At 54.5% G+C, this 140,403-nt stretch overlaps 6 protein-coding genes across 7 annotated transcripts; 2 read left to right on the top strand and 4 right to left on the bottom strand.

Annotated features, from left to right (window-relative positions):
* The first annotated feature begins 13,693 nt into the window (after positions 1-13,693).
* NR1D1 (nuclear receptor subfamily 1 group D member 1) lies at positions 13,694-29,261 on the top strand. The gene is made up of 8 exons (XM_038753601.1): positions 13,694-14,019; positions 23,980-24,309; positions 25,363-25,451; positions 25,548-25,692; positions 27,245-27,891; positions 27,987-28,172; positions 28,281-28,491; positions 28,612-29,261. The coding sequence occupies exons 1-8, from the start codon at positions 13,989-13,991 to the stop codon at positions 28,809-28,811; spliced, it is 1,839 nt and encodes a 612-aa protein (XP_038609529.1). The 5' UTR covers positions 13,694-13,988; the 3' UTR covers positions 28,812-29,261.
* Positions 29,262-31,574: 2,313 nt separating this feature from the next.
* On the bottom strand, positions 31,575-38,802 carry THRA (thyroid hormone receptor alpha). The gene is made up of 8 exons (XM_038753602.1): positions 38,691-38,802; positions 36,431-36,492; positions 34,864-34,964; positions 34,352-34,499; positions 33,773-33,978; positions 32,894-33,040; positions 32,474-32,732; positions 31,575-31,849 (listed from the first exon to the last, which is right to left on the bottom strand). The coding sequence occupies exons 1-8, from the start codon at positions 38,741-38,743 to the stop codon at positions 31,599-31,601; spliced, it is 1,227 nt and encodes a 408-aa protein (XP_038609530.1). The 5' UTR covers positions 38,744-38,802; the 3' UTR covers positions 31,575-31,598.
* A 27,994-nt stretch (positions 38,803-66,796) lies between these two features.
* Positions 66,797-89,412, top strand: MED24 (mediator complex subunit 24). 2 transcript variants are annotated; one of them, XM_038753931.1, is made up of 26 exons: positions 66,797-66,848; positions 69,656-69,800; positions 69,991-70,073; positions 70,264-70,302; positions 70,677-70,750; positions 71,011-71,249; positions 73,008-73,119; positions 74,084-74,234; positions 74,463-74,576; positions 74,767-74,814; positions 75,873-75,955; positions 77,602-77,688; positions 77,849-77,960; positions 78,147-78,289; positions 78,424-78,461; positions 78,760-78,842; positions 79,104-79,282; positions 80,140-80,239; positions 80,458-80,633; positions 85,352-85,616; positions 85,696-85,877; positions 86,543-86,633; positions 86,952-87,051; positions 88,439-88,516; positions 88,610-88,758; positions 89,064-89,412. In XM_038753931.1, the coding sequence occupies exons 2-26, from the start codon at positions 69,671-69,673 to the stop codon at positions 89,178-89,180; spliced, it is 2,973 nt and encodes a 990-aa protein (XP_038609859.1). In that variant the 5' UTR covers positions 66,797-66,848; positions 69,656-69,670; the 3' UTR covers positions 89,181-89,412. The 2 variants fall into 2 exon arrangements, with proteins under 2 accessions (XP_038609859.1, XP_038609858.1); XM_038753930.1 differs by having other exon boundaries at positions 88,436-88,516.
* A 5,392-nt stretch (positions 89,413-94,804) lies between these two features.
* Positions 94,805-100,452, bottom strand: LOC119934671 (granulocyte colony-stimulating factor-like). Its single transcript, XM_038754236.1, has 6 exons — positions 100,438-100,452; positions 97,643-97,767; positions 97,296-97,396; positions 96,053-96,201; positions 95,278-95,328; positions 94,805-94,858 (listed from the first exon to the last, which is right to left on the bottom strand). Exons 1-6 carry the CDS (start codon positions 100,450-100,452, stop codon positions 94,805-94,807), a joined length of 495 nt encoding a protein of 164 aa, XP_038610164.1.
* Positions 100,453-100,965: 513 nt separating this feature from the next.
* On the bottom strand, positions 100,966-108,461 carry CSF3 (colony stimulating factor 3). The gene is made up of 7 exons (XM_038754235.1): positions 108,416-108,461; positions 104,511-104,592; positions 104,213-104,241; positions 103,865-104,034; positions 102,685-102,792; positions 101,343-101,489; positions 100,966-101,133 (listed from the first exon to the last, which is right to left on the bottom strand). Exons 1-7 carry the CDS (start codon positions 108,459-108,461, stop codon positions 100,966-100,968), a joined length of 750 nt encoding a protein of 249 aa, XP_038610163.1.
* Positions 108,462-116,111: 7,650 nt separating this feature from the next.
* On the bottom strand, positions 116,112-127,926 carry PSMD3 (proteasome 26S subunit, non-ATPase 3). The gene is made up of 12 exons (XM_038754434.1): positions 126,935-127,926; positions 121,162-121,352; positions 120,929-121,066; positions 119,508-119,644; positions 119,237-119,427; positions 119,054-119,157; positions 118,827-118,941; positions 118,600-118,719; positions 118,422-118,525; positions 118,078-118,233; positions 116,898-116,948; positions 116,112-116,495 (listed from the first exon to the last, which is right to left on the bottom strand). The coding sequence occupies exons 1-12, from the start codon at positions 127,137-127,139 to the stop codon at positions 116,418-116,420; spliced, it is 1,590 nt and encodes a 529-aa protein (XP_038610362.1). The 5' UTR covers positions 127,140-127,926; the 3' UTR covers positions 116,112-116,417.
* Between the last annotated feature and the right edge of the window lie 12,477 nt (positions 127,927-140,403).

Here is a 140,403-nt window from a genome sequence, read left to right as displayed (position 1 = left end):
CCCCGGCATACCGCATTGAATATTTCATTTACAAATCGCTGATTTATCCCCCACCTCCAGGGAAACGGAGGGGAGGGGGAGGAGAGGCCCGATGTTCGCAAAGTCGCAGCCCACTCCCCTCCCCCGCAGCCTGCATCTGTCCTGCCAAGCTGGCAAACGCCTGCAGACCGGGGTGGGGGGCAGTGGGGATTGGGGGCTCCTCCTTTTTTGGGGTGCAAGTTAAAGGGCTGGGCCGAGGTGAGCCCACCAAGACCCCCAAACACGGAGGTGACATTCAATTTTATAATAATAATAATAATAATGGCATTTATTAAGCGCTTACTATGTGCAAAGCACTGTTCTAAGTGCTGGTGGCGGGGGTTACAAGGTGATCAAGTTGTCCCACGGGGGGCTCACAGTCTTAACCCCCATTTTCCAGATGAGGTAACTGAGGCGCAGAGAAGTTAAGTGACTTGCCCAAAGTCACCCAGCTGACAATTGGTGGGGCCAGGATTTGAACCCATGACCTCTGACTCCAAAGCCCGGGCTCTTTTCCACTGAGCCATGCTGCTTCCAAATTTTGATCCCCTCCCAGCTTCTTCTCCTGTTCCAGTTGCATGTTCATTTAAGCGCAGGGGAAAAGGCGCTTGCCATGTGAACCGAGTGCCATCCAGCGCTTAGAACAGTGCCCCAGAGCTTAGAACAGTGCTTTGCACATAGTAAGCGCTTAACAAATGCCATCATTATTATTATTATTTAGACTGTGAGCCCACTGTTGGGTAGGGACTGTCTCTAGATTTTGCCAACTTGTACTTCCCAAGCGCTTAGTACAGTGCCCTGCACACAGTAAGCGCTCAATAAATACGATTGAATGAATGAATGAATGACGGTAGACTGTAAACCCACTGTTGGGTAGGGACTGTCTCTATATGTTGCCAACTTGTACTTCCCAAGCGCTTAGAACAGTGCTTTGCACATAGTAAGCGCTTAACAAATGCCATCATTATTATTATTATTTAGACTGTGAGCCCACTGTTGGGTAGGGACTGTTTCTAGATGTTGCCAAGTTGTACTTCCCAAGCACTTAGTCCAGTGCTCTGCACACAGTAAGCGCCCAATAAATACGACTGAATGAATGAATGAATGGCGGTAGACTGTAAGCCCACTGTTGGATAGGGACTGTTTCTAGATGTTGCCAACTTGTACTTCCCAAGCGCTTAGTCCAGTGCTCTGCACACAGTAAGCGCTCAATAAATGCGATTGAATGAATGAATGAATGGCGGTAGACCGTGAGCCCACTGTTGGGTAGGGACTGTCTCTAGATGTGGCCAACTTGTACTTCCCAAGCGCTTAGTACAGTCCTCTGCACACAGTAAGCGCTCAATAAATATGATTGATTGATTGATTGATTATTATTATCATCCTCCCTCCCGGGTGGCCCACAAGGACAACCACTAGCCCTGACCTCCCCCATTTAACCGTGGGGGATGGGGAGGGTCAATCAATCAATCAGTCGTATTTATTGAGCGCTTACTGTGTGCAGAGCACTGTACTAAGCGCTTGGGAAGTCCAAGTCGGCAACATATAGAGACAGTCCCTACCCAACAGTGGGCTCACAGTCTAGTAGGGGGAGACAAAGAACAAAACCAAACATACTAACAAAATAAAATAAATAGAATAGATATGTACAAGTAAAATAAATAGAGTAATAAATATGTACAAACATAGATACATATATACAGGTGCTGTGGGGAAGGGAAGGAGGTAAGATGGGGGGATGGAGAGGGGGAGAGGAAGGGAGAGGAAGAGGAAGGGAGAGGGAGGGTCCTGGTCACCTCAAATCAATCAATCAATCAATTGTATTTATTGAGCGCTTACTGTGTGCAGAGCACTGTACTAAGCGCTTGGGAAGTACAAGTTGGCAACATATAGAGACAGTCCCTACCCAACAGTGGGCTTACAGTCTAGAAGAGTAGCAAAGCAGCAGAGTAGGGGGGCAGTGGTGGTAATTGGGGTCTAGAGGAGTTGGCAGAGGGGCTGGGCTAAGTGGCAGGGCAGTAAGGCCGGGCTATCCTGTTTTACTCCCCCAAATGCAAAACCATTCTGGCTTAATAATAATAATAATAATAATAATAATAATAATAATAATAGCATTTATTAGGCGCTTACTATGTGCAAAGCATACTATGTGCAAAGCACCGTTCTAAGCGCTGGGGAGGTTACAAGGTGATCAGGTTGCCCCAAGGGGGGCTCACAGTCTTAATCCCCATTTTACAGATGAGGTAACTGAGGCCCAGAGAAGTGAAGTGACTTGCCCAAAGTCACTCAGCTGGCTATTGGCGGAGCTGGGATTTGAACCCACGACCTCTGACTCCCAAGCCCGGGCTCTTTCCACTGAGCCACGCTGCTTCTCTGTTGGATAGAAACCGGGCCTCGGAGTCAGAGGGACTTGGGTTCTAATCCCCCGCTCCTCCACATGACTGCTGTGTGACCGTGGGCAAGTCACGTCACTTCTCTGGGCCTCTGTTACCTCATCTGTAAAACGGGGATGAGGGTGAACCCCATGTGGGACAGGGACTGTTTCCAACCCGGTTAACTTGAATCTACCCCGGCGCTTAGAACAGAGCTTGGCACATAGTAAGTGTTTAACAAGGTGCATAATTATTGTAATTATTTACAGTGCTCTGCACGCAGTAAGCGCTCAATAAACACCATCTAGACTGTGAGCCCGCTGTTGGGCAGTGCTTTGCACACAGTAAGCACTTAACAAATGCCAACATTATTATTATTTATTTTAGTTTGTTAAATTCTATTTATTTTATTTTGTTAATATGTTTGGTTTTGTTCTCTGTCTCCCGCTTCTAGATTGTGAGCCCACTATTGGGTAGGGACCGTCTCTATATGTTGCCGACTTGGACTTCCCAAGCGCTTAGTACAGTGCTCTGCACACAGTAAGCGCTCAATAAATACGATTGATTGATAGGGACCATCTCTATATGTTGCCAACTTGTACTTCCCAAGCGCTTAGTACAGTGCTCTGCACATAGTAAGTGCTCAATAAATACGATTGAATGAATCCCTTCTCCCCCTCTCCTGTTCTCCTGGATTCTCCCAGCTCTGCAGAAGGCTTCTTTGTTTAATAGCATTTATTAAGCGCTTACTATGTGCAAAACACTGTTCTAAGCGCTGGGGAGGTTACAAGGTGAACAGGTTGTCCCGCGGGGGGGCTCACAGTCTTAATCCCCATTTTCCAGATGAGGCCCAGAGAAGTGAAGTGACTTGCCCAAAGTCACGCAGCTGACAAGTGGCGGAGCTGGGATTCGAACCCATGACCTCTGACTCCAAAGCCCGGGCTCTTTCTACTGAGCCACGCTGTGTGACGTTGGATAAGTCACTTCTCTGTGCCTCAGTTACCTCATCTGTAAAATGGGGATTAAGACTGTGGGCTCCACGTGAGACAACCTGATCACCATGTAACCTCCTCAGTGCTTAGCACAGTGCTTGGCACACAGTAAGCGCTTAATAAATGCCATCATCATTATTATTATTATTATTATTGAAGGATGGTACACGGAGACGAGGCCCCGGGTTGCATCTCGTGGCTTCGTGGAAAGAGCCCTTCTTGGGAGTCAGAGGTCATGGGTTCTAATCCCCGTTCTGCCACTTGTCTGCTGGGTGACCTTGGGCAGGTCACTTCCCTTCTCTGTGCCTCAGTTACCTCATCTGTAAAATGGGGATCGAGACTGTGAGCCCCACGTGGGGACAACCTGATTACTGTGTATTTACCCCAGCGCTTAGAACAGTGTTTGGCACATAGTGAAGCAGCGGGGCTCAGTGGAAAGAGCCCGGGCTTTGGAGTCAGAGGTCATGGGTTCGAATCCCGGCTCCGCCACATGTCTGCTGTGTGACCTTGGGCAAGTCACTTTACCTCTCTGAGCCTCCTTCACCTCATCTGTAAAATGGGGATTAAGACTGTGATCCCCATGTGGGACAACCTGATTACTTTGTATTTACCCCAGCGCTTAGAACAGTGTTTGGCACATAGTGAAGCAGCAGTGCTCAGTGGAAAGAGCCCGGGCTATGGAGTCAGAGGTCATGGGTTCGATTCCCGGCTCCGCCACATGTCTGCTGTGTGACCTTGGGCAAGTCACTTAACCCCTCTGAGCCTCCGCCCCCGCATCTGTAAAATGGGGATGAAGACCGTGATCCCCACGTGGGACAACTTGACCATCATCATCAATCGTATTTATTGAGCGCTTACTATGTGCAGAGCACTGTACTAAGCGCTTGGGAAGTACAAATTGGCAGCATATAGAGACAGTCCCTACCCAACAGTGGGCTCACTGTCGAAAAGGAAGCTTGATCACCTTGTATCCCCCCCAGCGCTTAGAACAGTGCTCTGCACACAGTAAGCGCTTAACAAATGCCATCGTTATTATTATTAGTAGTAGTAAGCGCTTAACAAATACTATAATGATTAAAACCCAGGTCCTTAGGATTTCCAGGCCTGGGACCACTCTGCTTCCCAAAACATGCCAGGCAATATTCCCAGTGGGGCCAACTCCCCAAGTCCCCAGGGCTGGGCATTCCCTGCCAGATGGAAGATAGACAGGGCAGCTGACACCTCTTTAACCCCCTCCCCACCACCTCTGGGAGCTGTAAACACCCTTTGGGCTGGGCTCACCGGGACTGAGGACATCTTAAAGCAAAACTACCCCTGGGGCGTATTTATTGAGCGCTCACTGGGCGCAAAGCACTGTACTAAGCGCTTGGGAGGGCACAGGGTAACAGCCACCAGACGCATTCCCTGCTCACAGTCTAGAGGGCTGCCCGAGGTGGAGTGATGAAAAGGCACCCCCGCCCCCAGTTCCCTGCCTTTCTTTCTAGCTCTGCAGGCCTTCCCCAGCTCTTCACTGTACTAAGCGCTTGGGAGGGCACAAGGTAGAGCCCACTGTTGGGTAGGGACCGTCTCTATATGTTGCCAACTTGGACTTCCCAAGCGCTTAGTACAGTGCTCGGCACACAGTAAGCGCTTAATAAATACGATTGATGGTGATATTTATTACTCTATTTATTTTACTTGTACATATCTATTCTATTCTATTTTATTTTGTTAGTATGTTTGGTTTTGTTCTCCATCTCCCCCTTTTAGACTGTGAGCCCACTGTTGGGTAGGGACTGTCTCTATATGTTGCCAACTTGGACTTCCCAACCGCTTAGTACAGTGCTCGGCACACAGTAAGCGCTCAATAAATACGATTGATGGTGATACTTATTACTCTATTTATTTATTTTACTTGTACATATTTATTCTATTTATTTTATTTTGTTAGTATGTTTGGTTTTGTTCTCCATCTCCCCCTTTTAGACTGTGAGCCCACTGTTGGGTAGGGACTGTCTCTATATATTGCCAACTTGGACTTCCCAAGCGCTTAGTACAGTGCTCGGCACACAGTAAGCGCTCAATAAATACGATTGATGGTGATATTACTCTATTTTACTTGTACATATCTATTCTATTTTATTTTGTTAGTATGTTTGGTTTTGTTCTCCGTCTCCCCCTTTTAGACTGTGAGTCCACTGTTTGGTAGGGACTGTCTCTATATGTTGCCAACTTGGACTTCCCAAGCGCTTAGTCCAGTGCTCGGCACACAGTAAGCGCTCAATAAATACAATTGATGATGATGGTGATGGGGGAGAGGAGGGGGCACTTTGCACACAGTAAGCACTCAATAAAAGCCATCAAGGATGATCATCCCCTTCTCCCCCTCCCCACCCCATCCTCCCCGCATCCTCCAGCTCTGCAGAGGAGGTGGTAGGTTTATTGGTGGCTGATGCCCCCCACACCTCCAAAGAGGGTCAGTCTTTGCAGCCCCCAATGGCAACCCCCCTAACTTGGTTTGGGGAAGAATTAAGGGGGGGTTGGAGGGAGAGGCTACAGTCCTGCCTCCCGGAAGAGCTGGGGAAGGCCTGCAGAGCTAAAAAGAGCAGGGAACTGGGGGCGGGGGTGCCTTTTCATCACTCCACCTCGGGCAGCCCTCTAGACTGTGAGCAGGGAATGCGGCTGGTGGCTGTTCATTCCTTCATTCAATCATATTTACTGAGCGCTTACTGTATGCAGAGCACTGGGCTAAGCGCTTGGGAAGTCCAAGTTGGCCACATAGAGAGCCGGTCCCTACCCAGCAGCGGGCTCACAGTCTAAAAGGGGGAGACGGAGAACAAAGCCAAACATACTAACAAAATGAAATAAATAGAATAGATGGGTACAAGTAAAATAAAGAAATGAAAAGAGTAATAAATATGTACAAACATATATACAGGTGCTGCGGGGAAGGGAAGGAGGTAAGACGGGGGGATGGAGAGAGGGGGCGAGGGGGAGAGGAAGGAGGAATGCTCAATCAATCAATCGTATTTATTGAGCGCTTACTGTATGCAGAGCAGTGTACTAAGCACTTGGGAAGTACATGTTGGCAACATATAGAAACAATCAATCAATTGTATTTATTGAGCGCTTACTGTGTGCAGAGCACTGGGCTAAGCACTTGGGAAGTCCAAGTTGGCCACATAGAGAGCCAGTCCCTACCCAGCAGCGGGCTCACAGTCTAAAAGGGGGAGACGGAGAACAAAGCCAAACATACTAACAAAATGAAATAAATAGAATAGATAGGTACAAGTACAATAAAGAAACGAAAAGAGTAATAAATATGTACAAACATATATACAGGTGCTGCGGGGAAGGGAAGGAGGTAAGACGGGGGATGGAGAGAGGGGGCGAGGGGGAGAGGAAGGAGGAATGCTCAATCAATCAATCAATCGGATTTATTGAGCGCTTACTGTGTGCAGAGCAGTGTACTAAGCACTTGGGAAGTACATGTTGTCAACATATAGAAACAGTCAATCAATCAATCAATTGTATTTATTGAGCGCTTACTGTGTGCAGAGCACTGTACTAAGCGCTTGGGAAGTACAAGTTGGCAACATATAGAGACAGTCCCTACCCAGCAGCGGGCTCACAGTCTTAAAGGGGGAGACGGAGAACAAAGCCAAACATACTAACAAAATGAAATAAATAGAATAGATAGGTACAAGTAAAATAAAGAAATGAAAAGAGTAATAAATATGTACAAACATATATACAGGTGCTGCGGGGAAGGGAAGGAGGTAAGACGGGGGGATGGAGAGAGGGGGCGAGGGGGAGAGGAAGGAGGAATGCTCAATCAATCAATCGGATTTATTGAGCGCTTACTGTGTGCAGAGCAGTGTACTAAGCACTTGGGAAGTACATGTTGGCAACATATAGAAACAGTCAATCAATCAATCAATTGTATTTATTGAGCGCTTACTGTGTGCAGAGCACTGTACTAAGCGCTTGGGAAGTACAAGTTGGCAACATATAGAGACAGTCCCTACCCAGCAGCGGGCTCACAGTCTTAAAGGGGGAGACGGAGAACAAAGCCAAACATACTAACAAAATGAAATAAATAGAATAGATAGGTACAAGTAAAATAAAGAAATGAAAAGAGTAATAAATATGTACAAACATATATACAGGTGCTGCGGGGAAGGGAAGGAGGTAAGACGGGGGATGGAGAGAGGGGGCGAGGGGGAGAGGAAGGAGGAATGCTCAATCAATCAATCAATCGGATTTATTGAGCGCTTACTGTGTGCAGAGCAGTGTACTAAGCACTTGGGAAGTACATGTTGTCAACATATAGAAACAGTCAATCAATCAATCAATTGTATTTATTGAGCGCTTACTGTGTGCAGAGCACTGTACTAAGCGCTTGGGAAGTACAAGTTGGCAACATATAGAGACAGTCCCTACCCAGCAGCGGGCTCACAGTCTTAAAGGGGGAGACGGAGAACAAAGCCAAACATACTAACAAAATGAAATAAATAGAATAGATAGGTACAAGTAAAATAAAGAAATGAAAAGAGTAATAAATATGTACAAACATATATACAGGTGCTGCGGGGAAGGGAAGGAGGTAAGACGGGGGATGGAGAGAGGGGGCGAGGGGGAGAGGAAGGAGGAATGCTCAGTCAATCAATCAATCAATCGTATTTATTGAGCGCTTACTGTGTGCAGAGCACTGGACTAAGCGCTTGGGAAGTACAAGTTGGCAACATATAGAGACAGTCCCTACCCAACAGTGGGCTCACAGAGACAGTCCCTACCCAACAGTGGGCTCACAGTCTAAAAGGGGGAGACGGAGAACAAAGCCAAACATACTAACAAAATAAAATAAATAGAATAGATATGTACAAGTAAAATAAATAGAGTAATAAATATCACCATCAATCGTATTTATTGAGCGCTTACTGTGTGCAGAGCACTGTACTAAGCGCTTGGGAAGTCCAAGTTGGCCACATATAGAGACAGTCCCTACCAAACAGTGGGCTCACAGTCTAAAAGGGGGAGACGGAGAACAAAACCAAACATACTAACAAAATAAAATAAATAGAATAGATATGTACAAGTAAAATAAATAGAGTAATAAATATCACCATCAATTGTATTTATTGAGCGCTTACTGTGTGCCGAGCACTGTACTAAGCGCTTGGGAAGTCCAAGTTGGCAACATATAGAGACAGTCCCTACCCAACAGTGGGCTCACAGTCTAAAAGGGGGAGACGGAGAACAAAACTAAACATACTAACAAAATAAAATAAATAGAATAGATATGTACAAGTGAAATAAATAGAGTAGTAAATATCACCATCAATTGTATTTATTGAGCACTTACTGTGTGCCGAGCACTGTACTAAGCGCTTGGGAAGTCCAAGTTGGCAACATATAGAGACAGTCCCTACCAAACAGTGGGCTCACAGTCTAAAAGGGGGAGACAGAGAACAAAACCAAACATACTAACAAAGTAAAATTAATAGAATAGATATGTACAAGTAAAACAGAGTAATAAATATCACCATCAATCATATTTATTGAGCGCTTACTGTGTGCCGAGCACTGTACTAAGCGCTTGGGAAGTCCAAGTTGGCAACATATAGAGACAGTCCCTACCCAACAGTGGGCTCTACCTTGTGCCCTCCCAAGCGCTTAGTACAGTGAAGAGCTGGGGAAGGCCTGCAGAGCTAGAAAGAAAGGCAGGGAACTGGGGGCGGGGGTGCCTTTTCATCACTCCACCTCGGGCAGCCCTCTAGACTGTGAGCAGGGAATGCGTCTGTTGGCTGTTACCCTGTGCCCTCCCAAGCGCTTAGTACAGTGCTTTGCGCCCAGTAAGCGCTCAATAAATACGATCGAGTGAAAGAATGAACCCCTGGCCTCCCCTAGGGGAACGGGAAACGGGAGGGGTGGCGGTAACCAGACTGGGTGAGCGGCGAGGATGCACTCCAGCTAGATGTAGGTCACGGGTTTGACAGGCCGTCGCCGCACTGGCAGAGCTGGAAAATCCCGCGGCGGAAAGAGCGGGATCCGGCGGCGGCAGGTCCCGGGGGGTCCCACGTCGCCGCCCCCCCACCTCCAGCGGATGGGGGTCCAAGGACCACCTCCTAGACAGGCCCGTCTTCTCTCCGGGCCTACACCCGGCCTACGTTCAGACACCTGCAGTCGCTCAAGGTCACGCCTCGGTCTCAAGGTCTTGCTGGCGGAGAGGGGCGGCCTGCTGGCGGATTCGGCTCCTCCTGGGATTCGGGACCCTGGGAAGGTCTTTCTAATCCCCTGAACTGTCCCGTCCTTCCTTCCCCCACCCCTCCAGCTTCAAACAGCTGCCCATGCGGTCTGCAACCCGACCTGGCCGGGGTCTGGGTAGAAGGGGGCGAGGGTCCTCCCTGGGCCTCCTCGCCACCCCCCCGCAACCTTGCTCCCAACCTGCCCGGCTCTGGAGGGAGGGAAGGACCTCCGGAAATCCCAGATCCGGAGAGGGAGCGGGAGGGAAGCCGGGTTTCCCCACCCCCACTTCCCACGGCCTAACCCGACCCAGGCTGCGCACAAACAACGCCAAGCCTTGCCAAGTCGGTAGGGAAAGGGCGCGTTTCCCTGGTTGGGAGAGCAGGCTTTCGGCCTCCCTGCCATCCCTTCCCCCACATTTGGAGAGAGTAAACAACGGTTCGGAGTGGGAGGGGGAGGGAAGTGGCCAAGGGGATAGATAATAATAATAAAAATGGAATTTGTTAAGCGCTTACTATGTGCCAAGCACTGTTCTAAGCCCTGGAGTAGACACAAGATAATCAGGCTGTCCCACATGGGGCTCAGAAGGCCCAGCCACAACCCTCCTCCCCGGGGAGGGGTCATTCATTCATTCATTCAATCGTATTTATCGAGCACTTACTGTGTGCAGAGCACTGGACTAATAATAGTAATAATTTTGGTATTTGTTAAGCGCTTACTATGTGCAAAGCACTGTTCTAAGCGCTGGGGAGGATACAAGGTGATCAGGTTGTCCCACGTGGGGCTCACAGTCTTAATCCCCATTTTACAGATGAGGTAACTGAGGCACAGAGAAGTGAAGTGACTTGCCCGAAGTCACCCAGCTGACAATTGGTGGGACCGGGATTTGAACCCGTGACCACTGACTCCAAAGCCCGGGCTCTTTCCACTGAGCCACGCTGCTTCTCTGAGCCATGCTGCTTCTCATATCATATATAATATCATATAAGGAAGCAGCGTGGCTCAGTGGAAAGAGCCCGGGCTTTGGAGTCAGAGGTCATGGGTCCGAATGCCGACTCCGCCACATGTCTGCTGTGTGATCTTGGGCAAGTCACTTAACTTCTCTGGGCCTCAGTTACCTCATCGGTAAAATGGGGATTAAGACCGTCAGCCCCACGTGGGACAACCTGATCACCCTGGATCCTCCCCAGCGCTTAGAACAGTGCTTTGCACATAGTAAGCGCTTAATAAATGCCAATTATTATTATTATTATTATTATAATTAGTATTAGACTTGTAAACTCGTTGTGGGCAGAGAACTCTGTTAGAGTGTACCTTCCCGGGCGCTTAGCTCAGTGCTCTGCACACAGTAGGCGCTCAATAAATACGACTGATTGAAAAACAGAGCCCCAGAACCATCAGCCTCCCAGCGGATCTCCCCCAACTCCCAACCGGGATTTTCCTGAAAAGTTTCTCCTTCAAGTCGGTCAGGCTGGGATGTGCCCGGCCCGGCCCCTCCCATCCTCTGAGCTCTTCGGGAACAGGGGAATTACTATCGAGGGCAAGGCGCCCTTTGCTTGGTATGGGCATGGACCGGCGCCAGGAACATCTAATAATAATCATGATGGCATTTGTTAAGCGCTTACTATGTGCCAAGCACTGTTCTAAGCCCTGGAGTAGACCCAAGGTAATCAGGTTGTCCCACGTGGGGCTCACGGTCTTAATCCCCATTTTACAGATGAGGTAACTGAGGCACAGAGAGTAATAATAATTCTCGCATTTAATAATAATCATGGTGGTCTTTGTTAAGCGCTTACTATGTGCCAAGCACCATTCTAAGCACTGGGGTAGATACAAGGGAATCAGGTTGTCCCGCGTGGGGCTCCCAGTCTTAGTCCCCATTTTACAGGTGAGGTCACTGAGGCACCGAGAAGTTAAGTGACTTGGCCAAAGTCACACAGCTGACAAGCGGCAGAGCCGGGATTAGAACCCACGACCTCTGACTCCCAAGCCCGGGCTTTTCCCGGGCACATAGTAAGAGCTAAACAAATGTCATTACTATTACCATAGTAATGGGGGAAGCAGCGTGGCTCAGCGGAAAGAGCCCGCGCTTTGGAGTCAGAGGTCGTGGGTTCAAATCCCAGCTCCGCCAATTGTCAGCTGTGTGCCTTTGGGCAAGTCACTTAACTTCTCTGGGCCTCAGTTCCCTCATCTGTAAAATGGGGATGAAGACTGTGAGCCCCCCGTGGGACAACCTGATCACCTTGGAACCTCCCCAGCGCTTAGAACAGTGCTTTGCACATAGTAAGCGCTTAATAAATGTCATTATTATTATTATTATTATACTATTATTATTATTTTCACTAAACCACATTGCTTCTACCTAAACCACACTGTCCAGCGGCCTCCCTCCCATCCTTCTTCCTGGGAGGTCCCGGCCTGCTTCCATCCAGAAGAGGACTTTCCTGGGATTTCACCCTTCTGCCCCCAGGATCTATGCACATTTTCCCCAGGTGACGCAATTAATAATAATAATAATAATAATAATAATAATAATAATAGTGGTATTTGTTAAGCACTTACTATGTGCCGAGCACTGTTCTAAGCCCTGGAGTGGATACAAAAGTGATCAGGTTGTCCCACATGGGGCTCGCAGTCTTCATCCCCATTTTCCAGATGAGGGAACTGAGGCCCAGAGAAGTGACGTGACTTGCCCAAAGTCACCCAGCTGACTATTGGCGGAGCCGGGATTTGAACCCTAGCCAGCATTATTAATGATAATAATAAATACGATCGAATGAATGAATACGATCGAATGAATGAATGAAAAGGAAGACATACAAGGCCAGTATTATTACAGATAATAAATACGATCGAATGAATGAATGAATAAATACGATCGAATGAATGAATGAAAAGGAAGACATACAAGGCCAGTATTATTAATGATGATAAGTACGATCGAATGAATGAATGAAAAGGAAGGCATACAAGGCCAGTACTATTAATGATAATAATAAATACGATCGAATGAATGAATGAAAAGGAAGGCATTCAAGGCCAGTATCATTACTACTAATAATAAATACGATCGAATGAATGAATGAATAAATAAATACGATCGAATGAGTGAATGAAAAGGAAGACATACAAGGCCAGTATTATTAATGATAATAATAAGTACGATTGAATGAATGAAACGGAAGACATACAAGGCCAGTATTATTAATGATAATAATAAGTACGATCGAATGAATGAATGAAAAGGAAGACATACAAGGCCAATATTATTAATGATAATAATAAGTACGATCGAATGAATGAATGAAAAGGAAGACATACAAGGCCAGTATTATTACTACTAATAATAAATACGATTGAATGAATGAATGAAAAGGAAGACATACAAGGCCAGTACTATTAATGATGATAATAAATACGATCGAATGAATGAATGAAAAGGAAGACATACAAGGCCAGTATTATTACTACTACTAATAAATACGATCGAATGAATGAATGAAAAGGAAGACATACAAGGCCAGTATTATTAATGATAATAATAAGCACGATCGAATGAATGAAAAGGAAGACATATAAGGCCAGTACTATTAATGATAATAATAAGTACGATCGAATGAATGAATGAAAAGGAAGACATACAAGGCCAGTATTATTACTACTACTAATAAATACGATTGAATGAATGAAAAGGAAGACATACAAGGCCAGTATTATTACTACTACTAATAAATACGATCGAATAAATGACAAGGAAGACATACAAGGCCAGTATTATTAATGATAATAATAAGTACGATCGAATGAATGAATGAAAAGGAAGACATACAAGGCCAGGACGGTTTGGTTTCCTCCCCCTTCCCCCGCGCGCGCAGGCGCGCCCGCCAGTGACCTCCGGGGACTACAAGTCCCGGCAGCCCCTGCGCCGCGCAGGCGCAGTGCCCCCCCTCCCCGGACCCCGGGGCTGGAAAAGTGTGTCACTGGGGCACGAGGCGCTCCCCGGGGTCACGTGGTCCCCGCTCCAGTGCCGCGTGCCGGCCCGGGAGCCCGGGGCTGCCCGCGCCTGCGCAGAGCCGCCCGTCCCAAGGCTAGAGGCTGGGGCCAAAGGCGGCGCAGTGGACTGGTGCAGCTGTGCCAGGGCAGCCGGGCACCGGGCTCCTCTTTGCAACCTCCTCCCGCCCGGGATTGCGTTGCCCGGGACGTGGGGGGCCCAAGCCGGGGCTGCTGCACCGCTGCCCGCCCGTGGGGGGGTCCCCTGCCCCCAGTGCACTGCGGAGCCCCCCGGCTCTCCAGCTGTGCCCTCCTCTGCCCATGCCCAGCGGACCTCCGCCGGCCCGGCCCCGCTGCCCGGGGTGAGTGACAGCTGTCACGGGCCGAAGCCATGACGACCCTCGACTCGAACAACAACACAGGTACAGCACGGGGGCTGCAGGCCGGGACGAGGCGACCAGGGGGATGCCCCAACCTGGATGCACCCCCTTTTTTTGGGGGGGGGGGGTCCCGGGTAACCCCCGGGCAACCTCCCGGGAAGCCGCTTTTGGGGTGGCGATGGGTCCTCTCGGGGGTCTTAAACCCTCGGACGCAGGGACCCCCTCCGGAGGGGCTTCCCCGGTTGTGGGGGTGAGCCTGGTGCCGTGACCCCGTTTTGGGGCAGGGACCGCCTCTAGCTGCTGCCCATTTGGGCTTCCCAAGCGCTTAGCGCAGTGCTCAGCACCCTGTAAGCTCTCAGTCAATACGATTGACTGACGGAGGGTCTCTATCTGCTGCCCATTTGGACTTTCCAAGCGTTTACCGCAGTGTTCTGCACCCAGTAAGCGCTCAATCAATACGATTGACTGACTGAGGGTCTCTATCTGCTGCCCATTTGGACTTTCCTAAGCGCTTAGCGCAGTGCTCAGCACCCAGTAAGCACTCGATCAATACGATTGACTGACTGAGGGTCTCTATCTGCTGCCCATTTGGACTTCCCAAGCGCTTAGCGCAGTGCTCAGCACTCAGTAAGCTCTCAGTCAATACGATTGACTGACTGAAGGTCTCTATCTGCTGCCCATTTGGACTTTCCTAAGCGCTTAGCGCAGTGCTCAGCACCCAGTAAGCACTCGATCAATACGATTGACTGACTGAGGGTCTCTATCTGCTGCCCATTTGGACTTCCCAAGCGCTAAGCGCAGTGTTCTGCACCCAGTAAGCGCTCAATCAATACGATTGACTGACTGAGGGTCTCTATCTGCTGCCCATTTGGACTTTCCTAAGCGCTTAGCGCAGTGCTCAGCACCCAGTAAGCACTCAATCAATACGATTGACTGACTGAGGGTCTCTATCTGCTGCCCATTTGGACTTCCCAAGCGCTTAGCGCAGTGCTCAGCACCCAGTAAGCTCTCAGTCAATACGATTGACTGACTGAGGGTCTCTATCTGCTGCCCATTTGGACTTTCCAAGCGCTTAGCGCAGTGCCCAGCACCCAGTAGGCGCTCAATCAGTACGATTGACTGGCTGAGGGTCTCTATCTGCTGCCCGTTTGGACTTCCCAAGCGCTAAGCGCAGTGTTCTGCACCCAGTAAGCGCTCAATCAATACGATTGACTGACCGAGGGTCTCTATCTGTTGCCCATTTGGACTTCCCTAAGCGCTTAGCGCAGTGCTCAGCACCCAGTAAGCGCTCAATCAATACGATTGACTGAATGAGGGTCTCTATCTGCTGCCCACTTGGACTTTCTAAGCGCTTAGCGCAGTGCTCAGCACCCAGTAAACACTCAATCAGTCCGATTGACGACTGAATGAGGGTCTCTATCTGTTGCCAGTTTGTTTTTCCCAAGCGTTTAGCGCAGTGCTTAGCGCCCAGTAAGCGCTCAATCAATCCGATTGACGACTGAATGAGGATCTCTATCTGCTGCCAGTTTGTTCTCCCCAAGCGCTTAGCGCAGTGCTTAGCACCCAGTAAGCGCTCAATCAATCCGATTGACCGAATGAGGGTCTCATCTGTTGCCAGTTTGTTCCTCGCAAGCGCTTAGCGCAGTGCTCAGCACCCAGTAAGCGCTCAATCAATCCGATTGACCGAATGAGGGTCTCTATCTGTTGCCAGTTTGTTCTTCCCAAGCGCTTAGCGCAGTGCTCAGCACCCAGTAAGCGCGCAATCAATCCGATTGACCGAATGAGGGTCTCTATCTGTTGCCAGTTTGTTCTTCCCAAGCGCTTAGCGCAGTGCTCAGCACCCAATAAGCGCTCAATCAATCCGATTGACCGAATGAGGGTCTCTATCTGTTGCCAGTTTGTTCTTCCCAAGCGCTTAGCGCAGTGCTCAGCACCCAATAAGCGCTCAATCAATCCGATTGACCGAATGAGGGTCTCTATCTGTTGCCAGTTTGTTCTTCCCAAGCGCTTAGCACAGTGCTCAGCACCTAGTAAGCGCTCAATCAGTGCGATTGACTGAATGAGGGTCTCCATCCGTTGCCGAACTGTACTTTCCAGGCGCTGAGCGCAGCGCTGTGCACACAGTGAGCGCTCAGCGTGAGCCTGCAGTTGGGTAGGGACCGCCTCGATCCGTTGCCGATTTGTCCCTTCCCAAGCGCTCAGCACACAGTAAGCGCTCAGTCGATACGATTGACTGAATTCATTCATTCATTCATTCGTTGCCTGTACTTTCCAGGCCCTTAGCGCAGCGCTCAGCACACAGTAAGCGCCCAGTCGATACGATTGAATGAATGCGGGGCTCTATCCGTTGCCGAGCTGTGCTTTCCAGGCGCTCAGCGCACTGTAAGCGCGTGAATCAATCAATCAATCGTATTTATTGAGCGCTTACTATGTGCAGAGCACTGTACTAAGCGCTTGGGAAGTACAAATTGGCAACATATAGAGACAGTCCCTACCCAACAGTGGGCTCACAGTCTAAAAGGGGGAGACAGAATGCCTTCATTCAGTTGGGTAGGGACCGTCTCTCTATGTTGCCAACTTGTCCTTCCCAAGCGCTTAGTACAGTGCTCAGCCCACAGTAAGCGCTCAATAAATACGACTGAATGAATGAGGGGCTCTATCCGTTGCCTAACGGTACTTTCCAGGCGCTCAGCACATCGCTGTGCACACAGTAAGCGCCCAATAAATACGATTGACTGAATGATTGAGGGTCTTTATCCGTTGCCGTGCTGTTGTTTCCAGACGCGCAGCGCTGTGCACACAGTAAGCGCTCAGTAAATACTTCCCAAGCGCTTAGTACAGTGCTCTGCACACGGTAAGCGCTCAATAAATACGATTGAATGAATGAAAGACGATTGAGGGTCTCTATCCGTTGCCGTGCTGTCCTTTCCAGCTTGGCGTTGTGCGCACAGTAAGCGCTCAATAAACACTTCCCAAGCGCTTAGTACAGTGCTCCGCACATAGTAAGCGCCCAATAAATACGATTGACCGAATGATTGAGGGTCCCTACCCGTTGCCGTGCTGTAGTCTTTCCAGACGCGCAGCGCTGTGCTCACAGTAAGCGCTCGATAAACAATTCCCAAGCGCTTAGTACAGTGATCCGCACACAGTAAGCGCTCAATAAGTACGATTGCCAGCGCTTAGAACAGTGCTATGCACATAGTAAGTGCTTAATAAATGCCATTATTATTATTAATGAAATACGATTGAAGGATTGAGGGTCTCTATCCGTTGCCGTGCTTTTTCAGACGCGCAGCGCTGTGCACACAATAAGGGCTCAGTAAATACTTCCCAAGCGCTTAGTACAGTGCTCTGCACACACTAAGCGCTCAATAAATGCGATTGAATGAATGAAATACGATTGACTGAATGATTGAGGGTCCCTATCCGTGGCCGTGCTGTGCTTTCCAGGCGCTCAGCGCAGCACTGTGCACACAGTAAGCGCGCAATAAACGCTTCCCAAGCGCTTAGTACAGTGCTCCGCACACAGTAAGCGCCCAATAAATAGGACCGACTGAATGATGGAGGGTCCCTATCCGTGGCCGTGCTGGGCGCTCAGCGCAGCGCTGTGCACACAGTAAGCGCGCAAGAAACACTTCCCAAGCGCTTAGTACAGTGCTCCGCACTTAGTAAGCGCCCAATAAATACGATCGACTGAATGATGGAGGGTCCCTATCCGTGGCCGTGCTGTGCTCACTAACGGCGCAATAAATGCTTCCCAAGCGCTTAGTACAGTGGCCCGCACACAGTAAGCGCCCAATAAATAGGACCGACTGAATGATGGAGGGTCTGTATCCGTGGCCGTGCTGGGCGCTCAGCGCAGCGCTATGCACATAGTAAGCGCGCAATAAATGCTTCCCAAGCGCTTAGTACAGTGCCCCGCACACAGTAAGCGCCCAATAAATAGGACCGACTGAATGATGGAGGGTCTCTATCCGTGGCCGTGCTGGGCTCACTAACGGCGCAATAAATGCTTCCCAAGCGCTTAGTACAGTGCCGGGCACGCAGTAAGCGCTCAATAAGTACCATCGACTGAATGATGGAGGGTCCCTATCCGTGGCCGTGCTGGGCGCTCGGCGCACTGCTGTGCACATAGTAAGCGCCCAATAAACACTTCCCAAGCACTTAGTACAGTGCCCCGCACCCAGTAAGCGCCCAATAAATAGGACCGACTGAATGATGGAGGGTCTGTGGCCGTGCTGTGCTTTCCAGGCGCTCAGCGCAGCGCTGTGCACACAGTAAGTGCGCAATAAACACTTCCAAAGCGCTTAGTACAGTGCCCCGCACACAGTAAGCGCTCAGTAAATACGACCGACTGAATGATGGAGGGTCCCTATCCGTGGCCGTGCTGTGCTCACTAACGGCGCAATAAATGCTTCCCAAGCGCTTAGTACAGTGCCGGGCACGCAGTAAGCGCTCAATAAGTACCATCGACTGAATGATGGAGGGTCCCTATCCGTGGCCGTGCTGGGCGCTCGGCGCACTGCTGTGCACATAGTAAGCGCCCAATAAACACTTCCCAAGCGCTTAGTACAGTGCCCCGCACACAGTAAGCGCCCAATAAATAGGACCGACTGAATGATGGAGGGTCTGTGGCCGTGCTGTGCTTTCCAGGCGCTCAGCGCAGCGCTGTGCACACAGTAAGTGCGCAATAAACACTTCCAAAGCGCTTAGTACAGTGCCCCGCACACAGTAAGCGCTCAGTAAATACGACCGACTGAATGATGGAGGGTCCCTATCCGTGGCCGTGCTGTGCTCACTAACGGCGCAATAAATGCTTCCCAAGCGCTTAGTACAGTGCCGGGCACGCAGTAAGCGCTCAATAAGTACCATCGACTGAATGATGGAGGGTCCCTATCCGTGGCCGTGCTGGGCGCTCGGCGCACTGCTGTGCACATAGTAAGCGCCCAATAAACACTTCCCAAGCGCTTAATACAGTGCCCCGCACACAGTAAGCGCCCAATAAATAGGACCGACTGAATGATGGAGGGTCTGTGGCCGTGCCGTGCTTTCCAGGCGCTCAGCGCAGCGCTGTGCACACAGTAAGCGCGCAATAAACGCTTCCCAAGCGCTTAGTACAGTGCCCCGCACACAGTAAGCGCCCAATAAATACGACCGACTGAATGATGGAGGGTCCCTATCCGTGGCCGTGCTGGGCTCACTAACGGCGCAATAAATGCTTCCCAAGCGCTTAGTACAGTGCCGGGCACGCAGTAAGCGCTCAATAAGTACCATCGACTGAATGATGGGGGGTCCCTATCCGTGGCCGTGCTGGGCGCTCGGCGCACTGCTGTGCACATAGTAAGCGCCCAATAAACACTTCCCAAGCACTTAGTACAGTGCCCCGCACACAGTAAGCGCCCAATAAATAGGACCGACTGAATGATGGAGGGTCTGTGGCCGTGCTGTGCTTTCCAGGCGCTCAGCGCAGCGCTGTGCACACAGTAAGTGCGCAATAAACACTTCCAAAGCGCTTAGTACAGTGCCCCGCACACAGTAAGCGCTCAGTAAATACGACCGACTGAATGATGGAGGGTCCCTATCCGTGGCCGTGCTGTGCTCACTAACGGCGCAATAAATGCTTCCCAAGCGCTTAGTACAGTGCCGGGCACGCAGTAAGCGCTCAATAAGTACCATCGACTGAATGATGGAGGGTCCCTATCCGTGGCCGTGCTGGGCGCTCGGCGCACTGCTGTGCACATAGTAAGCGCCCAATAAACACTTCCCAAGCGCTTAATACAGTGCCCCGCACACAGTAAGCGCCCAATAAATAGGACCGACTGAATGATGGAGGGTCTGTGGCCGTGCTGTGCTTTCCAGGCGCTCAGCGCAGCGCTGTGCACACAGTAAGTGCGCAATAAACACTTCCAAAGCGCTTAGTACAGTGCCCCGCACACAGTAAGCGCTCAGTAAATACGACCGACTGAATGATGGAGGGTCCCTATCCGTGGCCGTGCTGTGCTCACTAACGGCGCAATAAATGCTTCCCAAGCGCTTAGTACAGTGCCGGGCACGCAGTAAGCGCTCAATAAGTACCATCGACTGAATGATGGAGGGTCCCTATCCGTGGCCGTGCTGGGCGCTCGGCGCAGCGCTGTGCACACAGTAAGTGCGCAATAAACGCTTCCCAAGCGCTTAGTACAGTGCCCCGCACACAGTAAGCGCCCAATAAATACGATGGACTGAAAGATGGAGGGCCCCTATCCGTGGCCATGCTGTGCTTTCCAGGCGCTCAGCGAAGCGCGCAATAAATGCTTCCCAAGCGCTTAGTACAGTGCCGGGCACGCAGTAAGCGCTCAATAAGTACCATCGACTGAATGATGGAGGGTCCCTATCCGTGCACATAGTAAGCGCGCAATAAACGCTTCCCAAGCGCTCAGTACAGTGCCCCGCACGCAGTAAGCGCCCAATAAATAGGATCTGCTGAATGATGCAGGGTCCCTATCCGTGGCCGTGTGCTGTGCATTCCAGGCGCTCAGCACAGCGCCGCGCACATAGTAAGCGCTCCATGGGGGCCGATTGAGTGAGCGAGCGCTGCCGGGCCCCTCCCCCTCCCCCGGGCGCGCGCGCGCTCACGTGGCGGCCGCCTCGTGCCCACGTGCTGCGTTTGTTTTCATTCCGCCCCGGCCGCCGCGCTCCCATTGGCCGCCGCCTCCCGGCCCCGTTACATAATGAGGCCCCGCCCCCCCGTTGCCCCGGCGACGCGCGCGCGCGCGGGGGGCCGACGGGAAGGGGCGGGGCCGGGGGGGGCGCCGCTCGTTGGGGCGCCACGTGCGGGCGGCGCACGTGCAGGGGGGACGTGAGCGCCCCCGCCCTTCCAGCCCCCCCTAGTGGAGAGGGAGGGAGGGACGGGCCGGGGGCCAACGCTTGTTTTCCACCAAAACCCGCCCCCCCCCACCCCCCCACCCAAACTCCCTGCTTGGGGGGAGGTTGTGTTGTGTTGTGTTGTGTTGTTGTGCTCTCTTCAAGGCCCTACTGCGACCCCCTGCCCACGTCATCCCCCGGGCCTGGAATGCCCCCAATCCCTCTGCCCACCCGCCAAGCTACCTCTCTTCCTCCCTTCAAGGCCCTGCTGAGAGCTCACCTCCTCCAGGAGGCCTTCCCACACTCAGCCCCTTCCTTCCTCTCCCCCTCGTCCCCCTCTCCATCCCCTCCATCTTACCTCCTTCCCTTCCCCACAGCACCTGTATATATGTCTGTACATATTTATTACTCTATTTATTTTACTTGTACATATCTATTCATTTTATTTTGTTAGTATGTTTGGTTTTGTCCTCCGTCTCCCCCTTTTAGACTGTGAGCCCACTGTTGGGTAGGGACTGTCTCCATATGTTGCCAATTTGTACTTCCCAAGCGCTTAGTACAGTGCTCTGCACATAGTAAGCGCTCAATAAATACGATTGATGATGATGATGATGATACTGAGAGCTCACCTCCTCCAGGAGGCCTTCCCACAATGAGCCCCCTCCTTCCTCTCCCCCTCATCAATCAATCAATCGTATTTATTGAGCGCTTAGTGTGTGCAGAGCACTGTACTAAGTGCTTGGGAAGTCCAAGTTGGCAACGTATGGAGACAGTCCCTACCCACTGGTGGGGGCTGGCGAGAGACTGTGAGCCCACTGTTGGGTAGGGACCGTCTCCATATGTTGCCAACTTGGACTTCCCAAGCGCTTAGTACAGTGCTCTGCACACAGTAAGCGCTCAATAAATATGACTGATTGATTCCCCTCCCCACAGCACCTGTGTATATGTTTGTACGGATTTATTACTCCGTTTTATTTGTACATATTTATTCTATTGATTTTATTTGGTTTATATGTTTTGTTTTGTGGTCTGTCTCCCCCTTCTAGACTGGGAGCCCACTGTTGGGTAGGGACCGTCTCTCTCTGTTGCCAACCTGGACTTCCCAAGCGCTTAGTACAGTGCTCTGCACACAGTAAGCGCTCAATAAATACGATTGAATGAATGAAAAAAGGACAGGTTCACCCAGAGACACCCCCCGGGGCCAGCCCCTTTTTTGGGGGGGCAGAGCAGGGCCCTTCACCCTCTGCAGAGCGCCCTTCCTCCTGCTGGGTAGTCATAATCACTCGTTCAGTCCAGCGCTTAGAACAGTGCTTTGCACATAGTAAGCGCTTAATAAATGCCATCATCATCATTTATTGAGCACCAACTGTGTGCAGAGCACTGGACTAAGCGCTTGGGAAGGACAAATCGGCATCTTTCATTCAATCGTATTTATTGAGCGCTTACAGTGTGCAGAGCACTGTACTAAGCACTTGGGAAGTACAAGTTGGGACCATATAGAGACGGTCCCTACCCAACAGCGGGCTCACAGTCTAGAAGGGGGGAGACAGACAACAAGACATGTAGATGGGTAGTAATAATAACGGTATTAAGTGTTTACTAGGAGCTCAGCACCGTCCTAAACGCTGGGGTAATTAATTCATTTATTCAATCATATTTATTGAGTGCTTACTGTGTGCAGAGCACTGTACTAAGCACTTGGGAAGTACAGGTTGGCAACATATAGAGATAGTCCCTACCCACCAGTGGGCTCACAGTCTAGAAGGTAATAATAATGGTGTTTGTTAAGCGCTTACTAGGTGCGAAGCGTTGGGGGGGATACAAGGCCATCAGGTTGTCCCACGTGGGGCTCACAGTCTTCATCCCTATTTTCCAGATGAGGGAACTGAGGCCCAGAGAAGTGAAGTGACTGGCCCAAAGTCACCCAGCTGACAAGTGGAGGAGCCGGGATTAGAACCCATGACCTTTAGCTCCCAAGCCCAGGCTCTTTCCGCTGAGCCACGCTGCTTCTCAACGGGCTCCGGTGCCCACCCTGTAGATACGAGGTCATCAGGTTGTCCCACGTGGGGCTCACCGTCTTCGTCCCCATTTTCCAGATGAGGGGGCTGAGGCCCAGAGAAGCGGCGTGCCCAAGGTCACACAGCAGACAGGAGGCGGAGGCGGGATTAGAACCCACGCCCTCTGACTCCCAAGCCCCGGCTCTTGGCACTAAGCCATGCTGCTTCTCAGCATAGCCGGAGGGGTGGGCACCGGGGGGCTCCCCCCGGGGCATCATCATCATCATCATCATCAATCGTATTTATTGAGCGCTTACTGTGTGCAGAGCACTGGACTAAGCGCTTGGGAAGTCCAAGTTGGCAACATCTAGAGACGGTCCCTACCCACCAGTGGGCTCACAGTCGAAAAGGGGGAGACGGAGAACAAAACCAAACATACTAACAAAATAAAATAAATAGAATAGATAGGTACAAGTAAAATAAATAGAGTAATATGTACAAACATATATACAGGGGCAGGGCCGAGTCGGTGCCGATGCCCATCGAGACCCGAGGGATAGAGTCGGCCCGGTGCCCCGTGCCACCGCGCCGGGGGTCCGAGAGGGTCCCCGAGCGGCCCCCCGCCCCATGCACCCTCCGTGAGTGCCTGGGAGGAAGCTGAGTCTCTAGTGGCATGAAGGTTTGCCCCTGAAAAGGGCATTCCCACCCGCCTTGGGAAAGCCCCCAGTCTGCCCCCCGGGAGGCCAGGTGACAGCCCCCCCGGGGAGGGAAGAAAATGCAGGGGCTATTCCTGGTTCCTCCTCGTCCCTCCCCTCCTCCCGACCCCACCGAACTAGGTCACCGCTGCCAGCCTCAGCCGCCCGTGTGCCCCACAGAGGGCACCTCAGGGCAAGGCGGGAGCCAGGGCTCTAGCACGTGTGTGCCCGGCTGGCACACGTGTGCCTGCGTATGTGGGGTCCTGACCTTCCCCGCCGGGGCAGGGCCCGGAGCTCAGCGGGGCGGAGGGCGCGGGCAGTGCCAGGCCTGCCCTCTTCCGACCCCCAGTCGGAGGGGACGGGGCGGGGAAGACTGCTATGAAGGATCCAGGGCAGCAGGCGATACCCTCCTTGGGTGTCCCCCCCATTCTCTCTCTCTCTCTCTCTGTCTCCCCCCGCCCTCGCAGGTGGCGTCATCTCTTACATCGGCTCCAGCGGCTCGTCCCCGAGCTGTACCAGCCCCGTGTCCCTGTGCAGCGACAGCTCCAACGGCGGCTTCCAGGCCCTGGCCCACGTCTTCCCCACCTACTTCCCGCCCTCGCCCACCGGCTCCCTCACCCAGGATGGGCGACCCTGCGGCGGAGGCCCCGCCGCCGGGCTCAGCGAGGACACCTCGCCCCCGCCCTCCTCGTCCTCCTCCTCCTGCTTCTACGCCGGGGGGTCCCCCGGGGGTCTGCAGGTGGCCCTGGATGACCGGAGCCGAGTCTCTCCCAGCAAAAACGGCGGCGGCGGCACCAGTGAGTCGTCCCGAGGTTGTCCGGGGGTGCGGTCAACCGGGGGTTGGTTCCTCCGAGGGTTCAGGCTGCCAGGGATGCTTTTCCAGCCGGAGCGCCGTTCCTGTGAATCCACCCGGTCCCACCTCCCCACCCTGTAGGTTCACCTGTGCAGACCCCCCACCCCCTTCTGAATGTTGGGGTTCCACCGCGGGCTCACAGTCTAGAAGGGGGAGACGGACAACAAAACATATAAACCAAATAAAATAAATAGAATATGTACAAGTAAAATAAATTGAGTAATAAATACACACACACATAGATACATACATACAGGTGCTGTGGGGAGGGGAAGGGGATAAGGCCGGGGGTGGGCCGGGGGAGTCATTGAGGAGAGAGGCTGTGAGCCCACTGTTGGGTAGGGACCGTCTCCTCCTCCAGGAGGCCTTCCCAGACTGAGCCCCTTCCTTCCTCTCCCCCCTCCATCCCCCCCATCTTACCTCCTTCCCTTCCCCACAGCACCTGTATATATGTTTGTACATATTTATTACTCTATTTATTTTACTTGTACATATCTATTCTATTTATTTTATTTTGTTAGTATGTTTGGTTTCGTTCTCCGTCTCCCCCTTTTAGACCGTGAGCCCACTGTTGGGTAGGGACTGTCTCTGTATGTTGCCAGTTTGTACTTCCCAAGCGCTTAGTACAGTGCTCTGCACATAGTAAGCGCTCAATAAATACGATTGATGATGATGATGATAGATGTTGCCAACTTGTAGTTCCCAAGCGCGTGGTACAGTGCTCTGCACACAGTAAGCGCTCAGTAAATACGATTGAGTGAATGAGAGGAGCCCCCCAGGGTGGGATCATCTAGGGCCCTTGCTGCCTCAGGAAGCCTCTCTGGCCTTGGCCCTCCTTGCCTCCTGCCCCCCTAATTGGCCCGTTCTTGGGTAGGGACCATCTCTATATGTTGTCAACATGTCCTTCCCAAGCGCTTAGTCCAGTGCTCTGCACACAGTAAGCGCTCAGTAAATACGATTGAATGAATGAATGACGTTGTTCCTCCTCCGCCCGCAGAGCTGAACGGCATGGTGCTACTCTGCAGAGTCTGCGGAGACGTGGCCTCCGGCTTCCACTACGGGGTCCACGCCTGCGAAGGCTGTAAGGTGAGCGGGGTGAGGGCTGGTTTCGGGGGGCCGCCGGGCAGAGCCCCCCTCCGCACCCCCTCGGGCCGACACCCCCGTCCCCTCCCCTCCCGCCAGGGCTTCTTCCGCCGCAGCATCCAGCAGAACATCCAGTACAAGAAGTGTCTGAAGAACGACGCCTGCTCCATCGTCCGCATCAACCGCAACCGTTGCCAGCAGTGTCGCTTCAAGAAGTGCCTGGCCGTGGGCATGTCCCGAGATGGTGAGCCCGTCCTCCCGGAAAGCGCGGGATGCCAACGTCTGGGGCTGCTCTCCGACCGAGCCGGGGCCCGGCTCCTCCCTGAGCCGCCCCCTCCCTTTTTTAAAGGACATTTGGCCAGCGTCTACTATATTTCAAGCACCGTACTAAGCCGCTTTTTAAAAACGGCATCAACCGCTTACTACGTGCCAGGCACCGTTACTGAGCGCTGGAGTAGATACAAGACGATCCGGTCGGACCCGGTCCCGGTCCCGTTTGGGGCTCATAAGTCTTAATCCCCACGTTACAGCAACACAGAGAATTTAAGTGACTTGCCCAAGGTCACACAGCACACAAAAGCAATGTGGTTTAGTGGCGAGAGCACGGGCCTCGGAGTCAGAAGGACTTGGGTTGTACTTCCAGCCCCGCCACTTGTCTGCTGTGTGATCTTGGGCAAGTCACGCTTCACTTCTCCGGGCCTCAGTTACCTCATCTATAATTAATAATAATAATAACGGTGGCATTTGTTAAGCGCTTAGTATGTGCCAAGCGCTGTTCTAAGCGCTGGGGGGATACAAGGTGATCAGGTTGTCCCGCGTGGGGCTCACAGTCATCATCCCCCTTTTTACAGATGAGGGAACTGAGATTCCGAGAAGTTAAGACGGTCACGCAGCAGACATGTGGCGGAGCCGGGATTCGAACCCACGACCTCTGACTCCAAAGCCCATGCTCTGTCCACTGAGCCACGCTGCTTCTCTAACAGGGATTAAGACTGTGAGCCCCACTTGGGACTGTGTCCAGCCTGATCGTCTTGTATCTACCCCTAAGTATAGTGCCTGGTACAGAGTGAGCGCTTAACAAAAACCAGAAGAAGGAAAGGGGCAGGGCCGCCACTTGACTCTGCCCCTCTAAACCGTGAGCTTGTTGTGGGCAGGAATATGGTAATAATAATAATAATAATGACAGCATTTGTTAAGTGCCTACTATGTGCAAAGCACTGTTAGAATATGGTAATAATAATGATGGTATTTGTTAAGCGCTTAAAAGCACTGTTCTAAGCGCTGGGGAGGTTACAAGGTGATCAGGTTGTCCCACGGGGGGCTCACGGTTTTAATCCCCGTTTTACAAATGAGGTCACTGAGGCACGGAGATGTTTTCCAGACTGTGAGCCCACTGTTGGGTAGGGACCGCCTCTGTATGTTGCCAACTTGGACTTCCCAAGCGCTTAGTACAGTGCTGTGCACACAGTAAGCACTCAGTAAATACGATTGAGTGAATGTTAAGTGACTTGCCCAAAGTCACACAGCTGACGGCAGAGCCGGGATTTGAACCCCTGACCTCTGACCCCAGAGCCCGGGCTCTTTCCGCTGAGCCACGCTACCTTCTCCTCGGTACTTCCCCAAGCCCTTAGCACGCAGCCAGCGCTCAATAAATGCGATTGAGCGAATGAATGACAGGATTAGAACCCAGGCCCTGCGCCCCCCAGGGCCGTGCTCTATCCGCCAGGAGCCACCCTGCCCCTGGCGCTGCCCCGTGGCTGGCCCCCGGGCCCCTGACCCCCCTCCCTTCCCCGCAGCTGTGCGTTTCGGCCGGATCCCCAAGCGGGAGAAGCAGCGGATGTTGGCGGAGATGCAGAGCGCCATGAACCTGGCCAACAACCAGCTCAACAACCCGGGCTCGGGCCCGCCGGAGGCCTCGCCCGGGGGCCGCCAGTCGGCTGGCAGCTCCCCCGCGCCGGCCCTGCCGGCTGCCCCCTTCTCCCCGTTCCCCCCGCAGCTGACCCCGCCGCGCTCGCCCAGCCCCGAGGGCACGGTGGAGGACGTGATCCTGCAGGTGGCCCGGGCCCACAAGGAGATCTTCACCTATGCCCACGACAAACTGGGCCCCGCCTCGGCCCCGCCCCGCAGCCCCAACGCCAACCGGCCCCCGCCTCCCGCCCGCCCACCCTGCTGGGACCCCCGCCGCTACCCGCCGGACGACAACGACGCCGCCGCCGCCCAGCGCCACAACGAGGCGCGCAACGGGCAGCGCCCGCCGCCGGGCCCGCTCTATCCGGGCCCGCCGCCCGCCTGGCCGGCCGGCTCCGCCCACCACCCCTGCCACCAGGGCAACGGCAACGGGCACCGGCTCTGCCCGGCTCACCAGGTCTACGCGGGCCCGGAGGGCGAGGCCCCCGGCGGGCAGGGCCGCCCCTGGCCCGGCGGCGCCAAGGACGTCCTGCTGGTGAGGGGGCCGGGGCCGGGCGTCGGGGCGGGGGGCCCGGGGCCACGGGGGCGCTCCCGGCGTCCGCGTGACGCCCCCGGCCCGTCTCCCGCCAGGCGTGCCCCATGAACACCAATCCGCACGGCCGCAGCGGGCGCACGGTCCAGGAGATCTGGGAGGACTTCTCGCTCAGCTTCACGCCCGCCGTCCGCGAGGTGGTGGAGTTCGCCAAGCACATCCCCGGCTTCCGCGACCTGTCCCAGCACGACCAGGTCACCCTTCTCAAGGCCGGCACCTTCGAGGTGGGTCCCCCTCCGGGCCTGGCCCGACCCCCGGGCCCCCGGGCCCCGCCCGCTCTGGCTCACGCCCGTCTCCCGCCGGGCCTGACCCCCCGCCCTCCCGGAAAGCAGGTGCTGATGGTCCGCTTCGCGTCGCTGTTCAACGTGAAGGAGCAGACGGTGATGTTCATGAGCCGCACGACGTACAGCCTGCAGGAGCTGGGGGCCATGGGCATGGGCGACCTGCTGGCGGCCATGTTCGACTTCAGCGAGAAGCTCAGCTCCCTGGCCCTCACCGAGGAGGAGCTGGGCCTCTTCACCGCCGTCGTCCTCGTCTCCGCCGGTGCGTGCGGACCGCCGGCCTGGCGGGTGGGCCCGGCGGGCCCCCAGTCCCCCTCTGGGGCGCCCGCGCCGCTTCTTCCCGGAGCCTGACTCTTCCTCCTCCTCCTCCTCCTCCTTCCAGACCGCTCGGGCATGGAGAACATGGCCTCGGTGGAGCAGCTGCAGGAGACGCTGATCCGGGCGCTGCGGGCCCTGGTGCTGAAGAACCGCCCGGCCGAGACGTCCCGTTTCACCAAGCTGCTGCTCAAGCTGCCCGATCTGCGCACGCTCAACAACATGCATTCCGAGAAGCTCCTGTCCTTCCGCGTGGACGCCCAGTGAGCCCACCCCTTCCCCCTCCTCCCCCGGCCCGCCCCCTGCTCTCCCCGCCGGATCTTATTTATATTGTTATAAAATATTCCACGGAAGGGACGAGCCACGGGACGTCGGAGCCTTCTTGTAAATACGCCCCCCCTCCCCCGTCCCGCCCAGGAATCCGGGCCCGGGTCGGCGGTGCCGTCCCTCCTCCGGTCCGACGCCCCCACCCCGCCCCGAAATCATCTCCTTCCCAAGCCCGTGTGCTCTGTGCCCATCTCAAATCCACCCGTTCACGTCTGCTCTGCCTTCTGTGGTGTGTGCCCGGGTCGGCCGGGGGCAGCGGGGGCCCGAGGGGAGACGTCAGTGAGCACCGCCCGGCCCACCTGGAGAGAGGGGACCCCCCCCCCCAGCTCCCCAATTCTCCCCCATCCAACGCACCGCAGCTCCTCGCCGGGAGTGGTGGCACGCGGAAGATACGGGGGGGGGGGGGGGGGGGGGCAGGAGACACGTAGAGGGTGGCAGCGCGCCTCGGTATTTTCATCATATATTTATTACATAAATATATAGTAAAATAGACAAGCAACAATTACCATAAAAATATCTTTCTTTAAAATCCTGACCCAAAACACAAAGGGTGAAAAATCGCACATTACAGACATACTGATTGTCAACGTGGGCGGGGGGCTAGGGGCACCCCCCTCCCCCCCCCAGCGCCACACCCCACCCTGCCGGCTGCGCCTCCCTCTCTTTGCCCTTCCTCACCCCCCCGCCACCCCCGCAACAGGGCTGAAGGGAGATGCCCACCCACCTGCCCCTCCTGGGCCCCCACAGCATCAGCTTGTCATACATTCAATCGCCCCCACCCCACCCCACCCCTCACAGGCTGTGCCATCCTTGCCCCGTCGGCACCCCCTCCCCGGCCTCCTGTTTAGAAGGGGCCCAGGCCCCACGCCCGCATCCTGCTACCCCGGGCCCCCTGTGCCCACCTTGCAGACCTGCCACCGGGGGAAGGGAAGGGAGGGGAGCGGGCAGAGAAGCGATGAGGTATGTGTTAGTGATGAGGGAATACTGAGGAGCCGGAGGAGGGGGTAGTGGTCATGGCTCAAAGGGTGTGGGGGGGGTGGCTGGATCGCCTTGATCTGGGGGGGGCGGGGGGATGGTAGCTCCTCACCCCCCAATACTGCAGGATGCCCCCCCCCGTCCCAATACTGGGGCTAGGCCCCCCTTCCCCAAGCCCCATCATTAGCACCAATGCCCTCCACACCTAGGAGCCAGGTCTGCCCCAAGTTGCCTCACGCCCTGGGGCTCGCCCCTTCCCAGGAGGTGGTGGGAGTGACTGTCCTAAACCTTCCCGGGGAGGATGGGGGGGCTCCCGTCCCATCCCCACCACATACACCCCCCCGGGGCAGGGGCGAGCACGGGGGCGGCTGCCCGCGTTGGGACACGGAGAGACGGCAGAGACAAGGAGCCGGACGGAGATGGACCTCGCCTGGCCGGACCCCCGCTGGGCCCCGGTCAGGGTGGGGGGGAGGCTGCCGGTTGGGGCGGGAAGCCGACCGCTTAAGACATTTTTACCCAAATAGTGCAAAGGGGTGGGGGAGGGCCACGGGGTTGTCCCTCCCTCCCCCAGCCGCTCTGTGCGGGCCGGCGGGCGGCCCCCTGCCCCAGTTTGGGGGGGTGGGACGGTCACACACGGGCACCTCAAAAACATCAGCAGTGGAGGAACCTCTCCTGGCACCCGCCAGCTTCCCCACTGAGAAGCGCCCCTTCCCCCTGTTCCCTTCCCCCCCGGTGCCGGCCAGCGAGGGGCTGGGGGGCTTGGACTGGGTTAGTTAAGTGCCCTGGGGGTGGGGGAGCCGGAGCCCACCCCTCAACGCACCCAGCAGTGATGTGTTTCATACTAATACTGTGGGGAACGGGGCGCGACACCAGGGATTGGCAGAAGGCAGGCATGGATGGAGAAGGGGTGGGGCACGGGGGTACCAGCCCCCCCCCCCAAACACATACTCCAGGAAAGCCCAGAAAGTCCGGGCATCAGCTCGTCGGGGAGGGGGCCTGGCTAACGTCCAGTGTGAGAGGTAGATGGGACGAGGACAGCGGCCACGCGGCGCGGGGACGGGGGAGGAGAGGGCTGGCCTGGGCTGCGTCCCCCCACACTTCAACTCATGACTCTGCTCACCAACCCTGACCAAAGGGGGGGGGGTGGGGGGGGGTCTCTCTGTCGGGGGGGAGGGAGGGAGGGGAGGGGCAGCGCTCAAAGTGCTCGAAAAGGGGGGGGGTCCCTAGGCCTCCCCGCCGGCCATTCTCAATAAGTTAATAGCCTCTCTCCTCTTTTTCTCGTTTTCTCTTTTTTTGTGTGAGTTTTTTTTGTGTGTTTTTTCATCTTTTCTCAGCGGTTTCCCCTCCGCTCACTTCCCATTTCCAAAGTGCAGTAAAAGTCAAGCTTTAGCCTCCCGGGGAGGGGTCCCACGCTGCCTGGGCCGGGCCCCCCGCCCCCGCTCCCCCCAAACTCTGTGCCGACTCTCCGGGTCGGCCAGAGCCCCCCGCCCACCCGTCCGCCCGGACCCCCCGCACCTCGAGCCCGTCCCGGGCTGGTGTCGGAGTCCGTGTGGCTTTCCGGGCCGGGCCGGCGGGCAGGGGGAGGGCGGGCGGGCGGGCAGAGTCCCGGTGCGGGGAGGGGGACGCGGGGGGACGGATGGAAGAGGCGGAACGGAGGAGGCGGCGGCGGCGGCCGCGGTGGAGCCCCCGGGCCCCAGCTTCTCGGGGGCCCCTCCTGGCTCGCCCCCCTCCTCCGCCCACCCCCACCCGGCCTTAGACTTCCTGGTCCTCGAAAACCTCGAGGAAAAGCGGGGGGAAGAGTTCGGTGGGGCACTCCACCTTCATGTGCAGGAAGCGGCTGGCGTGGCAGGCCCCGATCATGCGCAGATCCGTCACCTTCATGAGCAGCTTGGGCCAGAAGTGGGGAATGTTGTGTTTGCGGTAGTTGATGTAGTGTTCGAAGGCCAGCAGGTAGGCCTCCTGGCACTTCTCGATCTTGTCCACACACAGGAGGCCCGAGCGATCTGGGGGCGAGGGGGGGATGGAGGCGAGCGGAGGGTACGGTCAGGTGGGTTAAGGCCCAGGGAAAGAGGACATTGGGGCTAGCTCCTCTGTCCCGCCCCTCCCCAGTCGCCTTGCCCACTGGTTCCCCCCGCCCCCGGGCCGTGCCCACCTGCTAGTCGCTCCCTCCTGGTCTGCCCTTCCATCATTCATTCATTCAATTGCATTTACCGAGCGCTAACTGTGTGCAGAGCACTGTACTAAGCGCTTGGGAAGTCCAAGTCGGCAACATATAGAGACGGCCCCTACCCAACAGCGGGCTCACAGTCTCCCCTCAGTTCCAAGTCGTGCCCACCTGCTAGTTGCTCCCTCCTGGTCTGCCCTTCCATCATTCATTCATTCAATTGCATTTACCGAGCGCTAACTGTGTGCAGAGCACTGTACTAAGCGCTTGGGAAGTCCAAGTTGGCAACATATAGAGACGGCCCCTACCCAACAGCGGGCTCACAGTCTCCCCTCAGTTCCAAGTCGTGCCCACCCAGTGGTCCGACCACCCACCGGCTTCCCCAATCCGGGGCCGTGCCCGCCCGCCGACTTCCCCCCGTCCCGGGCCGTGCCCACTCACCGCCCCCCGGCCCCCCTGGCACCTGAAGACATGAGCAGCACGGCCTGCAGCAGAGCCACCTCGGTGTCATCCAGATTGAAGGCAGATAGCGACTTGCCCAGGTCAAAGATGGCATCGGACACCACGCCCAGACCCCCGTTCTTCAGCTGCTCCCGCTTGACGGCCATCTCCCCGCTCAGCGTGAGCGTCTCGCTGTCCGGGTCGTAGCGCACGGCCGCCCGCAGGGACATGATCTCCATGCAGCAACCCTTCAGCAGGATGATCTGGTCCTCGCAGGGCAGCTGAAGAGGGGCGGGGGGGGACGGGGGGGCAACAGTCACCCTCCGCTCCGGGTGCCCGCTCCGGCCCAGCTGGCGAATTTTGGGCCGGGGGGCCCCGGGGTCGGTAGGGGTGGAGGAGACCGGCACGGAGGCAGAGGGGAATCAGCGGGCCCCCTCCTCACCTCAGAGAACATGGGGAGTTTTTTGGCAAAATCCACCACCCGGGTGATGGCGGGCGTGATGATCTTGGTGAACTCGCTGAAGGCTTCGAGGTCCACCTTGTCCCCATCTGGCATCGACGCTATGGGCGACTGTCCGATGTCCTCAGGCTGGTGGGGGCGAGAGAAGGCGGAGGTTTGGGGAGGGGGGCAGGGGGGCAGACCCCTCTGCTCCGGGCCATTCCCCGCACGGGGAATGCCCTCCCCCTACCCCTAGGCCTGCCATCCTCCTCCGCTCATCCACATCTCCTGCCTCCCACAATAATAATAATGGCATTTAGTAAGCGCTTACTATGTGCAAAGCACTGTGCTAAGCGCTGGGGAGGTTACAAGGTGATCAGGTTGTCCCACTGGGGGCTCACAGTCTTCATCCCCATTTTCCAGATGAGGGAACTGAGGCCCAGAGAAGTGAAGTGACTTGCCCGAAGTCACACAGCTTACAGCTGGCGGAGCCGGGGTTCGAACCCATGACCTCCAAAGCCCGTGCTCTTTCCCCTGAGCCACGCAAGTCTGCCCAGATGCCCCAGCGCGCACATGCCAGCACACACAAACACACACACGTGTGCCTTCCCAGGCACTTGTGTCTGTCCGTAGGTGGAGAGTGTTTCCGTGCCTGCGTGGATCTGGGGTTTTCCCCTTGTCCCTCTCCCAGGAAAGATACACAGACAGTATGCGAGAGAGAGAGAGTCCTGTCTCCTCCAACAGACTGGCAGCCCCTTGAGGGCAGGTGACATATCTCCCTTTCTGGGGGTTCCCAAGTAAACTGCCACCGGTTGCCGGCTCTTTCTCTCCTCCCAGGGGCCCAGACGAGCCCCCCGGCCCCCCACGCCCCACTCCCCTCACCAGGAACTTCCGCTTCTGTTTCCAGTGGCTGCCCTGGGCGTTGGTGCTGCGATGCGCCTCGGTCACCAGCTGGATCAGCTCCCACTCGCCGTCCGTGGGCTCCGGCCGCTGCTGCAGGGACTTGATCATCTCCTCCTTGCGGCGTCGCTCCCTGTTCTCCTCGATCAGCTTGCGCTTGGCCACCCTCTTCGAGTCGTCCAGGACCACTACGGGGAGCCGGGAGGGAGGGGGATGAAGGAGTTGGGACCCGGCCCGCCAATGAAAGGCGAGTTCCCTCCCCCTCTCCCGGTCAATGAGGAGCCACGGAAGTTGGTGGTTGGTCCCCCCCCGCTTGGGGGGACGGGGGCATCTCCCCAGCTGGGCACCCTGGCATGCCTGGGGGGCACAGATTCAATTTATCTCGCCCTCCCCGAGGCCCAACGTCCCCGGTGGTTCCCCGACGGTCGGTCCCATCCGCTCTGTCCCGGTGAGGTCAAGGGGCGGCGGAGGCCCGGGGAACGACGAGACGAGGGTGCGGGGGTTGAGGGCCGGGGATCGCCGACCCCCGCGGCGGGACGGGCTCCCGCCCGGTGCCCTTACGGTCCATGGCCATGCCCACGGCGATGCATTTCTTGAAGCGGCACAGCTGACACTGGTTGCGGGTGATCTTGTCGATGACGCAGCAGGTGTCGTACTTGCAGGAGTAGGTGGGGTGCAAGTTTTTCTGGATTGTGCGGCGGAAAAAGCCCTGGGGTCGGGGGGGAGGGCGAGATGGAGGGGGGGGCGGAGAATGAGACGGGTTTGGAGGGGAAAGTCGGGATGGGGTCCAGGCCCTACACCCCAGCCCCGGCGGAGAGAGGACGACGGCGGGGAGGGTGGGGGCGGACAAGGCGCCGAGGGTCAGGGCGGACCCCCGGCTGGCTGGGAATCGGGGGATTTCGAGGCTGTCTGTGTCCCTGGCCGTGCAGATGGGGAGAGGGCGGGAGAGGCGTGTGAGGGGGCTGGGGGGCGGGAGGCGGGAGGAGATAGCCAGAGAAGGGAAAGTGGAAGAGGAAGCTTGGGGAGGGGACCCTGGGGGAGAAGGGGAGCAGGGGCGGGAGGGAATCCTGTACCTTGCAGCCCTCGCAGGTGATGCAGCGGTAATGATAACCGGTGGCTTTGTCCCCGCACACAACACACTGTTCATCTTTGTCCAGGTAACTAGGGATGTACCCTGGGGGGGGCGGGGCAGGGAATCCGCCTCGTCAGCAGCGGCAGGCTCGACCCTCCCCCTGCCTCCGTCCCGGGCAAGCCTTCCCGCAGGCCCCCCGCCGCCCCCATACTGGGGTGCCTCAGTGCCCAAGGCCTCTGGATTCTGGGAGTCCCAGCTCCAAACGGTGAAGCGGCCCTCCCTGCTGGGTTGTATCCTTCCTGCCGCCAAAGCGGTTCTCCTGTCGGCCCCCACCCCCCTCCCCGACTTCCGCCCTGCCCCCCTGGGGCTCTCCGGCTCCCGGGCCTGTGCTCTGACTACCGGCCCCTTCTCCCTCTGATTTATAATTTACTTTACGCCCGTATCCTCCATTAGATCGCAGGCTCTCGTGGGCGGGGATGGTGTCTCCCGCCTCTTTCGGCCTCTCCCCGGCGCTCTGCTCGCACCCAGAAGGGGCCCAACGAACAGAATGGACCGACTGAGGCCCGAGGGGTGTTTCCTTGAGCTGCCGCCGCCGCCCCACCCCGCCTCTGACCCTAACCACGGGGTCCTAAGCTGGGGGCCCCTCTCCCCAGCTCCACCTGGGTCCCACTGAGAGCAAGAAAGGCAGGGGTAGGAATCGGGGGTGGGGTGGGGAGGTTGTGAGGGACCCAGAAAGTCCCTGTCTCCCCAGATCCTTCTTAGCCCGGGGTGGGATGGAGGGAGAATAATAATAATGATAATTGTAGCATTTGTTAAACACGTACTATGTACCAGGCACTCTACCGAGCCCTGGGGAGAAGCACAGACATGATCACTGGCAACTTCTCAGGACCTGGCAGGGAACTGAACCCCCTTTTCCCAGACAGGGGAGGGAGAATGACCCCAAAGCCCTCCCCTTTCACGGTCAACTGGCTTCGCGGCAAGAGCCGCGGTTGGGGAGTCGGGGGGCGTGGGTTCTAATTCCGGCTCCGCCACTTGTCTGCCGTGTGACCTGGGGCAAGTCACTTAACTTCTCTGTGCTTCAGTTCCCTCATCTGTAAAACGGGGATGAAGACCGTGAGCCCCACGTGGGACGACCTGATGACCTCGTATCAACCCCGGCGCTTAGAACAGTGCTTGGCACCTAGGAAGCGCTTAACAAATACCATCGTTATTATTATTATTCAACAGACCACCACTCTCCTCATCTTCACAACCTGATCAGAATCGCAATCTCTCCTAAGGGGCCTTCCCTGACTCGGCCCCCGTTTCCTTTACTCCCCCCGCCCCCGTTCTGCGTCGCCTACATCTTTGGATCTGTCCCCTTCGAGCACCTGACATTCACCTCACCCTCGGCCCCACGGCGCTTACGGACGCCTCCGTAACTTCTTTTAACATCGGTCTCCCCCCTAGACTGTCAACTCCTTGGGGGCAGGGAACGTGCCTGCCCACTCTGCCGTACCGCGCTCTCCCCAGCGCTCCGCACACAGTCGGCGCTCAACGGATACCTCCGATGGGCCGAGCCTCACCTGACATGCTGCTCTTCAGGGAACATTGGCTGCTCTTTCGTTTCCGTTTCCCATCCGGCGACCTAGAGGGGTTGGGGTGGGGAGAGAGGGAGGCAGAGCTCATCAGAAGGGCCCCCGCCATCCCGCCGGGCGCTATCAGGGGGCCGCAGGGGAGAGATAAGGAGACCCCGGGCCGGCCGGCCCCGGCGCGTGGGCTAGGCGGGCACCCAGGTGAGGCCCATGCCCGCCCGCTCTCGTGTGTGTGTGCAACCGGGCACGGATCCCCCGGGGAATCCGATTCCTCCCTCTGCGGATCCTTAAATCCCAGAGCGGGGCTGGCTCCCGGAGGCCCTGGGACCGGGCCCTGGGCCAGCAGCAGGCACACGGTAGGCCGCAAGATGGCGCTGCAACCCATAAGGGGGTCGGGGGTGGGGAAACTGAGGAACGGGAAATGATGGGGGGGGGTACTGGGGGGAGGGGAGGGCGGTAGAGAGAGAAAGAGGAAGTCGCGGAGAGCCGGACACACAGATAGCCTGGATCCTAAAGCGACCACCTTCTGGGGTCACCAGGGTTCAGTTGAATTGTGTGTGCGTGCTTGTACGCGGGCGCTTTCTGCTCTCAGGGCCTCCAGGCCCCCGGACGCTCCCCCTCCTTTAGGGCCTAGTCCCCCCGTCCCCAGCCCGCCTTGCTCCCCAAGGACCGGCCCGGGCATCCCAGCCCCAAGCATCCCGGCTCCATCTCCCTGGCAACAGCCACGCGGCTCCCTGGAGCCCCTCTTCCCGCGGTAGGCACAGCCTGTACCCAGCGCCCAGGCACCGTGCCAGCCGGGACAGGAGCACCGCTCTGCCTGGGGCAGCCTGGCCTGGATGCCGGGGGTCAGAACCGCCATCCCCAAAACACGCACATCTATGTGTCCAGGGCTAGCTGTGACATACGTGTGCTCCCACACACCTGTCTCTCCTGGTTTGGGGTACCCATCCTGTCTCTGACTCCTCTTAGTAGGGCCCCCCTCTGCCTCCCTCCATCTCCTACCCCACCCCAAGACAATTTCCATCTTCTAGATCCCCAGCCCTACTACCTCTCCCAGCAGCTTCAGGCCTTTCCCTTAAGGTGGGGAAAGCCAGCAGGAGATACTCCGTGCCCACCACTTCAACCCACCCCCGTGCCCAGCGAAATGGAAGAGGGAGGCAATAATAATTATGGTATTAGTTAAGCACTGTGCCAAGCACCGTTCTAAGCACTGGGGTACGTAAAAGGTTGTCCCGCGTGGGGTTCACGGTCTTAATCCCCATTTTACAGATGAGATAACTGAGGCACAGAGAAGATAAGTAGTTTGCCCAAGGACACACAGCGACAAGTGGCGGAGCTGGGATTAGAACCCACATCCTCTGATTCCCAAGCCCGGGCTCCTTCCATTTAGCCACGCTACTTCTCTGCACGCCGCATTATAAAGCAGCAGCGTGGCTCAGTGGAAAGAGCACGGACTTTGGAGTCAGGGGTCATGGGTTCAAATCCCGGCTCCACCAACTGTCAGCTATGTGACTTTGGGCAAGTTAAGTAACCTCTCTGGGCCTCAGTTCCCTCATCTGTAAAATGGGGATTAAGACTGTGAGCCCCACATGGGACAACCTGATCGCCTTGTATCCCCCCCAGTGCTTAGAACAGTGCTTGGCACATAGTAAGCACTTAACAAATACCATCATTATTATTGTTACGAGCCCCCTTCCAGCTTGGGCCCAGGGAAGCATCATCATCAATCGTATTTATTGAGCGCTTACTATGTGCACAGCACTGTCCTAAGCGCTTGGGAAGTACAAATTGGCAACCTATAGAGACAGTCCCTACCCAACAGTGGGCTCACAGTCTAAAAGCAGCCATATAGAGCGGCAGCGTGGCTCAGTGGAAAGAGCCCGGGCTTTGGAGTCAGAGGTCATGGGTTCGAATCCCGGCTCCGCCACATGGCTGCTGTGCGAGCTTGGGCAAGTCACTTCACTTCTCCGAGCCTCAGTTACCGCATCTGGAAATTTAAGACGGTGAGCCCCATGTGGGACAACTTGATCACCTTGTTTCCCCCCGCCCGGCGCTTAGAACAGTGCTCTGCACATAGTAAGCGCTTAACAAATGCCATTATTATTATTATTATATTGGGTGGGCACCCGCTCATTCTGGCACAAACCGTTATCTGCCCCAGACAAGTGGGTGGGCGGCACTATGGAGAGGAGAGGGAGGGATGGGGACCCCAACCCAAGCACCCCCACCCCGGCTCCTTGTGCCCCCTCACCTGTTCTCCTCTGGGTCCACCCCACAGTCCAGCGTGTTGGGCTTCTGTTCCATTCACCGTAATTCCATCCAGCACCCTCCCACGTGCCAAGAGAATGAGGCGGGCACCGGTTCTAGGCCCAGCCTCGGCCACCAGTCCCCCTCCCCCCCGGCCCCCCGCCCCCGGGCTCTAGGGCGCGGTGCCCATGGTGCCCGGCCTCTAGTGCTCAGCGATCCACAGCATGCCCCGGGTCCCTGGCGCAGATGCCAACGGGAGGAGCCGGGGGGCACCGGGCGGGTTGGGGGGGGGGGGGGGCGGCCGACAGCGGAGAGGAGCGGTCCTCGGCCCGGGAAGCCTGGGGAAGGAAACAGAGAAGGCGGCATGAAACGCCGGGCACGCACCGGAGAGGGGGTAAGAGAAGGGCGGGGGTCTCCTCTCTGGCCCACCCCTCCACCCCCACCCCCAGAGAAGCAGCGTGGCTCAGTGGAAAGAGCCCGGGCTTCGGAGTCAGAGGTCATGGGTTCGAATCCCGGCTCCGCCACACGTCTGCTGTGTGACCTTGGGCAAGTCACTTCGCTTCTCTGAGCCTCGGTTCCCTCATCTGTAAAATGGGGATGAAGACTGTGAGCCCCACGTGGGACAACTTGGTCACCTTGTATCCCCCCCAGTGCTTAGAACAGTGCCTTGCACATAGTAAGCGCTTAACAAATGCCATTATTATTATTATTATTAAGTGTACTTCCCAAGCTTCTTGTACTTCCCAAGCGTTTAGTACAGTGCTTGCACACAGTAAGCGCTCAATAAATACGATTGAATGAATGAATGAATATATGTATATACCTGTATATATGTATATATGTTTGTACATATTTATTACTCTATTTATTTATCTTACTGGTACATATCTATTCTATTTATTTTATTTTGTTAGTATGTTTGGTTTTGTTCTCTGTCTCCCCCTTCTAGACTGTGAGCCCGCTGTTGGGTAGGGACTGTCTCTATGTGTTGCCGACTTGTACTTCCCAAGCGCTTAGTACGGTGCTCTGCACACAGTAAGCGCTCAATAAATACGATTGATTGATTGATTGATTGATTGATTGAATGAAAGTGTCCCGGTGAGAGCTGGAGCCTTACAGAGGGGGCAGGGGCAGCTGGCATCCTGGGGCCACTGTCCCCCAACTCCGAGCCCCCCGGGGCAGACCCTCCCGACCTCCCCTGCTCCAGCTTGGACCCTGGGGAGGGCCAGGGAGGGGGCAGGGAGCTGGCACCAGGCTGGCCCGTCTCTCTCGGCGCCACCAGCAATAAACAGAGAAGGGAGAAGAGGAAATGGGGGGAGGCCGTGCCCCGCACCCCCCTTCAGAGTCGTGTTCAGGGTCCCCCTCGGCCCCCACGGTCTCCCCAGAGAGGCCTAAGCCCCACGTGTACTGATCACCTTGTATCCCCCCCCCGGTACTTAGAACAGTGCTTTGCACATAGTAAGCGCTTAAAAATGCCATTATTATTATTATTATTATGAAGGGCCCCTGCTCCATCCCCCAGGAAGCTCCAGGGCAGGTGGGGCTGAGGTAGGGTGGACCTTGGCTCAGTGACTAAGGGGACAAGGGGGATTACTCAGGGCTAGGGAGGGGGAATGGCTTTGATCCCAGGGTGGGCACGGCCCCCCGCCCCCACTCTCCCCCGTCCCCTTCCCCAAGAGGCCTGGAGCCCGTGGGCCCAGAGGCCTGGTCGGGCAGCTGCTGGAATGACAGAGCAGGTGAGGGGGCAGGCACATGGGAACACAACCACTGGCTACCAGGTGGTGCCCAATCGGAAGGGCCTCCCCCCAAAATAAAAGACCGATAAAGAGCTCTGGCAGGGCTCTCCCTCACACGGGTGCATGCGTGTGCACACGGAGAAACGTGCACGCACCCATTCACCCAGAGGCCTAGCTCCACCCGCGTTCACATACCCGTCCATGCACACACATACACGCTTAGGCACCCACCCATTCACCCAGAGGCCTAGCTCCACCCGCGTTCACATACCCGTCCATGCACACACATACAAGCTTAGGCACCCACCCATTCACCCAGAGGCCTAGCTCCACCCGCGTTCACATACCCGTCCATGCACACACATACACGCTTAGGCACCCACCCATTCACCCAGAGGCCTAGCTCCACCCGCGTTCACATACCCGTCCATGCACACGCATACACGCTTAGGCACCCACCCATTCACCCAGAGGCCTAGCTCCACCCGCGTTCACATACCCGTCCATGCACACACATACACGCTTAGGCACCCACCCATTCACCCAGAGGCCGAGCTCCACCCGCGTTCACATACCCGTCCATGCACACACATACACGCTTAGGCACCCACCCATTCACCCAGAGGCCTAGCTCCACCCGCGTTCACATACCCGTCCATGCACACGCATACACGCTTAGGCACCCACCCATTCACCCAGAGGCCTAGCTCCACCCGCGTTCACATACCCGTCCATGCACACACATACACGCTTAGGCACCCACCCATTCACCCAGAGGCCTAGCTCCACCCGCGTTCACATACCCGTCCATGCACACACATACACGCTTAGGCCAGGGGCTGGCTGCGGGGGTGGGGTGAGGAAGGAGGAGCTGGGGGGGGGGGCGGTCACATGGGCCCGGCCAGGGGCCGGGGCCCGGGGCCAGGCGGTTGCTGTGGGCCAGGCGGGCGGACTCGGCGAGAAAGTAGGTCAGGTTTAGTGTTGGCTGCGGAGCGATTCCTGTTCTAAATGTGTAATGGCGGCGGCGGCGGGAGGCAGGGTGGGGGGGCCCCTAGCCCCGCACCGCAAGAGGAAGGAATCGGGGAGCGGGGCCTGCGCCTCTGCGGGTCCGATCCCGCATCTCCGCGGGTGTGTCCCCCGGCTGGGCCACGCTGGTGGGCTCCCCCCGCCCCAACCCAGGCCCACCATCCCGGGCCGCGGGGTGCCCCCCAACACCCCGGTTGCCCCAGGCCCCTCTCCCACCAGGCACGCTGCCACCCCTTGTTTACAGAAGCTGGAAAAACCCATTCGCCGGGGGGCAGCTCCCCGGAGGGAACTGGGGTGGTGAAGGCGGGCCGGGAGGCGGCTCATCCGTGCCGCCAACCAGATCGGTTTGGGGGCCTGGGGGCTTCGGTCCCACGGGGGCCCCCTCCAACCATCTAGTGATAATAATAATAATAGAGGGATCTGTTAAGCGCTACTACTAAGCGCTGGGGTGGGTACAAGCAAATCGGGCTGGACACAGTCCCCGTTCCACGTGGGGCTCACTGTCTCAATCCCCGCTTTCCAGATGAGGGAGCTGAGGCCCAGAGAAATGAAGTGACTTGCCCAAGGTCACACGGCAGACACGTGGCGGGGCTGGGATTAGAATCCATGACCTTCTGCCCCTCAGGCTGTGCTCTGTCTGCTACGCTATGCCGCTTCTCTAGTCCATGCCAACTAAGGCCTCGCCCTCCCCCACTGTCCGAGTTGGTGCTGTGTAGCAACTCGCACCCCTGCCCTACCCCAACTACTCACACTCCCGCCGAAAAATCCCCGACAGTGCCAACCATGGCACCCGGGCACTAATAATTATATTCATCCTGGTATTTGTTAAGCACTTACTACGCGCCAGGCACTGTACTAAGAGCTGGGGTGGAGACAAGCAAATCAGGCTGGACGCAGTCCCCGTCCCACTTGGGGCTCACAGTCTCGTTCCCCATTTTACAGAGGGGGGAACTGAGGCCCAGAAAAGCTGAGTGACTTGCCCAAGGTCCCGCAGCAGACAGGTGGCGGAGGCGGGATTAGAACCCATGACTTTCTGACTCTTAGGCCCGGCTCTATCCACTAGCCCACCTTGAGCCTCCCGTCTGGAACTGGCTGGTCCTTGGGGCGTCCATCCTAGCCCCCTCTGAACCTGGAGGGGTTCAAGGGCAACAACTGTGGTATCTGTCAAGTGCTTACTATGTGCCAGGCACTGTTAATAATAATAATGGCATTTATTAAGCGATTACTATGTGCAAAGCACTGTTCTAAGCGCTGGGGTGGATACAAGGTGATCACGTTGTCCCACGGGGGGCTCACAGTCTTAATCCCCATTTTACAGATGAGGTAACTGAGGCTCAGAGAAGTGAAGTGACTTGCCCAAGGTCACACAGCAGACATGTGGCAGAGCCAGGATTTGAACCCATGACCTCTGACTCCAAAGCCCGTGCTCTTTCCACTGAGCCACGCTGCTTCCCCATAGCTTCCCACCGTTCTAAGCGCTAGCGTAGGTACGGGATAATCGGGTTGGACACAGTCCCAGTCCCATATAGGGCTCACAGTCTTAAGCCCTACTTTACAGACGAGGGAAATGAGGCCCAGAGAATAATAATAATAATAATAATAATAATGGTGGCATTTGTTAAGCGCTTACTACGTGCAAAGCACTGTTCTAAGCACTGGGGTGGATACAAGAGATACAGAGAAGCAGCGTGGCTCAGTGGAAAGAGCACGGGCTTCGGCGTCAGAGGTCATGGGTTCAAACCCCGGCTCTGCCAATTGTCAGCTGTGTGACTTTGGGCAAGTCACTTAACTTCTCTGAGCCTTAGTTCATCATCTGTAAAATGGGGGTCAAGACTGTGAGCCCCCGTGGGACAACCCGATCACCTTGTAACCTCTCCAGCGCTTAGAACGGTGCTTAATAAATGCCATCATTATTACAAGGCGATCAGGTTGTCCCACGTGGGGCTTCACAGTCTTAATCCCCCTTTTACAGATGAGGGAACTGAGGCACAGAGAAGTGAAGTGACTTGCCCAAAGTCACACAGGTGACAGGTGGCAGAGCAGGGATTAGAACCCACGACCTCTGACTCCTAAACCCGGGCTCTTTCCACTGAATCACCAAGTGAGTTGCCTGAGGTCACACGGCAGACAAGTGGCAGAGCCAGGATTAGAACCCAGGTCCTCCTGCCTCCCAGGCTGGGCTCTATCCACTAGGCTCCCGGCTCCGCCACTTGTCTGCTGTGACCTTGGTCAAGTCACTTCACTTCTCTGGTGCTCATCTGTAAAAAGGGGATTTTTAGACTGTGAGCCTACTTTTAAACTGTGAGCCCACTGTTGGGTAGGGACTGTCTCTATATGTTGCCAATTTGTACTTCCCAAGCGCTTAGTACAGTGCTCTGCACATAGTAAGCGCTCAATAAATACGATTGATGATGATGATGATGATGAAGACTGTGAGCCCCTTGTGGGACAACCTGATGACCTTGTATCTACCCCAGCGCTTAGAACAGTGCTTGGCAAATAGCAAGCACTTAACAAATACTATTATTATTATTATTATTATTAGGCCACATTGCTTTGCTAGGGTAGCCCACTTCAGGGGCTGGACCCACTGACTCGCAAACATCCCCCAGAAACCCCAGTGCCAAGACTGTCATCCCGCCGTTGGCGGGAAATGTGACTGTTAATTGTCATAGTTTACTCTCCCAAGTACTTAGTACAGTGCTCTGCATGCAGCAAGCGCTCAATAAATACAACTGAGTAATAATTACATTATTTGTTAAGGGCTTACTATGTGCCAAGCCCTGTTCTAAGCACCAGGGTAGACAGAAGGTAATCAGGTTGGACACAGTCCCTGTCTCACATGGGGCTCACAGTCTTAATCCTCATTTTCCAGATGAATGGGGCTCACTCTTAATACTCATTTTCCAGATAAGGCAACTGAGGCCCAGAGAAGTGAAGGGACTTGCCCAAGGTCACACGGCTGATAAGTGGCGGAGCCGGGATTAGAACCCGCATCCTCTGGCGCCCGAGCCCGTGCTCTTGGCACTAGGCCATGCAGCTTCTCTGAATGAAAGGCTGGGAACAAAGCACCCCAGAGCCCAAGGGAGAGATTCATTCATTCATTCAATCGTATTTATTGAGCGCTTACTGTGTGGACTAAGCGCTTGGGAAGCACAAGTTGGCAACATATAGAGACGGTCCCTACCCAACTTGCCGCCCGCCGACGTCTCCCGGGGGGCGGGAGAAGGTCTGAAAGGGTCCGTGTGGGCTCACGACCCACGGCTGAAAGGGATGGGGGAGTGGGATCTTATTTAATCCTCAAAGCTCCTTGCCAGCAAATCCCCTGTGGTGGGGTGGGTAAGCTCCGGCAGGAGGAGGACCTCCAAGCCCCCTTTCCTCCCCGTCTACAGGACCGACAGGGGTGGGGGGCTCAGACCCCACCCCCGGGGCCACACGGGGCGCGGAAGCCAGCAGGCCCGGGGTCCGGGGGTAACCACGGCCTCGCGTCTGGGATGTGCGGGGGACAGTCTTCCTGTGGGAAGGGAGAAGCTTGGAGCGCCTCTGTTTCTGCAAGGCCAGGGGGCGGGACAGAGATGGGCACGAGCCGATGCGGCATCTGCGGGCGCCGTGCCAGTCTCCCGCTGCCAGCTGGCCCCCGGCCCCGCCCACCCATGCTTCACAACCCCCACCCCCCTTAGGGAACAAGCCCTTGAGGTGCCCCTCCCCGTGGGCACGGGCATGGCGTGGGTGGGGGTACGGGGTACCATTACCGTGCCCCTGAAAAGGGCGGTGCCACCTGCCTTCTGGGCACCATCTCTCCCTCTTTGTCTCTGTGTGCCCATCTTCCTGGGGGTGGGAGCTGGAGGGAGAAGGCCGGAGTAAACCCTCCCTCTGCCTCTCGTGCCCCTGAACTTTGCCCATTATCAGTCCAGGTGGGTACCCCAGCACCTGCTCACAACACCCCGCCCCCGTCCAGAACCAGGCTGGAGACTCACGGGGAGGGCGGGATGAAAGAAAGAGAAAGAGAGACCCCCGGAGAGGCTTGCAGGAAGGTGGGGGCTGGCGAGAGACTGTGAGCCCACTGTTGGGTAGGGACTGTCTCTATATGTTGCGAACTTGTACTTCCCAAGCGCTTAGTACAGTGCTCTGCACACAGTAAGCGCTCAATAAATACGATTGATTGATTGATTGAGAGGGGAGAGGAGAAGAGCAAGGGGGAAAGGGTTGCCAGGTGAGTTCTGGCCGAGCGGTGGGACCAGCCCCTCTCCAATCGTGCCCGAGGAGGCAGGGGAAGGTGGCCAGGAATGCACGGACACCATCAGTCTGCCTGACCGTTCCTCCTCCGCCCCAAGGCAGACAGGCAGACAGACAGGCACCCACTCCCACGCAGTTGCACATGGCAACACAGGCACACCCCCACACGGACACACACCCACACAGGTAGACGCACATATACACCTCCCCATCACCCACACAGGTGCACCCCTCCTCCCCCAGGACCTCCACACAGGCAGAAACTCACAGGTAGACACACACATACATCTCCCTATCACCCAAAAACGCACCCTCCCGCCCCCCACATACACACGGGCAGACACACACACACACAGGCACACAAACACTGCACCTCACCGTGCCTTGTTCTCGCCCATCCCGCCGTTGACCCCCGGCCTACGTCCTCCCCCTGGCCTGGAATGCCCTCCCTCCACACAGCCGCCAAGCTAGCTCTCATCCTCCCTTCAAAACCCTACTGAGAGCTCACCTCCTCCAAGACGCCTTCCCACACTGAGCCCCCTTTTTCCTCTCCTCCTCCCCATCCCTCCCGCCCTACCTCCTTCCCCTCCCCACGGCACCTGTATATATATTCGTACAGATTTATTACTCTATTTTACTTGCCCATATTTACTATTTATTTTGTTAATGATGTGCATACGGTTTTAATTCTATTTGTTCTGACGATACACGTTTTGTTTCGTTGCCTGTCTCCCCCTTCTAGACTGCGAGCCCATTGTTGGGTAGGGACGGGCTCTATCTGTTGCCCACTTGTACTTCCCAAGCGCTTGGTCCAGTGCTCTGCACACAGTAAGCGCTCAATAAATACGAGTGAATGAGTGAAACACAGAGGCAGACACACACCTACACTTCCCTACCACCTGCACAGGTACACCCCCCCAACCCGCCACACAGAAGCACACAGGCAGACACATGAACACACAGACCCAACACGCTCCCCCCCACCCCCAGGCTCTTCCCTCCTTCTCCCCACGAGGAAGCCGGGTGGGAAGGGGAGGGAGTGGAGGGGAGTGTCCACCCTGCCTTGCCTTGCCCTGCCCCGGCCGGGCAGGCCCCGGGGTTTGCTCTGCTCCCGGCCCGGCCCCGGCCCCGGCCCCACCAGCCGCGGGAGGGAGGGCATGACTCAGGGCCTCTCGGGGCGGGTGCCAGCGAGGCTCCGCCGCATCCACTACTCCACCGCTCCCGGGACTCCCGTGCCCGGCCCGACTCGCACTTGACGGACCAGACGGGACCGCACAGGACCCGAACGGGACCGCCGCGGGCCCAAGCTTTCTGCCAACCAGGGGGCTGCCACGGGGCTGGTCCTAGAACAGAGTACCCACTCCCCCAGCATCGCTCCCCCGAAATGTGCCCGGGGGAGGCAAGGATCCTCCTGGAGGCGAGGCCCCCAAATTCCCTCCGAGCCAGCCCGTTCAGCGACTGGGGGGCAGGGAGAGGCCCAGGTGCCCGTAGGAGGGGAATCTGCCCGGCTCCTCGCCCCCCTGGACCCCGGTCCGACCCCCAATCTCCCAGGAGTGAGCCACAAGTGGTCACCGGGCCCTGGTCTTCTCCATGTCCTCGTCAGGGGCGCGGAGGGGCGGTGCCCTTCCCGCCTCGGCCCCGTCCGGCGCTCCGGATGGGTGGCAGCGGGGAAAGAGGAGGGGGACCAGGTGGGGATTAAGCTAGGCCGCCCCTGCCCCTACCCCCGGGGCACCGGGGAGTAACGGGAGCCAAGAGCCGGGCCGGGCCCGGCGGTATGAATGTCAGAGGGGACGGATGGGCTGCAGTTGGCACCGCGGTGGCACACGGGGGTGGGAGAGCCGGAGCAGGACTGGGGGGAAAGGAGGCTGGGTCAAGGCCGGATACCTCGAGGAAAGACAGAGACCTTGGAGCTGGCCCTGAGAGGCACAGTGAGGTGGACAGAACTGTCCAAAGACGGGCAGGGAGACCACAGAGACTTCTGGGCGGGACGGAGAGAGAGACAGAGAGAGAGACACACGGGTCGAGCCCCAGACTGGAACATACCCAGACCCATAGGGACCTGCGCGCTGAGGAGCCCAGATACACAGACACGTGGAGACACGCACACACGCCCCACGTGCACAGGCCCATGGCTCGGTGCACACATGAGCCCTCCCCCCCATGGCGTGCACGCGCGCACACACACAGACACACAAATACCCACATACACACAGAGGCATGCACAGCTGCCAGAGTCCCCACAGCCTCAGTAGGGTGGAAAGCGCAGGGTGGGGTGGGGGGGGATGGGGAGAAAAGGAAGGGGGAGGGGCTGCCAGCAGAGGCCCCCCCCACCCCCCCCCACCCCACAGCTGCAGTTCTCGGAGTCCATCCCTACCCTCCCCCACGGCAGATAGGCTGGCACATCTGGATCCCTAGGGCGGTCACCCTCTCCCCTTCCGGCCCACCCCTCACCGGGAGGGGAAACTGAGGCCCCGCTAAACCAGGAAGGAGGAATGCGGGCTCCCGGGAGGAGGGACGACATTTAAAACCGGCAGCATGGAGGTGGGGGGGGGGCTGGCTCTAATCCTGCCATCTGGACGTCTGGGCTGCCCCCCCCCCCCAAAAAAAAACCCACCCAGAACTAGGGTCAGTTAGTCCTGGGGACTAGCAGAGACCCCCACCCAACTCAGAGACCTTCCCCCTCCCCCTTCCCATTCTCCAGACCCCAGCGCTGGGCAAATGAGGCTGGCATATGAAGCAGCAGATGAGGCTGGCACAGCCTGGCACGATGCCCCCCTCACTGAGCCCTTCGAATCTGCCAAAAGGTGCCGTCGGGTGGGGGGGATTGGGGGGGGGGGGCCCTATGCCTGAAAGAATCATTTTGAATGGGCCGGCCATTTGCCTTCCGAACCCCTCCCAATCAATGGTATTTACTGAGCGCTTACTGGGTCAGGACACTGGACTGAGCGCTCGCGCTGTACTAAGCACCGTACCTCGGCTCTCCGGGAGTGGAAGGTCCAGGAGATGCCTGCTGGCAATGCCAAGGTGGCAGAAAGAAGGACTCACTTGAAAGCGGCTTCTCAGTGGCCAGAGGGCGGGGAAAGGGACGGGGGAGAGCAGGTAAAATTGGGGCCCATGGGCACCCGGGGTGAGAGGGGCTCTCCTCCACTACCCCCAAACATCTCTGTGGTCCAGGCCGACCCCCCGGGGGTTGAATTTACCTCCCCTCTTCAACCCCCTTCCCCCTCCAGTGATCATCCTCCACTCCTAGGCCTTGAGGGAGCCCGGCTGACGTTGATAACAGGTGTGGTGGGGCGGTGGATTGAGGGGCCGAGGGGAAGGGAGAGGGAATGACCCCCCCAAACTCCATCTGGGGCTGGCGAGGGCCAGCCCCTCCGCCCCCCGGATGCGAGCCCACTGTTGGTCGGAGGGGATGAAATGGGGAGGGACGAGGGGGCAAGCCAGCTGCTTGCCTACACTTGGCAGTGCCCAGTCCATCTCTGCCCTCCCCCACCAGTGGGGCGGTGCCAGAGCGGTGAACTCTGCTCCAGTTCCTGGTGTCGGGGGGGAGAGGCTGGGAGGCCGGGGGGACCCCGGTAAAGAGACGACAGGGCCTCTCCGCTCTGCCCACCCTACCGCTGGACCCACGAGGGCTCCCGGGCCCACACGCGCGGAGAGGGTCCCCGCTCGGGCTCCCAACTTCCACGTCCGCTCCGACACGGATCTCCCCAGCCGCCCCCCAACAAGTCCGAGTGGTGGCAGGGGGCGAGGAGGGAGGGCAGCCGTTTCCGCCAGAGGCAAAGTTGAAAAACCCGTTTGCTGCTTCTGGGGAGGGTCTGGGGGGTGGGGAGGGGCACTGGACCTTGCCCGAGGTAGGAGGGGTGGGGGAGTTAGGTCCCACCCCCAATCCAAGGCTCCCTACTTTGGAGCATCTGGGGCGCAGAAGGCCGGGAGCCCGGCCGCCCCGATCTCCCCAAGTCACAGAGAGGGAGGCGAGGCCCCCCAACTTTCTCCCCGTCGGAGCTCGGCGTCCCCCTCAACTTCGACTGATTCCTCGACGACGCAGGCCTCCCTCTGCCCGCCTCTCCTCCGGTCACGACCGGCCCGTGCCCTCTGCCACCCTAGGCCGGGCCCTAGCAGGTGGACGCGGAGCAGAGCCCTGGGTGCCCGAGGGTCTCCACGCCCCCGCCCACGGCCCTGATAAAGTCTGTTGGCACCCGCTCACAACTGTGCCAGCCCTCACCTGTCTGTACACGTGGCTGGTGGGGGGGTGGGGAGGTGCTGGAAGCTCCTTGGCCTTCCTGTTGTCCAAATAATAACAATAATTGTGGTATCTGTTTGGCGCTTACTGTGTGCCAGACACTGCACTAAGCGCTGGGGTGGATACCGCCAAATCGGGTTCATTCATTCATTCACTCATTCAAATGTATTTAATAATAATAATAATAATGATGGCATTTGTTAAGCGCTTACTACGTGCAAAGCACTGCTCTAAGCGCTGGGAGGTTACAAGGTGATCAGGTTGTCCCACGGGGGGCTCACAGTCTTCACCCCCACTTTACAGATGAGGTAACTGAAGCACAGAGCAGTCAAGCGACTTGCCCGAAGTCACACAGCTGACAACCGGCGGAGCCGGAATTTGAACCCACGACCTCCGGCTCCAAAGTCCGGGCCCTTTCCACTGAGCCACGCTGCTTCTCATAATTCGTCGAGTGCTCCCTGTGTGCACAGCACTGCCCTGAGCACTTGGGAAAGTACAATACAACAACAAACAAGGGACGGTCCCTGAGGGGCCGTGTCCCACACGGGGCTGGCTGTCTCAATCCCCATTTTACGGATGAGGGAACTGAGGCACAGAGAAGAGAAGGTCACAAGGTACACAAGAGGCGTGTCGTGCCCGCTGTGGCCCTCATCGTGCCATCCCCCACCACTAAGCCCCCTCTTAGGGTGCAGCCCTTGAGGGACAGAGGATCCCCCCCCAATAAGTCTCAGCTCCCAGCGCTCCCACCCCTGAGCCACTCGCGGCCCCCACAGCCCATCTCCTTCTCCCTCTCCGGGTTCCCAGATCCCAGGGTCCCAGCTGCTGTCTCGGGGGAAGGAAATCCAGGATGTCCTGACTGCCGTCCCCCCCTCCCCCTCATTCCTACCACCCCCCTCTCCCGCCACCTCCCACTGACCCCGGGGGTGGGGGAAGGAGGGCGGCCTACTGCAGAGTGGGGGAAGGGGTGGAAACCATTAACAACTGGAGAAAGATGAAGGGCATCCCAGCTGGGCTCCGGCCCTTGAGAAAACCAAGCAAAAACGCACACAAAACGCACACGCTCCTATGGAGACAGACACTTAGGGTGTGCGCGCACACACATGCACACCCACCCATGAGAAGCAGCGTGGCTCAGTGGAAAGAGCCCGGGCTCTGGAGTTCAAACCCCGGCTCCGCCAATTGGCAGCTGTGTGACTCCGGGCAAGTCACTTCACTTCTCTGGGCCTCAGTTACCTCATCTGTAAAATGGGGATGAAGACTGTGAGCCCCATGTGGGACAACCTCATCACCCTGTCACCTCCCCAGCGCTTAGAACAGTGCTTTGCACATAGAAAGCGCTTAATAAATGCCATTATTATATTATGCACACACCCTCACTCACTGACCCAGAGACGCACGCACCTTCAGCGCTTAGTAATAAATGCTATTATTATTATTATTATTATTATTATTATTATTATGCACACACCCTCACTCACTGACCCAGAGATGCACACACCTACAGAAAGGTGCACACGCACACACACACAAACATTCATTCATTCAATCGCACTTATTGAGCGCTTACTGTGCACACTCACTCACTGACCCAGAGACACACAAACCCACAGAAAGGTGCACACACGTGCACAGTGTAGACACTCACAGAGCATTACCCCAACACGCCCAACACATATAATAATAATAACATTTGTTAAGCGCTTATTAGGTGCCAGGCACTGTCCTAAGCACTAGGGAGGATACATTCATTCATTCAATCGTATTTATTGAGCGCTTACTGTGTGCAGAGCACTGTACTAAGCGCTTGGGAGGTACAAGTTGGCAACATATAGAGACGGTCCCTACCCAACTGTGGGCTCACAGTCTACAAGCTAAGCACTTATTAGGTGCCAGGCACCGTACTAAGCACTGGGGAGGATACAGGCAAATCGGGTTGGACTTGGACCCCGTCCCCGTCTCAATCCCCATTTTACAGATGAGGTAACAGAGGTCCAGAGAAGTGAAGTGACTTGCCCAAGGTCACTCAGCAGACAAGTGGCGGAGCCGGGATTAGCACTCATGACCGCCTGACCCCCAGGCCTGTGTTCTATCCACTATGCATACTCGCAAGAGCCCACACGCGTGTACACAAACACACGCACACACTAAAGATCTAGACAAAAAAACGGACACACATGCTTACACAGGCCCACAATGACAGACACACACAGCTTTCGGCACTGCCCACCAGAGGCGGTCATTTGCAGACACCCAGACGCAGAAATACACACCCAGGGAGCCACACGGCTACACCCAGACACACGTGAGTTCAGAGGTGAACACCAGGAAACAACAAAATCGGAGGGCGGTAGAGCCAGCCCAGTCACCCCTACACAGTCGGAGACACATAGAGAGACGGGGATGCATTCGCCAGAAATAGAAACAACATAGTCACGCATGCACAGGGACGGGCAACGACAATGTCAGAGACAAACACCGAGATGTCAGGGGGACAACAGTCAGAGATCAACACACACTCGAAGGCCTACATCGACGGGCAGGGACACTCACACGGAAACACAAACGCAGAGACACTCGGGGACGGCGGAGGCGAGTACCAGCAAGGAAACAAAGAGAGGCCCTGAGAGAGAGACTGACATCCCTTCCGAAGGCCCAGGCGCCCACACCTATGGGCACAGGCACAACACACAAACACACACTCGGACACACACTCGCTCCCAAGAAACGCTTCCAAGTTTAGGCAGAGGATTTGGGGGAGTGGAATGGGAGGAGCTTCAGGAGGGGAAAGGGTCAGGGCTGCAGCGGTGGTGGAAAGGTGGGTGAAGTTGGCCCTGGGGGCATCGCCCCCACCTCCAATTTCCTTTAGGGGTACGACCCCCCTCTCCCCAAACCCGGGTCTGTGGGACCCCAGGACCGTCCCCGCCCCTATCCCTTTCCTCCCGTTTCCCTGTGGGACTCTCCCTCGGGGTCCGTCCCTGTGTCCAGCCCTCTCCCTCTTTCCGTCCTGCCCATAGGGGTGGGTGTGTCCCTCCCCTATGGCTCCCCTATGGCCCTCCCGCCGCTCCGATCGATCGATCTCACAGTCGATCGATCAGGGATATCTACGGAGCGCTTCCTAGGTGTCCAGCGCTGGACTAGGCCCTTGGGAGGGTGCAATAAATAGGAGGGGATTAGCAGGCCCGTTCTCTGTCCCTAACACGTTGACCCGAGGCCCTCTGCGAGGGGGTGCGTGCCTGACTGTCACAAACACTGGCTGTCACAAACACACACACACACACACACGCACACTTTTCAGCCCCCTTCTCCCTCCCCCAGGCCAGGGCAGTTTCATCTCCCACTCCCCACCCGCCCCCCAAGCAGCTTGGGGCTGGTGCCAGGGACAGTGACTGGAGCCCCCTCCCCACACAGACACGTACACCCCCCCAACACAGACACACACACACACACACACACACTTTTCAGCCCCCCTCCCCCGCCCCCAGACCAGGACTGTTTCATCCCCCACCCCCCACCTGCCCCCCAAGCAGCCTGGGGCTAGTGCCAGGGACAGTGACTGGAGCCCCCTCCCTCCCACACACATACACCCCCCCCCAACACAGACACACACACACACACACACTTTTCAGCCCCCTTCCCCGCCCCCAGGCCAGGACGGTTTCATCCCCCACTCCCCACCCACCCCCCAAGAGGCCCGGGGCTGGTGCCAGGGACAGTGACTGGAGCCCCCTCCCCACAGACACATACACCCCCCCAACACAGACACACAGACACACAGACACACACACACACACTCTTTTCAGCCCCCTTCCCCCGCCCCCAGGCCAGGCCAGTTTCATCCCCCACTCCCCACCCGCCTGGGGCTGGTGCCAGGGACTGTGACTGGAGACCCCTCCCCACACACACACATGCACACAGACATGCACATACACATACATACACACACACAGGCTAAGGGCGTCTTCCACCCCTACGGCCCGGGGGCTCCCATGCCACCCCCCAACCGCGGGTCTACCGGGCAAGGGGCAGGGGCAGGGAAGCCCCCCGGGGGCGAGGAAGTGGAGACACGTTGCAGAGCGGCCCCCCACCCCTTCTCCAGGGGCCCAAGCTCCGGCCTTCCTCCCCCCCCCGCAGGTCCTGCCCACGCCCCGGGGCTTGTGCCACCGGGGGCCCCCGGGCCCGGGGGTCTTCCTGGCGCCCCCTCCCCCAAGCCTGTGCCCTGGCAGCCGTGGCTTGGCAAACGGCTGTGTTGCAACCGGCGGGGCCTAGCAGCGTTCAACGGGGGGGAAGTGTGCGCGGGGGAGGGGGACGGGGTGGGGAGGGGGAAGGGGAGTGGGGGCTGCCTTCCCGCCCCCCAGGGGAACTCGGCTCCCCCTCCCCGGCCACACACGCACACACACACACACACACACACGGACACACAGGAGGGCCCAGTCCCCCCCGCCCCAAAGCCGGATCTGGAGCGAGGGGGCCCTGAGGCCTGGCCTGGCTCCGCTCGGTAAACAAACCGAGCGGGGCGGGGGAGAGTCGGGCCTGGCCAGGGGCCCGGGTCCGAAGGGGGGCCCGGGCCTGCAGGGGACCCCCGCCCCCACCTCCGGGCGTCGACTTGTCCGGTGCGAAGGCCCCGGCGGGGGGCAAGGACCGGTGCCCCCGCCCCCGGGCCCGCTGCCCGCCGCCCACCGCCCCTTACCTCGGTGCGGGGGGAGGGGGCTTCTCAGCGGCCCGGCCCGGGGCTGCCCATGAGGGGCTGCACCCACGGACTGGACGGGCGGGCCGCCCTCCCTCCTCCTCCTCCTCCTCCTCCTCCTCCTCCGGCCGGGCTCCTGGGGGTCTGCGAGAGCGCGCCTCCGTGTGTGTGTCTGTGTGTGTGTGTGTGTGTCTGTCTGTCTGTGTGAGCGTGTGAGCGTGTGTGTGTGTGTGTGTGTGTGAGAGGGGGGCGAGCGTGGCGGCTCCTCGGGCCCAGGCGGCGGTCGCTGGTGGCTCCTCCTCCTGCCCGCCCTCCGGTCCTGCTCCTCCTCCTCCTCCTGCCCGCCCTCCAGTCCTGCTCCTCCTCCTCCTCCTCCTCCTCCTGCCCGCCCTCCGGCCCTGCTCCTCTTCCTCCTCCTCCTGCCCGCCCTCCGGTCCTCCTCCTCCTCCTCCTGCCCGCCCTCCAGTCTTGCTCCTCCTCCTGCTGCCCGCCCTCCGGTCCTGCTCCTCCTCCTCCTCCCGGCCGTCCTCCAGTCCTCCTCCTCCTGCCCGTCTTCCGGTCCTACTCCTCCTGCTCCTCCGGTCCACCTCCTCCTGCCCGCCCTCCGGTCCTGTTCCTCCTCCTCCCGCCCGTCCTCCAGTCCTCTTCCTCCTGCCCGTCCTCTGGTCTTGCTCCTCCTTCTCCTCCGGTCCTCCTCCTCCTGCCCGTCCTCCGGTCCTGCTCCTCCTTCTCCTCGTTCCTCCTCCTCCTCCTCCTGCCCGTCCTCCGGTCCTGCTCCTCCTCCTCCCTCCAGTCCTCCTCCTCCCACTCGTCCTCCGGTGCTGCCCCTCCTGCCCGTCCTCCGGTCCTCCTCCTCCTGCCCGCCCTCCGGTCCTGCTCCTCCTGTTCGTCCTCCCTCCGGTCCTCCTCCTCCCGGCCGCCCTCCCTCCTTTCCTCGGCCCTGCTCCCGGCCAGGCCCAGCCTACCCCCCACTGCACCCGGACCCCCTCTTCACTGACCGCCCCCCACCAGTGTACCCTCCCCTTCCCCCTGCCCCGCTCACTCGTGGAGGGGGGCGGCAGAAGCCCCGATCCCCCCCCCTTACCCCCCAAAAAAGCCCAGAGGGTCGGGCCCGGACAGGAGGGATGGGGTGAGGGACAACGAAGGCCGGGCACAGAGCTGGACCGATCTTGGGAGAGGCCAGGCCCGGGGGAGGGGGACCTCAGGGTTGGGGGGGCGGGGGGGGGGGCTGCTTCGGAGTCTGAGACCCCCGAGGGTGTGGTGGAAGGCCCCGGCTGGACACACAAACACACATACACTGTCTGTCTTCTAGACTGGGAGCCCACTGTTGGTAGGGACTGTCTCTAGATGTTGCCAGCTTGGACTTCCCACGCGCTTAGTACAGTGCTCTGCACACAGTAAGCACTCAATAAATACGATTGATTGATTCACAAACACACACACACACCCGCCCCAGCGACACCCGGGCCCCTTTCATCTTGGGATGTCGCAGGCCGGGCTCTAATTATCCGGGCCCACCCCCCACCCCCAAGCCCCCCCGCCGTCATTATTTATTTATTTTATTTTGTTAGTATGTTTGGTTTTGTTTTCTGTCTCCCCCTTTTAGACTGTGAGCCCGCTGTTGGGTAGGGACTGTCTCTATATGTTGCCAATTTGTACTTCCCAAGTGCTTAGTACAGTGCTCTGCACACAGTAAGCGCTCAATAAATACGATTGATGATGATGATGATGATTAGCCCCATTTTACCGGGGGGTGGGGGTGGGGGTGGGGGGGGGCTGTCTTCCCACGGCTCCTCGGCTTCCCACCTGGGGCCTGGGCCGCTGCTGGGAGCTGAGGTGATTCCCTGGAAAGCCCACCTACCGGGACTTTTGACCTCTGACCTCCTCCCCTGCCCTGGGAATGGGGGTGGTGGGACGAAGTTGGCAACATCTCTACCCAACAGCGGGCTCACAGTCTAGAAGGGGGAGACAGACGACAAAACCAAACATATTAACAAAATAAAATAAATAGAATAGTAAATGTGTACAAGGAAAATAAAGAGTATCCAGCGCTTAGAACGGTGCTTGGCACATAGTAAGCGCTTAACAAATACCAACATTATTATTATTATTATTTGCAAAATGGGGATGAAAACTGTGAGCTCTGTGCGGGACAGGGTCTGTGCCCAATCCTGTGTCCAATCCAAATTGCTTGAATCCACCCCAGCGCTTAGTACAGTGGCTGGCACATAGTAAGCATGTAGCAAAAAAACCATAATTAAGTGAGACAGACTTCAAAACAAGCAAACAGGCATCAATACCCTCGATATAAATACGTAGAAGTACAGATCTATGAAGAAGCAGCGTGGCTCAGTGGAAAGAGTGCGGGATTGGGAGTCAAAGGTCACGGGTTCAAATCCCGGCTCTGCCACTTGTCAGCTGTGTGACCTTGGGCAAGCCATTTAACTTCTCTGTGCCTCAGTTCCCTCACATCTGTAAAATGGGGATTAAGACTGTGAGCCCCAAATGGGACAACCTGATCACCTTGTATCCCCCCAACGCTTAGAACAGTGCTTTGCACATAGTAAGCGCTTAATAAATGCCATTATTATTATTTAAAAAACTAATTAATATACTCACCCCAGTGTTTAGGAAGGTGTTTGACACACAGTAAGTGCTTAAGGAATACCACGAGGAAAAAAAAAAGAATGGAAAAGGACAGCCAACTTGTACTTCCCAAGTGCTTAGTACAGTGTTCTGCGCACAGTAAGTGCTCAATAAATACGATTGAATGAATGAATGAATGAATGACAGGCACAGAGCCTTCGGAATGGGAGGCCTCAGGGTGGCACAGAGCCATCCCCTCCATTCTCTCCTGCAGACACACATGTGGGCAGGGGTCTTCTCTCTTGATTGCTGTATGGTACTTTCCAAGCGCTTAGTACAGTGCTCTGTGCACAGTAAGTTCTCAATAAATACGATTGAATGAACACCAAGGACAGGACATTAGAGATTCCAGAGAACAGAAAACTTTGCCCCCCCCCCCCCCCCCGCCCCATCTTCCCTCTCTGCCCTGGGCTCCCCCTCCCCTCCAAGCGCTTAGTACAGTGCTCTGCATACAGTAAGCGCTCAATAAATCTGACTACCTTGATTGTCTCCTGGTTCCAGGCCTAGTGCTGGGGTTCCTGAGAGCGGAGATGGGACTGGGGAGGGGAGGGACTAGAAGCAGGGGAGGGTCTGCTCTCCCTCTCCCCCACCCGCTCTGCGTAAACCGGACTGCAGCCAGAACAGCCTGTTCCCTCAGTTCTCAGCTGGAGCGCCCCGTCCCCCTCCTTGCTCCCCCATAAACCCCTCTGCCCCCCATCCTACTCTGTGGCTAGATTAATAATTATAATGATGGCATTTATTAAGCGCTTACTATGTGCAAACCACTGTTCTAAGCGCTGGTTGTCCCACGGGGGGCTCACAGGCTTCATCCCCATTCTACAGTTGAGGGAACTGAGGCCCGGAGAAGCGAAGTGACTTTCACAAAGTCACACAGCTGACAAGTGGCGGAGCCGGGATTTGAACCCATGACCTCTGAATCCAAAGCCCGGGCTCTTGCCACTGAGCCAAACACCCCTTCCTCCTCCATCCACTACAGGAGGGATCCCCCTCCCCAGCCCCCTTCACCCACATCTCCCTCCAAACCAAAGCCCCCCATCCCCATATCTCAGTAGGCCCCAGTAGAGTAGACAGGCAAAGCCAGTGGTGACAGCAGCCGAGGGGGAGGGGGATGCTTAATTACCTCCCCATCTCCCTCCCCTCACTGCAAAAATGCCCTGCATTAATTCATTCATTCATTCGATCGTATTTTTTGAGCGCTTACTGTGTGCAGAGCACTGTACTAAACGCTTGGGAAGTACAAGTCTGGGTCTCCTCAGCCGCAGGGTGGAGATGCCCTTTGCCCAGCCGGGGCTCCTCCGGACGCTGCCTCACCTACCTGTACCCTAAGGGGAGGAGCAGGGAAACTGAGGCAAAGATAAGAAGCTAGAATCAGGTCCAGGTGTCACGCCGCCCCATCTCTCCAGAGCTTTCTCTTCTTCCCTCCCAGCTACTAGACGGTAGGGAGGATAGGAGGGCAGCACCTCCCCGTCCCCCTATCCTGCCCGGGAGATCCTGGGAGAGGGTGAGAATTGGATTGGGGTATGGGTTAGGAAGACTCCGGGAATAGAGGAGGCTGGAGGGAGGAGCAATAGGAGAGTTGGAGGGAAAGAATGGGGAGGGGGCTGGGAAATTTACCAGAGCAATTACCTTGATGAGCCTTAAGGAAGTTCACTTAATTTCCTGGTAATTACTCTGCGGTGCTGGGTGTGAGTTAAGGGGGACACGACCGACCTACAACTGATCCCCCCTCCTGCCCCCCATTAGGAGCAGAGGGACAGCCTGAGCCCCTTCCTCTGAGGGCCGAAGGGCTAATGGGGCGGGGGAAATGGGGGGACGTAGAGGCTGAAGGCCTAGTGGAGTGGGGGTGGGGGTAGGGCGAGCAATTCTCTACTTTCCCCGATTCCCAGATCTGCCAAAGACCCCTAAATCTTCTCCCAAACTCCATTAGCTTGCAGCCCCTCCCATGAACGCACACACAGTTACATACAGTCACCCACACAGAACCCCCAAGTTTCACACACAAATCCACAAAGTCACGCACAGAATTACATTCAGTTGCTCGGACATCTGCTTCTCTCACCTCTAAGGCTGTGAGCCTCATGTAGGGAAGGTTCTGTTTCTGATCGGATTTCCTTGAATCCACCGCAAGGCTTAAAACAGCGCCTTGGCACCTAATAAGTGTTTAATAGATACCATGATTATTATTATTACGCACAGTAATAGTTCCACTCACAAACCCACAGAGTTACAATGGTCCACAGAATCACCTGCAGTCACACATCCAGAGTCACCTAGTCACACACAAACTCACTTTTCACTCCTAAAGACACACTCAATGATTCGATGACAGTTTCACACAGTTGTACGTACAGTCACGCACAAACACCTGGCGCGGTTACATTCAAAGCCTCCCAGCAGAAACAGTCTCAGACGCACAGCCATCTAGCAGATAACCACACGCACACACTAATCAGTCCCACAAACACAGTTACATATCGTTCGGTTCCCCAGCAGGCACCCACCTGACACATGTGCGGACTTATATCCAGTCTCTTACACACGATTGGCATACCCACTCCTACCAATGCACAAAAATTCAGATCCAGATAAATAAAATAGGAAGCAGCACAGACCAGTGGAAAGAGCTCAGGCCTGGGAGTTCCAATCTCGGCTCTGCCACTTGTCCGCTGTGACCTTGGGCAAGTCATTTAAACTTCCCTGTGCCTCAGTTTCCTCCTCTGCAAAGCGGGAATCGAATACCTGTTTTCCCTCCTATTTAGACTGCGGGACGAGGACCGTACCTGACTTGATTGTCTCATTATTTAGTACAGTGCTTGGCCCATAGTAAGCGCTTAGAGGAGATACTATAATTATTCTTATGATACAGAAACACACATTTTTGCCTTAGCTTGGAAGCCCTCCTGCCTGGGATCTGTGGAGATGGATGGCAGAGATGGAGCTCCAGAGAAAGGAGAGAAGGTCAAGCTCAAGGTGAGGTCTGGATTCGAGGCCTGCAGTTCAGCACACTGGACAGTCAATCAGAGGGTCAGTCCTTGAGAATTGGGGGGGTAGTGCTTTCTGCACAGGTGAGAAGCTACTGGGGGACAAGAGGGGGCCCCAACCCTACTCAGGGTCTCCAATCAATCAACTGTATTTATTGAGCGCTTATTGTGTGCAGAGCACTGTACTAAGCCCTTGGGAGAGTATACCCCCTCTTCCTCCCTATTCTCTCCACTTCACTGATTTCTAGTCTTGCTTGGGGGGATTAGGGTTAGTATCCATCCCCTTTCTTCTGGGGCAAATCTCCAGAATTCAGCCCTTCCCCAGAGGGGGACCTTGTGGGTGGACTGGCTCAGGAAGATACCCCTTGTTGGAAATCGGGGGGCAAAAGGCGGAGCTGATCTGATGCCAGCTCACTAGGGGGGTTGATCCCCCCCCCCAACCCAACCTGCTCTTAATTAATTCCCAGTGAAGACCCTCCTGGGCTGGCTGCCACAGAGAGGCCAGGGCTGGGGGGGGGGGGGGAGGAGATACCCCCTAAGCCTCAGTTTCCCCATTTGACCCACCCGTCCTGTCAGAGCTCTGAAGCCCCCTCCCACCCCCCCACCCCCGCCCTGACGGGGAAGGGGTAACCGATCTGAATTCCTGCCACTCTTTCCCGCTTGGTGTGGGTGGGCAGGGGGTCGCCCTCTCCCGCGGCCCCCTCCCCACCCCCTTCATCGCCGCAGCTGCTCCAGATGTTGCCACGTCACCCGCTGTAGCTGCTGTAGTTGCTTCCTCCAGCTGTTGGGACAAGCCCCTCCCGTCCCCCGGCCCCCCTTCCCTCCTCTCCCCTCCCCTCTCCTCTCCCTGAGAGGGGTGAGAGGTGGGCGGGGGAAGGAGGGGAGACAGGACGAGGAAGAGCTTCCTCTGGGGTGGGGAGAGGGAGCTATTCGGGTCTCCCCTTGCCCCCCACCCCACACTGTACCCCGAGGAGAGTTTTCGGGTCACAACACCGTCCTGTGTCCCGGAGATGGGTTAGGATCTCGGGGTGGGATCAGGTCTCCTCCGCCCCCACCATTCAAGCCCCCAGCCCTACTACAGGTCTCTCCCGCCTTGGAAGGTTGGAGGAAACTAATTTCCTTCTCCCTCTGCCTCTGTTTCTTTCTCTGGCCCTCTATCTCTGTATCGCTCCTTCCCTTCCCTCTCGGTTTAAAGTGAAGCAGCGTGGCTCAGTGGAAAGAGCACGGGCTTTGGAGTCAGAGGGCATGGGTTCGAATCCCGGCTCCACCACACGTCTGCTGTGTGACCTCGGGCAAGTCACTTAACTTCTCGGAGCCTCAGTTTCCTCATCTGTAAAATGGGGATGAAGACCGTGAGCCCCACGTGGGACAACCTGATCACCTTGTATCCCCCCCCAGCGCTTAGAACAGTGCTTTGCACATAGTAAGCGCTTAACAAACGCCATCATCATTATTATTATTATTATTATCTCCAATCCCGGGCCAAGTCTCCCCCTCCCCATTTTTCCCTCCATGTCTGCCTAGGGATTCTCCCAAATCCCAGCCACTCCCACTCCCCCGTGTGTCTCCACTCACAACCCCCTCACCCTCCCCTCCTTCCCGAGGACCACCCCTTAGGGGACAGCGGGTGGTTTGTGTGAGGGGTGTCTTTGAGGGGGTGGAGGGTCAGGGCTTCCCCAGGCCTGGTTGACCTTTGGGAGAGCCGGCTCCTGCCATTCGGAGAGACTGGCATCTCAGGGAGGGGAGCAGGAAGAGGTGTCTTTAGTTGGGGGGAGAGGTGGGAAAGGGCCCCAGGGGAAGTCTCCACCCTTGGCAGCTGCCCAAGGCGCATAAGAGGGAAAGAGCTCTCAGTTCCTCACTGCCCAGATATCCCCCACCCCATCCAGATGCCTCCAGGAACCAGTTCCACTCTCCCCAGCTTGGGCAGCCCTCCCCCTCAAGGCCCTTCCATTTTAGGGGTCCTCTGGGAGACCTAACACTGCCCACAGGGAAGGGAGAGGGGCGATCCCTAGGCAGACATGCAGGAAAAAAGGAATAGGGAATGCATTGGGGGAACACGAAGAAGATCTCTAAGGCATAAAGCTGTCAGGGTGTCAGGGAGGGAGGGAGGAGAAGCCACAAAGAGGGTCTCTTGATTTGGGGGGGGGGTCAAACTTAACAAACGGGGAGGGAGACTTGGCTGGGGATTGGAGAGAAACCCAGAGGGGAGGGAGGAAGGGAGGGAGAGGGAGAAAGAGAGAGAGGAACAGAGACACAGAGAGAGAGAGAGACACACAGAGAGAAAGAGAGCACGAGGAATGGGAATTGAGGGGAAACAAAAGGGACTTAGAATCCTATCCAACTGCGGCCCTTCTGTACCCGTCAGACCTAAGCACTGTCCAGGGAGCAGTGCCACATTCATTCATTCATTCAATCGTATTTATTGAGCGCTTACTGTGTGCAAAACACTGGACTAAGAGCCAGGGAGAGTACAGTGTAACAACAAACATATACATTCTCTGCTCACAATGAGCTCACAGCTAGAGATGGGCAGGTTAGAGGGCTTAGGGAAGAGGGGTGGAGGAGACAAAAGTCTGGGTTAGGGGCTTAGAGGACGGCGGGGGTGGGGGGAATGGGAGCTAAGACCCTTCAGTGGTTGCACTTATGTCCCCCTCTAATAATAATAATAACAATGGCATTTATTAAGCGCATACTATGTGCAAAGCACTGTTCTAAGCACTGGGGAGGTTACAAGGTGATCAGGTTGTCCCACGGGGGGCTCACAGTCTTAATCCCCATTTTACAGATGAGGTAACTGAGGCCCAGAGAAGTTAAGTGACTTGCCCAAAGTCACACAGCTGACAACTGGTGGAGCCGGGATTTGAACCCCTGACCTCTGACTACAAAGCCCGGGCTCTTTCCACTGAGCCACGCTCAATGTGGGCAGGGAATGTGTCTTCTCACTCTGCTCTATTGCAATCTCTCAAATGTATTTATTGAGCAGTTACTTTGTGCAGAGCACTGTACAAAGTGCTTGGAGAGCATACTCTAACAATAAACAGAAACATTTCCTGCCCACAATGAGTTTACATGGCGTAGTGGATAGAGCACAGACCTTGGAGTCAGAATAATAATAATAATAATAATAATTATGATTATGGCATTTGTTAGGTGCTTACTATGTGCCAGGCACTGTTCTAAGTCATAGAGTGGACATAAGCAAATTGGGTCGGTCACAGTCCCTGTTCCACATGGGGCTCCCAATCTCAATCCCCATTTTACAGAAGAGGAAACTGAGGCCCAGAGAAGTGAAGGAACTTGCCCGAGGTCACACAGCAGAGAAGCGAGAAGCAGCGTGGCTCAGTGGAAAGAGCATGGGCTTGGGAGTCAGAGGTGATGGGTTCTAATCCCGGCTCCACCACTTGTCAGCTGTGTGTCTTTGGGCAAGTCACTTCAATTCTCTGTGCCTCAGTTACCTCCTCTGTAAAATGGGAATTAAAACTGTGAGCCCCACGTGGGACAACCTGATTACCTTGTATCCCCCCCAGCGCTTAGAACAGTACTTGGCACATAGTAAGCGCTTAACAAATGCCATCATTATTATTGTTATTATTAAGTGGCAGAGCCAGGATTAGAGCCCATGACTTTCTGACTCCCGGAATCATGTTCTAACTACTATGCCGTGCTGCTTCTCTGGAGGTCATGGGTTCTAATACCGGCTCTGCCACTTGTCTGCTGTGTGACCTTAGTCAAGTCACTTCACTTCTCTGGGCCTCAGTAATCTCATCTGTAAAATGGGTATTGAGACTGTGAACCCCAGGTGGGACAAGGGACTGTGTCCAACCCGATTTGCTTGTATCCACCCCAGCGCTTAGTACAGTGGCTGGCACACAGTAAGTGCTTAACAAATGCCATAATTATTATTATTCAGTTCCCTCACTGTAAAATGGGGATGAAGACTGTGAGCCCCCCATGGGACAACCTCATCACCTTGTAACCTCCCCAGTGCTTAGAACAGTGCTTTGCACATAGCAAATGCTTAATAAATGCCATTATTATTATTATTGTTATTAGAAGGGGAGTTAGAGTCTAGAGGATAAGTGCTCGATTGATTGATCTAGACTGCGAGCCCGCTGTTGGGTAGGGACCACTTCTATATAATAATAATGATAATAATAATAATAATAATAATAATAATGGCATTTATTAAGTGCTTACTATGTGCAAAGCACTGTTCTAAGCGCTGGGAAGGTTACAAGGCGATCAGCTTGTCCCACGGGGGGCTCACAGTCTTCATCCCCATTTTACAGTTGAGGGAACTGAGCCACAGAGAAGTTAAGCGCAGTCCGGCCAGGGAGCCGGAGGAGGAGGACCAAAGGGCCTTACCTCCTTCCCCTCCCCACAGCACCTGTATATATGTATATATGTTTGTACATATTTATTACTCTATTTATTTTATATTTGTACATATTTATTCATTTTATTTGGTTTATATGTTTTGCTTTGTTTGTTGTCTGTCTCCCCCTTCTAGACTGTGAGCTCGCTGTTGGGGAGGGACCGTCTCTATATGTTGCCAACTTGTACTTCCCAAGCGCTTAGTCCAGTGCTCTGCACACAGTAAGCGCTCAATAAATACGATTGAATGAATGAATAAGTGTCTTGCCCAGAGTCACACAGCTGACAGTTGGCAGAGCTGATATGTTGTCAACTTGTACTTCCTTAGCGCTTAGTCCAGTGCTCCGCACAAAGTAAGTGCTCAATAAATACGACTGAATGGCATGAACGATCCGGCTGACAGTTGGCAGAGCTGATATGTTGCCGACTTGTACTTCCTTAGCGCTTAGTCCAGTGCTCCGCACACAGTAAGCGCTCAATAAATACGACTGAATGGCATGAATGATCCGGCTGACAGTTGGCAGAGCTGATATGTTGCCGACTTATACTTCCTTAGTGCTTAGTCCAGTGCTCCGCACACAGTAAGCGCTCAATAAATACGACTGAATGGCATGAACGATCCGGCTGACAGTTGGCAGAGCTGATATGTTGCCGACTTGTACTTCCTTAGCGCTTAATCCAGTGCTTTGCACACAGTAAGCACTCAATAAATACGACTGAATGGCATGAACGATCCGACAGTTGGCAGAGCTGATATGTTGCCGACTTGTACTTCCTTAGCGCTTAGTCCAGTGCTCCGCACACAGTAAGCGCTCAATAAATATGACTGAATGGCATAAACGATCCGGAGGTGGCCCCAAGGGCCAGACCATGACGCCAATGAAGGTGGAGGCCCGATGACGTCACGGCTCCTGCTCGTGACGTGCTGAATGAATTCACTCATTCGTTCAATCGTATATTACATATTTACTATTCTATTTATTTTATTCTGTTAATATGTGTTGTTTTGTTGTCCGTCCTCCCCTTCTAGACTGTTAGCCCGCTGTTGGGTAGGGACCATCTCTATATGTTGCCAACTTGGACTTCCCAAGCGCTTAGTACAGTGCTCTGCACACAGTAAGCGCTCAATAAATACGACTGAAGGAATGAATGTAGAGTCACACAGTAAGCGCTCAATAAATCATCATCATCATCATCAATCGTATTTATTGAGCGCTTACTGTGTGCAGAGCACTGTACTAAGCGCTTGGGAAGTACAAATTGGCAACGTATAGAGACAGTCCCTACCCAACAGTGGGCTCACAGTCTCAAAGGGGGAGACAAAACCAAACATACTAACAAAATAAAATAAATAGAATAGATATGTACAAGCAAAATAAATAAATAAATAGAGTAATAAATATGTACAAACATATATACATATATACAGATATACATATGTATATATGTATATGTATATATACATGTATACAGATATACATATGTATATATGTATATGTATATATGTATATGTATATATACATATATACAGAGAAGCAGCGTGGCTCAGTGGAAAGAGCACGGGCTTCGGAGTCAGAGGTCATGGGTTCGAATCCTGCCTCCGCCACATGTCTGCTGTGTGACCTTGGGCAAGTCGCTTAACTTCTCTGAGCCTCAGTTCCCTCATCTGTAAAATGGGGATTAAGACTGCGAGCCCCACATGGGACAACCTGATCACCTTGTATCCCCCCAAGCGCTTAGAACAGTGCTTTGCACATAGTAAGCGCTTAACAAATGCCATTATTATTATTATACATATATACAGGTGCTGTGGGGAAGGGAAGGAGGTAAGACGGGGGGGACTGTGTATTACACATAGTAAGCGCTTAACAAATGCCATTATTATTATTATACATATATACAGGTGTCGTGGGGAAGGGAAGGAGGTAAGATGGGGGGGACTGAAGGAATGAATGTAGAGGAGAGTCACACAGTAAGCGCTCAATAAATACGACTGAAGGAATGAACGTGAAGGAGAGTCAAAGAGATATGGTGGCCCTCCCCTCCTGAGCAGGCCGGGCCTTTCTGCGGCCGTTGGCGCTCTTTCTGTCCCGCCCTCCCCCGCGAAACTACAACTCCCAGAGGCCTCTGCGGCAGCAGCCCACCCTTTCCGGCGTTCCCATTGGCTGGCCGGGGCCCGGCTCCCTGGCTGTTGCCAAGATGGCGGCGGCCGGGTGGTAGAGAGGCCTCCTCTCAGCGGGTAGGTGGCTGAGGAGCAGGGGAGGATGGGGATGGGGACCCCTCAGGGTGGGTTGCTGAGGAGGGAAAGACACCCCAGGAGAGAATGGGGGTGGGCCTGGACATGGGGGGGAAGGGATGGGAGCTGAAGGGAGGCCTTCCCAGACTGAGCCCCTTCCTTCCTCTCCCCCTCGTCCCCCTCTCCACCCCCCCATCTTACCTCCTTCCCTTCCCCACAGCACCTGTATATATGTTTGTACACATTTATTACTCTATTTATTTATTTTACTTGTACATATCTATTCTATTTATTTTCTTTTGTTGTATGTTTGGTTTTGTTCTCTGTCTCCCCCTTTTAGATTGGGAGCCCACTGTTGGGTAGGGACTGTCTCTAGATGTTGCCAGCTTGTACTTCCCAAGCGCTTAGTACAGTGCTCTGCACATAGTAAGCGCTCAATAAATACGATTGATGATGATGATGATGAAGCGGTGGCCTTGGTGTCATCTGAAAGATCACCTCCTCCAGGAGGCCTTCCCACACTGAGCCCCCTCCTTCCTCTCCCCCTCGTCCCCCCTCCATCCCCCCGTCTTACCTCCTTCCCTTCCCCACAGCAACTGTATATATGTTTGTACATATTTATTACTCTGTTTTACTTGTACATATCTAGTGTGCAGAGCACTGTACTGATCATCATCAATCGTATTTATTGAGCGCTTACTGTGTGCAGAGCACTGGACTAAGCGCTTGGGAAGTACAAATTGGCAACATATAGAGACAGTCCCTACCCAACGGTGGGCTCACAGTCTAAAAGGGGGAGACAAAACCAAACATGCTAACAAAATAAAATAAATAGAATAGATATGTACAAGTAAAATAAATAAATAAATAGAGTAATAAATATGTACAAACATATATACATATATACTGATTGCTTGGGAAGTGCAAGTTGGCAACATGTTGTGGTGTACGCTCTCAAGCGCTTAGTACAGTACTTCCCTCCTCCTTCCTCTGCCCTCCTCCCCCTCCCCATCCCCCCGTCTTACCTCCTTCCCCTCCCCACACCACCTGTATATATGAATATATGTTTGTACGTATTTATTACTCTATTTATTTATTTATTTTATTTGTACCTATTTATTCTGTTATGTTTATACGTCTTTATTACTCTGTTTTATTTGTACATATTTATTCTATTTTGTTAATACGTTTTGCCTTGTTGTCTGTCTTCCCCTTCTAGACTGTGAGCCCACTGTTGGGTAGGGACTGTCTCTATATGTTGCCAACTTGTACTTCCCAAGCGCTTAGTACAGTGCTTCCCTCCTCCTTCCTCTGCCCTCCTCCCCCTGTCTTACCTCCTTCCCCTCCCCACACCACCTGTATATATGAATATATGTTTGTACGTATTTATTACTCCATTTATTTATTTATTTTATTTGTACATATTTATTCTGTTATGTTTATACGTCTTTATTACTCTATTTTATTTGTACATATTTATTCTATTTTGTTAATATGTTTTGTTTTGTTGTCTGTCTCCCCCTTCTAGACTGTGAGCCTGCTGTTGGGTAGAGACTGTCTCTGTATGTTGCCAACTGGTACTTCCCAAGCGCTTAGTACAGTGCTGTGCACACCGTAAGCGCTCAATAAATACGATTGAATGAATGAATGAATAAGCGCTCAATATGTTTGAGTGAATGAATGAGTGAAGTTCGGCTGGTGGAGGAGCTCACTGGATCTGCCCCGATCCCCCCCTTCCGCAGTTTAATAATTGTATTTGTTATGTTTGACCCCCCCCAAATCAAGAGACCGTCTCTGTGGCTTCTCCTCCCTCCCTCCCGTTTCCCTCCCTGACACCCTGACAGCTTTATCCCTCAGAGATCTTCTTTGTATTCCCCCAACCCATTCCCTATTCCTTCTAGACTGTAAACTCGTTGTTGGCAGGGAATGTGTCTGTTTATTGTTACATTTATCTCCCAGTTGCACACAGTAAGTGCTCAATAAAAACGATCGAATGAAAGAAAGACTGTAATCCCCCTGGACTGTAAGATTGTTGTGGGCAGGGCACGTGTCTACCAACTCTATTATATTATATTATTATATTATATTCAATTTGTATTTCCCAAGGGCTCAATTTGTACTTCCCAAGCGCTTAGTACAGTGCTCTGCACATAGTAAGCGCTCAATAAATACGATTGATTGATTGATTGATATTTTACTGGAGCTGGGATTTGAACCCATGGCCTCTGACTCCAAAGCCCATGCTCTTTCCACTGAGCCACGGTGCTTCTCTCAATGTGTCAGGGAATATCTCTGCCAACTCTGTTCATTCATTCATTCAATCGTATTTATTGAGTGCTTACTGTGTGCGGAGCACTGGACTAAGCGCTTGGGAAGTACAAGTGGGCAACTTCTAGACTGTGAGCCCACTGTTGGGTAGGGACCGTCTCTATATGTTGCCAACTTGGACTTCCCAAGCGCTTCGTACAGTGCTCTGCACACAGTAAACGCTCAATAAATACGATTGAGTGAATGAATGAATGAACATGTTGTGTTGTACTTTCCTAAGCCGCCCCTCAGATATTCTTATGTTTATTCCCCTGCATATTTATTTGTTTTGATTACTCTCACTGTCAATGTTTTTATGTTTGCTTCCCTTGTTAGAGCGTACACTCCGTGTGGGTAAGGGAGAAGGTCTCTGCTAGCCAGTACTACCCAACAAAGTGCACTGCACCAAGTGGGCGCCCAATAAATACTATCATTACTACTGCTTTCTGTTTCTCCCCCACCCCTCATGACTCTCCTTGGTCCCCAACTCCCTCCCTTCCCAGGCACAGAGAAGAGCCATGAAGGTGGTGAACTTGAAGCAAGCCATCCTACAGGCCTGGAAAGAGCGGTGGAGTGACTACCAATGGGCCATAAACATGAAGAAATTCTTCCCAAAGGGGGCCACTTGGGACATCCTCAACCTGGCAGGTCAGTCTGCCTAACCCTGGTGCTGGACAGACCTGGGAAGCAGCGTCCTGGGAATTGAGAGGAGGAAAGAGGGGGGAGACATGGTCCTTGCCCTGCAGAGGCTGTCAGTCTGGTGGGAGAGGCAGGAGATGGACACCCACACACGCTCGCTGTTGTGCATTTTCTCTTTCTCGGTCTCGTGGTCTCGCAGAGGCGCTACTGGAGCAGGCGATGATCGGACCATCCCCGAACCCTCTCATCTTGTCCTATCTGAAATACGCCATCAGCTCCCAGGTAACGTGGGCTGGCCTGGCCCAAAGTAGGGTCTCAGGTTCGGGTCTGGGATGAAGGGAGCAGGGGGTGGGACAAATGGAGCAGCTTTGACTCCAAGCGGCGTGAAGGAGCTCCATCCCGACTCCCCGTGTCAGCGGGAAGCCGGGGGGTGGACACACTGACGCTCGGTTTCTGCCCTGTTCACCCTCAGATGGTGTCGTACTCCACCGTCCTCACTGCCATCAGCAAGGTGAGTCCGCAACCCCTCCCTCACCGGCCGGGGAAGGCCGGGGCCGCCCGGCCTAGGGGGAAGAGGACTCCGGCCACATGCCTGTTCTGGGGGGTGGGTGGGCGTGCCAGTTGGGAGGAGGCTCGGGGGGCATGCAGCTGTCAGGCCTTCTGCCGCTTTTGGAGCGGGGTGGTATGGTATGCTGGGGGCAGAACAGAGTTTTGTGCCCGAGGCTCGGACTCTCGAGGCTCAGGCTGGGTGGGGGAGGAGGCCTGCCTTGGGTGGGACACTGGAAGAGGAGGAGGAGGAGTTCGGACTGTATCACCTCTGCACATAGTAAGCGCTCAATAAATACGATTGATGATGATGATGATGATCACCTGCTGCTTCCCCAGTTTGACGACTTCTCCCGGGATCTGTGTGTGCTCTCCTTGCTGGACGTCATGGGCATGTTCTGTGACCGGCTCAGGTAGCTTCGGAGCGGGCGGGCAGGAGGGAGGGGAGGGACTGGGGGACCCAATTCAGGCGGCAGGGCTGCCAGGGAACAAGGAGACAGGTCCCCCTGCAGCCCCAATCCCCGTCCGGGCGGCAGGGCCTGGAGCAGAGGTGTCGACCCGGTCCACCTTTGCGGCACGGCGGGCGAGGAAGAGCGAGCCAGAGAGTTGACGGCCAGGCGGGGCTGGGCAGGGAGACCAGCCGCCTCCCCCGCACCTCTCTGCCTCCCCGCAGCTGCCACGGCAAGGCGGAGGAGTGCATGGGGCTGTGCCGGGCCCTGCTCGGCGCCCTGCACTGGCTGCTGTGCTGCACGGCTGCTTCGGCGCAGCGGGTTCGCGAGGGCTCGGAGCCCGGGGCGGCGACGGCGGCGGCCGGCGAGAAGCAGCTCGCCGTGTGCCTGCAGCAGCTGGAGAAGCTCCTGAGCAGCACCAAGAACCGCGCCCTGCTCCACGTCGCCAAGCTGGAGGAGGCCGGTAAGGATGTCCTCTGTCACCCTTCCCCAACAATCAGTCAGAAGTATTAACTGCTCACCTACCGTGGGCGGCAGGGTGCTGTACTGAGCACCTGGGAGAGTGCAGTAGATGAGGAAATACGATAAACAGCCAAGCTAGACGGATTGTAATAATAATAATAATGGCATTTATTAAGCGCTTACTGTGTGCCAAGCACTGTTCTGAGCGCTGGGGAGGTTACAGTCAATCAATCAATCGTATATATTGAGCGCTTACTGTGTGCAGAGCACTGTACTAAGCGCTTCGGAAGTACAAGTCGGCAACACAGAGACAGTCAATCAATCAATCAATCAATCGTATTTATTGAGCGCTTACTGTGTGCAGAGCACTGTACTAAGCGCTTGGGAAGTACAAGTCGGCAACGTATAGAGACAGTCCCTACCCAACAGAGGGCTCACAGTCTAGAAGGGGGAGACAGAGAACAAAACCAAACATACTAACAAAATAAGATAAATAGAATAGATATGTACAAGATAAATAAATAGAGTAATAAATATGTACAAACATATATACAGGTATATATACATATATACAAGGTGATCAGGTCATCCCAGAGGGGGCTCACAGTCTTCATCCCCATTTTCCAGATAAGGGAACTGAGGCACAGAGAAGTGAAGTGACTTGCCCAGAGTCACACAGCCGACAAGTGGCGGAGCCGGGATTTGAACCCACGGCCTCTGACTCCAAAGCCTGGCTCTTTGCACTGAGCCTCGCTGCTTCTCTCTTTGCTTCTCGTTGTTGCCGTAGAAGAAGAAATGTTTGAGGTGTAGACAGGATGCAAATCAAAAGAGTTACGAAAGAGCAAGAGGAGGTTGGGGGTGTGGAAAAAGTCCTTGGTGGGGGTGCAAGGGTGCTAAGGTAAGCGTTGTTGGGGGTGTCCTGGGGAGGAGGAAAATTAACTGGGGAAGACTTCCTGGAGGAGGTAGGATTTCACGGGGTGGATTTTGAAGCCTGGGAGAGCTGGCAGATTTGAAAGGGGGGAGTGTTCCAGGGCCTGTTTCCCCCCTCTGGATGGTAATAAAAATAATATTGGCTTTTTTGTTAAGAATTTACCATGTGTCAGGCACAGGGGAAGATACAGGATGATTAGTTCCCTCATCTGGAAAATGGGGATGAAGCCTGTGAGCCCCCCATGGGACAACCTGATCGCCTTGTAACCTCCCCCAGCGCTTAGAGCAGTGCTTTGCACATAGTAAGCGCTTAATAAATGCCATCATTATTATTATTATTAGGTCAGACAGTAGCCCTGTCGCACCCAGGACTCATAATCTAAGTAGGAGAGAGAACAGGTATTGAATCCCCATTATACAGATGAGGTAACTGAGGCCCAGAGAAGTTAAGTGACTTGCCCAAGGTTACACGGCAGACAAGTGGCGGAGCCGGGATAAGAATCCAGGTCCTCTGACCCCCAGACCCGAGTCCTTTCCACTGTTCCTGGTAAACTCCCAGAGGGCAGAGAGCGGGTCCGCTTCGGCTCTGGAGTTCTCCCGAGTGCCTACTGCAGTGCTCTGTATATACTCGGTGCTCAATAAATAGCAACGGTCGACTGGTCGGGGGTGGGAACGTCAGGAATGAGGCACAGTGGGCTCCCCTGCCCCCGGTCCGACCGTCCCCTTCAGCTCTGCGGCTGCCGCCCGGATGTGGGGAGTGGGGGTCAGAGGTGGGCAAGAGGGAGGGTCCCGTCCGTCCCGGGCCTCCCCCGCTCCCTTTCTGGCACAGATTCCTGGACGGCCATCGAGCAGGCCCTGCACAAGGTCGGAGAGAGCCTCAGCGGCCTCAGCAACGCCCAGCTGCGCGCCCAGGCCGAGGACTGCGCCACCCTCATCCGCAGGTACCGACGCCCTCTTGTCAGTCGGTCGTCAGCCCTGCCCCTCATCATCATCAATCGTATTTATTGAGCGCTTACTGTGTGCAGAGCACTGGACTGAGCGCTTGGGAAGTACCAGTTGGCAACATATAGAGACAGTCCCTACCCAGCAATCAATCAATCAATCAATCGTATTTATTGAGCGCTTACTATGTGCAGAGCACTGTACTAAGCGCTTGGGAAGTACAAATCGGCAACGCATGGAGACAGTCCCTACCCAACAGTGGGCTCACAGTCTAAAAGGGGGAGACAGAGAACAGAACCAAACATACCAACAAAATAAAATAAATAGGATAGAAATGTACAAGTAAAATAAATAAATAGAGTAATAAATATGTGCAACCATATATACATATATACAGGTGCTGTGGGGAAGGGAAGGAGGTAAGATGGGGGGATGGAGAGGGGGACGAGGGGGAGAGGAAGGAAGGGGCTCAGTCTGGGAAGGCCTCCTGGAGGAGGTGAGCTCTCAGCAGGGCCTTGAAGGGAGGAAGAGAGCTAGCTTGGCGGAGGGGCAGAGGGAGGGCATTCCAGGCCCGGGGGAGGACGTGGGCCGGGGGTCGACAGCGGCGGGACAGGCGGGACAGCAGTGGGCTCACAGTCTAAAAGGGGTAGACAAGGGAGATAAGGTATCCCTCATCCACAGGTACCACAGCCCCGTTGTCAATCAGTCATCCGCCCCACCCTCCACCAGTCCCACCCCCTCACCCACAGGTTCGGCATCTCCTGCCATGTCTTCAGTCAGTCCCCCAGCCGCTCTGCCCGCTAATCTGCAGATGCCCCGGCCCCTCTGTCCCCGGGGGTCTGCCCAGACAGGGGGCAGACGCTCCCACCGCCCGCTTCAACCTCTGTGCTTTGGGTTGGGCCCACCCCGAGCCTCCCCAGACCCCCCCACCCCCCGCCAACTCCCCCATCCCATCCCATGCAGCATCCCGGCCATGCTGTCCATGCACTCGGAGCAGCTGCACAGGACGGGGTTTCCCACAGTGCACGCCGTGGTGCTGCTGGAGGGGACCATGAACTTGACGGGCGAGATGCAGCCCTTGGTGGAGCAGCTGATGATGGTCAAGCGCATGCAGGTTCGGCCTGGGGGCAACCGGATGGCCCCCACGAGGAGTGAGCGGTCCGTCCGCTCCCCTGAGCCCCTGCGCGAGACCGGGCCGGGGGCCGGCTGAGCCGGGGGCCGGGACCACCCCTCCCCGGACTGGGGCGGACATGGCTCGCAGGGAGAGTGCTGGGCCGCGGGGACTCCCTGCTCCTTTCCCGGCCTCACCCTCCCCCCCGCTTCCCTTCCCCCCCAACCCCAGCGCGTCCCCTCCCCGCTGTTCGTCCTGGAGATCTGGAAGGCCTGCTTTGTGGGGCTCATCGAGTCCCCCGAGGGGACCGAAGAGCTCAAGTGGACGGCCTTCACCTTCCTCAAGGTGACCCGGCGCTCGGCCTCCGGGACGGGACGGGGCACGGGAGGGCCGAAAGTCATCAGCCGTTTTAGCTGGTACCGATTCGAACCGGGCACCGAGCGGCTGAGAATGTGCCCCCCGCGCCCGGCTGGGGGCCGGACTCTGTACCCAGGGGCACAAAGGGCTGATCCCTTCAGGACGTCTCTTCTTCCAGATTCCTCAGGTGCTGGTGAAGCTGAAGAAGTACTCACAGGGCGAGAAGGTGGGTGAGCCCGGGTGTGGGCAACTCGGAAGATTTCCCTCTGGGCACGGGGTGGCCAAGGGCAAAGCGGGTGGGGTGATGGTGGCGGCGGGTGAGGAGGCTGCCCACGGACGCTCACATGCCAAACGCAGTGTGGTCTAGTGGGTAGAGCCTGGGATTCCGAAGAACCCGGGTTCTAATCCCGGCTCCACCACTTAATGATGACGGTGGTGTTTGTTAAGCGCTTACTGTGTGCCAGGCATTGTACTAAACACTGGGGTGGATACAAGCACATCAAGTTGGACACAGTCCCTGTCCCATGCTGGGCTCACAGCCTTCATCTCCATTTGACAGATGAGGGAACTGAGGCACAGAGAAGTGAAGTGACTTGCCCAGTGTCACACAGCAGACATGGGGCGGAGCCGGGATTAGAACCTACGACCTTCTAACCCCCAGGCCCCTGCTCTGTCCACTGAGTCACGCTGTACCACGTGTCTGCTGTGTTTCACCCCTTGGGGGAAGTTAAGTCTGGAGAATCTGCTCCCACAGGGACCTTGGGCAAGTCACTTTACTTCTCTTTGCCTCAGTTATCTCATCTGTAAAATGGGGATGAAGACTGTGAGCCTCTTGTGGGACAGAGACTGTGTCCAACCTGATTAGCTCCTATCTGCCCCAGTGCTTAGAACAGTGCAAGCACATAGGAAGCGCTTAACAAATACCACTTAAAAAAACAAAAAACAACCCAGAACGAGTGAGGTCCGTCCCCAGCCGGGCCAGACCCGGTCTGACCACCCTTCCTGCCCCCTTCCAGTCGGAGGGGTCACAGTGGAGTGACACCCTGCAGTGGTGGTCATCTCCCCCCCCGGTTGGGTTTTACCCAGTGCGTTCATTCTTTCATTCATTCAGTCGTACTTTTTGAGCACTTGCTATCTGCAGAGCACTGTACTAAGTGCTTGGAAAGTGCAGTTCAGCAAGAAATTTGCCCGAGACCCCAGTCAGCCCAAGCCTGGCCCGCTCCCCCCCGACCTTCCTCCACCCTCCCCACTCCCCAACCCCAGCGGAGCGATTCTCCCCCTCAGGACTTCACCGAGGATGTCAACTGTGCCTTTGAGTTCCTGTTGAAGCTCACACCTCTGTTGGACAAGGCTGACCAGCGCTGCAAGTGAGTCCGGCTTCTGGCTCCCCACCAAGGAATGGCTTTTGCAGGGGCCTGGGAAACCATACCGCCCCGCCCCCCCCAACAATCAGTGCTTAGTACAGTGCTCTGCACACACAGTAAGTGCTCAGTAAATACGACTGAATGAATGAACCAGTGCCCCAGCACCCTCGTCATGGGGGCAGAATCACGCACCAGGCCTGGAACCTGTGATCTCTCAGCCCTCCCTGCGGCCCTCCTTGCCACCGTGCTTTCCTCCCTACCCAGCGACCCTGCCAGGGGAGGTGAGGAGAGGCTTCCGACTTTTTAAAGTGAGGTCCCTGCCCAGTGAGCACTTTTTTCCCCTGTGGGGAGCCAGGCCTGTGAGCAAAAAGAAGCACGTTTCACCCCTTGGGGGAAGTTGAGTCTGGAGAATCCGCTCCCACAGGGAACTGGGCGGCAGGACATATTAGCGAGACCAGGCGGTTTGGACATATGCACGGGCCAGTGGTCTGGGCTCGGGCACGGGGGAGAGTTTCGGATGTTGGACCACTGAAGGAGAGTCGGGCAGGGAGGGGAGATTTATGGGCGTTCATTCAATTGTATTGAGCGTTTACTGTGTGCAGAGCACTGTACTAAGCACTTGGAAAGTACAGTTCAGCAGTAGAGACAATCCCTGCCCACAGTGGGCTTACAGTCTAAAAGCAGGGAGGCAGATATCAAAACAAGTAAACAGGCATCAATATAAGTAAATAGGATTATATTCATTCATTCATTCATTCATTCATTCGTATTTATTGAGTGCTTACTGTGTGCAGAGCACTGTACTGAGCGCTTGGCAAGTACAAATTGGCAACATATAGAGACGGTCCCTACCCAACAGCGGGCTCACAGTCTAGAATTGGGAGATATATACACATACACACGTATATTATAGATACATACACACCAAAACAAGTAAACAGGCATTAATATAAATGAATAGAATAGATTTGTACGTTTATACACAAGTGCTGTGGGGCAGGGAGCCGGGCTAGAGCAAAGGGATCAGGTTGGGGAATGGGGATGAGAGGGGGAGCTGAGGAAAAGGGGGGGTTAGTCTGGGAAGGCCTCTTGGAGGAGGTGAGCCTTCAGTAGGGCTTTAAAGGGGAGGAGTGTGATTGTTTGTGGGATTTGAGAAGGGAGGGCATTCCAGGCCAGAGGCAGGACGTGGGCCAGGGGTCAGTGGCGGGACGGGCGAGAACGAGGCACAGTGAGAAGGTGTTGGATGGTCCTCCCCTGTCCAGGCGGGACACAGCTTACAGAAAGTACTTCCACATGTCCTGCTGACCCTGATGGAGACGATCGTGACCTTGGGCAAGCCACTCAACTTTCTCTGTGCCTCAGTTACCTCCTCTGTAAAGTGGGGATTAGGACCGAGAGCCCCACGTGGGACAACCTGATTACCTTGTATCTGCTCCAACGCTTAGAACAGTGCTTGGCACATAGTAAGGGCGTAACAAATACCATAGTTACTATTATTACAGTCTAGAGGACTAGAGAAACTGCCCGGGGGGCGTGGGGGGGAGATTACCCAGGTGTTATGGAATGGAAACACTGTTCTGGGTCCTCTGACTGTCTGTCCTGCTGACCTTCTCCCCCACCCCCCTCCTGTTCTCCCGACGCTCCGGCAGCTGTGACTGCACCAACCTCCTCCTCCAAGAGTGCAGCAAACAGGGACTCCTGTCAGAAGCCCACATGACCAACCTCGTAGCCAAACGGTAGGTGCGCCCCACCGGCCCGCCACTACCCAGGGGCAGCCCGGCCCCATGCACCCCCTCCCTTCTCGGGCAGCCCCGGGGACGAAGCTGGAGCCCGGCGGGCGGCGGTGGGCATTGGGTGTCACTGCTCTCCGTCCCTTCCCCTCCCCGACAACTCCAGCACGGCGGACCGGGAGCTGGCCCCCCGGCTCAAGTCGGCCGAGAGCGCCAACATCCAGCCCAACCCGGGGTTGATCCTGCGGGCCGAGCCCACCGTCACCAACATCCTCAAGGTGAGCTGGGCACGGAGGGGGGGCTCCCTTCTCCACGAGGGAGGGCGTGCGGCGGGGGGGGATCCAGGCAGATCTGGTGATAACTCGGGCCCTCCCGTCCCCGCCGGGGGAAATGGAGTGGGGAAAGCTTGGGGTGGGGCTGGGGATGCCCCGGGAGCCTGAGTCATCCGTGCCCCCCGCCCGCAGACGATGGACGCTGACCACTCCAAGTCCCCGGAGGGTCTGCTGGGCGTGCTGGGACACATGCTGTCCGGGAAGAGCCTGGATTTACTGCTGGCCGCGGCAGCAGCCACAGGAAAACTCCGCTCCTTCGCCCGGAAATTCATCAAGTGAGGGGGTGGGACCTGGGGGGAGGGAGATGTCCCAGGTACAGGGGTCAGGGCGGGTGGGAGGCAGGGTTCCTGGGTTCTCAGTCCAAACCGGCTTCCACCTTCACCCGGTGACCCCTTCCTTCTCCCTGCAGACTGAATGAGTTCACAAAGCACATCAGCGGGGAGGGCTGTGAGTCTTCTGTGCGCCCCCCGCCAGCCCCTCTTTCCCCTCTTTCCGTCCCCCACTGTCTCCTGGGGTCACCTGCCCTTGGTTCCCGCTCCCCGGCCCGTCCCCCAGCCTGGCACTGGAAAGCTGTGGGTTTGACGTGGGAAGGGTTCCATCCTGCCAGAGGTTATAGCTGTGGGGTGGGGTGGTGCCAAATGGGACCCCGCAGCCAAGTCCTCCTGGGTGGGGAGCCCTGCCCCTCTCCCCTAGTAGCCAAGCCCCGGGCCGGACCCTAGCCTCCTCCCCCACTCCCGCCGTGCAGCCAAAGCAGCCTCAGTGCGGGCTCTGCTCTTCGACATCTCCTTCCTCATGCTCTGCCACGTGGCCCAGACCTACGGCTCAGAGGTGAGGGGGGGCGGGGGGCAGGGGCTGGGGAGGTCTCCGGGACCTGGGCGGGACCCCGGGCTGATGCGGACGTGCCCCCTGGCCCTCTAGAGCCCTTTCCCCCCGGGGCAATAGCTAGTCCGACCCTTAGATAGAAGTTTGGGCAACCTTGTCGGGCTCTTGCCCAGGCCCAGCTGAGGCAGGGTTCCCCAGGGTGGTCGCTGCCACCCCCCGACCTCCCACCACATCCAGCCCGGGACCCCCGCCCCGTCCCGCCCCCAGGTGATCTTGTCGGAGTCGAGCGCAGCGGGCGAGGTGCCCTTCTTTGAGATGTGGATGCAGACGTGTATGCCCGAGGAGGGCAAGAGCCTCAACCCGGACCACCCCTGTTTCCGGCCCGACTCCACCAAGGTGGAATCCCTGGTGGCTCTGCTCAACCACTCGTCTGAGATGAAGCTGGGGTAAGGGCCGGGCTCCCCTCCCCATTCGGACCGTGTCGGTCAATCCTATCTATTGAGCTCCTCCTATAAGCAGAGCACTGTACTGAGCGCTTGGGAGAGTGCAATATAACAATATAACCCCCCTTCCCTGCCCACAATGAGTGTCCAAGGCACAGCTGGCCTGGGGGGTGGATGGAGAAGGGGGCTGAGAGGTCCCGTCCCTGACACCCACAGAAGCGCAGATCCTCTCCCCTCCCCCAACCCGGTCCCCCATTCATTGTCATATTTATTGGGCGCTTACCGTGTGCAGAGCACTGTACTAAACGCTTGGGAAGTACAAGTCAGCAACGTGGGAGGAGTAATAGTGGTAGTAATAGCAGTAGTATTTATTAACTACTGTGTGTAGAGCTCTGTACTACGCACTGGGGGGAAAAAATACACAAGTGAGAGTTAGACACGATCCCTGGCCCTCCAGTCAATCAGTCAATCGTATTTATTGAGCGCCCACTGTGTGCAGAGCACTGTACTAAGCGCTTGGGAAGTACAAGTTGGCAACTTATAGAGACAGTCCCTACCCAACAGTGGGCTCACAGTCTAAAAGGGGGAGACAGAGAACAAAACCAAATATACTAACAAAGTAAAATAAATAGAATAGATATGCACAGGCAAAATAAATAAATAAATATTTATATCATATATTTATATTTATATACAATAAATATTTATTGTATTATTTAATATTTAAATATATTTAATTTATTTAAATAATAAATAATATGTATTTATTAATGATTAATAAATATTTAAATATTAAATATATTTAAGTGTAAATATTTAAAATATTTATTATATATATTATTATATTTATATTCATCCAGACAGATGAAGTGGCACGAGGCCTGTCTGAACATCTCAGCGGCCATCCTGGAGATCCTCAACGCCTGGGAGAATGGCGTCTTGGCCTTCGAGTCCATCCAGGTACCCACCCCACCTTTCCTCCCTCCTCTTCCCATCCCTCCCCCTTCCTCCTCCCTCCTCTAGTTTTCCCGGGGCTCCAAAGCCAGTCCCGGTCGGCGCCACCTTGTGGGAACTCCATCCCAGAACCAGCTCCCGGGCCCCCGGGGAGGTCGGGAAGCCCTGGGAATGGCGCCCGGAGGAGGCCCCAGAGCCAGAGAGTCCTCCCCTCTGCCCCGCAGAAGATCACAGACAACATCAAAGGCAAGGTTTGCAGCATGGCGGTGTGCGCCGTGGCTTGGCTCGTGGCCCACGTGCGCATGCTGGGCCTGGACGAGAGGGAGAAGTCCCTGCAGATGATCCGCCAGCTGGTGGGACCGCTGAACGGAGATAACACCCTGCAGTTCTACAACGAGAGGTGCCCGGGGGCCGCCCGCGGGGCTGGGAGGGGGCCGGGGATGGCCGAGCCCCGGCAGCGATCGCCTGTCCGGGGGCAGGGCCGACGGTCCCGCACGCTGCTGGCACTTGGATAACTTCAGTGCCCTGGTGATTGGGATTTCCCGGGGACACCCACGGGTCAGCCAGAGCCCAGGACCGCCGCTTGGAGACTCACTCGGCACTGCCCAGAGGTGTGGGGTGGGCGCGGAAAATCCAGAGGGCCCGCCATCCTCGGCCCGCCAGCTCCGGGAGGATAACGGCAGAGGCGGGTGAGACCACCCAGGGTGACTCACTGGATAGAGCCCGGGCTTTGGAGTCACAGGTCACGGCTCTGCCAACTGTCAGCTGTGTGACTTCGGGCAAGTTACTTCTCTGTGCCTCAGTTCCCTCATCTGTAAAATGGGGATTAAGACTGTGAGCCCCACGTGGGACCACCTGATCACCTTGTATCGCCCCAGCGCTTAGAACGGTGCTTTGCACATAGTAAGCGCTTAACAAATACCATCATCATCACCCCATCCCTAGTATTTACTGAGTGGGCACTTAGGCTGCAGCGGAATTAGTAAGCACGGTCCCTGCCCTCCAGCATCTTAGAGTCTAATGGGAGAAGCAGAACGAAAACAGTTTACAGTCAGGAGGAAGTAATAGAGAATAAAAATCTGTCCGCAAGTGCCGCGAGGGTGGGGTGAGTGCCCACAGGCTTAGGTGAAGCAGAAGTGCTGAAGTGGTAATTGAGAGATATAAGATGAGGCGATCCAGAGATCAGTCGGGGAAGCCCTGGGGGAGGAGATGGAATTGCAGAAGGGCTTTGAAGGAGTGGGAAAATGAGAACAGGGAGGAAATTCTGGGAAGAAGGGAGGGCGTGAATAAGAAAGAGGTTGGCAGTAAAAGAGAAGAGAACGAGGCACAGAAAGTAGGTTGGCTTAGGAGGAGTGAAGTGCGTAAGCTGGGGTGAAGTGGGAAAGGAGCGAGGATAATAGTGATGGTATTTGTTAAGCGTTTACAACGTTTACACTGTTCTAAGCGCTGGGGTAGATACAAAATAAGGTTGGACACAGTGTGTGTCCCTCATGGGGCTCCCAGTCTTAATCCCCATTTTCCAGATAACTGAGGCCCAGAGAAATGAAGTGACTTGCCCAAAGTCACACAGCTGACAATTGGTGGAGCTGGGATTTGAACCCATGTCCTCTGACTCCAAAGCCCTTGCTCCTTCCACTGAGCCACGCTGCTGCTCTGGATAAGTTGAGGGGAGAGAGCTGAGTCTGGCCCTGAAAGCCAGCGGTCAGGAGTTTCCGCTTGATGCGGAGGGAAGTGGGAATGGAAAGTTTCTGAAGCGTGGGGAGCTGAGCACCGAACTGTTTTAGAAAAGTGATACGGGCAGCAGAGTGAAATATTGACCGGAGAGGGGAGAGGCTGGAGTCGGGAAGGTTTGCGGATGCGGTGGTCAAGTCGGGATAGGACAAGTACCTGGACGAGTTTGGTGGCAGTGTGGATGGAGAGGTCGGGGTATCGATGAGGAGGAAGATTCGTTGGAATTTGGCGACAACCTGAATGTGGGATTTGAAAGTAAGGGAGGAGACAAGGGTAGCGCCAGGGGAGACGAGGCTTCAGAGATGGGCGGGGCGGCGGCGGTGGTGTTAGCTGTGTTGGGAAAATTGGGAGGGGAAAAGGATTAAGAAGGAAAGACGAGGAGTTTAGTTTTGGACATATTGACCTCGAAGTGTATGCAGGACGGGCACAAAGAGAGACGTCTTGGAGGCAGGAGGAGAGACGCGATTGTGGAGACGGAGAGAGGTTGCTGTCAGCGGGAGGATTTGGGAACGATCCGTATAGAGGTGGTAGTTGAAGCCGAGGGAACGGATGAGCTTCCCGAGGGAGTGAGTGTAGATGGAGACGAGAAGGGGGCCTCAGAACTGAGCCTTGAGGGACTCCCACAGTAAGAGAGTGGGAGGCAGCGAAAGAGATGGAGGAGGATCAGGCGGAGACGTAGGAGGGGAAGCAGGAAGGGGCCTGTGGCAGAACAGAAGAGAGTGATTCATTCATTCAATCATATTTATTGAGCTCTTACTGTGTGAAGAGCACTGTACTAAGCACTTGGGAGAGTACAGATACAATAAACAGGTACAATCCCTGCCCACAGTGAGCTAATAGGCTACAGTCTACAGCGTTAGAGCTGGTCTAGGGGTAGAGTCTGTTGGTTTGAGCAGGAAGGAAGTCCTTTCATGTTGTTGGAGTGTGCGGTCTCAGTGGGGTGAAGGGGGGCTGAGGGGGCAGTTGGAGAAGTTGGGGTCTGGAGAAGAACACAAGGGTGTGGGGGACAGGAGGATCGGCAGAGCTCAATCCGGAGAAACAGCGTGGCCTAATTGACCGAGCCCAGGCCTGGGCGTCAGAAGGACATGGGTTCTAATTCCGCCTCTGCCACTTGTCTTCTGGGTGACCTTAGGCAAGCCACTTCACTTCTCTGGGCCTCAGTTCCCTCATCTGGAAAATGGGGATAAGCCTGTCAGCCCCATGTGGGACGGGGACTGTGTCCGACCCTGTTTGGTTGTATTCATTCAATCGTATTTATGGAGGGCTTTGTACCCCCTCAGCGCTTAGAAGAGTGCCTGGCACATAATAATAATTATGGTATTTGTTAAGTGCTTATTATGCCAGGCACTGTACTAAGCGCTGAGGGGATACAAAGCCCTCCATAAATATGATTGAATGAATACAACCAAAGCGTGCTGGGGTGGATCCAAGCCAAGTCCCTGTCCCTACCTGGGGCTCCCAGTCTCAATCCCCATTTTACAGGTGAGGGAACTGAGGCCCAGGGTCACACTGCAGACAAGTGGCGGAGCCGGGATTAGCAAATACCACAATTATTATGATTATTATAAATCTCCCTATTGGGATCCTGGAGGCCCAGAGAGGGGTCAGTGAGTGAGCAGCCCAAGGCCACCCAGCGTGGCAGAGAAGAAGGATGGTTGAGCTCTTGGCCCAGGCCATGCTGGGCAGGCGACCTTGGTACCTGGGGAGGTTACAAGGTGATGAGGTCTCTATATGTTGCCAATCTGTACTTCCCAAGCGCTTAGTACAGTGCTCTGCACATAGTAAGCGCTCAATAAATACGATCGATGATGATGATGATGATGATGGTACCGGCCTCGCCTCGCAGAGCCGAGGGAGGAGACCCGTGGCATGAAGGGCTGGGCTGGGGCCAGGAATAATAATAATGATCATAATAATTATGGTATTTGTTAAGCACTTACTGTGTGCAAGGCACTGTACTTGGGGCTGGGGAGGATACAAGGTGATCAGGTTGTCCCACGGCGGGGCTGACAGTCGTAATCCCCACTTTACAGATGAGGGAACTGAGGCCCAGAGAAGTGACCAAGGTCACACAGCGGACAAGTGGCTGAGGCGGGATTAGAACCCGTGACCTTTTGAGTCCCAGGTCCGTGCTGTATCCACTATGCCATGTTGCTTCTTAGGAAGACATGGCCCCAGGCCCCAAGGTGGAGATTTTTATCATCAATTTTGGGCAGGGGCCTGCACCAGGGTCGACCTCCCTCGGCACCCCCGCAGTGGGGCTCGGGACTGGTGGGTCCTGTAGCCCGGGGAGGGGGGCATCCCCAATAGTAATAATAATAATAATGGCATTTATTAAGCGCTTACTATGTGCAAAGCACTGTTCTGAGCGCTGGGGAGGTTACAAGGTGATCAGGTTGTCCCACGGGGGGCTCACAGTCTTCATCCCCCATTTTACAGATGAGGTAACTGAGGCACAGAGAAGTTAAATGACTTGCCCAAAGTCACTCAGCTGACAATTGCCAGAGTCAGGATTTGAACCCATGACTTCTGACTCCAAAGCCCGAGCTCTTTCCACTGAGCCACGCTGCTTTTCTAACACACACAAAGTGCACACAAACACACACACACAATTCATTCACTCATTCAATCGTATTTATTGAGCGCTTACTGTGTGCAGAGCACTGTGGAGGCAGCAGGATCTAGTGGATGGAGCACGGGCTTGGGAGTCGGAAGGACCCGGATTCTGATATCCCGGCTCCTCCACTTGTCAGAGAAGCAGCGTGGCTCGGTGGAAAGAGCCCAGGCTTGGGAGCCAGAGGTCGTGGGTTCTAATCCCGGCTCCCCGACATACCTGCTGGGTGACCTTGGGCAAGTCACTTAACTTCTCAGAGCCTCAGTTACTTCATCTGTATAATGGGGATTGAGCCTGTGAGCCCCCCGTGGGACAACACAATCACCTTGTATCCGCCTCAGCACTTAGAACAGTGCTTTGCACATAATAAGCGCTTAACAAGTGCCATCATTATTTATTTATTCTCTGGGCCTCATCTGTAAAAATGGGGACTGGGACTGTGAGCCCATGTGGGGCAGGGACCGTGTCCACCCCGATTTGCTTGTATCCACTCCAGCGCTTAGTACAGTGCCTATTCGTCATTCAGTCATATTTATAGAGTGCTTACTGTGTGCAGAGCACGGTACTAAGCGCTTGGGAAAGTACGGTAACAATAAACAGTGCTATTCCCTGCCCACAGCGAGCTCACAGTGTAGTAAACGCTTAACAAATGCCACAAATTATTACACACACACATACACCGCAGCTCCCGCTGTGGGGCTTGGGTGAGACGGGTCCCCAATCCTCTCCCCCCGGGGCCCGGCTGAGTTCCCCCTCCCGCCCGCGGCCCGCAGGGTGGTCATCATGAGCTCAATCCTGGAGCACATGTGCGCGGACGTGCTGCAGCAGACGGCCACGCAGATCAAGTTCCCGGCCACGGGCATGGACCCCCTCCCCTACTGGAGCCTGCTGCCGCCCAAGCAGCCCATCCGCGCCGTGCTGGCCGCCACCTTCGCCCGCGTGCTGGACAAGGGCTGGGCCGACAGCCGCTCGCTCCACGTCTTCGACACGCTGCTGCACATGGGCGGCGCGTACTGGTTCTGCAACAACCTGGTCAAGGTACCCGGGGACGGCGTGGGGGGCCGGGGGGCCGGGCCGGGCCCCGGGCGCCCCCTGACCCGCGCCCGCTGGCCGTCAGGAGCTGCTGAAGGAGACGCGGAAGGAGTACACGCTGCGGGCCGTGGAGCTGCTCTACTCCATCTTCTGCCTGGACATGCAGCAGCTGACCTTGACCCTGCTTGGCCACATCCTGCCCGGCCTGCTCACCAACCCTGCCTCCTGGCACAGCCTCATGGACCCGCCGGGCACCGCCCTCGCCAAGTACGGGCCCGGTTCAACGTGCCCCCGGTCCTCAGCCGATCCGGAGCGTCCCCTGCGTGGGTTAATCAATCGGTGGTATTTATTGAGTGCTTCCGGTGTATGGGGCTTGGGAGAGTGCCGCGCAACAGAGTTGGTAGACACGTTCCCTGCCCTCACGGAGCTTGCGGTCCGGGGCACCTTGAGTTTGAGGGTGGGGAGGAGGGGCTGGTGCCACCAGGGAGGTTGAGGTGGAGATGACCCTAGTGATGCCCAGGTGTCCCATCCAGGGTGAGGACCACGTTCCTGGGGAACACAGGCTTCGTGTCCGGGACTGTGAGTCCCAGAAACTTGGTGTTTTGAAGCATGGAGACTGGCGGGGAGGGAAAGGATTAAGACAGAACCAGGGTCTTTGGGGGACAGCTCGTTGAGGGCAGGGGAATGTGTCTGTTTAGTGTATGGTGCTCTCCCAAGCGCTTAGTACAGTGCTCTGCACACAGTAAGCGCTCAACAAATACGATCGAATGAATGACAGGGCCTCAGGATGGGGCTGGGGTGGGAGGCCCTCGGTCTATTTTAGTCCCAGGGACCTGACGGGCACCAGACTTGGGAGAAGCGTTCCCCCCGGGTGCCCCCGCTGCCCGCCCACCGGCCCGCCCCCTGGTCTGCCCTGTCTCGCCCCGTTCCAGGCTGGCAGTGTGGTGTGCCCTCAGCGCCTACTCCTCCCACAAGGGCCAGGCCTCCTCGCGCCAGAAGAAGAGGCATCGCGAGGACATCGAGGTACGGCAGGGCCGGGCGGGGGAAAGTCCAGTCGGGCCGTTCACGGTTGGGCAGACCCTGCGGGGACCCTCACCCCCCATCCCACCTGCCCTGTCCTCCTGGATGGGGGCTTCCCGGCTGGTGCAGAGTGACCACGGACCACCCTACCCTCCATGGGTGGGTGGGGGGGGGCCTGCTTTGGCCCCAAAATCCTGCCCTCTTCTGCCCCTGCTTTGCCAACCCAGCCCATCCGTCCAGGTGCCTAGAGTCCAGGCTGGAACGGTCAGTGGAGGAGGGGTGGCTTTACCCTTCCGGGCGCCCTTCTCTCCCCACATCCAGGACTACATCAGCCTGTTCCCCCTTGATGACACGCAGCCCTCCAAGCTGATGCGGCTCCTGAGCTCCAACGAAGACGATGCCAGCATTCTTCCCAGCCCCAGTGAGGACAGGCGGGGACTGGGGTGGCGGAGACAGGGCAGGGGATGATGCCTACGTGCTGCCGAGCCCCAGTGAGGGTGGGCAGGACACGGGGGTCGGGGGTGGCAGAGGATAATGCCAGGTTGCTGTCCAGGCTCAGTGGGATGGGGAGGGGGCAGGGAGCGGATTGATTCCAGCAAGCTGCCAACCCCGGTGGGGATGGGCAAGATGTGGGAAGTGGGGATTGGGGTGGCGGAGGGTAATGCCACCCCTCAGTGGCATTACCAGTCCCAGTAAGCATGAGGAGGAGACGAGGTGGCAGAGGGTGATGCCAGTATGCTCCCCAGCCCCGGGGGGCATGGGGAGAAGGCAGGGCAGCGGAGGACTGTGCTAGGGTGTTGGCTAGTCGTAGTGGGAATGGACACGGGGCAGGATGGAGGGGGCACCACATGCCCCCACTTCTCTGCCAGCCTGGCCTGGCTGGGTCCCCTGATTGGATGGGAGGGGGAGGGAGAGATGAGAAGCCTCACTGTGGTGAGGGACAGCGGGTGGGGAAGGGCAGATCAAAGTACCCCCCTTCCTCAACTGGGCACCTCCCCCCACCCCAGCCACGTGCCCTCCTGCTGGTGGAGCAGAGGCCGGGAAACCCGGGCCCCTCCCGCCGCTACGTGGCCCCCCGGGCTGGGCTTGCCTTGCCGCGTGGTTCCTTCCTTATCTCTCCCATCGCAGCCAGGGAGGCTTCCTGCTGCCTCATCCCTCCAGCTGGCGCCTCCCCGCTACCCCAGAGGCCCAGTTAACAGACTCTGTTCTCCGCTTCTGTGGCCCGGGTCCATCTGGGGATGCAGGGGGCTCTCTATAGCCCAGGCCCACCGGGGGTGGGGCGTCTCTCTGTGGCCAGGCCTACTCTGGGGGTGGGCATCTCTCTGTGGCCCAGGCTCCTCCGGGGTGTGGAGGCATCTCTCTGGTCCAGGCCTCTCTGGAGATGGGCATCTCTGAGGCCCAGGTCCCTTTGGGAATGGAGGTGTCTCTGGGGCCCAGGCCCCTTTGGTGATGGAAACATCTCTGTGTCTGGGCCTCTCTGAGGGTGGGCGTCTCTGTATGGCCCAGCCTCTCTGAAGATGGAGGTGTCTCTGGCCCGGCCCCACTGGGGACGAAGGTGTCTCTGTGTCCTGGACCTCTCTAGGGGTGGGTGTCTCTCTGCACTGGCTCTCCCAGGTCCTTTACTTCCTTCGCAGGAGCCGAGGTTGAGTGTGCTTCCTGGCCTCGTTCCTCTCTGCCCCATCGACCTCCACAGCCCCGCCGACCCCTAGTCACCCAGGCAAACCCGTGTAGACCCCCACGGCCGGCGGCAGGGCCCGGGATCTGGGGGCTCACGGCCGTCTTTCTCCCCTCCACACCCTTCGCAGCAGACCGTTCCATGAGCAGCTCCCTGTCCGCCTCCCAGCTCCACACCGTCAACATGCGGGACCCTCTGAACCGCGTCCTGGGTGAGTGACCCCCGGGCTTCCCCAGGTGCCCTCCGCCCTCCTCCTGGGCGTCCGTCCTCACCCCCATCCCCACCCCCACCTCTTCCTCCCCAGCCAACCTGTTCCTGCTCATCTCCTCCACGCTGGGGGCCAAGACAGCCGGGCCGCACACGCAGTTCGTGCAGTGGTTCATGGAGGAGTGTGTGGACTGCCTGGAGCAGAGCAGCCGTGCCAGCATCCTGCAGTTCATGCCCTTTACCATGGTGAGGAGGGCGGGGGGACCCTGGGTGCTGCAGCTACAAGGGGCACAGGGTGTGGCAGAAGTGGAGGGTGGGCATCGGGGCTTTGCGGGTAGGGGCTCCCAAGGCCCCGGTGGTTGGCGGGGGTGGGATCCTGGGGTCACCGGGCACAGACTGGCCCTAGCAGACCTGCCCTTTCCTGGGGCACAGAGAATAAAATGGAGGGCCTTCAGAGAAAGATGAGGGGGTTGGGGTTCACCGTGCCAGGCAGGGGTCCCCTTGGGGGGGAGCGACCCCACTGATGCCCCCCTCCTGGTGCTGCCCTGCAGGTGTCAGAGCTGGTCAAGGTTTCCACCATGTCCAGCCCCAAGCTGGTCCTGGCCATCACCGACCTGAGCCTGCCCCTGGGCCGCCGGGTGGCTGCCAAGGCCGTGGCCTCCCTCTGAAGGGGTCCCCGCCCCGCCCCGCCACCCCAGATTGAGGGTCCCAGCCCGGGGCGGGGGTGGACGATGACCCCCCACCCTGTGCATCCACGCCGCAGCAGGGCCGGGGCCTCAGGCTGTGACAATCTGGGCCGCAGGCTGGGTGAGTCGGGTGCTGAGTGCAGAGTTTTTGACCCGGCTGGAAGGCGGCACGCTCCCTCTCTCGATTTTGTGTAAATAAAGAGCCCTCTTGTCCCCTGGGTGTCCGAGTGCGTGGTGGGGGCGGGCAAGGGGACGATTTGGGGTGGGGGGGACGTTCCCCGGCCCAGCTGCAGGATCCCTCAGGCGGCCCTGCTCCATCCTGGGGCCCTGGCTCAGGGATCAATCAATCAGTCGTATTTATTGAGCGCTTACTGTGTGCAGAGCACTGTACTAAGTGCTTGGGAAGTACAAGTTAAGTACAAGTACAGTCAGGGATGATTGTTGCATGTGTATCCATCTGCCTGTTTCCTGTTACTACAGGGCCCAGGGGTGGGGCAGGGGGGACCCCTCCCTGACCCGGGGCAGGGCACCCTGACCTTCCTCTCGCTTTGGGCCGTCCCCCCAGCCCTGCTTCTCCCGCCCAGAGCCCAACAGCTCCCCCCGTCATCTGGCCGGTGCCCAAGATGGGTGAGCTGGGACCTGTGGAAGGATAATAATAATGATGGTATTTGTTAAGCGCTTACTCTGTGCCGAGCACTGTTCTAAACGGCACAGATTGACCCTTCCCCACCATGGCAGCCGGAGGACTGCAGAGATGATAATAATGATAAGGATGGCATCTGTTAAGTGCTTAGTATGTTCCGGGCACTGTATTAAGCACTGGGGTGGATACGAGCAAATGGAGTCCCTGTCCCACGTGGGGCTCCCAGTCTCAATCCCCATTTTGCAGATGAGGTAACTGAGGCCCAGAGAATAATAATAATCAATCACTCGTATTTATTGAGCGCTTACTGTGTGCAGAGCACTGTACTAAGCGCTTGGGAAGTACAAGTTGGCAACATATAGAGACAGTCCCTATCCAACAGTGGGCTCACGGTCTATTATGCCATCATAATAATAGTGATGGCATTTATTAAGCGCTTACTAGGTGCAAAGCACCGTTCTAAGCGCCGGGGAGGTTACAAGGTGATCGGCTTGTCCCACGGGGGGCTCGCAGTCTTCACCCCATTTTACAGATGAGGGAACTGAGGCCCAGAGAAGTGAAGTGACTTGTCCAAAGTCACCCAGCTGACAGTTGGCGGAGCTGGGATTAGAACCCACGTCCCTATGTCTCCCGGACCCGTGCTCTTTCCACTGGGCCACACTGCTTCTTCTAGGAGGTGAGGTGGAGAAGTCCCGCGGGGGCGGGGAAGGGGCCTGGCCAGCTTTACCCTGGCTCCGTCTAGACCAGGCCCTCCTGGGGCATTTCAGTCAGTCAGTAGCATTTAATGAACACTTACCGTGGGCCGAGCACTGTAGTAAGTATTTGGGAGAGTACAATAGAGTAGATGTTTATTCTATTTATTTTATTTTGTTAATATGTTTTGTTCTCTGTCTCCCCCTTCTAGACTGTGAGCCCACTGTTGGGTAGGGACCGTCTCTAGATGTTGCCAACTTGGACTTCCCAAGCGCTTAGTCCAGTGCTCTGCACACAGTAAGCGCTCAATAAATACGATTGAATGAATGAATAGACCCGATCCCAGCCCGCAAGGAGCTGGCAGTCTCTTCCAACCCCTGCCCATGGTGCCCTTCCTCTGGGCAGAGCTGGGCCAGGGGACAAGAGGGATGATGATGATGGTATTTGCTCAACAGCGTGGCTCAGTGGAAAGAGCACCGGCTTTGGAGTCAGAGGTCATGGGTTCAAATCCCGGCTCCGCCAACTGTCAGCAGTGTAATTTTGGGCAAGTCACAACTTCTCTCTGCCTCAGTTACCTCATCTGTAAAGTGGGGATGAAGACGGTGAGCCCCCCGTGGGACAACCTGATCACCTTGTAACCTCCCCCGCACTTAGAACAGTGCTTTGCACATAGTAAGCGCTTAATAAATGCCGTTACTATTATTGTCAAGCATTGTTCTAAGCGCTTGGGATCGATACGAGGTGGTCAGGTTGGACACGGTCCCTGTCCCAACTTGGGGCTCACAGTCTTCGTCCCCATTTAGAGAAGCAGCTTGGCTCAGTGGAAAGAGCCAGGGCTTTGTAGTCAGAGGTCATGGGTTCAAACCCCGGCTCCTCCAATTGTCAGCTGTGTGACTTTGGGCAAGTCACTTCACTTCTCTGTGCCTCAGTTACCTCATCTGTAAAATGGGGATTAAGACTGTGAGCCCCCTGTGGGACAACCTGATCACCCCAGCGCTTAGAACAGTGCTCTGCACATAGTAAGTGCTTAATAAATGCTATTATTATTATTATTATTATTTTACAGATGAGGTGACTGAGAAGCAAAGTGACTTGCCCAAAGTCACCCAGCAGACGAGTGGCAGAGCTGGGATTTGAACCCAGGTCCTAACTCCCAGGCCTGTGCTGTAGCCATTATGCCACACGGCTTCTCATGAGGCTCCAGCATAGAACAGAGGCTGCGCTGCTGTGCTGGAGGAGGGGGGGGGGGGACACCCACACATATGTACATGCACACACACATGCTTACATTCCCCCAGTCCCATGGACTCACAGTTCTCCTCAGAGGGTCCTGTAGATAAATAACATTTGCATGCCGTTCTCCGTGCTTGATTCGGGCTCCCACCTCTGCCCACCCCAGATCTCTCTCACGACCTGAGAGTTTCACACTGGGCCAGAAAAGACCCAAGATAAGTGACCTTGGGCAAGTCACTTCACTGCTCTGTGCCTGAGTTACCTCATCTATAAAATGGGGATTGACTATGAGCCCCATGTAGTAATAATAATGATAACAATGGCATTTGCTAAGCGCTTACTAAGTGCTGAGGGGGTACAGGTTGTCCCACGTGGGGCTCAGCGCTTACTATGTGCCAAGTACTATGTGCCTCTCCCTCTCCCCCTCGTCCCCCTCTCCATCCCCCCCATCTTACCTCCTTCCCTTCCCCACAGCACCTGTATATATGTATATGTTTGTACATATTTTTTACTCTATTTTATTTGTACATATCTATTCTATTTATTTCGTTAGTATGTTTGGTTTTGTTCTCTGTCTCCCCCTTTTAGACTGTGAGCCCACTGTTGGGTAGGGACTGTCTCTATATGTTGCCAATTTGTACTTCCCAAGCGCTTAGTACAGTGCTCTGCACATAATAAGCACTCAATAAATACGATTGATGATGATGAAGCACCGCTCTAAGTGCTGGGGGGGTACAGGTTGTCCCACATGGGAGCAGTTTTACAGATGAGGTAACTGAGGCACAGAGAAGTGACTTGCCCAGAGTCACCCAGCTGACAAGTGGCAGAGCTGGGATTAGAACCCATGACCTCTGACTCCCAAGCTCGTAATCTTTCCACTGAGTCACGCTGCTTTATGGGACACAGGCTGTGTCCAACCTAATAACTTTGAATCTACCCCAGTGCTTAGAACAGCGTCTGGCACATAGTAAGCACTTAAATGCTGTCTTTATTGTTATTATTATTGAACCAATTGCTCCATGCAGGGCCTCAGCCAGGCCTGGAGTCTCCTTCCGACCCCAGGCTCCACCTTCGTCCCTCCGGGCACACCCCGTCCATGCTCACCGCGTACCAGACACGCTGTTACCCAGACCTGCCCGGGATATGCAGCGATGGATGCCGTTGGGCAAGCGTTCACTATATGCCCTGCCTTGTGATCACTCGAGCTTCGGGCACGAGTTTGGGGCACTGGCTCAGACCTGGACCGTGGCCCTCGGGGGGCTGCCGGTCTAAGGGGAAACTGACAGGGGTTACTGAGGCAGGAGGTGAGGGAACGGACCCCTCAGGAAAAACCGTCAGACCACACTGCCCTCCGGGAGAGCACCCCACTGTCTGGTGGAGGCCCCTCGCTGCCCAGCGAAGAAGCTGGAGACTAATGGCCATGGCTCCCCTGAGTTGTAACGTGGCTCCAGCGCTTCTCCCAACAAAGGCTAGCATCACGGTGGGAGTGGCTACTTCCAAGATCCCAAAGCTCCATGGGTGAGGAGGGGGAGGATTCCCAGGCGCCGCAGCTACATGGAAATACACTCAACCCCCCCGACCCGACATGCACCCCAACTCACCTTCCCTCAAGACCCCAGAGCTCCATGGAGAAGGAGGACAACCCCGAAGCCCCTCAGCTCCACAAACCTTCACACGCACACACAAACGCACACCCACTTCCACGGACAGAGACATCCATTGTTACTCTGCGGCCGACAACATTCTCAAACGCTGTCAACGAGTCGCAGACAAAATGCACTCACGGGCACACATGTACACACATACACAATTACATAGTGACACTCACCCAATTCCAAGGACGTGGACTCACATCAAAGACACCCATTGTTCCAAACACCCTGTCCCGCAGGCAGTTTTCAAAATTAGGTAAAAACAGTTAGCCAGCCAAACAGGTGCGCACCGGAGCAGTCCCGCACATTTGCATGGAAAGCACACATTTGGTGGGCAAAGCAGGGGTTGGGCACCCGTGGATTGTAAAGCCCCCTGCTTTATAAGAGAACTGTGTGTATGGCATAGACAGACTCATTTACAGACACAGTCTTTCACACACACACACTCTCTCTCTCGCCCACATTCAGGGTTATCTGGGGACACATTGGCAATTACACAGATGCAGTTACCCAGAACCATGGGAGACACACAAACACACAGACACACAGAGTGCACATATGCACATCTGCTAAAAGCGGTTCAGGCCTTCTGGGGTCCTGGATCAGACCCCCCAGCCTTGTGGGCAAGACACCCCTATGTCAGGACTCTGTTCTCTGGAGGCAGTGAGGCCTAGTGGAAAGAGGCTGGGCCCGGGAGACAGAAGGTCATGGGTTCTAATCCCTGCTCCGCTACTTGTCTGCTGGGTGACCTTTGGGTAAATCACTTCTCTGTGACTCAGTTACCTCATCTGTAAAATGAGGTAATTCTCTATATGTTGCCAACTTGTACTTCCCAAGCGCTTAGTACAGTGCTCTGCACACGGTAAGCGCTCAATAAATACGATTGAGGATGATGATGATAAAGTGGGGATTGAGACTGTGAGCCCCACCTGGGACAGGGGACTGTGTCCAACTCGATTTGCTTGTATCCACCCCAGCGCTTAGTACAGTGCCTGGCACATAGTATGCACTTAAATACCATTATTCCCACTGCTCTTAGTACAAGGCATCACCCTCCAAATTAAATAATAATAATAATAATAGTGATGACATTTGTTAAGCACTTACTATGTGCCGAGTACTGTTCTAAGCGCTGTGGGGAGGGGGGGGAATACAAGGTGATCAGGTTGTCCCACGAGGGGCTCACAGTCTTAATCCCGTTTTCCAGATGAGGTAACTGAGGCCCAGAGAAGTTACTTGTCCAAAGTCACCCAGCTGACAAGTGGCAGGGTCGGAATTAGAACCCACGACCTCTGACTCCTTCCACTGAGCCACACTGCTTCTCTGCCTCCACTGCTGCTGCTGGGCTGGGGCAGACTCCTTGAAGTCTTTAGTAGTTGCCAGGATCACCAGGGGTCCACGTGCCCATCTGGCCCGGGGATGGTAGGGGCCTGGGCCAGCTGTAGAGGGGCCAAAGCTCAGAGGGCTTTTGAGAAATTTCTTGGCCTTGCTCGCCCTTGCGTTTTTAGCTATCCCGCCTGGCGGTGCCCACCTTTAAAGTTGGAGCCCCTTTCGCAGCGGAGTATCCTGAAACTTGACTCGTTGAACGTCTTCCTGGGCTTCCCCGGTGTTGACCCGGGCTGGCTTCAGCTTGGGGTTCTGTAAAAGGAAGGGAAGACTAGAGATGGGCAAACTGAGGTGGGACTGGGGCCCAGGAGTCCACGTTCCCAGCTGCCTCTCTTCCATCGGTCTTTAAATATCTTGAGGGTTAAATAGATATAAATACTAAATACCCATAAATATGGGGAGGGGGGAAGGGGTTGAGTGGGGAGGAGAGGGTCAAGGAGTAGGAAAGCCGGTTCAGGGCGTGGGCCACCACCTCCAGGAAGCCCTGCAGGTTGTCCAGGACCAGGATGGCGCCGGTCCGGCGCTAGAAGCGGAGGCGAAGGTGGGGATGGTGGTTGGGGTTGGGGGGAGGGAGCGTGGTCAACACTCGCATGTGGACACTGCAGGAGGTGGGGGGAACCCACCTTTTCCCAACCTTAATAATAATAATGATGGTATTTGTTAAGCGCTTACTATGTGCAAAGCGCCATTCTAAGCGCTGGGGAGGATACAAGGTGATCAGATCGTCCCATGTGGGGCTCACCGTCTTTATCCCCATTTTACAGATAAGGTAACGGAGGCACAGAGAAGTTAAGCGACTGGCCCAAAATCACACAGCTGACAATTGGCTGAGTTGGGAATTGAACCCACGACCACTGACTCCCAAGCCCGGGCTCTTTCCATTGAGCCACACTGCTTCTCTTGGCGTGGGGGATGGGGGCGAGGGGAAAAGGAGGACCCCTGGTTCCCCTCGCCCCAAGGGTCTGCTGTCTCTGCCCTTATTTCCCAGGAACTCCAGGACCAGGGAAGATGGAGATGGGGAAGGGGCCCCCTTGCTTCCAGATGGGAGGAGGAGGAGGAGGAAGAGGGGCCTCCCTCTTGCCAGATGTTGGAAAGGCCTAGCATCAACTGGCTCCAGACTTGGGGGAGGGAAAATTGGACCCCCTGCAGCCAGATCCTCAAGGTTGGGAATGGGGTCCCACCTGTTTTCAGATGTGTGAGAGGGGACCACCCGTTGCCAGGTGCTGAGGGTGAGGGAGGGTGCCCACAGGCTGCTGCCAGTTGTTGCTGGCAAAGTCCGTGACGTCCGGCTGCAGGGTGTCTCGGCCAAGTGCCAGCTGAGAGGAGATGCCCTCCTGGCCCTCCAACTGAGTCTGGCACAACCGCAACCCCCTGGCAAGCTGCCTCAGGCGGGGCCTGAAGGGGAAAGAGGGGGCAGCGGCATGAAGAAGATCTTGGCTGGGGGGCTCCCAGCCCCCCACCCTTAGCCCGAAGAGGACAAGGGAAGCTGAAGCACATTCCCAACATCCAGGTGTCCAGATCCCCAACTCTGCCCCATCATCCCGATGGCTCTGAGGTAATTCATTCATTCATTCAATCGTATTTATAGAGCGCTTACTGTGTGCAGAGCACTGTACTAAGCGCTTGGGAAGTTCAAGTTGGCAACATAGAGAGATGGTCCCTACCCAACAGCGGTCTCACAGTCTAGAAGGGGGAGACAGACAGCAAAAACATTAATAAAGTAAAATAAATAGTAAATATGTACAAGTAAAATAGAGTAATGAATCTGTACAAACATATATACAGGCGCTGTGGGGAGGGGAAGGAGGTAGGGCGAGGGGGATGGTGGGGGGAGAGGAAGGTAATAATAATAATAGTAATAATGATGGCATTTATTAAGTGCTAAGTGCAAAGCACTGTTCTAAGCACTGGGGAGGTTACAAGGTGATCAGGTTTTCCCACGGGGGGGCTCACAGTCTTCATCCCCATTTTACAGATGAGGTAACAGGCACAGAGAAGTGACTTGCCCAAAGTCACCCAGCTGACAGCTGGTGGAGCTGGGATTTGAACCCACGACCTCAGACTCCAAAGCCTGGGCTCTTTCAACTGAGCCACGCTGCTTCTCTAACCCAGTTGTTCATCCCAAGGATCGCGGGCACAGGCATGCCAACGCACACACACCCTCCCCAAAGTCCCCAGACACAAAGACACACCCTCACCAAAGTCTCCAGACACACATTCACACCCTCACCAAATTCCCCAGACACACACCCCCATACACACACACACACCCTCACCAAAGGCCCTCCCCGCCCCCCGACATGCACACACAAACACACAGAGTCACACCCAAGGCCCCTCCCTACCTCATCTGTAAAATGTGGATTAAGACTGTGAGCCCCCCATGGGGCAAACCTGATCAGCACTTAGAACAGTGTTTTGCACATAGTAAGCACTTAATAAATGCCATTATTATTATTATTATTATTATTATTATTATTACCCTACTCACCAGCTGCAGGTCCCTGCTGGGGCAGTGGTTCACCAAGGTTTGTGCGATGCCCAGATAATGCCACATCAGCTCCTGCTCCTCGGGGTGGCACAGGCAGTGGCTGGTGAATTAGGGAGAGGCCTCTCCCTCACCCCTCACATTCCCCCTAACCCCCAGCTGAACCTCTGGGGCTAGGCTAGACTCTTTCGCTATGCCTGATTCTCTATTTCTCCCCCGTGTCTCAGCCTGCCTGTCTGATCTCCCCACCCCTTAATATCATCAATCATATTTATTGAGCGCTTACTATATGCAGAGCACTGTACTAATAGCTTAATATCTCTCTGCCCCTGCCTCCTGTGTCTCTTGCCAGTCTCTGCTGCAGGCCCTTGGCATCCTATGGATCTTCCTGGCCTGTTCCAAGCCCTTGGGCAGGTGGGCAGCCGGAAAGGTGGCCAGAGGGGCCGGAGAAGAAGTAGTTGCCCTGACGGGATCCTAGGACAAGGGCAAGGGCAGGGAGAGAACTCTTTCTCCTCTCAGTAATAATAATAATGGCATTTGTTAAGTGCTTACTATATGCCAAGCACTGTTCTAAGCACTGGGGGGATACAAGGTAATAATAATGATGGCACTTCTTAAGCGCTTACTATGTGCAAAGCACTGTTCTAAGCACCGGGCCGGGCCGGCCAGAGCAGCAGCGGGAGGCCTGGCCAGAGAAGAAGTAGTTGCCCTGAAGGGATCCTAAGACAAGGGCAAGGGCAGGGAGAGAACTCTTTCTCCCCTCAATAATAATAATAATGGCATTTATTAAGCGCTTACTATGTGCCAAGCACTGTTCTAAGCACTGGGGGGATACAACGTAATAATAATGATGGCATTTATTAAGCGCTTACTACATGTAAAGCACTGTTCTAAGCACCGGGAAGGTTACGAGGTGATCAGGTTGTCCCACGGAGGGCTCACAGTCTTCATCCTCATTTTCCAGATGAGGTAACTGAGGCCCAGAGAAGTGAAGTGACTTGCCCAAAGTCACGCAGTAGACAAGTGGCGGAGCTGGGATTGGAACCCATGACCTCGGACTCTCAAGCCCGCTCTCTTTCCACGCTGCTTCTCTAAGCATAGGCCCTTCACCTCTGATGTCTTTCAGTGTGCAAAGGCTGAACCCTCCCCACCTTTCCCAAATGGCCCGCTGGTCCTACCATCCTTCAGTCAATCAATCAATCGTATTTATTGAGCACTTACTGTGTGCAGAGCACTGCACTAAGCACTTGGGAAGTACAAGTTGGCAACATATAGAGACAGTCCCTACCCAACAGTGGGCTCACAGTCTAAAAAGTCTTCAGCGCCCCGGGGGTGGGGGACATCGTTGGGGTGAGGGGAGACAGAGGGTCCGAGGCTCGCCCAGGCGGAGAACCACGGGGACAGTGGGGAGAGGGTAGGGAAGCAGGGCCGGGCTTGGTCTGGGGACAGCAGGAGGGGTCCAGACTATAGCTGTGTGAACAGCTCAGTCCAGTGGCGGGGATGGGGGTGGGAGAGGTGGGCAGAGGCAGCCGGCAAGAGATAGACACACCCAGAGTCTCCCCTTGTCTCTCCCCACCACCCCACCTTCAAGTCCCCCCTTGCTATGTCCCAGCCAGGACCCGGCCCTGGGCTTCCAGCCGGTGTAGATCAAGACCCAGAAGTGGGGAGATTCCCGACCATCCGTCCCCCACCGGCCACCCCAATTGACCTACCCTGGTAGCCTGGGCAGGGACCACCCATTCATTCATTCCATCATATTTATTGAGCACTTCCTGCGGACAGAGCACCGTACTAAGCACTTGGGAAGAGTACAATACAACATTAAAGCCACATTCCCTGCCCACAGAGAGCAAACAGGGGTGGTCTGAGGACTGGAGGGCTCCTGGCCTCCCCAGCTAGCCAACTGAAGTTTAAGGGAGCCCAGACTGTAGCCCCTTCTGGGAGGGGTCCCCAGGGAGCTTATGAAGAAATAAGTCCCAGCCTGGGGGCACCTGTCTGGGCTAAGCCACTCTAAAAACTCACTAGCCACCTGGTACAGTGCTCCTTTCCCAGCAGCCAGCTGGGAGAGCCCATCTGTCCACAACAGGTGTCCAATACAGCGTTCTACATCCAGTAGCCATCCCTCAATCTTTGCTCACACTTTCACACTGGTCCAGCCATGCTGCAGTTTCTTCCCCACCCTCATGAGACATGTGCGCGCAATTCTTTTTTTTAATGGTATTAAGCACTCACTATGTGCCAGGCACTGTCCTAAGCACTGAGGTAGATACAAATTAATCAAGTTGGCCCCAGTCCATGTGGGGCTCACATAATAAGGGCTTAACAAATACCATAAATAAATAATGTGAGACATGGACTGTGTCCAACCTGATTAACTTGTTCTACTCTAGCGCAGAGGAAGCACTTAAATACCATTAAAAAAAATCCTGAAAAATGGGGACCAGCCCCCCCTTCACCCCCACCCGCTTGACAGAAAACAGGCTACGGGTGGGAATATCCCATCTGCTCTGGGGAAACAGGAGTAGGCCAGGATGGGAGCTTCAGCCCTAAACCACCAATCACCACTAATAACGACGATTAGTTGCAACATTCATTCATTCATTTATTAAACACCTACTGTGCGTGAGGAGTGCTAAACTGGACGCCTACTGTGTGCAAAGCATGCTACTAGGCCCAGGGGAGCATACAATTAAAGCAGAAGCCACAGACTCCCTTCCTCGAGGAGCTTAGTGGGGGAAGGCAAGCCGGAAGACAGGTGGCCTGAGGGCAGGAGGAAAAATTCACATACAACTTGTAACAGCAAGAGCAGGCAAGAGGGACTAGAGGAATAAATAAAAGGAGTGTGAAAGTCCATCATCAATAACACCTTCCACGGCCCAAAGGAAGCGTCAGTGTCCACCCTGCCCTCGCTAAGCCTGAGAATCCACAATGCCCACAGATACTGCAGATGCTGGGCTCAGTAAGACGACCGAACCGGCGACTTTTGAGTTTGGGGACTACGGGGTGTTGACAGGCGGCAGGGCCGCGACCCCTCTCCTCCGGAAAACATCCGAAAGGCCCGGGGAGTCCGGTCTCACTGGCTCCAACTGGGCACCTGTCCTGGGGCCTAGAGACTGTGAGTTGACACCAGGGCCTTGCCCTGACCCCGTCGTGGTTCATGGTCCCACTCGGGCGAGGATGGTGAGGATAAGGGGTCGGCTGGGCGGGTCTCCTCAGGGCGGCGAAGGGGACGGGAGAGGTGATGGGGACCCACCTGGAGAGACTTAGTGCCACATTTCCTCCCCCCAGACCCGCTCAGCCGGAGTCGGGGCCAAGTGGCGGGGGGTCCGGAAGACCCGGGGAACACTAGAGTTTAAATATTAAACAGGTTTGACCCGTCTCCCACGTGGGAGACGTCTCCGAGCCACTGGGCACGGCCGGGGCATAGGGCGGCACCGCGGGGGTGACGATTACAGCAATACCTAGTATTTACGTCCTTGACGCGGGGGGGACAAGGAGACTTTTCCCCTGTCGGTGGGGAAACCGAGGCCGGGAATGGGGGAGAGGGATGCAGGAGTCCAGGCTCCCAACTGCCTCTCTCCCGTCGGCCTTTAAATATCTCGAGGGTTAAATAGACATAAATATTAAATACCCATAAATACGGGGAGGGGGGAAGGGATGGGGAGGGGAGGGTCAGGAGTCGGTGAGCTGGTTCAGGACGCGGGCCACCACCTCCAGGAAGCCCTGCAGGTTGTCCAGGACCAGGACGGCCCCAGCCCGGCGCTGGAAGGTGGAGGTGAAGGTGGGGACTGAGCCCGGGGGGAGCAGTGGGGTCCCGGCGGTCAGGCGGAGGTCCTCCAGCTGTGGGGAGACACGGGGTCAACGCTCGCGTGTGGACACTGCCAGGGGTGGGGGAGATGGGGGGATTCAGGCCTTTTTCCCCAATCTTGAAAGGGTGGGCGGAAGAGGGGGACCCCCTGACCCTTGGGAGGGCGGCCAGGCCGTGGCGGTGGGGAAGGGGAAATGGAACCACCTGCTGCCAGGTGCTGAGGGTGAGGGAGGGTGCCCACCTGCTGCCAGATGTTGATGGCGAAGTCCCTGACATCTAGCTGCAGGGTGTCCAGGACAGGTGCCAGCTGCGGGGAGATGCCCTCCAGGGCCTCCAGCTGAGCCTGGTACAGCCTCAACCCCCTGGCAAGCTGCTTCAGGCAGGGCCCCTGTGGGAATAATAATAATAATAATATCTATATGCCAAGCACTGTTCCAAGCAATGGGGGTAGATACAAATTAATTAATTCATTCAATCCTATTTATTGAGCACTTACTGTGGGCAGAGCACTGTACTAAGTGCTTGGGAAGTCCAAGTTGGCAACATATAGAGACGGTCCCTACCCAACAATGGGCTCACAGTCTAGAAGGGGGAGACGGACCACAAAACATGTGGACGGGCGTCAAGTCGTCAGAATAGAAATAAAGCTAGATGCACGTCATTAACAAAATAAATAGAATCGTAAATATGTACAAGTAAAATAGAGTAATAAATCGGTGCAAACTTTTATACAGGTGCTGTGGGGAAGGGAAGGAGGAGAGGAAAAAGGGGGCTCGGTGTGGGAAGGCCTCCTGGAGGAGGTGAGCTCTCCGTAGGGCTTTGAAGGGAGGAAGAGAGCTAGTTTGGCGGATGTCTGGAGGGAGGGCATTCCTGCCAGGGGGAGGATGTGGGCCAGGTTAATCAGGTTGACACAATTAATCAATAATTAATCAGGTTGGACACAGACCCTATCCCACATGGGACTCCCAGTCTTCATCCCCATTTTCCAGATGAGGTAACTGAGGCCCAGAGAAGTGAAGTGACTTGCCCAAGGTCACAAAGCAGACAAGTGGCATAGCCAAGCACCCACGTCCTCCGGAGCCCGCGCTCCTGCCGCTAGGCCATGCTGCTTGGAGGAGGGAGCAGTGACAAGAAGAGGGTCCTGGTTTGGGGGCTCAGAGCCGTGGGTCCCTTCCTTGAAGGTCCCAGCCCCCCCCCCCCCCTTAGCCTGATGCAGACACGGGAAACTGAGGCACACCCCAGCCAGTTCAGACCTTCAATTTCCTCCGCCCCCAACACACACTCCTTCCTGGTACTCGTGAGTTGATACCGGTTCCAGTGACAAGCGCTTAGTACGGTGCTTGGCACACAGTAAGAGCTCAATAAATACGACCGAATGATTAAGTGAAGTATTTATTGAGCGCTTACTGTGTGCCGAGCACCGTACTAAGCGCTTGGGAAGTACAAGTTGGCAACAGATAGAGACGGTCCCTGCCCAACAACGGGCTCACAGTCTAGAAGACTGAATGTGACAGGGCCATAGGGACAGTTCCACCTTCACACACACACACACACACACACGTGTTCCTCCCTCCTCCACTCACCAGCTCCAGGTCTCCGCTGGGGCATTGGTTCACCGACGCCCGTCTGACGCCCAAATAATGCCGCATCAACTCCAGCTCTTCAGGGTGGCACAGACTGTGCTTGGTGCACTGTGGGTTAAAAAGTGAAAGCAGGGCTATCAGGGCCAGGTAAGAGACTGGGAGCGATGAAATCTCTACCCCTCAGCTGCTCCTCCTTAAACCTTCCCACTCTCCTTTCTGGCCGGGCCCCCCAGCCCAGGCTAATCTACCCATTCCGCCTCTTGCCCCTCAGCTTTGCTAATTAATTGTTAATTAATTAATTAATCTCCCCTCCAGCTGCGGGGAGATGCCCTCCAGGGCCTCCAGCTCACCGACTCCTGACCCTCCCCTCCTGGTACTTGTGAAGCGCTTACTGTGTGCCAAATCCTGCTCTAAACGCCGGGGTTGATAGAAGCTAATCTGTCCCACGCGGGGCTCACGCTCTTAATCCCCATTTTCCAGACGAGATAACTGAGGCCCAGGGAAGGGAAGCGACGTGCTCAAGATCACCCAGCAGACGGAGTCAGGATTAGAACCCAGGTCCTATCCCTTAAACCACGCTGCTTCTGGTAAACGGCCTCCTCCCCCTCCTTCAGAGCGGTCATCGCCCTCCTCCTCCCCTGACAAATCCCTCGAGGTGCCTGTCCTTCCTTCCCTCAGCCCTCCTGGCTCTGTCTGTTTAAATAGCCTTGACTTATTTACTCCCTGGCGTCTGTGATTTTTAGCTGTTGCCTGTCTCTGAGCGGCGGGGCCTTCCCTCTCCCCTCCCATTAGACTTTGAGCTGCCCGAGGGTCCAGATCTTGCCCCTCGCTCCTCCCATGCCACCTTCAAGGTGCCCAACGTGCCCAAAAAGCAGCGGGTCTAGTCTGGTGCCCTGCCCGTCGCCGGGCCAGCGCTCTCCCTCCCTTTCATTCAGTCGTGTTTATTGAGCGCTTACGGCAGAGCACTGTACTAAGCACTTGGAAAGTACAAATTGGCAACAGATAGAGACGATCCCTACCCAACAACGGGCTCACAGGCCCAATCCGCAGGAATGAAGGAAGGAATGGGTGAATGAAAAGGGGCGGCGCTGGCCCGGGCTTTGGGGACACTTGGTCCTCCCCGCCCTGTCCCGGGTCAGCCCTCCTCCCAGGCCCGCTCTTTGGCCTTTCGGCCTCTCACCAATCTTCGCTGCAGACCCTCGCCGTCCCTCCGGATCTTCCGGACCTGCTCCAGCCCGCGGTGCAGGAACTGGGGCAGGCCGGGGTGCTCCTCGGCCAGGCCGGGGTGCTCCTCGGCCAGGCCCGGCCTCAGGTTGGCCACCCAGGACAGCAGCAGCAGTAGCAGCAGGGCTGGAGGGGGGAAAGGGGCTAGTGGCAGGGGAACGGGGGCCACCGCACGGACTTCCACGGCCCTCCCCGGGTCCGCAGGCCTGGGAGAGGTCTCTGCGGGTGTGTGTGGGGGGTCCTCTTGGCCCTCCAACTGGTCCTCCTGGCTCCCTCCCAGTTGGGGCCCAGGGTTGGGACTCACCGTGCGGGCGCTTCATCCTGGGGTTGCGGCTAAGGGGCGAGGGGCGAGGCGGAGGCTGGGGCGACCGGGGGATTCTGCCGGGCCCTGGCTCGGCACGGCCTTTTTAAAAACCACCAGGGTGGGGGGAAAGTACCTGGTGCTGAAATGTCCTGTTTAGTAATCATTTCCAACTGGCCGTATGCAAATCCCGGCGGTCGGGACAATAGGCTAGGTGCAGGCTGGGGGGGCTGGGGGGGCTGGGGAACGGGAACAGGGGAAGGGGCCGGCACATTTTTCTTCAAATTGCGGAATCCCGGACTCTTCGCTGACGTGCCCGCCGGCCCGCTCTGACGCGTCTTTGCCCTCGCAGGGGCCCAGCCCACCTGCACCTGCCCACCGCTCTGCCAGGGGACGGAGGGTCAAAGGTCAGAGGGGTCTTGGTTGGCAGGGGATGGGGGGAGAGAGAGATGGAGAGGGAGAGATGGGGTGGGACATTCATTCATTCATTCATTCATTCAATCGTATTTACTGAGCCCTTACTGTGTGCGGAGCGCCGGACTCACCGCTTGACGAGTTGGCAACCTAGACGGTCAATCAATCAATCAATCAATCGTATTTATTGAGCGCTTACTGTGTGCAGAGCACTGGACTAAGCGCTTGGGAAGGACAAGCTGGTCTCTACCCAAAAGTGGGCTCACAGTCCGGAAGGGTGGAGACGGAGTGGAGATGGAGTGGCAAGGGTTTGGGGGAGAGGATGAGAGGAAAAGGCAGGGGGGAATCCCGAGAGGAAGCAGCGTGGCTCAGGCTTGGGAGTCAGAGGTCATGGGTCCTAATCTCGGCTCCGGCACTTGTCAGCTGCGTGATTTGGGGAAGTTACTTCACTGTGCCTCGGTTACCTCATCTGTAAAGTGGGGATTAAGACGGTGAGCCCCACGTGGGACAACCTGATCACCTTGTAACCTTCCCAGCGCTTTGAACAGTGCTTGGCACATAGTAAGTGCTTAATAAATGCCATCATCATTATTATTATTAAAGAGCCCGGGCTTGGGAGTTAGAGGTCATGGGTTCTAATTCCGGCTCCGCCACTTGTCAGCTGCGTGATTTGGGGAAGTCACTTCACTGTGCCTCAGTTACCTCAACTGTAAAATGGGGATTAAGACGGTGAGCCCCACGTGGGACAACCTGATCACCTTGTAACCTTCCCAGCGCTTTGAACAGTGCTTGGCACATAGTAAGTGCTTAATAAATGCCATCATCATTATTATTCTTATTAAAGAGCCCGGGCTTGGGAGTCAGAGGTCATGTGTTCTAATCTCGGCTCCGCCACTTGTCAGCTGCGTGATTTGGGGAAGTCACTTCACTGTGCCTCGGTTACCTCATCTGTAAAATGGGGTTTAGGACGGTGAGCCCCATGTAGGACAACCTGATCACCTTGTATTCTCCCCAGCGCTTAGAACAGGGCTTGGCACATAGTAAATGCTTAATAAATGCCATCATCATCATTATTATTATTATTAAAGAGCCCGGGCTTGGGAGTCAGAGGTCATGGGTTCTAATCTCGGCTCCGCCACTTGTCAGCTGCGTGATTTGGGGAAGTCACTTCACTGTGCCTCAGTTACCTCATCTGTAAAATGGGGATTAAGACGGTGAGCCCCATGTGGGACAACCTGATCACCTTGTAACCTTCCCAGCGCTTTGAACAGTGCTTGGCACATAGTAAGTGCTTAATAAATGCCATCATCATTATTATTATTAAAGAGCCCGGGCTTGGGAGTTAGAGGTCATGGGTTCTAATTCCAGCTCCGCCACTTGTCAGCTGTGTGATTTGGGGAAGTTACTTCACTGTGCCTCGGTTACCTCATCTGTAAAGTGGGGATTAAGACGGTGAGCCCCACGTGGGACAACCTGATCACCTTGTAACCTTCCCAGCGCTTTGAACAGTGCTTGGCACATAGTAAGTGCTTAATAAATGCCATCATCATTATTATTATTAAAGAGCCCGGGCTTGGGAGTTAGAGGTCATGGGTTCTAATTCCGGCTCCGCCACTTGTCAGCTGCGTGATTTGGGGAAGTCACTTCACTGTGCCTCGGTTACCTCATCTGTAAAATGGGGTTTAGGATGGTGAGCCCCATGTAGGACAACCTGATCACCTTGTATTCTCCCCAGCGCTTAGAACAGGGCTTGGCACATAGTAAGTGCTTAATAAATGCCATCATCATTATTATTATTATTATTAAAGAGCCCGGGCTTGGGAGTCAGAGGTCATGTGTTCTAATCTCGGCTTCGCCACTTGTCAGCTGCGTGATTTGGGGAAGTCACTTCACTGTGCCTCAGTTACCTCAACTGTAAAATGGGGATTAAGACAGTGAGCCCCTCGTGGGACAACCTGATCACCTTGTAACCTTCCCAGCGCTTTGAACAGTGCTTGGCACATAGTAAGTGCTTAATAAATGCCATCATCATTATTATTATTAAAGAGCCCGGGCTTGGGAGTTAGAGGTCATGGGTTCTAATTCCCACTCCGCCACTTGTCAGCTGCGTGATTTGGGGAAGTCACTTCACTGTGCCTCAGTTACCTCAACTGTAAAATGGGGATTAAGACGGTGAGCCCCTCGTGGGACAACCTGATCACCTTGTAACCTTCCCAGCGCTTTGAACAGTGCTTGGCACATAGTAAGTGCTTAATAAATGCCATCATCATTATTATTCTTATTAAAGAGCCCGGGCTTGGGAGTCAGAGGTCATGTGTTCTAATCTCGGCTCCGCCACTTGTCAGCTGCGTGATTTGGGGAAGTCACTTCACTGTGCCTCGGTTACCTCAACTGTAAAATGGGGATTAAGACGGTGAGCCCCACGTGGGACAACCTGATCACCTTGTAACCTTCCCAGCGCTTTGAACAGTGCTTGGCACATAGTAAGTGCTTAATAAATGCCATCATCATTATTATTCTTATTAAAGAGCCCGGGCTTGGGAGTCAGAGGTCATGTGTTCTAATCTCGGCTCCGCCACTTGTCAGCTGCGTGATTTGGGGAAGTCACTTCACTGTGCCTCGGTTACCTCATCTGTAAAATGGGGTTTAGGACGGTGAGCCCCATGTAGGACAACCTGATCACCTTGTATTCTCCCCAGCGCTTAGAACAGGGCTTGGCACATAGTAAATGCTTAATAAATGCCATCATCATCATTATTATTATTATTAAAGAGCCCGGGCTTGGGAGTCAGAGGTCATGGGTTCTAATCTCGGCTCCGCCACTTGTCAGCTGCGTGATTTGGGGAAGTCACTTCACTGTGCCTCAGTTACCTCATCTGTAAAATGGGGATTAAGACGGTGAGCCCCATGTGGGACAACCTGATCACCTTGTAACCTTCCCAGCGCTTTGAACAGTGCTTGGCACATAGTAAGTGCTTAATAAATGCCATCATCATTATTATTATTAAAGAGCCCGGGCTTGGGAGTTAGAGGTCATGGGTTCTAATTCCGGCTCCGCCACTTGTCAGCTGTGTGATTTGGGGAAGTCACTTCACTGTGCCTCAGTTACCTCATCTGTAAAATGGGGATTAAGACGGTGAGCCCCACGTGGGACAACCTGATCACCTTGTATCCTCCGCAGCGCTTAGAACAGGGCTTGGCACATAGTAAGTGCTTAATAAATGCCATCATCATTATTATTATTAAAGAGCCCGGGCTTGGGAGCCAGAGGTCACGAGTTCGAATCCCAGCTCCGCGACTTGTCAGCTGTGTGACTTGGGGAAGTCACTGCACCCTCATCTGTAAAACGGGGATTAAGACGGTGAGCCCTACGTGGGACAACCTGATCACCTTGTAACCTTCCCAGCGCTTTGAGCAGTGCTTGGCACATAGTAAGTTCTTAATAAATGCCATCATCATTATTATTATTAAAGAGCCCGGGCTTGGGAGTCAGAGGTCACGGGTTCAAATCCCGGCTCCGCTACTTGTCAGCTGTGTGCCTTTGGGCAAGTCACTTAACTGTGCCTGTTATCTCATCTGTAAAATGGGGATTAAGGCGGTGAGCCCCACGTGGGACAACCTGATCACCTTGTAACCTTCCCAGCGCTTTCAGCAGTGCTCGGCACATAGTAAGCGCTTAATAAAGGCCATCATTATTATTCTTTTTTAAAGAGGGGAGGGGGAGATCGTGAGTGCGGGCCAGCTCTAGGGAAGAGGGGCTGGGAGACCCAAGGAGAAATTGGGGTGATGTACGAGTGGGGTCTGGGTCCCCAGGCCAGGACACTGGTGTCCAGCCCATCCCTCAGAAGTCCCCGAGTTGGGGAGATGCCCCTCTCTGCCTTCCCTCCTATTATTCAGGGGACCCCCCCCCCCACCACAGCCACACATGCTTAGTCTGGGTAGCAGAGACCCCTGCCAGACCGCGTCCATCGGACCCCTTAGGAAGGGAAGCCCCCAGACCCCATCCCTGTCCGGTAATAATAATACCGGTACTTGTTAAGTGCTTACTATATAATAATAATAATAATAATGTGGGCCCACTGTTGGGTAGGGACTGTCTCTATATGTTGCCAATTTGTACTTCCCAAGCGCTTAGTACAGTGCTCTGCACATAGTAAGCGCTCAATAAATACGATTGATGATGATGAATAATGGCATTTGTTAAGCGCTTACTATGTGCAAAGCACTGTTCTAAGCACTGGGGGATACAAGGTGATCAAGGTTGTCCCACCTGGGGCTCACAACCTTAATCCCCATTTTACAGACGAGGGAACTGAGGCCCAGAGAAGTGAAGTGACTTGCCCAAAGTCGCACAGCTGAAAATTGGCAGAGTCGGGATTTGAAGGCAGAGGCGGGATTTGAATCCATGACCTCGGACTCCAAAGCCCGGGCTCTTTCCACTGAGCCACGCTGCCGAGCACTGTTCTAAGAGCTGAGGTCGTGGCTCGGGGAAAGATCCTGGGCTGAAGAGTCAGAGGTCGTGGGTTCTAATCCCAGCTCCGCCATCTATCAGCCGTGTGACTTCTCTGGGCCTCAGTTCCCTCATCTGTAAAATGGGGATGAAGACTGTGAGCCCCACGCGGGACAGCCTGATTATCTTGTATGTACCTCAGCGCTTGGCACATAGTAAGCGCTTAACAAATGCTATCATTATTATTATTATTATTGGACACAGTCCCCGTCCCACATGGGGCTCACAGTGTTCATCCCCATTTTGTAGATGAGGCAAAGAGAAGTGACACGAGAAGCAGCGTGGCTCAGTGGAAAGAGAGCGGGCTTTGGAGTCAGAGGTCATGGGTTCAAATCCCGGCTCCACCAGTTGTCAGCTGTGTGACTTTGGGCAAGTCACTCAACTTCTCTGGGCCTCAGTTTCCTCATCTGTCAAATGGGGATTAAGACTGTGAGCCCCTCCGTGGAACAACCTGATCACCTTGTAATCTCCCCAGCGCTTAGAACAGTGCTTTGCACATAGTAAGCGCTTAATAAATGCCATCATTTTTAAGTGACTTGGGCACGGTCACGCGGCAGACAAGCGGCGGAGCGGGGATTAGAACCCAGGTCCTCCTAACTCCCAGGCCGGTGCTCTAACCACTAGGCCAGGCTTATTCTCCTGGGGCTCCAGTCCTCTGGGGCTCAGGGATTCATTCATTCGTTCAATCGGATTTATTGAGCGCTTACTGTGTGCAGAGCATTCATTCATTCAATCGTATTTATTGAGCGCTTACTGTGCTTACTAATACAGTGCTCTGCACACAGTAAGCGCTCAATAAATACGATTGATTGTGTGCAGAGCACTGTACTAAGCGCTTGGGGAGTACAAGTCGGCAACTTATAGAGACGGTCCCTACCCAACAGTGGGCTCACAATATTACCCAGTCAGTTGGGGGTTCATTCATTCATTCATTCAATTGTATTTATTGAACGCTTCTGTGTGCAGAGCACTGTACTAAGCTCTTGGGGAGTAAAAGTCAGCAACTTATAGAGACAGTCCCTACCAAACAGCGGGCTCACAATATTACCCAGTCAGTTGGGGGTTCATTCATTCATTCATTCATTCAATCGTATTTATTGAACGCTTCTGTGCACAGAGCACTGTACTAAGCTCTTGGGGAGTACAAGTCGGCAACTTATAGAGACGGTTCCTACCCAACAGCAGGCTCACAATATTACCCAGTCAATTGGGGGTTCATTCATTCATTCATTCAGTCGTATTTATTGAATGCTTCTGTGTGCAGAGCACTGTACTAAGCGCTTGGGGAGTACAAGTCGGCAACTTTTAGAGACAGTCCCTACCCAACAGCGGGCTCACAATATTACCCAGTTAGTTGGGGATTCATTCATTCATTCATTCATTCATTCATTCAGTCGTATTGAACGCTTCTGTGTGCAGAGCACTGTACTAAGCGCTTGGGGAGTACAAGTCGGCAACTTTTAGAGACGGTCCCTACCCAACAGTGGGCTCACAATATTACCCAGTCAGTTGGGGGTTCATTCATTCATTCAGTCGTATTTATTGAGCGCTTCTGTGTGCAGAGCACTGTACTAAGCGCTTGGGGAGTACAAGTCGGCAACTTTTAGAAACGGTCCCTACCCAACAGCGGGCTCACAATATTACCCAGTCAGTTGGGGGTTCATTCATTCATTCATTCATTCATTCAATCGTATTTATTGAACGCTTCTGTGTGCAGAGCACTGTACTAAGCGATTGGGGAGTACAAGTCGGCAACTTATAGAGACGGTCCCTACCCAACAGCGGGCTCACAGTCTAGAAGGTGAGATGGGGGGGACTCAGGCCAGCTGGGGAGTGACCATTTCCACTGTGGGGGGAAAATGGGGCAGGGGTCTGCCTTGTTGGGCCTTTTTCCTCAGCCCCCCAGGCCGCTGTCCATTAGCGCAGCTGGGTCTGGAGGGGGGGAAAGGCTCTGATGCCTAAGCGCAGTGGGGAGAGAGGGAAGGGGGCGGATGAAGGGACTCGGCCCCGCGCCCCCCGCCCCAAATCAGCAACCAAAGGGCCGAGGCCGGGGCCTCCTCCCCCTCTCCATCCCCCCCACCTTACCTCCTTCCCTTCCCCACAGCACCTGTATATATGTATATATGTCTGTACATATTTATTACTCTATTTATTTTACTTGTACCTATCTATTCTATTTATTTTATTTTGTTAGTATGTTTGGTTTTGTTCTCTGTCTCCCCCTTTTAGACCGTGAGCCCGCTGCTGGGTAGGGACCGGCTCTAGATGTTGCCAACTTGCACTTCCCAAGCGCTTAGTCCAGTGCTCTGCACACAGTAAGTGCTCAATAAATACGATTGAATGAATGAATGAATACGATTGATTGATTGATTCCCCACAGCACCTTTTACTTGTACATATCTATTCTATTTTATTTTATTAGTGTGTTTGGTTTTGTTGTCTGTCTCCCCCTTCTAGACTGTGAGCCCACTGTTGGGTAGGGACTGTCTCTGTGTGTTGCCGACTTGTACTTCCCAAGCGCTTAGTACAGTGCTCTGCACACAGTAAGCGCTCAATAAATACGATTGAATGAATGAATGAATGAATACATACAATTGATTGATTGATTCCCCACAGCACCTGTATATATGTATATATGTTTGTACATATTTATTTCTCTATTTATTCATTTATTTTACTTGTACATCTCTATTCTATTTATTTTATTTTGTTAATATGTTTGGTTTTGTTCTCTGTCTCCCCCTTTTAGACCGTGAGCCCGCTGTTGGTAGGGACCGGCTCTATATGTTGCCAACTTGGACTTCCCAAGCACTTAGTCCAGTGCTCTGCACACAGTAAGTGCTCAGTAAATACGATTGAATGAATGAATGAATAAATAAATACGATTGATTCCCCACAGCACCTGTATATATTTACATATGTTTGTACATATTTATTACTCTATTCATTCATTTTACTTGTACATCCCTATTCTATTTATTTTCTTTTGTTAATATGTTTGGTTTTGTTCTCTGTCTCCCCCTTCTAGACTGTGAACCCACTGTTGGGTAGGGACTGTCTCTATACGTTGCCAACTTGTACTTCCCAAGCGCTTAGTACAGTGCTCTGCACACAGTAAGTGCTCAATGAATACGATTGATTGATTGACTGTCTCTATATGTTGCCAACTTGGACTTCCCACGCGCTTAGTCCAGTGCTCCGCACACAGTAAGCGCTCAATAAATACGATTGATTGATGGATTGATTGATTGACCGTCTCTATATGTTGCCAACTTGGACTTCCCAAGCGCTTAGTCCATCTGCACACAGTAAGCGCTAAAATAATACGATTGATTGACTGTCTCGATATGTTGCCAACTTGTACTTTCCAAGCGCTTAGTCCAGTGCTCTGCACACAGTAAGCGCTCAATAAATACGATTGATTGATTGATTGACTGTCTCTCTATGTTGCCAACTTGGACTTCCCAAGCGCTTAGTACAGTGCTCTGCACACAGTAAGTGCTCAATGAATACGATTGATTGATTGACTGTCTCTGTATGTTGCCAACTTGGACTTCCCAAGCGCTTAGTCCAGTGCTCCGCACACAGTAAGCACTCACTAAATACGATTGATTGATGGATTGATTGATTGACCGTCTCTATACGTTGCCAACTTGGACTTCCCAAGCGCTTAGTCCAGTGCTCCGCACACAGTAAGCGCTCAATAAATACGATTGATTGATGGATGGATGGATTGATTGGTGGTTGTGCGGGCGGCCCCCGTGGAGGGCAGTAAGGGAGGGGGCAGAGACCCCCCTCCATCCCCTCCTCCCTGTGCCGGTCCTTCCGGGCCTCCAGTGACTCATTCCCTGCCCCCAAATTCCCGTTTCCCAGGCGGAAGCCGGATGTTCGTCCCAAGTGAGGCAAGAGGCCGGCCGGACGGCCCCTTCCCTCCCCTTCTTCCCTCCCCTTCTTCCCTCCCCTGCCCTGACCGTCCCGCTGACCCCGTGACCCCCTGGACCCCCAGTGTGCCGCCCCCCGTGGGACCACCGGATCACCCTGTAACCTCCCCGGCGCTCAGAACAGCGCTTTGCACAGAGTAAGCGCTTAATAAACGCCCCCATTATACTAATATTAATAATAAATTGTTGAGAAGTAGCTCAGTGGAAAGAGCCCGGGCTTTGGAGTCAGAGGACATGCGTTCGAATCCCGCCTCCGCCACTTGTCAGCTTTGTGACTTTAGGCGAGTCACTTCACTTCTCTGGGCCTCAGTTCCCTCATCTGGAAAATGGGGGTGAAAACTGTGAGCCCCCCGTGGGAGAATCTGATCACCTTGTAACCTCCCCAGCGTTTAGAACAGTGCTTTGCACAGAGTAAGCGCTTAATAAATGCCATCATTATTATCTGTCACCTGTATATATGTATATGTTTATACATTATTATCTGTATATATGTTTGTACATACTTATTACTCTATTTATTTTGCCTGTACATATCTATTCTATTTATTTTAGTTTATTAGTATGTTTGGTTTTGTTCCCTGCCTCCCCCTTCTAGACTGTGAGCCCACTGTTGGGTAGGGACCGTCTCTATATGTTGCCAACTTGGACTTCCCAAGCGCTTAGTACAGTGCTCTGCGCACAGTAAGCCCTCAATAAATACAATTGATTGATTGATCTGTCATAATGGGAATAAAGACCGAGAGCCCCCCAGGGGACAACCTGGCCCACTGCTGGGTAGGGACCGTCTCTATATGTTGCCAAGTTGGATTTCCCAAGCGCTTAGTACAGTGCTCTGCACACAGTAAGCGCTCAATAAATACGATTGATTGTATCTCCCCCAGCGCTTAGAACAGTGCTCGGCCCATTATTATTACCCCAGCACTTAGTACAGCACTTGGTCCGCCTTAACTCCTTCCCCTCCCCACAGCACCTGTATATATATTTGTACGTATTTATTATTCTATTTTATTTGTACATATTTATTCTATTTGTTTTATTTTGTTAACATGTTTTGTTTTCGTCTCCCCCTTCTAGACCATGAGCCCACTGTTGGGTAGGGACCGTCTCTACATGTTGCCAACTTGGACTTCCCAAGCACTTAGTCCAGTGCTCTGCACACCGTAAGCGCTCAATAAATACGATTGAATGAATGAATGAATGAATGAACCCCCAACTGACTGGGTAATGTTGTGAGCCCACGATTGGGTAGGGACCGTCTCTATATGTTGCCAACTTGGACTTCCCAAGCGCATAGTACAGTGCTCTGCACACAGTAAGCGCTCAATAAATATGATTGAATGAATAATAATAATAATGATGGCATTTATTAAGCGCTTATTAGAGAAGCAGCATGGCTCAGTGGAAAGAACCTGGGCTTTGGAGTCAGAGGTCATGGGTTCAAACCCTGGCTCTGCCAATTGTCAGCTGTGTCACTTCACTTCTCTGGGCCTCAGTTCCCTCATCTGTAAAATGGGGATTAAGACTCTGAGCCCCAAGTGCGACAACCTTGATTACCTTGTATTCCCCCCCCCCCCCCCCAGTGCTTAGAACAGTGCTTGGCACATAGTAAGCACTTCACAAATACCAACATTATTATTATTACTATGTGCTAAACACTGTTTTAAGCGCTGGGGAGGCTACAAGGTGATCAGGTTGTCCCACGGAGGGCTGTTTTCATCCCCATTTTACAGACAAGGGAACCGAGGCCCATTGGGTAGCCCCAGTGTGCTCTCTGCACGTAGTAGGTGCTCAATAAATGACTGACTGAATGAAGGGGTGTGTGTGCATGGGTGTATATGTGTGTCGCCACACACGGGGAGCCGGAATGGGGGGGCTGCAGAGGCTCATGGCCTCAGTTCTCTCATCTATAAAATGGGGATGAAGACTGTGAGCCCCCCGTAGGACAACCTGATCACCTTGTATCCCCCCGCAGTGCTTAGAACAGTGCTCGGCACCTAGCAAGCACTGAACAAATACCATCATCAGAGGTCATGGGTTCTAATCCAGACTCTGCCACTTGTCAGCTCTGTGACTCTGGGCAAGTCACTTCGCTTCTCTGGGCCTCATTTACCTCATCTGGAAAATGGGGATTAAGACTGTGAGCCCCATGTGGGACAACCTGATTACTTTGTATCTCCCACAGTGCTTGGCACATAGTAAGCACATAAATACCGTTATTATTTCTTCTAGACTGTGAGCCCGTTGTTGGGTAGGGACTGTATCTGTTGCCAAATTGCACTTTCCAAGCGCTTAGCAGCATGGCTCAGTGGAAAGAGCACGGCCTTTGGAGTCGGAGGTCGTGGGTTCGAATCCCAGCTCCTCTACGTCTGCTATGTGACCTTGGGCAAGTCACTTAACTTCTCAGAGCCTCAGTTACCTCATCTATAAAATGGAGATAATAATAATAATAATAGGCATTTGTTAAGCGCTTACTATGTGCAAAGCACTGTTCTAAGCACTGGGGAGGATACAGGGTGATCAGGTTGTCCCACGTGGGGCTCACAGTCTTAATCCCCATTTTACAGATGAGGTAACTGAGGCCCAGAGAAGTTAAGTGACTTGCCCAAGATCACACAGCAGACATGTGGTGGAGCGGAATTCGAACCCATGACCTCTGACTCCAAAGCCCGGGCTCTTTCCACCGAGCCACGCTGGGATGTGAGTGTGTGTCCCTCATGGGACAACCTGATCACTTTGTATCCCCCCAGCGCTTAGAACAGAGTAAGTGCTTAACCAATGCCATTATTATTATTATTATTACGGTACCCTGCACACAGTAAGTGCTCAATAAACACGATTGAATGCATGACTAGAGCATGGGTCACCACCCCGGCTGGAGCTGTACTTCCCAAGCGCTTAGTACAGTGCTCTGCACATAGTAAGCGCTCAATAAATACGAATGATTGATTGATTGATTGATTGAGCCCCAGGCGCTGGTTCAGGGAGGAGGAGGGGGCACGTCTGGGCCTCCCCATTCCACGCACTGCAGGATCCACTCCGCTTTGGGCAGCTTTTTATTGTTTAAAAATCATAACTGAAGCTTCCAAAAGGAAAAAAAAAAACCACCCAAGCCCCACACACGTGCAAGGAGAGTTGGGGAGGGAAGAGGCGTTGCTCCCACCGTCACCTCACGACCGACCCCCCTCCCCTCAAGATCCTGCCCTGGGAGACGCCGGCGCTGAGCGGGAGGGTAAGGGCTGCCCCTTCTTTCCTACTGTCCAGAGGGGCCATCTGTGAAATGGGCAGTGGGGAGGGGGGACGGAAGAAGACCTAGCCCCGGCCCCCCGGCCGCTCCCCACCCCGCTCAGGGGAAGCTGTCGTCGTCGTCCTCCGCCATCTCCTTGGCGAACTCCAGGTCCTGCTGCTCCCGCTCCCGCCGCTCCTGGGGGGTGGGCATCGGGGGGTGGGCACGGGGGCAGAGAGGCAGGGCCCGCCCCCAGCCCCGTTCCCAGGTGGCAGAGAACCCAAATTCAGGAGGGGAAGCGGAGCCCTTCAGCCTTGGAGGAGGGTGGGGACCCGGGCCTCTCCGCTGGGGCTGGCTAAGACCAGTAGTGGCATCTGCAGGAGCGGCAATTCACCAGGCTCCCCGGAGCCCCTGCCAGGGCACAGATGCCCTAGAAGGGGGGTAAAAGTCCCTTTTAGACCGTGAGCCCACTGTTGGGTAGGGACTGTCTCCATATGTTGCCAACTTGGACTTCCCAAGCGCTTAGTACAGTGCTCTGCACACAGTAAGCGCTCAATAAATACGATTGATTGATCAATTGGGGCGGGGGAGGGCTCTCACCTCTGCAGACTCCAAGTCCTTGTTGTAGGATTTAGGGGGGAACCTCATGGCCTGAAAGACAAACGGGGAGAATGCAGGTCTCACCCACCGGCCCCCGAGGGGCACCTCAGACCTCCTCAGCAGGCTCCTGGCCCTTACTGGCATTATCCTCCATTTGCCCTTACCCTCGACTCTTCTCTCTCACTCAACCCCCGTATTCAATCCATCACTAAATCTCGTCAGTTCCACCTTCGTGACGCTGCTAAAACCCACCCCTTCCTCTCTCTCCAAACTGCTACCACGTCAATCCCAGTCCCATATCCGATGCTGCCTCGGTTACCGTGTCAGCTCCTTTGCCGACCTCCCCGCCTCCTGTCTCTCCCCACTCCAGTTCATACTTCACTCTGCTGCCTGCATCAGTTTTCCACAGAAACATTCAGGCCACGTTTCCCCACTCCTCAGGAACCTCCAGTGGTTGCCCACCCACCCCTATATCAAACAGAAACTCACCACTGGCTTTAAAACCCTCAATCCCCTTGCTCTCTCCTCCGTCACCTCCCTAACTCTCCTACTTACAACCCAGCCGGCACACTTGGCTCCTCTGATGCTAACCTTCTCCCGGTTCCTCCATCTCATCGGTCTCACCGCCGACCTCTCCCCCACGCCCTCCCTCCTCAGATCCCACAGGCAATTACTCTCACCGACTTCAGAGTCATGTCGAAGGCACATCTCCTGCAGGAGGCCTTCCCTAAACCCTCTTTTCAACTCCCTTTTCTCTTCCCCCTTCCCAGCCCCACGGCACTTCCGTAAAAATCCGTAATTTTTTAAACTTGTATCGATGTCTACCTCTCCCTACCGACTTCAAGTTTGCTGTGGGCAGCGAATGTGTCTGTCGTATTGTTACAATATACCCTCCCAAGCGCCTAGTACAGCACTCTGCACACAGTAAGCGTTCAATAAATACAACCGACCGACTACTGGGCTGGCAAAACAGTGCTGCCCACTCCTGCCCCGTAGTGTGCCCAAGCCAGAGCCCAAGACCCTCGAGGCTCCAATCCTGGTCCCCTGGTTCCACCAGTGACGCTGGGTCACCCCGGGGCCGGTTGCTGACCCTCTCTGTCTTGCAGCTTCCCCTCTTCCCCTAAGGGGAGGGGTCGGCACCCCCGGGGAAGCGCGGCCCAGGCCCCAGCGGGTCGCTCACCTTGACGGACATGTTGTGGATGTCGAGGCAGAAGGAGATGCGCTGGTGGAAGGCCAACTGGGGCTCGCGGGTGGAGTAGATGTCAATCATCTCCTTGGACTGGACGTAGCCCTTCTCGTGGTTGATGCTGGCCTCAATGACCCCGTCCCGGATGGCCTGCGCCCCAGCCCGCGTCAGGGGGAGCGGGTCCCGAGTCCAGACGCCCGCCTCCTCCCTGCCCCAGGTCCCCCATCGCCCTTTCCCCTGCCCCGGGGCCCGACCCCGGTGACCTCGATGGGGGGCCGGGGCGGGGAAGCCTGGAGGCTCGGCGGGGACGGGCTCTTCCCGCCGCAAGCCCGACGCACCTTGGCGACGATGAACTCCGCGTCCTCCGGGCTGTCCAGCTGCAGCTTCTGGGCAATGTCGGCCAGGGAGATGCGGGAGTAGGAGAGGCTGATCATGCGGACCCCTAGGGTGGGAGGCCGGCGTGAGCAGAGGTGCGGGGGGAGTGCCCCGCCCTGCCCAAGCCCGGCCCTGCCCGACCTGTCTTGATGACGTTGTGCCGCAGCCGGATGATGAGCGTGTACGTCCCGTCGGCCTGGAACTTCTCCCCGAACTGATCCAGGACCAGGTTGAACTTGGCCAGGTTCCCCGTCCGGACGGCTGTGGGGAAGACGCGTGACGGGGAGCCCAACTGGGGGTCCTGGCGGCCTTCCCGGTGGGGGCAACCAGCCGCTTCGCTTGTCCCCGAGGCCGGGGTGGGCTCTCACCTTGGGTCAGCAAGAAGTAGGGCATAAGCGAGCGCTTCAGGGAGGGCTGGCGGAACTGCAGGCGGTCGGGGATCTCACCCAGCAGCAGCTCCACCACGATCAGCAGTTTGTGCACCTGTGGCCCGGCCGGGCAGACGCGGGGCGGGAAGACACAGGTGAGGAGGCGCGGGGGACCAGCGGCGGCCACCTTAAGGGCGCGGGGGGAGGCGAGGGGCAGGCCCGCTCACCGTCTGCTTGAAGCCGACCGCGGTGTGCTGGGGGGCCTTGCGCAGGGCGTTGGTCATAGTCCTCCGGGCCTCCGAGTACTCCAGCTGGATGGCCTTGATGCGGCCTGCGAGGGGAGGAGGCGGGTGAGGCCGGGGCGGGCGGCGGGCCTCCCCTCGCCGCGCCCCGGGGCCGGCGGCCCTCACCCGTGTAGTAGAGGTAGCGGGCCCACTCGTTGTTGTTGGCCTGCTCGGGGAACACGGACTTGGACACCAGCTTCTCGGCCTGGTCGTACAGGCTGTAGTGCAGGTAGTTGCGCAGCAGCAGGTTCAGCAGCGTGGCCTGCCCGTCCGCATCGTGGCGCAGCGTGGCCGTCCGCAGCCGGGCGTGCAGGAAGCTGAGGGGGTGGGGAGGGGTCAGGGCCGCCGGGCCCGCCGGCCCGCCGCCCCCTCCCACCCCGCCGGGCCCCCGCCCTACCTCCGCACCACGTCCAACTTGTCCAGGAACTCGTAGACGCGGGCGTGGTAGTAGTAGCACTTGGCTACGACCAGGTCCAGCGCCCGGCGGTTCTGGGGGCTGATCTTCTGCATCAGGTCGTCCGAGACCTTCTGGGCCTGCGAGCGGGGCGGGGGGGGAAGGGGGTGGACCGGGTCGGGGGCCTCGCATGGCCTCCCTCCAGCTGGAATTCCCAAACACGGGAATTCCTTCCGGGCTCCGCGACCCCTACCTCATGACTCTGCCCCGGCCAGACAAATCTGCTGTCTCCAATCAATCAATCGTCTTTATGAGCGCTGTGTGCAGAGCACTGGACTAAGCGCTTGGGAAGTGCAAGTTGGCAACATATAGAGACAGTCCCTACCCAACAGTGGGCTCACAGTCTCCCCTTTCCCCATCTCCCTCATCCAGTCTCTGCTCCCCACCTCCTTTGTAGCAGCCCCTACTTTAGCTTCCCTTCAACGTGGCTTTCTCAAGAGCAACGACTGCGGCATACGGAGCACTTACTATGTGCTAAGTACCAGGTGGATGCAAGGTTAGGAGCCTGGACACAGTCCCTGTCCCACCTGGGGCTCACCACCTAGCTCATCCCCATTTTAAAGGTGAGGAAATTGAGCCTCCATGCGGAGGTGGACACTGGGAGAAGGACGCAGGGCTCTGGATTCCCCGTGCCGCCCTCTTCTTCACTAGGCCTTGCTCCCTCTAAACTAGGCTTTCGTTTCTGTTTTTGGCATTTTTAGTGATCCTCCAGGCATCCCGGGGTTTCTGAGCAACTTGGCTTAGTGGAAAGAGCCCGGGCTTGAGAATCAGAGGACGTGGGTTCTAATCCCGGCGCTGCCACTTGTCTGCTGTATGATTTTGGGCAAGCCACTATCTCATCTGTAAAATGAGGATTAAGATTGTAAGCCCCACGAGGAACAACGTGATTACCTTGTATCTACCCCAGTGCTTAGAACACTGTCTGGCACGTAGTAAGTGCTTAACGAATACCACCATCATCATCATTATTATATTATTGTTCCGAGTCACGAATTCCACTCGTATGAGAAAGTGGGATTGTCCCATCTCCCCCACCAACCGGCCAACGGTGTTTGAGTCCCGACTGGAGGCAGAGCCCCATAGCGATAATAACAACTACGGTACTTGTTAAGCGCTTTACTATGTGCCAAGCACTGGGGGGGAGATACAAGGTCATAATTTGTACTTCCCAAGCGCTTAGTACAGTGCTCTGCACATAGTAAGCGCTCAATAAATCCGATTGATGATGATGATGATCAGGTTAAGCTCTCGGAAGGTACGGGAGGAGGAGGCCCGGTCCCCTCCGGTACAGAGCGGTCCTCCTCCGGTAACGGGCGGGGGGGACCACCCCTCCACCCGCGGCTTGCCCCGCCGTGCCCGCTCACCTCCGGGTAGCGCTTGCTGTTCATCAGGAAGATGACCACGAGGAGCTGGAGGTAGGCTTCCACTTCGGGCAGGAGAGGGGCCGAGGCGGCCTTCCCCGTCCGGGGGCGAAACTGCAGGTCCGCTTCCGTGTCCATGGGCTGGGCGGGATGGGGATGGAAGCGGAGGGTTACGCCTGGGAAGCGCCCACCCCGCAGGCTGAGGTGCCGCCCGCCCGCCTGCCCGGAGCCCTCACCTCCTCCAGGAAGGCGAGCAGGAAGTCCCGCGAGGTGCTGTTGGAGGTGAAGAAGCCCAGCACGGCCTTGTAGAGCACGTAGGGGTTGAGGCGGCGGGAGGTGGAGGGCAGCGCCCGCAGGGCCCTCAGCACAAAGCGGGGCTCCTTGCCGGACACCGCCTTCTCCAGCTGCTTCACGTGTTCCTTGATGTCTGCAGGGACAGGGGCGAGGCTGGATGGGGTGTGTATGTGTGGGGGGTCAAACCACCACCGCCCCAACCGTGCCAACTGGGAGCACCCATTCACTCTTCCCACGTGCCTTCCCAGTTGCAGAGGAAGCTAGGCCCCCACACTGCCGCTCCCCCACAATTTTTTTTTAGAACAGTATTTATTAAGCACTTGCTGTGTGCCAGGCTCTGTAATAATAATACTAATATTGATGGTATTTGTTAAGCGCTTACTATGTGCAAGGTACTATGCCCTAGGGTAGACAAAAGATAATCAGGTTGGACACCATTCGTTCATTCATTCAATCGCGTTTATTGAGACTGATGAGGATGATGATGATTGAGCGCTTACACACCATTCGTTCATTCATTCAATCGCATTTATTGAGCGCTTACTGTGTGCAGAGCACTGTACTAAGCGATTGGGAAGTCCAAGTCGGCGGTCCCTACCCACCAACGGGCTCATGCCATCCCTACCCCACATGGGACTCAGCCTTAAGCCCCACTTTACAGATGACGTAACTGGCGCAGAAGGGTTAGGTGACTTGCCCAGGGTCACACAGCAGACAAATGAATCCCCCTTTTAGATTGTGAGCCCACTGTTGGGTAGGGACTGTCTCTATATGTTGCCAATTTGTACTTCCCAAGTGCTTAGTACAGTGTTCTGCACATAGTAAGCGCTCAATAAATACGATTGATGTTGATGATGAGGAAATGAATGTGGGGACAGGAAGGGCTTTAAGGTGGGGAGCAAGATCTCCTCCCCCCAGGACGGGTATGGGGCGGTCAGCCCAGGCCTCGGGCAGGAGGCGGGAAGTCCTGGCACAGGACAGTCGGTCGGTCAATCGTATTTACTGAGCGCCTGCCGTGTACAGAGCACTGTACTAAGCGCTTGGGGGAGCCCAAAAGAGCGATAGACAGACCCCTTCTCTGCCCACAGTGAGTTTAGGAAAAGGAGTCCTGGAGAGGAAGGACGCGGAAGGCAGTTGCGGGGGTAAAACCCAGCACCGCAAGGGGCCCGGGGGACCACGCAATCAATTGTAACTTAATGAACACTTGAGTAAAATCACTCAGTCGTTCTTAACCCTGTACTAAACCCCTTCAGTAGAATTTGGTAGATGCAACTCCTTCCCACAGGGAGCTTATAGTCTACAGGAGTGTAAAGCGTCTAAGCATTTAAGGAGAGTACAACAGGGAAAACACATACTCACACAAACACACACACACAACATTTCCTGTCCTCAAGGATCTTCCAGCCCAGTGCAGACATGATTATGATGATGATTATTATCATCATCAATGATTATTGATGAATGGCGTGCGTACAGCGCTTTATACTCAGGAACATATCTACTCACTCTGCTGTACTGTACCCTCCCAAGAGCTTTGCTTCAGTGTCCTGCACACAGTGAGAGCTCAATAAATAATAATAATAATAATGGTGGCATTTATTAAGCGCTTACTATGTGCAAAGCACTGTTCTAAGCACTGGGGAGGTTACAGGGTGATCAGGCTGTCCCGTGGGGGGCTCACAGACTTCATCCCCATTTTACAGATGAGGTAAGTGAGGCCCAGAGAAGTGAAGTGACTTGCCCAAAGTCACCCAGCTGACAAGGGGTGGAGCCGGGATTTGAACCCTTGACCTCTGACTCCAAAGCCCGTGCTCTTTCCACTGAGCCACGCTGCTTCTCTAAATCCCACCGATTGTTACTCAGTTACCTCTCCTGTCGGCTATTTATTTTAACGTCTGTCTCCCCAGTTAGACTGTGTGAGCTCCTTGACGGAAAAAATTGTGTCTAAGCAACTGTACTGTAGTCCATCAATCAGTGTACTTATTGAGTGCTGACTATCCCACCTCCATCACTAGTCTGCTGTGTGACCACAGGCAAGTCACTTCACTTCTCTGTGCCTCAGTTCCCTCATCTGTAAAATGGGGGTTGCGACTGTGAGCCCCATGTGGGACAGGCACTGCGTCCAACCCAATTTGCTGATGTCCACCCCGTCGCTTAGTATAGTGAGCGCTTAACAAATACCACAATTATTATTATCACTATTGCAGACCACTGTTCTAAGCGCTTGGGAGAGGCCAGTATGAGAGAAATTAGCAGGCGTGTTCCCTGCCCATAGTAATAATAATAATGATGGCATTTATTAAGTGCTTACTATGCGCAAAGCACTGTTCAAAGCACTGGGGAGGTTACAAGGTGATCAGGTTGTCCCACGTGGGGCTCACAGTCTTCATCCCCATCTTACAGGTGAGGTAACTGAGGCCCAGAGAAGTGACTTGTCCAAAGTCACACAGCTGACAAGCGGCGGAGCCGGGATTTGAACCCATGACTTCTGACTCCAAAGCCTGGGCTCCTTCCACTGAGCCACGCTGCTTCTCATGTGTTTAGAGGAAACCTGCACGACAGCAACTTCGGGAGTGGGAATTTTCATTTTCAAGCTGTATTTTTTTTTTCATTTTAAATGACTGTACGACGCTCTGCACATAGTAAGCACTCAAATACCACCGTCTGATTGAAAGGTACGCATGGGGGGGTAACCTGGATAGGACCTCACCGGGACCCCCTTTACAGGAAGACCATGTGAGAGCCCCCCAACTTAGTCCCACCCCTGCAACAATTGTTGATGCCAGCTTGTACTTCCCAAGCGCTTAGTCCAGTGCTCTGCACACAGTAAGCGCTCAATATGATTGACTGATTGATTGATAAGGATGCCTTCTGCCAACTCTAGGTTGTGAAACAAAGCTGCTCCTTGTCATCATCATCATCATCATCATCAATCGTATTTACTGAGCGCTTACTATGTGCAGAGCACTGTACTAAGCGCTTGGGAAGTACAAATTGGCAACATCTAGGGACAGTCCTTACCCAACAGTGGGCTCCCAGTCTAAAAGGGGGAGACAGAGAACAAAACCAAACATACTAACAAAATAAAATAAATAGAATAGATATGTACAAGTAAAATAAATAGAGTAATAAATATGTACAGACATATATACATGTGCTGTACTAACAAAGTAAAATAAACAGAATAGATATGTACAAGATAAATAAATAAATAGAGTAATAAGTACGTACAAACATATATACAGGTGCTTCGGGGAAGGGAAGGAGGTAAGATGGGGGGGATGGAGAGGGGGAGAGGATGCCAACTTTGTCCTATTGATTATGACATCCTCCCCACCTCACAGCAACTATTGTTACTATCATTGCAGTCAGTCGTATTTACTGAGCACTTACTGTACGCAGAGCACTGCACTGAGCGCTGCGGCCAATACAGTGCAGAGTTTGGGAGATTACCAAGGGTGCTCCCCACATCTGTCGACGTCAGCGTCGTCAAAAGTACTGATTGGGGGCTGACTGTGTGCAGAGCACTGTTTGGAAGAGTATTTAAGCAGACACATTCCCTGCACGGCCCTGGCCCTAATAATAATACTACTAATAATTACGGTACTTGTTAAGAAAAGCAGTGCGACTTAGTGGAAAGGGCCGGGGCTTGGGGGTCAGAGGTCATGAGTTCTAATCCTGGTTCCGCCACTTGGCAGCTGTGTGACTTTGGGCAAGTCACTTCGCTTCTCTGGGCCTCAGTTCCCTCGTCTGTAAAATGGGGATGAAGACTGTGAGCCCCATGTGGGACAACCTGATCACCTTGTATCTCCCCCAGTGCTTAGTACAGTGCTCGGCACATAGTAAGCGCTTAACAAATACCATCATCATTATTCCCTGGGCCTCAGTTCCCTCATCTGTCAAATGGGGATGAAGACTGTGAGCCCCTTGGGGGACAACCTGATCACTTTGTATCTACCCCAGCACTTAGAACAGTGCTTGGCACATAGTAAGCGCTTAGCAAACACCACCACCATCATTATTATTATTCTCTGGGCCTCAGTTCCCTCATCTGTAAAATGGGGATTCAGAGTGTGAGCACCGCTGGGGACAACCTGATGACTCTGTATCCCCCTTAGTGCTTAGAACAGTGCTTGGCACATAGTAAGCACTTAGCAAACACCATCATCATTATCATTATTCTCTGGGCCTCAGTTCCCTCATCTGTACAACAGGGGTGAAGACTGGGAGCCCCAGGGGGGACAACCTGATCACCCTGTAACCTCCCCAGCGCTTAGAACAGTGCTTGGCACATAGTAAGCGCTTAACAAATGCCATCATTATCATCATTACTATTGTCTGGGCCTCAGTTATCGGTAAAATGGGGATAAAGATGGAGCGCCACGGGGGACAACCTGATCACCCTGTAACCTCCCCAGTGCTTAGAACAGTGCTTGGCACATAGCGCTTCACAAATGCCATCACTAGCATTACTACTATTGTCTGGGCCTCAGTTATCTGTCAAATGGGGATGAAGTCTGGGAGCCCCACGGGGGACAATGTGGTCACCTTGTAACCTCCCCAGCGCTTAGAACAGTGCTTGGCACATAGTAAGCGTTTAACAAATGCCATCATTGTCATTATTACTATTGCCTGGGCCTCAATTATCTGTCAAATGGGGATGAAGACAGGGAGCCCCATGGGGGTCAACCTGATCGCCTTGTAACCTCCCCAGCGCTTAGAACAGTGCTTGGCACATAGTAAGCACTCCACAAATGCCATCATTATTATTACTACTATTGTCTGGGCCTCAGTTATCTGTCAAATGGGGATGAAGACAGGGAGCCCCACGGGGGACAACCTGATCACCTTGTATCCTCCCCAGTGCTTAGAACAGGGCTTGGCACATAGTAAGCGCTTCACAAATGCCGTCATTATCATTATTACTATTGTCTGGGCCTCAGTTATCTGTAAAATGGGGATGCAGACTGTGAGCCCCACGGGGGACAACCTGATCACCTTGTCACCTCCTCAGTGCTTAGAACAGTGCTTGGCACATAGTAAGCGCTTAACAAATGCCATCATTATCATTACTACTATTGTCTGGGCCTCAGTTATCTGTCAAATGGGGATGAAGTCAGGGAGCCCCACGGGGGACAATATGATCACCTTGTCACCTCCCCAGCGCTTAGAACAGTGCTTGGCACATAGTAAGCGCTTAACAAGTGACATCACTATTATTATTACTGTTGCCTGGGCCTCAGTTATCTGTCAACTAGAGATGAAGACAGGGAGCCCCATGGGGGACAACCTGATTACCTTGTAACCTCCCCAGCGCTTAGAACAATGCTTGGCACATAGTAAGCGCTTCACAAATGCCATCATTATCATCATTACTATTGTCTGGGCCTCAGTTATCTGTAAAATGGGGATGCAGACTGTGAGCCCCACGGGGGACAACCTGATCACCTTGTCACCTCCTCAGTGCTTAGAACAGTGCTTGGCACATAGTAAGCGCTTAACAAACGCCATCATTATCATCATTACTATTGTCTGGGCCTCAGTTATCGGTAAAATGGGGATAAAGATGGAGCGCCACGGGGGACAACCTGATCACCCTGTAACCTCCCCAGTGCTTAGAACAGTGCTTGGCACATAGTAAGCGCTTCCCAAGTGTCGTGATTCTTTAATTATTGTTGTTGTTGTGGCTGTGGTGGTGAGGAGGCTGGTGGTTACCGTCGAGGGTGACGGTGTCCAGCTCTCTCTGGGAGCGCTCTCCGGGGCCATGTTTTCCGTCGGCCTCGGTCCCCGTTGCCTCCTCCTTCATCTCCACATCGTGCGGCCCCGCCGGGGGCGGCTCCTGCTCCGGCTCCTGCTCGGGCTCCGGCGGACCCTTCCCCTTGTCGGCGCCGCGACGACGGGACGAGCCCTCCTGCTTCATGGCGGGGGGCAAGGCCTAGTCGGCGCCGCCAAGCCGGGGCCTCGCGTGAGCGCCGACGCCGGGGACCCCCAAGTGACGGCGGGGAGTGACCGCGGCCTAGTCGGCGCCTCGAAGCCGGGGAGAGGTCGAGGCCTAGTCGGCGCTTCGAAGCCGGGGACTCGCGTGAGCGCCGACGACCGTCCGCGGCCTAGTAGGCGCTTCGAAGCCGGGGACTCGCGTGAGCGCCGACGACCCCCGCTCGGCGGCGGGGAGAGACTGCGGCCTAGTCGGCGCCTCGAAGCCGGGGACTCGCGTGAGCGCCGACGCCGGGGGCCGTCCACGGCCTAGTAGGCGCTTCGAAGCCGGGGACTCGCGTGAGCGCCGACGCCGGGGACCAACGCTCGGCGGCGGGGAGAGACCGCGGCCTAGTTGGTGCCTTGAAGCCGGGGCCTCGCGTGAGCGCCGACGCAGGAGATTGTCCGCGGCCTAGTCGGCGCCTTGAAGCCGGGGCCTCGCGTGAGCGCCGACGCAGGAGATTGTCCGCGGCCTAGTCGGCGCCGCGAAGCCGGGGCCTCGCGTGAGCGCCGACGCAGGAGACTGTCCGCGGCCTAGTCGGCGCCGCGAAGCCGGGGACTCGCGTGAGCGCCGACGCCGGAGACCCCCGCTCGTTGACGGGGAGCGTCCGCGGCCTAGTAGGCGCCTCGAAGCCGGGGAGCGTCCGCGGCCTAGTCGGAGCCTCGAAGCCGGGGCCTCGCGTGAGCGCCGACGCCGGGGGCCTGCGCGCGGCGGCGGGCCGCAGGGGCGCGCGCGTCCGGCAGCACGATGACGGAGCAGCCGCTCGCTCACCCCCCAACCCGCGGCCTCCGCACAAACCCTCCTGGGAAAGCGCCAGGCCCGGCCGGAGGAGCGCCGAGCGCCAGAGCGAGCGCGGAGGCGGGGATTAATCGAGCGACGATTAATCTATTTTACTTGTACATATTTACTATTCTATTTATTTTGTTAATGATGTGCACAGAGCTTTAATTATTTGTTCTGACGACTTGACACCTGTCCACATGTTTTGTTGTCCGTCTCCCCCTTCTAGAGTGTGAGCCCGTTGTTGGGTAGGGACCGTCTCTATGTGTTGCCAACTTGGACTTCCCAAGCGCTTAGTACAGTGCTCTGCACACAGTAAGCACTCAATGAATACGATCGAATGAATGAATGACTGAGCCCCCTTTTTCCTCTCCTCCTCCCCATCCCCCCGCCTTACCTCCTTCCCATCATCATCATCATCATCAATCGTATTTATTGAGCGCTTACTGTGTGCAGAGCACTGTACTAAGCGCTTGGGAAGTACAAGTTGGCAACATATAGAGACAGTCCCTACCCAACAGTGGGCTCACAGTCTAAAAGGGGGAGACAGAGAACAAAACCAAACATACTAACAAAATAAAATAAATAGAATAGGTATGTATCCCCTCCCCACAGCACTTGTATATATATTTGTACAGATTTATTGCTCTATTTATTTTACTTGCACATATTTACTATTCTATTTATTTTGTTAATGATGTGCATAGAGCTTTAATTATTTGTTCTGACGACTTGACACCTGTCCACATGTTTTGTTGTCCTTCTCCCCCTTCTAGAGTGTGAGCCCGTTGTTGGTTAGGGACCGTCTCTATGTGTTGCCAACTTGGACTTCCCAAGCGCTTAGTACAGTGCTCTGCACACAGTAAGCACTCAATGAATACGATCGAATGAATGAATGACTGAGCCCCTTTTTTCCTCTCCTCCTCCCCATCCCCCCCGCCTTACCTCCTTCCCATCATCATCATCATCAATCGTATTTATTGAGCGCTTACTGTGTGCAGAGCACTGTACTAAGCGCTTGGGAAGTACAAGTTGGCAACATATAGAGACAGTCCTTACCCAGCAGTGGGCTCACAGTCTAAAAGGGGGAGACAGAGAACAAAACCAAACATACTAACAAAATAAAATAAATAGAATAAGTATGTATCCCCTCCCCACAGCACTTGTATATATATTTATACAGATTTATTGCTCTATTTATTTTACTTGTACATATTTACCATTCTATTTATTTTGTTAATGATGTGCACAGAGCTTTAATTATTTGTTCTGACGACTTGACACCTGTCCACATGCTTTGTTGTCTGTCCCCCTCTTCTAGATTGTGAGCCCGTTGTTGGGTAGGGACCGTCTCTATGTGTTGCCAACTTGGACTTCCCAAGGGCTTAGTACAGTGCTCTGCACAAAGTAAGCGCTCAATAAATACGATTGAATGAATGAATGAATGAATGAATGAATGAGTGAATGAGTGAATGAATGACGAGCGAGGCTTTGGGGCCGGAGGAGGGACGGCTGTGACCCCCAGGTGTCCTCCCGGCGGCGTCCGCCAGGGGTCACTTGAGGCGCCAGAGCCGGGAGTCACGTGGCCGTCAAGGGACGGACCGAGAGTCAAGCGGCGTCCTCTGACGTCACTTGTTGCCGGGCAGATTAACAGACGGGCCCCGGCTGTGAGGTTTTTTTTTAATGTTATTTATTTATTATAATAACAATAATAATCATGATGGCATTTTTTAAGCCCTTACTATTCGTGCATTCATTCGATCGTATTTATTGAGCGCTTACTGTGTGCAGAGCACTGGACTAGGCACTTGGGAAGTACAAGTTGGCAACATCTAGAGACGGTCCCTACCCAACAACAGGCTCAATCAATCAATCAATCAATTGTATTTATTGAGTGCTTACTGTGTGCAGAGCACTGTACTAAGCGCTTGGGAAGTACAAGTTGGCAACATCTAGAGATGGTCCCTACCCAACAACAGGCTCAATCAATCAATCAATCAATCATATTTATTGAGCACTTACTGTGTGCAGAGCACTGTACTAAGCGCTTGGGAAGTACAAGTTGGTAAGATATAGAGACAGTCCCTACCCAACAGTGGGCTCACAGTCTAGAAGGGGGAGACAGACAACAAAACAAAACATGTAGACAGGCGACTGGGGCATTTAAGTGCTCACCCCGTGCCAAGCGCTATACTAAGCAACGGGGCAGGTTCCAGCTGCTCGGGTCGGACGCGGTCCCCGTCCCGCAAGTAGGAGAAAAGACCATCCTTCCCCCCACCCGCCGTTTTACAGCAGGGACCCAGAGATCAATCAATCAATCCATCAATCAATCGTATTTATTGAGCACTTACTGTGTGCAGAGCACTGTACTAAGCGCTTGGGAAGTACAAGTTGGCAACATATAGAGACAGTAACTACAAGGTAATCAGGTTGTCCCACGTAGGGGTCACAGTCTCAATCCCCATTTTCCAGATGAGGCATGCTCAGAGATGGCATGCTCTTCCCACTAGGCCATGCTGCTCTCTCTGTTAGTCTATCAATGAATGGTATTTATTGAGCGTTTATGAGGTGCTACATGCCAGACACTGTAGTGTGCATTGGGGTAGATTCAGGTTAATCAGGTTGGTCCCTTTCCATGTCCCACAGGGGGCTCACGGTATTAATTCCCATTTTACAGACGAGGGAACTGAGGCCCAGAGAAGTGAAGCGACTTGCCCAAGGTCACAGCAGACAAGTGGAGGAACTGAGATTAGAACTCAGGTCCTTCTGACTCTCTGGCCCGGGATCCATCCATTAGGCCACGCTGCTTCTCAGCTGTCCCACCAAGTGGAGTATGGGGATGGAATATGACTTTTTTCCTCTCCACCTCAAGTCACGACCTATTCTGTTGGCCCGCAAGACCCTCCTTCAGAGACACTCTTGCCCCCTTCCTGCTGATACTGTAATTCCCATGTGGGATCAATCAATCAATCAATCGTATTTATTGAGCGCTTACTGTGTGCAGCGCACTGTACTAAGCGCTTGGGAAGTACAAGTTGGCAACATAAAGAGACGGTCCCTGCCCAAGAGCGGGCTCACAGTCTAGAAGGGGGAGACAGAGAACAAAACACATTAAAAAATAAAATAAGTAGAATAAATATGTACAAATAAAATAAATAAATAAATAGAGTAATAAATACGTACAAACATATATACAGGTGCTGTGGGGAAGGGAAGGAGGTAAGGCGGGGGGGATAGGGACTGCGTCCAACCTGATTTTCTTGTCTCTATCCCAGCACTTAGTCCAGTGCCTGGCACATAGGATGACCTTAGTGGGTACCGCTGAAAAAAAAAATGAGTTGGTTTGCTTGAGAGGAGAGAATGTATCTGAGCTGGGGGGCAGTAGGAGGAGAGTGTGGATAAGAGGAAGAGCTGTTGAATATTAACCTTCTCGCTGTACCTCCGTCTTGTCTATCTCACCACCGACCCTTCGACCACATCCTGCCTCTGGTCAGGAATGCCCTCCCTCTTCATACCGGACCGACAATGACTCTCTCCGCCTTTAAAGCCTTATTAAAGAGGCCTTCCCTGACTAAGCCCTCCTTTCCTCTTCTCCCACTCCCTTCTGTGTCGCCCTGACCTGCTCCCTTTATTTATTCATTCCCCCCGACCCCCCGAGCCCCACACCACTCCCGTCCATAGCTGTATAGATCCACTACCAGAACGACGGCAGGTGGAGGTGGAGCATTCCGGGAGAAATGTGTCCCTGGCATCACTATGGGGCAGAGACAACTAGACAGCATTAGACAAAGTGATTTATTTATTTACGTTAATGTCTGTAAGCTCATTGTGGGCAGGGAATAATAATAATGATGGTATTTGTTAAGCGCTTACTATGTGCAAAGCACTGTTCATCATCAATCGTATGTATTGAACGCTTACTGTGTGCAGAGCACTGTACTAAGCGCTTGGGAAGTACAAGTTGGCAACATATAGAGACAGTCCCTACCCAACAGTGGGCTCACAGTCTAAAAGGGGGAGACAGAGAACAAAACCAAGCATACTAAGAAAATAAAATGAATAGAAAAGACATGTACAAGTGCTAGGTAAAGTGGTCTGCGTAAGATAAACCCTGTCGATTATTCTCCCAAGTGCCCATTTGGGCAATGTGCAGTCTGCTGAGCCAAATGACCCTCCTCAACTTATCAAGGCAAAAGGAGGAGAGGATGGAAATCTGTTGAGAAATCTCCTGCCTCCCACCCCCTCCTGAATCATCATCATAATAGCATTTGTTAAGCGCTTACTGTGTGCAAAGCACTGTTCTAAGTGCTGGGGAGGATTCAAGGTAATCAGGTTGTCCCACGTGGGGCTCACAGCTTTAATCCCCTTTTTACAGATGGGGTAACTGAGGCACAGAGAAGTTAAGTGACTTGCCCAAAGTCACACAGCTGACACCTGGCGGAGCTGGGATTTGAACCCATGTGGGGCTCGCAGTCTAAATCCCCATTTTACAGATGAGGTAACTGAGGCGCAGAGAAGCGAAGTGACTTGCCCAAAGCCACACAGCTGACGAGTGGCGGAGCCGGGATTAGAACCCATGACCTCCGACTCCCAAGCCCAGGCTGCTTCCACTGAGCCAGGCCGCTTCTCATGGGTTTGTTTATTGTTATAGCGTACTCTCCCAAATGCTTAGTACAGTCCTTTTAGACTGTGAGCCCACTGTTGGGTAGGGACTGTCTCTATATGTTGCCAACTTGTACTTCCCAAGCGCTTAGTACAGTGATCTGCACACAGTAAGCGCTCAATAAATACGATTGATGATGATGATGATGATGATGCTGTGCACACAGTAAGCGCTCAATAAATGCGATTAAATGAATGAATGAATGAATGAATGACGTGACACAGCCAGTGCTCAGGACTTTCTGCGTAGTGAGGAAAGGGACGAGTGGCCATTAGAAGTTTTTGAGGAGCAAGAGGACTTCTTTGAAAAATGATCCGGGGGACTTGAGTGGAGCAGGAGAGGGGAGAGATTGGAGGTCAGGAGACCAGTGTAGAGGCCTGTATGGAAGTCAAGGCGAGATAGGACAAGGGCCTGATGGCGCCTGTTTGGATACCGAGGAAGGCTTGGATCTGGGAAATGCTGTGGAGGAAAAACAGACAGGCTGAATCTGGGGGTTGAAGGACAGGGAGGTGCCAAGGATAAAGCCGGAGATTCAGGCTTGAGAGGCGGAGAGGATGGGGGTGTTACCGGTAGTGATGGGGAAAGTGAGGTGTCATTCAGTCAGTCAGTCAGTCAATCGTATTTATTGAGCACTTACGGTGTGCAGAGCATTGCACTAAGAGCTTGGGAGAGGACAGTAGAACAATAAAACCGCAATGAGCTTACAGTCTAGGGAGGGAGATGGATGTTAATAATAATAACAATAATAATAGATGGTGGTATTTGTTAAATGCTTACTAAATAATAATAATAATAAATAGTGGTATTTGTTAAATGCTTACTATGTGCCAAGCACTGTTCTAAGCACTGGGGTAGATACAAGGTAATGAGGTTGTCCTACATGGGGCTCACTGTCTTAATCCCCATTTTTACAGATGAGGTAACTGAGGCCCAGAGAACTGAAGTGATTTTCCCAAAGTCGCACACCTGACAAGTTGGCGGAGCCGGGATTAGAACCCACGACCTGACTCCCAAGCCCATGCTCTTTCCTCTAAGCCACGCTGCTTCTCTAATATAAATATAATATAAATAAATCAATTACAGATATGGACATAAGAATTGTGGGGCTTCTCTAACATAAATATAAGTATAATATAAATCAATTACAGATATTGTGGGGCTGGGAGAGGTTGATGAGGGGATGTGTTACTGTACATATTTATTCTATTTTGTCAGCATGTTTTGTTTTATTGTCCGTCTCCCCCTTCTAGACTGTGAGCCCGCTGTTGGGTAGGGACCATCTCTAGATGTTGCCAACTTGGACTTCCCAAACGCTTAGTCCAGTGCTCTGCACACAGTAAGCGCTCAATAAATACGACAGAACGAATGAATGATTAAGACTGCGAGCCCCACGGGGGACAACCTGATACCCCGTATCTCCCCCAGCGCTTAGAACAGTGCTTTGCACATAGTAAGCGCTTAACAAATGCCATCATTATTATTATTATTATGTGAGGAGGACGAGGAGAGGATTTGGGAGGGAAGATGAGGAGTTCAGTTTTAGTCACACCACCCTGTACTTCCCAAGCGCTCAGTACAGTGCTCTGCACACAGTAAGCGCTCAATAAATACGATTGATGATGATGACGATGATGATCTTAAGGTGCTGGGGAGACGCGATGAAGTCCCCAACTGCAGAAGGATTTCACAGGGGAATCCAAATTGCGGGGAGACTCACGGAGGAGGCCAACGGCTAAGGTACCTCCCTCCCAACGAGAGGGCCCTGAGTTGTCGTGACCCTTCACGTACATAATTGAGACAAAATTGAGGGTGGGCCCATCATCTTGCCCAAAACTCACCAGAAACATCATCATCATCATCAATCGTATTTATTGAGTGCTTACTATGTGCAGAGCACTGTACTAAGCGCTTGGGAAGTACAAATTGGCAACATATAGAGACGGTCCCTGCCCCAGTAGGTGTAAGACCCCGACTGGAGAAGGACCTGCTGAGGTCAGAAATCTCTGACTTAGCCCCAGAGGCGTCCTGGGCTTCCCTGGGAAGCACCGTGGCCTAGTGCTTAGAACAGTGCTTTGCACATAGTAAGCACTTAATAAATGCCATCATTATTAGCTAGAGCAAAGGGCCTGGGACTCAGAAGGCCCTGGGTTTTAATTCCGCCTCTGCCACTTGTCCGCTGGGTGATCTTGGGCAAGTCACTTTGATCCTGCCTCTGCCACTTGTCAGCTGTGTGACTTTGGGCAAGTCACTTCACTTCTCTGGGCCTTAGTTCCCTCATCTGTAAAATGGGGATCAAGATTGTGAGCCCCTCGTGGGACAACCCTGATTACCTTGCATCCCCCCACCCCGCCAGTGCTTAGAACAGTGCTTGGCACATAGGAAGTGCTTAACAAATACCAACATTATTATTATTATGCTCTGGGCCTCAGTTACCTCATCTGTAAAATGGGAGGAAGAATGTGAGCCCCATGTGGGACAGGGACTGTGTCCAACCTGATTAGCTTGTATCCACCCCAGCACGTAGAATGGCGCTTGACACATAGAAAGAGCTGAACAGATAGCCTTGTTATTATTATTATTATTATTATTATTATTATTGTTATTCCCTCCTCCAAGGCCAACCCAGCAGCCACCTCCACATCAAGCAGAAACTCCTGACTATCAGCCAGAAGGCCCTCAAATCATCTCTCTTCCTCCCCTCTCACGGCAACCCAGCCTGATTCATTCTAACGAAGGATAGACGGTGTATAAAAAATACAATTTTCCATCAACCCTCTTGGGTATTTTCCCTTCCTTGCCTGTTTGTAAGTGCCTACCTGGAAACCAGCCTTCCTTAACAAGCGGAGATCAGGCTTCCTTAAACAAGGTTTTGTGAACCCCTGTGGGACAACCTGATCACCTTGATAAAATGCCATTATAAAGAAATAAGTCACTTCACTTCTCTGCGCCTCAGTTCCCTCATCAGTAAAATGGGGATTAAGATTGTGGGACAACCTGATCACCTTCTCCCCCTCCTCCCCCTCTCCATCCCCCCTGCCTTACCTCCTTCCCTTCCCCACAGCACCTGTATATATGTATATACGTTTGTACATGTTTCTTACTCTATTTATTTTACTTGTACATATCTATGCTATTTATTTTATTTTGTGAATATATTTGGTTTTGTTCTCTGTCTCCCCCTTCTAGACTGTGAGCCCACTGTTGGGTAGGGACCATCTCTATATGTTGCCAACTTGTACTTCCCAAGCGCTTAGTCCAGTGTTCTGCACACAGTAAGCGCTCAATAACTACGATTGATTGATTGATTGATTGTAACCTCCCCAGCACTTAGAACAGTGCTTTGCACATAGTAAGCGCTTAACAAATACCATCATTTTTATTATTATTATTACACACTTTGCTCTTCTACTTTGCTCCGACCTACTTACTGTCTTGTTCTCATCCCTCACCATCGACCCCTTGATCAGACCCTCCCTCCTGTCTGTAACTCCCTCCCCCGTACCTATCTGACAGACCACAGCTCTCCCCCAATCACACCTCCTCCGGGAAGCCTCCCTTGGCTAATCTCTCATCTCCCCACCCTATTTCCTTCCTTCCTGCATCATCAATGCACCTGAGTCCTCACCCCCGAAACACTCAGGGACTCGCCCCACCCTCTATCCCCACAGCACTTATGTCTGCTACGTGACCTTGGGAAAGTCACTTTACTTCTCTGGTTCTCAGTTCCCTCATCCGTAAAATGAGACTGTGAACCCCACGTGAAACAAGGACTGTCTCCAACCCGATTTGCTTGTATCCACCCCCGTACTTAGTACAGCGCCCGGTGCATAATAAGCACTTAAACGAATACTATAATAATAATAATAATAATTATGTCCTTATCTTTATACTTGCTTGCTTCCTCTTCCTGTAATTTATTTTATCGCCTCTCTCCCCTGCTAGATTGCAAACTCCTCGAGAGTGAGGGTCACGACTCCTAACTCTTTTATACTCTTCCAAGAGCTAAGAACAGTGCTCTGCACAGAGTAAGTGCTCAGTAGACGCTATTGATTGACTGAATGATCGATTTAGCTCCAAGCTAGATCGAAAATGAGGCCGAGTTGAACTGAAGGAGAGTCATTTTTCACGTCTGAGGGCACAGGGGCTCCACACTGATCCTAGGAGATCAGGTTAAGGCCACCTCCGATTGGTCCCGGCTCCCATTAGGTCCAGTTAAGCCCTCCTATTCCCTGTCCCAAAATTATTCAAAGGGCACCAGATGGTATTAATAATAAATACTTAGGGTATTTGTTAAATCCTTACTCTTTGTAAGCTTGTGGGCAGGGAGTGTGGCTGTTTATTGTTATATTGTACTCTCCCAAGTGCTTAGTACAGTGCTCTGCACACAGTAAGGGCTCAATAAATATGAATGAATGCTAAGCTTTGGGGTGGCCACAAGATAATCAGACCAGACCCGGTGGCCCGGTGGATAGGGCACCCGCCTGGGAGTCAGAAGGATGTGGGTTCTAATCCCAGCTCTGCCACTTGTCTGCTGTGTGACCCTGGGCAAGTCACTGAACTTCTCTGAGCCACATTTGGCTCATCTGGAAAATGGGGATCAATCAATCAATCAATCGTATTTATTGAGCGCTTACTGTGTGCAGAGCACTGTACTAAGGGCTTTGGAAGTACAAGTTGGCAACATGATTAATAATCACATTAATTATAATAATATAATAAAATATAATATAAAATATAATAATATATAATATAATATAATATAATATAATACAATATAATATAATATATAATATAATAATAATGCCATTTATTAAGCACTTACTATGTGCAAAGCACTGTTCTAAGTGCTGGGGAGGTTACAAGGCGATCAGGTTGTCCCACAGAGGGGCTCATTTGGCAGAGCCGGGATTGTGAGCCCCATGAGGGAGAGGGACTGTGTCCAACCCGATTTGCTTGCATCCACCCCGGTGCTTAGTATGGTGCCTGGCATGTAGTAAGCGCTTAACAACTACCACAGTTACTATTATTAGTAGTAGTACCCAGTGGGAAGAGTAGGTACCATCTCCCCATTTGATAGAGGAGGAATCTGAGGCTCAGAGAGGTTCAGCGCTTAGAACAGTGCACATAGTAAGCGCTTAACAAATGCCATCATTATTATTATTATTATTATTAAGCAGTGACTTGTCCGAGGTCACAAAGCAGACCTCTGCTCTCTCAACTGGGCCCCGTTGCTCCGAAGCTCTTTCCAGACCTGTCCGGGTTCAGCTCTGGGCTCGGCCGGACCCGGGCTGCTCAGCCGGTAACAGAAAAAGGAGGGCCTGCTGGGGACGTGGGGAGCGGGGACAGTTTGTGGCGTCCCAAACGCAGCGAGAAAGTTAATTAGCAGGTGGCCACAGGGATGGAGCAGCTTTGAGTCTTAGCCGGAAGAGGCAGGCACCCCTGCTCTGAGACCGGCCACCTGCTCATCTTCCTCCTCCTCCAGGATTCTCCTCCTTCCCCTGATCTGTCACCGATTCATTCATTCATTCATTCAATCAATCGTATTTATTGAGCGCTTACTGTGTGCGGAGCACTGTACTAAGCGCTTGGGAAGTCCAAGTTGGCAACATCTAGAGACGGTCCCTACCCAACAACGGGCTCACAGTCTAGAAGGGGGAGACAGACAACAAAACAAAACATGCAGACAGGTGTCAAAATCGTCGGGACAAACAGAATTAAAGCTCTAGGCACCTCATTAACAAAATAAATAGAAGAGTAAATATGTACAAGTAAAATAGAGTCATAAATTCATTCGTTCATTCATTCAATCGTATTTATTGAGCGCTTACTGTGTGCAGAGCACTGGACTAAGCGCTTGGGAAGGGATGAGAACGGGAAGGTGAGAGAGAGAAGCAGGCCAGGCTGGATTGAGCAAATGACCCCTTGCTTGAAGCAGTGTAGCCTAGTGGATAAAGCACGGGCCTGGAGGTCAGAAGGATGTGGGTTCTAATCCCGGCTCCATCACTTGTCTGCCGTATGACCTGGGGGAAGTCGCTTCGCTTCTCTGGGCCTCAGTTACCTCATCTGTAAAATGGGGATTAAGACTGTGAGTCCCTTGTGGGACACGGATTGGGTCCAACCTGATGATCTCGTATCTATCTCAGCGCTTAGTACAGTGTCTGGCATCTAGTAAGCACCTAACAAATACCATTAAAAAAAAAAAGAGGGAAAGAACATCTCCCCCTTCTAGACTGTGAACCCACTGTTGGGTAGGGACTGTCTCTATATGTTGCCAACTTGTACTTCCCAAGCGCTTAGTACAGTGCTCTGCACACAGTAAGCGCTCAGTAGATACAATTGATTGATTGATTGATCTGGCTCGCTGATTGCTAGTGGAATCCTACCTTAAGCCTTGGGACGTGACTTTAGGGAAAGAGCCAAATGCAGCGGCCGATACTTTTTCATGCCCTCTCTGCCCTCCCTCCTCCCTCCGACTGCGGCCTCATTCCCCCCTTTCATTTCCGGGGAGCTGACAGGGCTGGGTAGCGTCTTTGAGGGTGTGGCCTCGTTCTTATTTTTATATTGTGTAAGCATTCCCCACATCACAGGGAGAAATCCGTCTGCTGAGAAAACAGCTGAACCCACACCACCAATGCCAGGCTTGTGAGAACCAGCAGCCCAAGAGGAAATGGCCTCGAATCGCTGCGGGAGGGATTTGGGTTAGACGGAAGACCTCCAAAGGAGAATCAACAGTCAGACGGAGGTTGAGGAGCCTCAGGGCCTGGGGAGCGTGGACAGAAGCCAGGGGTTGAAGTCGATGGGCCTCCCGACTCTACTAAGATGCTTTCATCCTGAGATCCAGGGAGGTGCAAGAGCTAAACCTGTGGCCCACCTGTTTTGGCAGGTGAGCCAGCTGGAGGAGGGAGGAAAATAAATAAGTCACCCGTGTTGACTTGAGGCTCATAACCCAGTAGGTGTTGGGTTCCTCCTCCTCAGATCATTAAGAAGCAAACTCACCCCTCTGTAAAGTTTACCTCATTATCCCAAAGCAGGCTGTTACCCCACAGCAACCCTAGCTAGGCCAGGCTTGTTGGCTAGTGAGATGCCAAGGCCCTGAGTGGACTCCAGAAGGGGCTCAGGTGGTGGGGTAACACTCCCCTCCACCCCCAGACTAGGCTGGTGATGAAGAGGCCAAGAATCTACCCTCCAACAGCCCAGCTGGGAATGCCCAAGCCTTGCCCTCAGTCTTTTTTTTTTTCTAATGACATTTGTTAAGCACTTACTCTGTGCCAGGCACTGTTCTAAGTGCTGGGGTAGATACAAGATATTCAGGTAGGACACAGTCCCCCTGTCCCACATGGGGCTCACAATCTTAATCCCTATTTTACAGGTGAGGTAACTGAGGCCCAGAGAAGTGAAGTCCAAGGTCACACAGTAGAAAGGTGGCAGAGAGGGGATTAGAACCCAGGTCCTTCTGACTCCCAAGGCAATGCTCCATCCACTTGGCTGCTTCTCATAAGTCCCACTCCCCTAGTCCTCAGGGGAACCCCTCAGCTGTAGATTCCCCCTACCGACCCATCCCACTCTACTCCATTCCCAGACCTCACTTGGGACATTGAGAGGTCCTGGCCTCCTTTTTCTCTGGAAAATCCCAGTGCTGGGAAGGGCCTGGTGGCGACCCTCGTCCCCCTCTCCATCCCCCCCATCTTACCTCCTTCCCTTCCCCACAGCACCTGTATATATGTATATATGTTTGTACAGATTTATTACTCTATTTATTTTACTTGT

This window comes from Tachyglossus aculeatus, chromosome 11 (assembly GCF_015852505.1).
Source record: "Tachyglossus aculeatus isolate mTacAcu1 chromosome 11, mTacAcu1.pri, whole genome shotgun sequence".
NCBI classification, from domain to species: domain Eukaryota; kingdom Metazoa; phylum Chordata; class Mammalia; order Monotremata; family Tachyglossidae; genus Tachyglossus; species Tachyglossus aculeatus.
This window is presented reverse-complemented; position numbering and strand designations above follow the sequence as displayed.

Bases quoted from the DNA above. Each gene is read 5' to 3' on its own strand.
- NR1D1 (XM_038753601.1), top strand. From the start codon at position 13,989: ATGACGACCCTCGACTCGAACAACAACACAG. The intron at 24,310-25,362 runs GTGAGTCGTCCC...CTCCGCCCGCAG, and splicing joins AAACGGCGGCGGCGGCACCA to AGCTGAACGGCATGGTGCTA. The intron at 28,173-28,280 runs GTGGGTCCCCCT...CCCGGAAAGCAG, and splicing joins TCAAGGCCGGCACCTTCGAG to GTGCTGATGGTCCGCTTCGC.
- THRA (XM_038753602.1), bottom strand. From the start codon at position 38,743: ATGGAACAGAAGCCCAACACGCTGGACTGTGGGGTGGACCCAGAGGAG. The intron at 34,500-34,863 runs GTACAGGATTCC...CCCCGACCCCAG, and splicing joins TCACCTGCGAGGGCTGCAAG to GGCTTTTTCCGCCGCACAAT. The intron at 33,041-33,772 runs GTGAGGGGAGTG...CGCCCCCACCAG, and splicing joins AACAGAAGCGGAAGTTCCTG to CCTGAGGACATCGGACAGTC.
- MED24 (XM_038753930.1), top strand. From the start codon at position 69,671: ATGAAGGTGGTGAACTTGAAGCAAGCCATCCTACAGGCCTGGAAAGAG. The intron at 74,235-74,462 runs GTTCGGCCTGGG...CCCCAACCCCAG, and splicing joins TGATGGTCAAGCGCATGCAG to CGCGTCCCCTCCCCGCTGTT. The intron at 85,617-85,695 runs GTACCCGGGGAC...GCTGGCCGTCAG, and splicing joins TCTGCAACAACCTGGTCAAG to GAGCTGCTGAAGGAGACGCG.
- LOC119934671 (XM_038754236.1), bottom strand. The intron at 96,202-97,295 runs TGAGTAGGGTAA...CTTTCCCCTTCA, and splicing joins CAGCAGGGACCTGCAGCTGG to GGCCCCGCCTGAGGCAGCTT. The intron at 94,859-95,277 runs GTGGTGGCCCAC...GCCCCTCTACAG, and splicing joins ACCTGCAGGGCTTCCTGGAG to CTGGCCCAGGCCCCTACCAT.
- CSF3 (XM_038754235.1), bottom strand. From the start codon at position 108,461: ATGGGCTGGACACCAGTGTCCTGGCCTGGGGACCCAGACCCCACTC. The intron at 102,793-103,864 runs GTGAGAGGCCGA...TTTAACCCACAG, and splicing joins AGGGTCTGCAGCGAAGATTG to TGCACCAAGCACAGTCTGTG. The intron at 101,490-102,684 runs GTGAGTGGAGGA...TTATTCCCACAG, and splicing joins CCAGCGGAGACCTGGAGCTG to GGGCCCTGCCTGAAGCAGCT.
- PSMD3 (XM_038754434.1), bottom strand. From the start codon at position 127,139: ATGAAGCAGGAGGGCTCGTCCCGTCGTCGCGGCGCCGACAAGGGGAAG. The intron at 121,353-126,934 runs GTAACCACCAGC...CTGTCCCTGCAG, and splicing joins GGACACCGTCACCCTCGACG to ACATCAAGGAACACGTGAAG. The intron at 118,720-118,826 runs GTGAGAGCCCAC...TCTTCCCCACAG, and splicing joins CTACTTCTTGCTGACCCAAG to CCGTCCGGACGGGGAACCTG.